Here is a 144,179-nt window from a genome sequence, read left to right as displayed (position 1 = left end):
TGAGAGTCTCCTCCGGTCACCGCGCCCCGCACTGCACCGAGCGGCTCTGGGCTCCCGCTCGACGTCTCGGCAGATCCCGTCGCGATGGCGCCTCCGTCAGTCTTTGCCCAGGTCCCGCAGGCCCCTCCAGTACTGGTCTTTAAGCTCACTGCGGACTTCCGGGAGGATCCAGATCCCCGCAAGGTTAACCTCGGCGTGGGAGGTAAGGATGCAGTGCCCTGGAATGCGAACAGCATGGGGGGACCGTGGGAGGAGCCGAGGCTTACTTTGGTGCCTCCCCGAGAGGGGACCCGGGAGAGAAGGCTGGGATCACGAGGGCATCCACCAACCTACCCATTTTGCAGATGGTGATACGGAGTCCTTGGAAAGAGGCAGTGTGTTCAAGGTCACGCAGAACAGGTGTAGAATCTGGGACACAAACGTCGTTTTTCTGTTTCGCCATCCTGCGTTCTTTATAGTCCACGCTCTAAAGGAGGGAGAATTCTAATAGCTTTGGGGTCGTGGTCAGCCGGCAAGTGGGAAATGAAAGAGCTGTTAGCCTAATGGAGCTGTGGTCTGGGCTGAGTGAGCAGCAGGTACCAGTTAGGAAGCCTGTCAAACCACGTGGGAGAAGATCTAGGTTTGGTTTATTCTCAGAATGGAGCAGATGCAGCCCAGCTCAGGGCCCACACATCTGGTCATTTCCTGATCGTTTTCCTTGAACCAGTTTAGCCTTCTAAGGACGTCGGAAAGTATCTGACTCTCCTTTTAACTCGAGCCTCCAGCGACTTGGTTATAACTGTCACTTTGATGTTGGAAGCTCACGGAGTTTGGTTTGCATTTGCCCATATGCAGAGGCCAGCCAAGAGAGAAGAGTGAGTAGATGGTGACGGATGGAAATCTCTAGAAGGTTTAGAAAGAAGAAACGGAATTGTTCTGTAGCCAAGGGTGATGTGAAGGGGATTCAGAATCAAGATTCTTATAGGAAATGTGTGTACATAACCCTTTTAACACCCCCCCCCCACACACACACACACTTTATCAAGGAATAAGAGAGGGGCGAGAGAAAATCCTGAAGTCCTGTTTTATTGATGGTGAGTGGGCGTAAATGACATACATATTTTCTCAACTTTTATATGTGTTTGAAACGTCTCAAAATAAAAGCATTAAAAAGTCAGCATTAGTTGTCCCTTCAAGGGAGGGAAATAGGATGTTTTTAGCAGCCAGCAGAACAGGAGAAATGCTACTTGTCTTGAATAAAAATCAGAATGCTCACTATATAAGCTCTGTTGAAATCCAGTCCAGAACCTCCAAGTGTTTCTTTACAGCCTAATTTATATAGAAGAACTGAGGAGGTCGATTGCCGTGGCCCATCTGACAGGGTTTTTTGCCGAAACTAAATGCAGTCACGGGCTTTGAATGAGGCCTGGTGGATAAGCAGGAGTTACATAACTGTAGCTATTTCTGTTGTTGTTTTGGCATTTCTTTGAGTGGGTCTCTTAAAAGAAGTTGAATAAAAATTATCAGCCTAAGAACTGAGAAGTGAACTAGTTGCTGACACTGGGTCAGAAATAAAATACTCACGCACACTAAAACCTCTCCCCTCTAGCATCCAGTCCAGATAACCCGAATCAATCATAGCTCAGATACCCATCTCGGCAGTGACATGCATGCCTTTTGTCACTTTTCCCGGGAACCTAAGAACATGACAAGTGAGGTGTGTACGTAAGTGTACTTCTGCCCACAGCAGTTCTGGGAGTTGTTTTCTGGCTCTCCTGTTTTCAAGGAAGGAGGCTGAATTCAGCCCAGGAGAAAGTATAGTTTGACCCCTAGATGGAGGAGCTGGGATGCTAGCCAGGTCTCAGGCCCTGGGGTCTCCGGCCTCGTCTCTGCTTGGGATACTTTCAGTTGGCCTGGGGGTAACCAGTAACCTGCAGGGAGAAGAGGCAGGAGCCCTGGGTGCTTGGCAACGGGGTGCTCTAATGGGGGGTTACTTGATGCGTTTGAAGCTGAGGTAGCATGAGGTATCAGGACTGAATGACCATCAGAATCTATCAAAAATCTACTCCAAGATTTCCTAGCACGCTCTGTGATTCTGTTAATAGGGTAATTCTACAGTGTGGGGTGATTGTATTGACCCCATCAATTAACCATGGGGTGAAAGAACAGCCGTGTGTGAAGTGTGATATATAAATGAAAGGTGCGGTATGTAGACCTATATGGTCATTACTGTGACCTGTTCTGTGTGGGTGACAGATGGCAGATAGGAGTCTAATCAAAACAGTAGAATAAACGGTCTCGTTCTGCATTTGTATGTCCTGTTTTACTTACACACATATTCCAGTGCACTCTTTATAAAGGAGATTGATTAATTACTGACCTTGAGAATGATGCTTCCTCCCAAGGTCAAAGGTAGTAGAAGGTCCCCCTCTAGGTTCTAGTGATGCTGAACAGTTTTAGAACAAGCTGCTGCTGTATCTCGTTAGCTGGTTCCCACTTGCAGATAGTTTCCCCAGAGATTTTTCTTCTTGCTGGAATGATTCCAATAGTTTTCTTGTCATTCAACAGAGCAGTGTGTCATATTTTTTCACTGTGAAATGTGATGCTTATGGAGTTGATGGCTTCAGTGTTTCTCAAGACCGCTGTCTGGAGACCTTTAAGGACAGAGAGACACAAGTCCAGCCTGATGCAAAGCCTTTCTTTCTCTCTCTCTTTCTTTCTTTCTTTCTTTCTTTCTCTCTCTCTCTCTCTCTCTCTCTCTCTCTCTCTTTCTTTCTCTCTCTCTCTTTCCTTCTTTCTTTCCTTCCTTCCTTCTCTCTTTCTTTCTTTCTTTCTTTCTTTCTTTCTTTCTTTCTTTCTTTCTTTCTTTCTTTCTTTCTTTCTTTCTTTCTTCCTTTCTTGTGTGTGTGTGTGTGTGTGTGTGTGTGTGTGTGTATTGTGAGTGTATATATTCATGTGGAGGCCAGCTGTTAACACTGCCTTGCACTTCTGCTTTCTACCTTTTCTTTTGGGACAGTGTTTCTCACTGAACCAATGCTCACTGACGGCATGACTAGCTGGCTAGTGATCTCAGGGATTTGCCTGTCTCCTCTGTAGCACGAATTCTAATTGGTCTTATTAATAAAAACCCAGAGCCAGATATTGGGGTAAGTGCTGAAAGATCAGAGAAGCAGAGCAGCCAGCCAAAAGGGACCTGAGCTCCTGCCTTCTCCTGCCTTACATTCTTCTCTCTGCCCAGCTCTATCACTTCCTGTCTCCACATCCCTAGTGCTGGAATTAAAGGCGTGAGATCCCAAGGGCTGGGATCAAAGGCGTGTGCCACCACTGCCTGGCTCTGTTTCTTTTAGACTGGATCAATCTTGTGTAACCCAGGGTGGCCTTGAACTCCTGATCTTCCTGCTTCCTCCTCCCAAGTGCTGGGATTAAAGGTGTGTGCCACCACTGCCTGGCCTCTATAGTTATCTCGTGGCTAGCTCTGAACTCTGATCTTTAGGCAAGCTTTATTTGTTAGATCACAAACAAAATATCACATTTCCCCTTTTTGTCTAAAATAGAAAAAGATAACCAATATAAGAAAGACTATATACAATAAATACAGTAACTATATACCTGAGCTTTAGGCGACATGGCCATGCCCAGCTGTTTATGTGGTGCCTGGGATCTGGTCAGGTTTCATGTGTGTGTGGTAGGCACTTGGTCGACTGAACCATCTCTCCAGCCTCAGTCCTTTTTTTAAAAAAATGTGAACGTATCCTTCTTTTGGTCTAGTTAGTTTAGTAGTTATTTTCAGTGTGGCATTTTCTCTCCTTAGATGTTATTTGTTGGTCACATGAGCTGTATCAGGTGTTTCTCAGAGCACAAGGTGGAGAAGGGTCTCAGGGGCGTATGTGCATGGGCTCTTGGGTGTGGACAGGTAAGGGAGGTGGAACCCTTAGGAGGAGATGAGGGTGATAGTTGGATCATTTAACTCTCTGGTCTTCCTTTCTGCAAAGCAAGACTGCTGGGCCTGCTTACAGCTTGTGTGACTGCCCCAGAAGCTTACTCAGGAAGAAAGACCATGGTTCACAGAGCAGAGCTCAGCGGCATGCTGATAAGAAGGCTCCTGATAAAGTGCTCTGTGCTGAGTGCTTTGGGATTTCCTTAGGTATTGCCTATTAAAGTCAAGAAGAAGCCGGGCGGTGGTGGCGCACGCCTTTAATCCCAGCACTCGGGAGGCAGAGCCAGGCAGATCTCTGTGAGTTCAAGGCCAGCCTGGGCTACCAAGTGAGTTCCAGGAAAGGCGCAAAGCTACACAGAGAAACCCTGTCTTGAAAAACTAAAAAAAAAAAAAAAAAAAAAAAAAAGCCAACCAACCAAACAAAAAAACATCAGAAAGGAAGCAAGCTTTCATTGAACTCAATAGTACCAGCCTAACTCTTTGGCAAATAATTTCTGGCCTCAGTTTCCTGATTCCTAATACCCATCTATTTTGTGGTTTGTTAAAATAATTAAATGAGAATAAAGAAATGTGCAGAGTATTTAGTAAATCCTTGTTATTACCATGGCTTCACTTTCCACTAGTGTCTATAATTATGAGAGCTTTCCATCCTGGATCTCCTCACCTAGTACCCTTCTTCTTATTCACCATACGTTCTGGGTCTTCATCAGCTCCCCCCGCCCCCCATGCCCCCACGTACCCACTCATTATCTAGACTAGATGAGTGTTGGGATCTCCAGCAACCCTTTCCCTGGTCCCGCCTGTATGTGTCGGGTCGTTGGGTTCTAGTTTTATGCTTCCTCCGAAGTCCGTCTGTGTATCTTCCCTGGTCTTCATCCCCATCGCCACTGCCTTATTTCAGCTCTTCATTATTTCTCTTCTGGTTCCTTTTGGGAGCCTTCTGACCTAGCTGCTTCTCTCAGTCCTCTGGAGTCTGTTGTCCACGGTGTCACACAGATGATTCTGTTAAAATGTAGAGCTGCTGATGTCACTGCTTTTGAATGTTCCATTAAAACATAAGATCCTTGACCGGGAACTCCCTGTCGGTCTTCCACATAGCCTGCTCCCTGCAAGGCAGAAAAATGCAGAGCCCCAAAGTCTTCTGCCGTCCTGTTCCTCCCTGCCCAGCTGTCCCTTGGACTGGAATGTCCCTCTTCCCTTGTCCACCTTTTAAACCCTTCTTCATTCCCGCGTCATCCTCGGTAAGAGCTTCCCTGACCCGTCGTGGAGAATTTAGGCCCAGTGTGCTGCTGTGTTTCCTAGAAGACAGAGGATACTCGGTGTAGCTTTGCCTAGCCAGGGCCTGCTGTAGGCAGCAGGGCTTGTTGAATGATGATGAGGGACGGGAGGAGGAGCAACAGGAACCACACAGAACAGGAGTAAGAACTCCCCAGCCGAGAGGATCGGTGGCTGTGTGGAGTGCTTGCCTTCCTGTGCTCCAGTCATTCGGGAGTAGTCTACAATCTTGCTTCACTAAGATAGCAACACCCTAGGGTGGGTCTGGAACTGAACCTGGGAGAAACTGGGTGACGAGAAGGTGAGAAGGGAGCTGCTGAATTGGGCAGTTTGCCTTTTCTCACAAAAGTTAACAATGTCTCTCTCCAACCCCCTCGAGCACTGCAGGTTTTTTGTTTTGTTTTGTTTTGTTTTGTTTTGTTTTGTGTTTTTGGTTTTTTAGGGTTTTAGAGTATATAGCAATGGTAAGAACAGCAGTACAATGGCCTTTTCTTTCTTCTGCATGTTTTACAATAACTTAGAATGACATTCTTGTAAATATTAACATACAGCATAGCTGTGTTGTATCTTGTATGTAATACCCAGTCACAGATCTGAAGTTGATAGGTCTGACTTTTCTAAAAAGGCTCACATTTGGTGAGTCTAGATGGTATCCTTTCTGTGTGGTCTAGACATGCATCCGTTCTGTGACTTCTGGAGCCCTCTTTTGAAATGGCCTTGAGCGGTAGGGCTCTCTCCCACAAGAGACCATCTCTAGAATTGTCTCTCTGTAACATGCCATCCAGTTTGATCAACTCTTCTCGCCAGGACTGACGTAAGTTCCACATTTCCCAACATGAAATGGCTTTTCAAAAGATGACGGTTTGGACCTTCACAGTAGTGACATCTCCTCTAAAATCAAGTCCCCCAGAGACTTTGACAGTGACAGCCTTGGGATCTGACTAGGTGATCTGGGCCAAGAGCTCTACACATCTGAGAAATGTCTCAGTGCGTAATAGAAACGTCACTGGCTTCCAAACTGGGTCAGCCGCTCCCTCTTACAGCCTCTGGTTGGTGAATCAGTCTCAGAGTATGATTCATAGCATTCCAATAACCGAACTAACTCCCTTGAGCAAATATAAAAAGTTTACTTCATCAGGAGGAACCTGATTTTTACCTACCAGAATAGTTACTGACGATAAAAGATAGTCATAAAATATGTTCATAAAAAAGCCGCATGTTAAAAAACCCTGTGATGACGTGATCCATATTTTATAAAAGAGTATACATACTGGCACTAAAGACGAAGGATGTGTATTCATGCTCCTATATTGGAATGCTGAGATTATGTTCTTCATTGTTTACTTTTTGGCTAACCTAAACTTCTTACAGTTAATGTGCATTGTTCAGTGAAGTCACCCCAAAATATGAGTTTCTATTTTTTAAAGACAGGGACTGATGTTGGACAGAAATGAACAAAATAAAATGTAGTCAGAATCAGTATTAGAATTTGGTCTCACCTCAGGCATAGGATTGTTGACTGACTTACGCATTGGAGAGGTAAGTGACCCCGTTGGCAATCAGCTCAGAGAGATTACTGACGAGGTTCAAGGCCAAAGCAGCTGCTTGCTGAAGCTGCAATCCAGCATAACTTTAGAGTAGTGTAGGGGGAAATCAGAAGTAGGAAAGATCAAAGTGGCCCAAGGATGTGCTAAACACACTAAAAATGTTGAAGAAATGCCTAGAAATGTACTATGTAGCCTGATTATATGCCGTGAAGTAGATAAAATGGGATCAATGCAAGGCAACGTGAGGCAGTGGTGTGTATGAACAGTGAAAACGGTAAACATCAGCGGATTTCAAAATACACAGAGAGGACAAAGCTGTTTTTAAGTGGGTCCTTGGTCATTGTGTAACTGGTTGCTGGATACCAGGCACAGGACATTGGCTTCCTGTGTGACATGCTTCTGCATCTTTGGGACAACAGCGAGGCAAATGTTCTTTGATTTTCTCCTTCTCTCTCTGTGTTTTTGTTTGTAGGTGCAGAATTTTGGGAAGTAGTTTCAAGCCAGATGTGTCCAACCTTTTGACATTGCAATATGACATTGTCATTGTCTACAAACCTGTTGGGTGATGTCCATAGCTATCCTGGGACACATGTAGACTGTGGGCTGCAGTTACCTGACCTAGACTTTTCTGGAACTCTCTTGGAGGCATGGTTATAGAGCGTGATTGCACTCTTGGTATTGGGACATTCAGAGATGGCTGCAGTTTATAGACATCTCCCTCTCTCACTTGGCCAGTGTCTGTGATGTCCCAATTTTATCTCAGTATTCTAATTCTGGAGATCACATTAAAAGCTTTGTGATCTTCAAGGGAGAAAAGCAGGGTTGTCCCGTGTGGCCAGCACTAACTCAGGCTTGGCCCAGCAAGTGAATGCTCTTTGTTGTTTCTGTCTCTATTCTACTTTGGCTAGAAGGTGGTGGAATTTTCTCTGTTCGCAGAAAGCAGTGGAATTTTCGCTGTTCGCAGTTCCAAACTCCCGGCTTGGACGATGCCTGAGATTCATGTATATCTCTTTTCCCGTACTCAGCATACCGCACGGATGATTCTCAGCCCTGGGTTTTGCCCGTCGTGAGGAAGGTAGAACAGAAGATTGCTAACGACAGTAACCTCAACCACGAGTACCTGCCCATCCTGGGCCTGGCAGAGTTCCGGAGCTGTGCTTCTCGCCTCGTTCTTGGGGACGACAGCCCAGCTCTCAAGGAGAATCGGGTGAGTTTGCGGTATGGATAGTTTTTGTTTAGGAACCATAAATATTAAAAAAAAAGATTGAAAATTCAACTTGAAGGTATTGAATTTTATGTCTTGAGAATTGTCAGAACATATATTTTTGTTATTTATTTCTTTGAAGGCAAGCTGACCTCTTTTAAATTTTATTTATTTACTTATTTTGTATGTGTGGGTATTTTGCTTACATGTATGTCTGTGTTTCCTGTGAGTGAGTACCTGGTGTCCAAGGAGGCCAGAAGAGACATTGGATTCCCCTGGGACGGGAGTTGCAGATGGTTGTGAGCTGCCATGTGGGTGTTGTGACTAGAACCCAGGTCCTCTGGAAGAGCAGCCAGTGCTCTTAACCACACAGCCATCTCTTCAGCAAGTACATTTTTACTTAGTGTGAGCAGATAACGTGGCCATATCCAGAGCTCAGCTTCACTTGTTCGCTTTTGTCTAGTACGTCATCGTTAGCTGCTGGATTTGAAGTAGTTAAAAGGAAGCTAATGGAATCCGAAGAATCTGGGGATACATAGACCGTCTCTGCCATTGCTTTTGGCCTTAGGCAAGTTATTTACCTACTTGGTTTCTGTATCTTCATTTTAGAAAGAAAATAATTTGCAGCTCATCATCCCACTAGGAATTCTCTGAAATTATATGCAGAATTTTGTTTATTTCTGGGGAAAAGTTTCCGTCATTTTAACCAGATTCTTAAATCTGGTTAAATCTGTGATCCCTCAGTATTCAAGAACCAGAATTCTCTGACCTTTCTTATGTTTGGTAATTCTTCTAGCCTTTCCCTCAGAAGCTCCCATTTAACTGCCTGTGTTACAATTACAGACACGTGGAAGAATAGTGTGTTAGAAGTGGACATTGTGAGGTAGGGTGTATATGGTAGGAGGTGGTGGTGTAGAGATTTGAGGAGGAGGGAGACCCTGGAGGCTGCAGATGGGACCTGAGCTGAGTTTGAAGGATGTGTACAGCCAGCCAGGACTCTGACGCTCAGCTCTTGCCCTATATTAATCAGTGTTACCTTCCAGTTTGTAAACTGGACCCTGGGCACACCATGCCAAGCCATTTACACCAGAATCTTGGAGGGGCACAGCCCTCTTTTCTCCCTTCAACCCCGATGGGATTATTTTGATAAAAAGTGCACCCATCAACTCCAAAGTACATCCGGGTTTGAAAACCACAAAGTAGAGAAATAAGAAATTGGGACAGGAGTGTGGGGAGTGGCCCAGGGACAGAGGTGGACAGAAGCAAGTCTAGGTGTATAGAGACTTGCCTAAAGACTAAAGTTTGTGCAGGGGCTACCTAATGAAAGTGTTGTTTGAGAAGGTAAACCCGCTGGGTGGGCGGGAGAGGGGAGAGCAATAGTCCCGGGAGGTGTGATGCAACTGAGCCAGCTGCCCTTGTTACCTCCCAGGCCACGTGGTAATGCAGGTCACGGTTCACACATCGAAAGGACCGTGTTTGTCGACTCATTCGAGGTGTTCCTCACCTGTTGTTTAGAGCAGGTTTCTCCTCTCCAGATGCCCTGATAAGCTGAACTGCGGCAAGGTGAAGTTAAGATTGGCACATGCCTTCCTACACGTGTCTTGAGCGGGGAGGCTCTGGTCAAGGTCTTGGAACCCAGCCCACTGATTAGACAAGTGCTTAACCGTTTGGACTAGGTTTCTGTGGAAGGCTTTGACTTGCCTCAGGGAGCTGAAGGTGTGGGATATGAGTGTTAGGGGGTAGAGGTGGCATGGAAAAGCTGCCCTGAAAGTCCAGTGTTTCCCCAGACAGAAAATGGACACTCTTTAAAAATATATAATAGTTTTATTAATCCTTTGAGAATTTCGTGCGTTGTATTTTGATCATACTCATCCTCGTGTCTTTCAGATCCATTCCCCCAACTCTAACATTGTGCCTTTGTCTTTTAAAAGATAATCGAGTCCAGTTTTGCTGCCCATGTACTCATGGATGTAAGGCCACATCCACTGAAGCCTGGGGCCAGCCATGCTACCTACCAGTGGCCACAGCCTTGAGAAAAACTGACCTTTTCTTCCTCTAGAAGCCATCAGCTCTCAATAGGTCCTCACTTAGGGGTGGGGGTTCATGAACTCCTTCCCAGTCCATGCTAGAATGTTGATTGGTGTGGTCTTATATGGGGGGCGGGGTGCTGTCATGTCTGCTCCAGTCCTCCCCAGCCTCTTTTTTTATCCCCCTCTTCAGCAGTCCCTGAGCCTGGTGTGTGTGTGTGTGTGTGTGTGTGTGTGTGTGTGTGTGTGTGTGTGTGTTATAGATGTCCTATTTGTGACTGAACACTCCACTGACATTTATTCTCTGCAGACTGTGTGTGTGTGTGTGTGTGTGTGTGTGTGTGTGTGTGTGTGTGTGTGTGTGTGTGTGTGTGAGTGTTATAGATGTCCTATTTGTGACTGGACACTCCACTGACATTTACACTCTGCAGACTGACCAGTTGTAGACAGTCTTAGTGAAGTCTGAAAGTGAAGGACTGGGAGTGGGTGCCTGGCTCTGCATACGCCATCGATTACTTAGTTGGGCTGCTGTTGGCAAATGAGAGGCCACGCTGGGGAGCCGTTTCCTCCAAGAAGACTGCATCCTCACACAGTTACTTTGCTGGCAGTGTTCCTCTAAAGTCCGTGGACCTGGGTTTTGACCTCTTAGGACTACTGTAAGAACCTGGGCTGGGGTTCATGGCCTTGACCTGGGAACACAGCCTTGGTCTAGTTCATCTACACTGTGTTTTGATTCCAGAACTTTAACTGTCAGTCTTTATGGCACCGGAAATGTGAAGCTCCTGTTCTGAGGTACTTCCCAGACGCTGCATTGCCAGCTGCTCCTGAGAGCTGAGCTTCTCTCTGTCCTGGAAGTTCTCTCCATATCTTAGTTCAGCCCGCCATCAGCTCGTGTAGAGGCTTGTAATAGCCCCCTTGACCTCCTGGCCTCTAGTCTCCTTTTCATTTCAGTACATTTTTCACACCATGGTTAGAGAGATCTTCCTTATGAAACCAGCCAATTGTGTCAGCTGCTTCCACCCTCCACACCGTGCTCCCCATACTGTGCTCCCTCCACAGTGTGCTCCCCATACTGTGCTCCCCCACACCGTGCTCCCCCACACCGTGCTCCCCCACAGTGTGCTCCCCCACACTGTGCTCCCCCACACCATGCTCCCCCACGGTGTGCTCCTCCACGTCTGCCGGCAGAGTACGGACCAAGTGCATCCCGCCATTCTAAGGTTGTTGCTGTTCCTCAGCCCCACAGGCTCGTCAGGCCCCGGAACCCCGGCCTGGCCTTTCCCTCTGTGTAGAAAGCCCTTCTCGCTTCACCAACTCTCTGGTCCCCACCTCCGAGACCTTCAAGACCTGACCAAGGGTCACCTGTGTGCTGAATCGTTCACTTTCTCAGGTGTGGCCAGTTCTTTATGGTCTCTGAATTATGGTGTGACTGTTTGCTGTCTGGGAATAGCAGAACTCACTGTGTTCTAACTATAATGTCTGATTATATTTTATTTTGTATGTATGAGTGTTTTGCCTGCATGTATATGTGAGCTGAATGGGTGCCTGGTGCCCATGGAGGTCAGAGGAATGTTCCAGTTCCTCTGGAACTGAAGTGTAGGTTCAGGGAACCGAAACCAGGTCCTCTGCAAGGGCAGCAGCTGCTGAGCTGTGTCTCCAGCACCCTATAATGTCTAATTTTATAAGGCCTTTTTCCTGAGTATGTGATCCTGGCCAGGGATCACGGCTTGCTTATTTACTTTGCACACATTGCACATTTAGATCACGGGACTTCTGAGAGTCTCAGATGTTTGAGTTAGTCATTCACTTGCTCGTCAGAAGGGCCAGACACTAGACGCTGCTAGTATCCATCCAGCAGTGACCGCACAGGCGGCCACACGGACAGCCTTTGTTTCAGCTTACTGTGTTAAAGTTGACAGAAGCTGTAGAAAGAGGAGAGGGAGGGTGCTAGCCATGGGGGAGGGAGGGAGGCTGGATTCACTCTTCACTGGAGTGGTCAGGAGAGGAGGAGGAGGAGGAGTGGAGACAAGACATGAAGAGTGAGCCAGAAGGCAAACAGTAACGGTATCTTCCTTCTACAGCGTTCCTTTCCAGGGTTACCATGACCAGGTTCCTCGCCTGTTTTGAAGGAGCCCAATTTCTAGGACTCTTGCTGCTTCTTATTACTTGTCCATTTTCAGACTTTAGGACTGCGACAAAATGTCCATTTTCATCTCCTCCCGTAGAGCAGTGTCAACATAGGTAGGAGACAGGTTTCTCTGGGTAGCCCAGGCTGTCCTGGATCTCGCTCTGTAGACCAGGCTGGCCTCGAACTCAGATCCACATGCCTCTGCCTCCTGAGTGCTGGGATTAAAGGTGTGCACAACCAACGCCGGGCTCTCTCTCTCTCTCTCTCTTTAATTACATGGTGCTGGGGATTGAACCCAGAGCTCTTCACATGCTAGGCAAATGCCTTACCACTAACTACATCCCCAGCTGCCTCCTTTTTGTTATAGACTCTTCCACGGGATCCTTTTGTGATCCTTACTCTTGTAGACATATTAGACAACATCCAATTTATGTCATTTCTCTACTGAAGGAGTTATGCTGAAGCCTAACTAGAATTTGAAGGGTCAAATCAAAGAGGTAGACTGTGTGACATACAGAGGACAGAGTGACCAGATCCGCAGCGGGAAGACCTCATCTGTGCCTACCCACGACCCTAACCATTTATTTCTCTCAGTCTGTTTCCTCATTTGTCAACTGGGGACATAGAATTCATTTTTTTGGGCATGTGTGGCACAAATAAGACCCTCTATGAAGGTGTTTTTGTAAATGGTAAAAATGGGGTTTTTAGTATTGCCCGTGTTAAGACTCTTTAAGCTGAGAGGAAACTGAGGAAGAGAACAAAGAATCTACCTGCCTGTCATCTTTGTTAGGGAGGACACATTACCGAGGATTAATCAACTGCATTCTGGAGCTCAGTGGAGTCAGCTGGACGTACGTTTCCAGGACTGCCACTAAAAGGGGTGATCTTGGGATGGGTGCCGAAAGGAGGGGCCGCGTTCCAGGGTGCACACTGACGTGGCCTAGGTCCTTCCTCTTCCTGTGTTCAGAAGGGAAGTTCCTCCTGGAGTCAGGACTATGAGCTCAAACTGGCCCCTCTGCTCACTGGCTGGTGACAGAGCAGGGGCTGAATCTCTCACCTTTGTTCTTCTGTGTCCTCACTTGTGAACACAAGCAGGTAATAGGACCTTGGGTACTTGTTGGAAGTTTTGATGAACTCATACATTAGGGGATTTGCAAAGAACAGGCACAGAGTAAGTACTCATTATTGTCTTATTCTTGCGACTATTAGCTAATCTCACCATTGTCAATCTGTGACCCCAAATCTCTCTCAGGTTGGAGGTGTGCAGTCTTTGGGAGGAACAGGTGCACTTCGAATCGGAGCTGATTTCTTGGGGCGATGGTACAACGGTATAGACAACAAGATCACACCCGTCTATGTGTCGTCGCCAACCTGGGGTGAGCCTGTAGCTGTGGGAGAGGAGAGCAGAGCATCTGGGAGGGCTGGCCTCGGGACCCTCAGTGACGGCGTGGAAGGTGTAATCCATCCCTGGAAGGCGGCTCGCGCGCGGAGCCTTTGGGCACTGGATTGCAGCAGCATCTAGAGAAAGCTGCTGCTCAGATTTCAGCCAGGAACACCTTTCCCCAAGATTCTTGCATTTCAGTCTGTGCTGAGGGCATCCGCCATAAAGGCGGATGCAGGAGGCGGCACCGTAGGCTGCGAGGCTGGAGTTCTTGTAACTGGTTTTACTCGTTCCTGGTACTCTAACTCAATAGCCAGCTAGCCTCTACAGCACCCAGTGGACGCGGAGCCCCGGGGGCCTGAGGCTCACCTGTGTTCCCTCTGATTACGCCACCACCTTGTGTTCGTAAAAGCTCTTAACATTTGTCCCTCTGCTTTTCAGAGAACCATAATGCTGTGTTTTCCGCTGCTGGTTTTAAAGACATTCGGTCCTATCGCTACTGGGATGCAGAGAAGCGAGGGCTTGACCTCCAGGGTTTCCTGGAAGATTTGGAGGTAGGTGGTTTAGAAGAACAGTGTCGGAGCAGTAGGGGAAGCTTTCGGATCCGTTGATAAGTGGGATCCTGAGACCTTTTCTCCGAATCAGATAGTGCATTCTGGAATAGCGTGCAGGGAATGATCTGGTAAGAGAGAGAGGGGAAAGGCTAAGACTGTGGTTACTGTTTGCCCTTTTTATTGTGACCATGTCCTGCCGACCACCTCCTGAGCTCCCTGCTCTGTCGGAGCTGATGTCGCTTTCTTATTTCCAGAACGCTCCTGAGTTCTCCATCTTTGTCCTCCATGCCTGTGCACACAACCCAACCGGGACCGACCCGACTCCAGAGCAGTGGAAGCAGATTGCTGCTGTCATGAAGGTAACTGCTTCTCCGGAGCATCTCTGTTAAATAGGATGCAGGGCTTCATTCCAGGTAGTTGTTATTACTTAATTATTTAAAGGCACAGCCTGCTTATTGAAGGGTCTGAAAAGCAGAAAGAAGTCCAAAGAAGAAAATAGATACTAACTGTAAATCATATTACCCCAACAGGCACCAGTAGTGTTTAAGTGGGTGGAATATTAGGGTTTGTGTTGTTTTTAAAATGTATATATATTTTACAGAGGTGGAATCATTTTGTTAATACTATTTTGCAGCATTTCCCCCTTTTATTTTTTTATATACACACCATTTAATGTTTTACAGCATCACTTTTCATAGTCATATGATCCTTTCATGGATATGCCATCTTGGGGATTGAGTAAATCAGTTGAGGAATGTTTAGGTTTCTTTCAGATTTCTTGGATATATATATATTAATGTATGTATATATCAATTTACATAGTAAAACTTTATCTCTTTAGAATTGCTTTCTAGAGGAGAGTTTCTAGCTTAAAGTGTATATTTCCATCAGCATGCTTGTGGGATACTTACTAGGCTACTCTTAGGTATTGGGCACCATTGGGGTCTGGTAATGAACATAGCAGATCTAGCCCCTGCTCTGAAGAGCACATAGCCTGTTTGGGAAGAACAGTACAGTGTTAGAGCAACTTTGATAATGTGAGATGCTGCATGGGTGAGGTCTGTGATTAGCACAGCCCAGATTTTATTGCTAGTGATAGGCTAAAGCCTTTCTGGAAGAAGTGGTCTCCATGCTGAGTCTCGGAAAGGAAGAGATGAGAAGACATTGTCGGGAGAGAACTGATGGAAAGCTGGCGGATAGAGGGGGGTCAAGGCCACAGCCCCACCCAGGCAGACAGCATGTCCATTTAAGGAAGTGAAGGACATTTTCATTATTGCCTGGAGTTCTGGGGGGTCAAGGGAGGGCAAGTGATGTGTCTAGAGAGTAAATCGGGCTGACCCTTAAGATCACCCCGATATCACGGTGCGGAATATGTCAGAGGGAAGCTGGATGAGGTGGCTGGGAGAGAAGTTGGATGTTGCCAGCGTCCGAGAGGGCGTTCGTTACTAGCCACCAGATGAAGTAGGTGGTGAGGGGGAAAGGGAGATCCCAGCAGCTCCGCAGGAGACTGGACCGGCGGGAATTAGGTGCTAAGATGTGGGGAATGAGCTGCAGGATTTGAGCAAAGGTACACTCGGGCTTCTGTTTGGACAGTTCAGGAGAGGGAAGAGGTTTGTGCATTCAGTGTCAAAGGCACAGGTTCAGCATGGGGGGGACTCTGAAGAGATGAGGTCAACCAGAGTAGAGAGCCTGCTTCATCTTGACTAACTGGTAGGGAAGCTCTGAGACGAGGAGGCCCTGGGGTTGCCAGACCTCAGTTAGCTTATCATGCTAGGAATTCCTGCAGAGGGATCCACGGACACAGGGCAGTATCTCCCGAAATCAGCCCTGCTGGCAAAGCAGGTGGATGGAAGTGGTTGTTTCCTGCTTGCTGTTCAGTGAAACAGAATTAGGTGCAAAGTGGCAGGTGGATAAGTGAATGCATCCAGACAAGACATACAGGGAAGGTTCAGGGTAGAACTTCCTCCCAGGCGCGGAATGGGGAAGGAAGGGCCGGCGTCTGAGGCTGCTTCCAGAGGACGTCCTGCCCTGACTCGCTTTCCTTCCCGACAGCGCCGTTTTCTGTTCCCCTTCTTTGACTCAGCCTATCAGGGCTTTGCATCTGGAGACCTAGAGAAAGATGCGTGGGCCGTTCGCTACTTTGTGTCTGAAGGCTTCGAGCTCTTCTGTGCCCAGTCCTTCTCCAAGAACTTCGGGCTCTACAGTGAGTGCTTTCCAGAGTTGCAGCCCTGCCTCCCTGCCCTTCAATGCCGCGTCAGCTGCTAAGCCTGGCTCTTATCTTCTCCTTAGACGAGAGAGTGGGGAATCTGACCGTGGTTGGAAAAGAATCTGAGAGCATCCTGCGGGTCCTTTCCCAGATGGAGAAGATTGTGCGAATCACTTGGTCCAATCCTCCTGCCCAGGGAGCCAGGATAGTGGCCTCCACCCTCTCTGACCCTGAGCTCTTTAAGGAGTGGTAAGGGGCTTGAATCCTGATGTGTGAGGGTGGGAATGCAGAACTGAATTGTTCAGTTGCATTTGCCTAGGTCTTGTCCTTTTATCGTGGGAGAGGCAGAACGCTATTATTTTAACCTCTCTGAAATTCAGGCATTTCCATAAAGTGGGACTGGTACCCATGTCATGTGTGTGGTAGCACAGCCTCTGAGATGTGGAGTAGTCCTGCAGTGTGATGGATCTCCGTTCTTCATTCCTTCACTGTCCAGTCTTCCTTTCGTAAGCTGGAGGACAGGAATTCCCGAAAGGATTAGCTGTCTGGCTTCAAGGCAGTGTGACCATTTTGGGGTTCTCTTTTCTTCCTGTGCATATACAGGATGATGACATTTAGCTTATAGATAGACTAGACATAGTAGAAAAGGCTCGTGATAATAACTAATAAATGGAGCCATGATAACATTATACTTCAGTCTTAGGAAATCTTTACTTCTGGAATTTTCCACTTACAGTTTTCTGACTGGGGTTACCTGAACATAATTGAGATGACAGGAAGTGAAACCATAGATGAGGTTGAAGACCTGTATCTTATCTTATTTGAGAAGACCATGGCTTTCATGTAATGCTGTTAGATCGATTAGGTCTAATGGAATACATGATCCTGTTGGTATCACACCCCAGTGAAGCCTGAAAGGGATGTTAGTGTGTTACAGCCGGGGTACCGTGGAGCATCTCTGGGCTCGATCGGTAAGCACAGTGCTTGCCGGCCCTTCCTTGTGTCTGTGTCTCTGCTGTTGATCCATCTGTCCAGGAACACAGGACAGGAACCATAATAGGCAGGTCGTGATCTCATGGTAAGCCTTCGGTGTAAATTTCAGAATGGTTTGCTTTTTGTTTTAGGTACAGGGTCTCTCTATGTGGCTCTAGCTAGCCTGGAACTGTAGACCAGGCTGGCCTCAAACTCACAGAGATCCTCCTGCCTCTGCCTCCCCAGTGCTGGGATTAAAGGTGTATGCCACCACTGCCCGACTAAATTATAGTTTTTAAACCCATGTGTTTCTGTGAACTGTCTTCATCTATGTGAATGGGTGTTGATACCAGTGTCCATGCCTCAGGACAGGTAATGTGAAGACAATGGCTGACCGGATTCTGACCATGAGATCTGAACTCAGGGCACGGTTAGAAGCCCTCAAGACTCCTGGGACCTGGTCTCACATCACCGAGCAGATCGGAATGTTCAGCTTTACTGGGTTGAACCGTAAGTGGCCCCCAACCCCTTGAGTGTGTGTATGACATGGAGTGGCCCCCAACCCCTTGAGTGCGTGTATGACATGGAGTGGCCCCCAACCCCTTGAGTGCGTGTATGCACATGGATGCAGTAGTTCTTAGCCAGCGGCTGCCAATTGGTCAGACGCCACGGTGGATCAGAACAAGTTAGGGTTTCTCAGTCGTTATCTCCTGAGCTACTCGAATCTCAGGAGCACTGTTGTGCTCTGCCGTCCCCACCCTGACTTTGGTATTTTCATTTTTATGGGTTAGAAAGTGGCTCATTGCTAGCTGGGAAATTTCAGGGTTTATAACCCGGATCTTTAATTTATAATCAGTTTCTCATAAATTGTCAAGTGCCTTTGGCTTTACTTTAATCATTTACCTTAATCATAAATACTACGTGATTGCTTAGGTACCAAAATTATTATTATTTTTTTTTTTAAGATTTATTTATTTATTATGTACACAGAAGAGGGTGCCAGATCTCATTACAGATGGTTGTGAGCCACCATGTGGGTGCTGGGAATTGAACTCAGGACCTCTGGAAGAGCAGTTGGTGCTCTTAACCTCAGAGCCATCTCTCCAGCCCCCCAAAATTATTATTTTTGTTGTTGTTGTTTTTGTTTTTTTCAAGACAGGGTTTCTCTGTGTAGCCCTGGCTGTCCGGGAACTCACTTTGTAGACTAGGCTAGCCTCGAACTCACAGAGATCCACCTGTCTCTGCATTCCGAGTGCTGGGATTAAAGGTGTGTCTCACCACTGTCTGGCTTGGGACCAAAATTCTTAACAGGTCTTTTGCAGTCTCCAGGTAGTACCTTCAAAAAGATGTTGGAAAGTTTTCATAAATTTAAAAGTTGGATAGGTAGTTGGGATTAAAAGCTGATTGGGAATCTCATGGGCATGATTTTGGCCAGCTGTCAGCAGAGCTCCCTTATGATAGAGGACTGGTTATTTAATGAGCAATTTCTGAGCCCCTGCTGGATACCGCTGTGAGCCTGGTGTAGGAGTGGCCGCTCACCTGTCCTCCTGGGGGTTCTTGAGAGGGATGGATATGTGCTGGGTTCTGTTGTAGGTGGGAAACCAGAGGCTCTAGCCAAGGGTCATGTCAGGCTGTCAGAGTGCTAGTTTGAAATGGGCTGAGAAAAAAAAAACCGGAGATAAATAGAAAGATGTGATCAAGGTGGTACTACAGACCCTCTTGAACTACTTTGTGTTGAAATGAGGCTGCCTCAGAAAGTAGTGAATGGCTCAGTTAGGTAAAGGTGTCCTCACCATTAGAGGATAGAGAATTCCTTGGCTGAGAAGTCATTTTTGTGCAGTTGTAAAAGTAGTGATACAGAAATGAGCATCTCCTAAAAGGGATATCCACAAGAAGGGATAGCCCCACCCTAAGATAGCCTTATTCTACTACTATTCAGAGTAGGAAATGGTTTTATTGTAACTTGAAAATTGGTAGGAATACACTTGAACCTGACTATTCTTAGCATGTGACATCACTCATCATTTTTAAACAACAGTCCTGTGTTTTTCTTCCCCTCATTTTTCTTAAAACATACAGAGCCAGGTGTGGTAGTGCACAGCCCTTAATTCCAGCACTCGGGAGGCAGAGGAGGGTGCTGAACTTTTCCTATGCTCCATCTGTGAAATGGGGATGATAAGGTTGTCACCAAGAATACTGAAGTGCTTAGAACACGGTCTAGCATGCTGGGTTTGCCCAGCGACCGGTGGGATTTTATTCTTCTATTACATGTCTTTAACGTGCTAATTAAGCAGAAATCTGCTAGGATCCTGTCACGGTTTTGCAGTAAACCAAATCACCATAGTGATTGTAGGATTGAGGAAGAGCAGCTTGCCCTTCCTTTTCCACTTTTCTATGTGGTGCCTGGGCGCCATGTGTGGACGGATTTTCTTTGAGGTGCCAGCTCACAAAAAATGACATGGAGACTTATTAATTATGAAAGCTCGGCTATAGCTTAGGCTTGCTTTTAACTAGCTCTTATAACTTCAGTTAACCCATTTCTATTAATCTACATGTTGCCACATGGCCCATGGCTTTTACCTCTCCTCCTGAATGTCCTGCTTCCTCTCCGTCTCCTTGATATCTCTCTCCCACCTAGATTTATCTTCTTTCTCTTTCTCTCTCTCTCTCTCTCTCTCTCTCTCTCTCTCTCTCTCTCTCTCTCTCTCTCTCTCCCTCTCCCTCTCTCTCTCTCTCTCTCTCTGCCTTAAAGTCCTGCCTAGCTATTGGCCATTCAGCTCTTAATTAAACCAATCAGAAGGTACCTTGGCAAAGACATATCTTCAGTGTACAGAAAGATTATTGCATCCAGGGAGGCTGAGGAGTAAATGGGGATCTGACGGTCCTAGGTCATGGGGTCTGGGTAGTTCCTCAGCCTTTTGGTTCATTCACATGTCATTTATCAGTACATCCCGATGGGCTCCTGTCAAATGTATTGTGACATGAAATACTGACTGGAGGTCGTTAGATGCTCAGGTCTAAGCAGCTAGACTGGAGGAGACACAAAGCTGGCGTTGTGTAACCAGTTTTCCCTGTCAATGTATTGTCCTTAGGTCTGATGGTTATTCTTAATGAGAGGGCTGTCCAATGTACAAGGCCCAGTTGGGAGGTAGTCCCAGATTCAAAGCTACCCTTCTGTAGTCAGATTGTGAACATCCTGAAAACTGAACATTAAGTACTGAGAAGAAGTCTTTCCAGGATCTAATAAGTAGTTTTTTATTTGTTGATTGGACAAAAGGACAGAGTAATCCTTTTGTTTAGCTTGTCTGTGTCAAAGAGGGTAGATTGCAACTGTCCTGTGGTCTCTGAACGTCCACTGCTCAAGTCAGCATGCTGCTCTTCTGTCTTCTTCACAGCCAAGCAGGTTGAATATCTGGTCAACGAGAAGCACATTTATCTACTGCCCAGCGGTCGGATCAACATGTGCGGCTTAACCACCAAAAACCTAAGTTACGTGGCTTCCTCCATCCACGAAGCTGTTACCAAAATCCAGTGAAGAAACACCACGTAGTCTGTGCCACCAAAGCGGTTCTTTGTCCCGTCTTCCCTGCCCGCGAGAACCTAGTTGTACATGTCCTGGATTAGAATTGACCATGGTGAGGCAGCCACTGTCTAGCTGGCCCCACGTGAAGAAGACTTCCTGAAATGAGCTGGGGGCCCGGGGATTGGAGCCGTTTGGAAGCCAGAGCAAATCAAGGTTGCTTAAGAATAAAAAGTACTTTGCAATGAGATAGAGTTAGCTTGCCTTCCTCTAGCATCCTGCAGGAGTGCTGCCCGTGGAACCGTGGACTTCTGCATGTTGCTTGACTCTGTACAAAGTCCAGTCCCAAAGATCAAGTTGTCCGAGGAGCCGGGTGTGACTGTGGGTGTCGGCTGGGGCATTAAAACTCATCATCTCCACCCAAGTCTCTTGTCTCCCTGATCTTTCTGCATGGTTGTGTCCCTTGTCTGAAACATGAGTTTATTTAAGGTAACTGTGACAGATACTTACATCGTGACACACAAATGGATATACATATTTAACTGAAATAAAAGTCCCACTAAATGGTACTTGCTCTTGTGATGTGTAGCATATAAGAAAATGTGATATTTTCTTAGTTTATTCTGTTGTGGTCTGTTTCATTTAAAAAATAAAAACGCTGATCAAGACACATGGAATTGAGTTTGTGTTCCATTAATGAATTGTGACCCAAAATTTAGAATGAAGGCTTTAGAGGAATTCCCTAGTGGCTAAAAGAAACCAAACCAAACTAAACCAAAATGTGTTCTTGAAATAATGAAGTTGTAGTGGACTCATGGCTGTGAGTCCATGTTGCTTTTATGGGTTTATCATTCAGAGGACGCCATGTTCTTAAGAAACTGGGATGATGTCATTTAGAGCAAGCCTAGAATACCAGCCCTTCCCGGAACAGCTGGAGCACCTCCTGGCATACTGGAAAAAAATACAGATGCTTAAACACGTCACAATTTCCCGAGTCCAGGGACTCTGCAAATGCTGGTTGTGGAAAATTGGTGTGGTTGTCTTACTTTAAACAACAGAGTTACCACTTGGGAGTTTCAAAATATTTCCAAGTGGCTTTTCAGTATTTCCTGGGACTCCCCGTGAGGTACAAAATCCTATAGTTTTCAAGATGATTGGCTCCTGGAAGTCACCAGGTCCAGCCCCCCTTCCCTAGTGAACAGTTGGCTTCATGTTGTCCCTGACTCACCCTCCTCTCATCTGGGTGTGGTGAGGAAGTCTTTCCAAGCTTAGCAAGGCACTCTAGTCTGCTAGTAGTGCTTTGAGTTTAAAAAATCTCTTTTCCTTGAGCCAGAATCTGGTCCACTTGTGTCCCCCGTTCCTTTCAGGCCGTCGATCTGCTGGTACTGAAACGGATGGCCGCCTGCCTCTTGAAGGCAGCAGTGGTAATTCCTGGCTGGCTTTCCAGTGCCAACCTCTCTGCCTCCCTCTGGCATCACTGCACAGATCGGCTGGCACTGGCCCTGTAGGTGCGCCTGGGCTGGTGCGCGAAGCACAGGTTAGAGGTTAGCTTGCCGTTTCCTTGTTTCTGTTTGCAGCTTTTATTAACACTGTTCTTCCAGATGTAAGATGCTGTCATGAGTCAGGGGAGGCAGTCACCCCGGAATGAGTTTTCTGTCATTCTCCCTAGGTGTGGCTTAAGCCACCAGGCGACAGGACCTTCACTGGGGTCAGACTTGCTTGTTGAGAGCCCAAGAGTTTTGATTTGGCAGGAGAGACGGCTCAGTGGGTTAAGATTCCTTGTGGCTCTTACAGAGGACTGGGATTTGGTGCCCAGCACCCACGCGTGGGTGCCTCACAACTGCCTGCGATTCCAGTTCAAGGGCATCTGACAACCTCTTCTGGCTTCCAGTGGTACCCACATAGACTAAGGCATGCACATAAATAAATCTTTAAAAATATATTCTCCATCACTTGATCCAAAATGTAGTTCTACTCAGGAAACTTTTACTAGGAGGTAGTTAATTTTTCTTGTTAGGGAAAAGTAATTTTTCTCTAGGGGAAGTGCTAAAACCATTAAAAATAAGGGACTGTTCCAGTGTGCTAAAGATGCTTTTAGAATTAAAAAAAGTCAAGTGAGAATTTTGTGTTAATTGTGTCCTGTACTGTGTCTAGGGCTCTGGATATTTGGGGAAAGCTGTAGGACCTCTCAGACATGGTGCGTGGTGGACTTCAGAGGCGGGATTAGTGTCAGAGTCGGTCTACTCACAAACAGGACACTCAGACTTGCCGGTTCCTGGCAGGACAACTGTGAGCAAGCTATCCAGCTTCTTGGGCGACATCAGCACCTTTGCGGGGCAGTTTTGAGAAATGATCTAATGGGTCCTTATTACAACACTTGGTAGTAAAGCCCAGAGCAAGACAATTGTTACCGTATTAGGGACCGAACAGCCTCTATTGAGTCTCCGAGGAGAATCTTAAACTGTTCTGGCATGGCCCACTAATGGCGTTGTTACACACCTTGCCAGCAGCCTGGCTCTTCCACCATCCAGAGCTGGCTTCCAGCGCACCGCACCGTATCCTCTGGCCCACTCCCCTGCTCTTCCCTCTCACCTCTGCTCAGGAACCACTGGATGCATGCCTTCTTTCCAGAGAGTCTGCAGGAGCCTGCTAGTGTGAGCAGCGGAGTCTTGGGAGTGTCTGGGTCTGGCCCCAGGGTCCTGCACTTTTCTCATGGTCACATGGACTCAGCAGGCGGCGTCCCTTCTCATTATCCTTAATACTCCCTTGTCTCCATTTACACCCAGGTTCCTGTTTCACTTCCCACTGCTGCCCTTCATTCTTATAAAATCGGACCCATTTGGCCTCCCAAAGTGAAGTAACCTTACCTCAGCCCCACGCCTGCCTCGAGGGGTGCTCCTCCAGGCGGCAGGGCCACAGGTGAGATGTCTACACCTGTGCATTGTCCGACACACGTCTCACATGACACCGAACCCCAAAATTCCACGGGCAATTAAAGTGTCCACAGTCCAGGAAACACATTTTCATTTTATTTAAAAATTATTTACAATTCATTGAGCCTTCATAAATGCTTTATTTTAAAATCTTTTTTTTAAAATTTATTTTAACCTGAAGAAAATGTGGGGGGGTCTGGGAGATAAGGAAAGGAGTGGTGACAGGCTCCTTAGAGGGTCTGCAGGGGGGAGGGGATAATGCAACAGCAGCGGCCTGGGCCGGTGGCCTAAGGGGTAACGAGAGGGAGCGTTGTTTGTCCAGCAGGCCCCTTTGCGAATTCTCATTCAATACTCATCACTAACTGGCCTGGGTCCGAGACCCCCAGCACTGAGTGCTGGCGCCATCTATCCTGACCAGGCAGGAGCAGGCAGGGAGTGGTGGCTATGGAATTAGCTAGAACACATGCATGGCTGAGCCTCGGGCCAGCCAGGCTAAGCAAGGGGCTGGTGAAGTCAGGGACACACACAGAGAAGAGGCATCCTGGCTCCAAGCTTCCCTCCCGTCGGCCGGGGCCCCTCTTGGCAATACTGACTGTGGTTTGGTAGACAATGGGCAAGTTACATGGGATGTAGGTTGTACCATACACACTGTGTGGTGTGCCAAGGATTTCTAGGGACCCTGTCTTGGTGGGTGCCAACCTTCCCCCATTCACAAGAATGCCTGACCACTTACAATTAAACACCATTCTCAAAGTGTCCAATATCCACTCTGCATTGCAGAAACACTGGGCTGAAAGTTCCACTATTTAAAACTATTAAAAGCCTTTGTGGGGCTGGGAACTTTGAGAATACTAAGAAAGCTTCAAGTCTCTGGAAAACACACAAAAACGCTAAGTTCCGACAGTTTTAAGGGCTTCATAGGCCCTCTGAAGTCAAACTACAGACTCCCCTGGAGTAACAGCCCCAGGTTAACAACCCCTGAGTTAAGTAAAGTTCCTGTAGGCAAGCATTTTCCTTTGAGACACAGATAAGGTAGAGGAATTATCAGGTGTCCATCTGTCTGTGACTGAGTGGGGGAAGGGAAATGGTGGCTTGGGAATGGCTTGGAGATGCACCAGGCAGAACTGCATCTCTGGGTACTGACTGGAGGTGTGCAAGGGTTGGGAAATGAATCAGAAACTCAAATTCAAACTCAAACTTGACTTACATTTTTCCCTTAGGCTGGCTGCGTTTCCCAATACCTACATTAGTCTTAGGAGTAGATATGCATGCTCACTCTGCCATCTTGTGGTTGTGATTGGAATTGCATCTGCCTTAACATCTAGGACTAAAACCCCTGGATCTAGTAAAATTTTTTGGAACACTTAGCTGACCAGCAAGGGATATAGTAAGCGGCTGACAGTGAGGGTATGTGAAAAAGAAAAGTGAGCATTCAACATTCCTGTGTCAAGCACATTGAAGTCCCGTGATAGCACGGATCGTCCTTCCTGGCTCAGCTGGGCACTCTTTGGTATATCATGGCTAAACTCACTGTAACTTGACAATTTTTTTCATGTACATCTTTTTTTTTTCCCTGCTTTGATTTTCACTTAAAACCTGAAGTTCCACGTCTGGCTCACAACTTGGTCTCTGTGCTCCCTGTTCCCTAGTGAAGCAGGCTTATTGAGAGATTAATTATTGGAAGCCCAAACTCGCACGTCCTGGGGAGATACAGTGACCCAAGGCTTCCTCTCTTGTCCTTCCCCAGGCTTCAGAGAGAATCCAGGCACTGACAGGGAGTCCCACACTCTGAAGTTCTGGTAGAAGAATCCTTGTCCATCCCTGGAACTGACCTTCGTACCTGCTCCTCTAGACTCTGATTCACCTCTGCCTGCATCACCTCCTGAGTCACTGCTAAGCATGAACTATGGGAGGAGAAAGGGTTATTTGGTTCTGGAAGAAAGCAGGGTGAGTTCCAGGACATGGGTCTCCTGAGGCTCAGGGACCCCAAAGAACAAAGAATATCACTGGGAGCCCCTGAGTGGCATTGCCAGCTTGGAGTCATCTCCCCGCCAGTCCTGGACTATGCTATGGACAAGACCACGTCTAGCATCTTCCATTACAGGCATCTCCTTCTGGATCACACTGGAGACAGCTGGGGAACTCGCCAAAGTGACTGAGAGGGGCGGAAGGTGGAAGGCAGAGTGTTCTGTCACCGGGGGTGGGAGGCCTTGGGGGAAGCAAGTGACTGGAGGGCGGCTCTTCCCCCAGAGCCTTGGAATCTCACACCCAGCCAACGAGGGCTTCCCCTCATCATGTGATCAGAGGCGTTAGATTGGAGTTTTCTTCGGAGGCTCTCTCTCCATCTGCTGACCTCTTCCTTTTCCGACCGCCTGAAAAACAGGTTGTCAGCATCAATCTGGAGCTAGGGAGGGCAGCCTCCGCAGGCCGAGGGCTCCTCCACACAGAGGTGGAAGAGGAGACAAACCCCCACTCTGGAATGCATGCAACGGAACCTGCATTGCACCACGGTGCTGATGTCAACATATTTGCACCCTGAAGCCGTTTCCCCAAATAGGAACCTCTCTGAAAAAAACAAAACAAAACAAAACAAAAACCCAATCCCAGGCACTAGTCTACGATAGCGTTTTCATGGAACAGACTAAGGTAGGCCCTGAAATGCTTTCTCTCCCTTCCCTGGATGGCTCCAGCTCAAGTGACTTCCAGACTCCCCAAAAAAGTACTAGTCTCCCAGTCTTTGATGTCCCATGGGCCGGAGTTGGCGGGTAGAGCTGGGAGCCATTCCCAAGGGCTCGGTTTCAGAACATCTGCCCACTCTGGGCCAGTGATGGTGGTGGCTGCATAAATGTTCTCAAAGATGGAGGAGACACTTCTGCAGCTCTGCGCTTTTTCAGGAAGGAACATTTTCATCCCGCTCTCTCTGCCACTGACCGCTGTCTAAGGAGGATGCCGCTCTCTTTTCTCCCTTTTAAAGAACATTTAGTGTGTGTGTGTGTGTGTGTGTGTGTGTGTGTGTGTGCATTTGCACGTGTGTGTGGTTTTGTAGGTGCGTGGTATACAGGTGGAGGTCAGACGACTACTTGTGAGTCAGTTCTCTCCTCTCACCATGTGGGGCGTGGGAATCAGACTCAGGTCCTTAGCTTGCAGCAAGCGCCTTTACCCACTGACCCATCTTCCTGGCCCCCGCTTCACTTTCGTGGTGTCTCCTGGGCACAGAGTTTTTCTTCAGAGGACTATATAGTGAGTATTATGGGTTTTGTGGGTTCTAAGGTCTCTGTCCCGATTATTTAGCCCTGCCATTGTGGTCACATAAAACAATGAGCCGAGTGATCCAAAGATCTCTACCCATAAAGAACAGGAGGAGGAAGGAGGTCAGAATTTGACCTCAGGGCATGTCTGCAGACTCTTATTACCAGATCCCCAACAGGATGGGACAGATTCGAACAGTATCCCAGGTGTGGCAGTAGCTCAGGCCTTGTGGCTTTCCGGAGGTGTGTCTCATATAGGGCTTGCAAGTCTTCCCCTCGGAGAAGGATCCTAACACGCTGTTCCTGATGCTTGGTGAGGAGCTTTGGTCAGGGAGAGAAGATACTCACTCAAGGTTCTCAGCAGCTTCTTGCCCATAGTTTCCTCAGAGTCGCTGCTGCAGGGGCTGGCCTCTGGCTCCAGGTGGATGTTGCAGCATTCAGCCTCGGGAGCTGAAAGGACAGTAAACTCAAGTCTCCAACCCAAGGGTCAGGACCAGGTGGGATATTCCGAGTGCTGCCTCTCTGTGAGTGACAGGGTGGAAGGGTAGGACCTCTCAGTGTCTCAGTGAGTGGCAATACCGAACAGTGTGTGCGTGTGCATGTGGTGTGTGTGTGTAAGTCAAAAGACAACTTGGGTGTGTCCTGAGGGGTGTTGTCTATTAGTTAGCAAATGGCATTTTTGCTGCCATGAAAGAAACAGAGAGACAATAGGCGCTGTAATCCAGCAGTCTACTATGATTCAGAAGTAATTCTCTCTTCTCAAATGCCATCTGGCAAGAGAGAGGGAAAACATACGGTGTGCTCTGCCTAGTGTCTGTGCCAGACAAAAAGGACAGCTGAGGCCACTAGATGTCACTTTCTTTTACCTGTAATACCAAAGGCTCAGCAACAACTGGGCACATGCCCCTGGCTTCCTAGACTCTCAGAGCCCAGAAAGGGTCCCAGCTGGGAGGCAGGGTGCTGAGTTGGAAACTGACCTGCACCCAAAGCCCTGACATGGAGTCCACTTCTAACATGGTCACTGGGTGTGGGCGATGTTCAACCTTGTGTGTCCTCGTGTATCACACGCAGAGGTGGGCTAGATGTTCTTCAATGTGCATCCATCTCCATTCCCTCTCCTTTGCTCGATCTAACTACATGCTTTAGCAGAGCTCCTAAATGTGGTGTGTGGGGGAGAAAAAGATCTCATTTTCTTTTTTTAGTTCAAATCCTGGACTGGTGACTGTTTGCGCCATCTCTCTGGGTTTGGTACATGTTGTCTCACTGATCTTACAAATTCAGGAGCCTCTGGAGATCTCTGCTTTGGATACTTGTTGTAGAATGAGGCAGCTCTGAAGCCTGGGGACTGATGGCCTGGTGGGTAGGTGTGTGGAGTGCCCAAAGCTTGAGGCTGTCTACCTTGGTGAGGAAAGCTGGATCTCATTGCTGCTGGGACACAGGGAGCTCTGAGCAGCTCCACCGTCAAGGCAGAGGTGAACCAGGTCTCAAATGAAGGGATCTGAGAACATAGGGAAAGTTCCAGAGATTTTGGCCTGCTCTGTGGCCCAGAGGAAGTGAAGAGCCCCACAGTGAGGATGGTGGCTGATGTCAGTTTTCTTTTTCTTTCTTCTCTCTTTCTCTCTCTCTCTCTCTCCCTCCCTTCCTTCCCCCCCTTCTTCTTTGGTTTTTCCAGACAAGGTTTCTCTGCAGCCCTGGATGTCCTGGAACTCGCTCTGTAGACCAGCTGCCACAAAGCTGCCCCTGCTGTCAGAGTGGAGCATGCTGTTCTTATCTATAGGGTAGTTGTAATATTTATAGAGTGTGATACCAGGCACCGGTGTACCCTATATATACATTCTCTCACTTAGACTTGAAACTGCTTTATGATACAACTACCATAATTTATCTTTATTAACTTACTCAAGGAAACTTACCTATTAGGATAAGGAAACTGAACCTTAGAGTAATTTGCTTAAAATTGCACAGTTCCTAAAAAATCCAGTGTGGTGGCACACGCTTGTAATCTCAACACTTGGGAGGCAGAGGCAGGAGGCTCAGAAGTTCAAGGCCATCCTCTGCTACAAAGTAGGTCTGAGGCCAGCCTGGGTTACATGAGACCTTGTGTTAAAAAAAAAAAAAATTCTGAGTTGAGAGGCTAGAGTCTGAATCAAGGCAGAAGAGGGCTCCTACCATTGCTCAAGTTTTCCTGGTACATGGTAGGAGCTTGGTAAATGCTGACAGAACCCCCCTGGCCCCACCCCTCTCTCTCTGTGATACAGGAGCTGGGGTCCCAGGGTTCCCCCAAGCCAGTCTGCGTCCCAGAGTGGTGATCTCCTTGCTCCTCTGGGCCCAGCTCTGACCTGCTGTTGTGGGAACAGCTGCAGGGGACAGGGAGAGCTGGCGTGTCCTGTGCTCCTCAAAGCTGGTCATTTCTTCCTGGGGGAAGGCCATCTCCTCCATCCTCAGGTACACGACCTCGCCGGGGCTTCTCAGACCATCTGAGCGGCTGCCTAGGGAGGACAGTGAGCACATTACCTCTGTGCCTCGGAGGAGCCCTGTGGCTCTGCGAGGCACGCGATGGCTGCTGGGCGGATGTGGAGAAGGAAGGGAGGACCCTTCACACCACACAGCAGCCCAGCCTATCTGCCAGACTGACTCACACGGCAAGCTGGTCCGGTTGCTCAGGAGTGTGAGGACGGGGTCATCCTTTGGAGTCTGGGGTGTGCCCCGGGTCGTGGGGGCCTTGGTGGAGTCCCCATCAGTGAAGGCTTCCATGTCCGGGGACTGGGGCGAGCTGTCCATGTGGCAGGCCGTGAGTGCATTCTGGTACTGCTGTCGTGTGATCTGGACGGAATAGACGGACGCTCAGAAGAGCTCTGTAGACACTCTGTCCGTAAGCAGCTCCTCTGGGGTGCTTTGCAATGCCTGGCCTGAGGCCTGATGTCATGAAGTGCTGCACTAAGCCCAGCAGGGGAAGGACAAGGGTCCTTTCCTTGCTGACCACCAATTCCCACTGCTCATTCTTATTACCGGCTTTAGACTCGGCAGTGCACTTGGAAGAACCTGCCTGGACCTCTTCTGTGTTGCCAGAGCAAACTTGTGCGTGACGCCTTGTGCGTGACGCAGAAAAGAGGTTTGTCGGGCTCAAGAGCCCTGTGGTTGGAAAGCATAACCAGTGTGGAGGTGGTGCTTGGTGAGCGCCTCCCTGGCTGTATCACGAGCTAGAGAAGCATAAAGAGAAACAGCGGACCGCGGCAAGGGGCCAGGCACACAGGCGAGCCTTGTTTGACAGCAGCCTGATTTCCTGAAGACCAATCGGGTCCTAGGAAAATACTACTCCCCCAAACCCACTCACTTTCCTCTAGGCTCCACCTTTGGAAGACCCGCCTCCTAATACTGCTACACCGGGGACTTCGTTAACCCTCGGGGACACACTCAAACCATATCTAAGCCAGGGGAACGGAGCTGCTGTAAAATGCTCTATCTTCCTTTACTCCGTTTGCACACTTGGGAAGTTCCCGCCCCTGCTGCACCTGAACTGAGCTCCGCTTCAGACACTGCTGGGGGCGGGGGTATGATACAGGAATCAATGATTACTTCTTGATAACAACTCTAAGGGAGGGACCCCTGTGAGATGCTGAGGTCCCTGCCCTTGGAAGCGTTCACCATGTTAAACCTTATGCCCACTTATGACCCTGTTGTCCCGGCTAGTGTTACGTCAACACCAGCTAGAGTCCCTGGAGAGGAGGGAGCCTCAGCTGAGAAGAGGCCTCCATAAGGCTGTGCTGTAGGCAAGCCTCCAGGGTGTCTTCTTAGTGGTTGATGGGAGAGGGTCCAGCCAGTTGTGGGTCAGGGCCACCCCTGGGCTGGTGGTTCTGGGTTCTATAAGAAAGCAGGTTGAGCAAACCCCAAGAGGAACAGGCTAGTAAGCAGCACCCCTCCATGGCCTCTGCATCAGCTCCTGCCTCCAGGTTCCTGCCCTGTTTGAGTTCCTGTCCTGACTTGCTTTGATGATGAACAGTGATGTGGAAGTGTAAGCCAAATAAACCCTTTCCCTTCCCAAGGTTCTTTGGTCATGGGGTTTCATCACAGCAATAGAAAGTCCAGCTAAGATGCCTGCTAGAAAGAAGATTCAGAGAGCTACAGCCAGGACTGGATGTTAGGAGAGGCACAGAGGGGTGTGTGTGTGTGTCTGTGTGTGTGTGTGTCTGTGTGTGTGTGTCTGTGTGTGTGTGTGTGTGTGTGTGTGTGTCTGTGTGTGTGTCTGTGTGTGTGTGTCTCTGTGTGTGTGTCTGTGTCTGTGTGTGTGTGTGTCTGTGTGTGTGTGTCTCTGTGTGTGTCTCTGTGTCTGTGTGTCTCTGTGTGTGTCTGTGTGTGTATATGTGTGTGTGTGTGTGTGTGTGTGTGTGTGTGTGTTGGGGGCAGTGGTTGGCCCTGGTCTATGAATCAGTAGGTGGCTGTGAAAATTGGAAGGTGCTGTTGATTGATTACCTCTCTGTTCTTACAGCTTTGCTTTCACACTGCTCTAAGAAAAAAAAAATTAAACCTTCAAGTACCACTGTGCTAATGCATCACTTAAAAAACCAAAATCTCTTGACATAAGGGACTATAGAGACAGCTTAGCAATTCGGAGCACTTGTTTTTGCAGAGGACCTGGTCTGATGCCCAGGCATACACAGACATGTATGTGAACAAAACACGCATACACAGAAAATAAAATGAGTACATCTAAACAAAATTAGAAAAGAGAAACTGTTGACATACACTCTGGTTTGAAAAATGGATGCAGGTTAACGTATCCAGTTTCATCATTTCTCTCCCTTGGAGCAAGTTTTGTTATTAGCGCTAGGGGATGAACCCAGGGCGTAGTACAGGTCAGACAAATGGGGTATTGCTGCCTTACACTCCCAGCCCTGACAACTCTTCAATTTAGCATGTTACTGTTAAATAGAAATACTGTCTATGCCGGGCGGTGGTGGCGCACGCCTTTAATCCCAGCACTCGGGAGGCAGAGGCAGGCGGATCTTTGTGAGTTCGAGGCCAGCCTGGGCTACCAAGTGAGTTCCAGGAAAGGCACAAAGCTACACAGAGAAACCCTGTCTCGAAAAACAAAAACAAAAACAAAAACAAAAAAAAAAAAAAAAAGAAAAAAAGAAATACTGTCTAGTAAAGAGATGAGAAATAGACCAACGAGAGCTACATTGTACCACCCTGTCTCCAAAAAACAAACAAGAGAGAAACAGGTGAAAACATTTTATCACCATGGCCTTGATGGTCAAGAGTTCTCACTGCTACCAGCCCAGAACTGGGACAGCCAGACCCTTTTTGAGGTCTCTTCACTGCACAACATCTACTGGCCTTCCCCATTTGTGGGCAGCGCTGCACACGACACTGCCTTAATTCTGCTCAGGTTCCTTCCTAATTTTGAAAGGTTCAGACAATCTCCAGATAATAAATATAGTGCTTTAAAAATGCCACATAGTTTAGCGCCTGCACTGGTCATTGTTATTTAACTTATTTTCCCCCTCTTAACTATTTGCAAAGTTGCTTTTATATAAAACATTTTACATGTTTATATCTTTCATTTTTTTTTTTTTTTTTTTTTTTTTTTTTTTTTTTTTTTGGTTTTTCGAGACAGGGTTTCTCTGTGTAGTTTTGCGCCTTTCCTGGAGCTCACTTGGTAGCCCAGGCTGGCCTCGAACTCACAGCGATTCGCCTGGCTCTGCCTCCCAAGTGCTGGGATTAAAGGCGTGCGCCACCACCGCCCGGCTCATTTTTTTTTTTTTAAGTTTTAAAGTTTTTATGTGTCTGGGTGTTTTGCCTGTATATATGTCTGGTGCCCATGGAGGCCAGAACAGGGTTTCAGATCCTCTGGAAGTGGAGTTATAGATGGTTGTGAGATATCATATAGGTGCTTGGAATTGAACCTGGGTCCTCTGGACATGCAGCCTGGGCTCTTAACTCCTGAGCCATCTCCTCAGCCCCCATATTTGTATCTTACAGTCAGATATATTTAACCCACTGCACAGTAGTCAACTGCATTGCTAACGCTCAGGGAATGCACAGTGATTGTCTGAGGAAGCTAAACAAACTGATTTCCAACAGACACCATGTCCCCCAATCTCGTTCCCTGCTGCAATGCAGTAACTGAGATTAGACTGTCTTTTCTAACTTGGGCCAGTTAATAATTTAAGCATCTCCTAAATTATTATCTTGAAACTAACAAAAGGCAAGCTTCCCTTTTGAGCATCTTGATTTGGCAGCCAAGGCACCCAGAAGTGAGCCTTTAGGCTGTGGGTGTCTCTTGCCACTTCATGAACTTGTGATTTGGGGATGGTTTATTAGCCTTCAAAACACAATCCTGCAATTTAGGGATTTTACCACTAGATGGTGATGGGGATCTTGGTCAAAGTCATACAACCCACAATTGTAAGGTACCTGCCCAACATTCTTAGCTTAACAATGATGCCTACAGGACACACACACACACACACACACACACACACACACACACCACCATCACCACCACCACCACCACCAATAACAACAACAACAACAAAACCAACCAAACCAAACCAAACCAACCAACCAACCAAACAAACAAACAAAAAAAACCACCAACCAAACAAAACCCCCAAAACAAAAAAATTCACAAGGATTGGTGGCTTTATAATGTATTAACATTTATGAATTATGACTTTAAAACCTTTCCCAGAAAAGCCATAAGATGTACCTTTCTATCTCATTTTAAACTTGTCTTGAAATTGTATTTCTCTTTAACTTAATAATTTTGGAACTTAAGTTGATTGGACAAGGAAGGTCACTGAGGCCCTTTCCTGCAACCAGCCACTGGAGTTGGGGCCCATGAATACACTTCTCCATGCAGTGGTCCTTTGGGTCCACAGGGACTGTGTGGCTCAGATCACTTGCCTGGGGTATCCGAGGCCCCAGGTTCAATCTTTAGAAAAACACAGTAAAATAAGAAAGCATAGAGGTTCTCCTGGCTAAAGAGAAGGTCAGAGCCGGGAGAGAGGTGGGGGAAGTTGCCTCAGCAAGTTCCGGAGCATCTTCTGAATCGGGAGGAGGGGATTTTTGGCTTACATTTTAAGAACAATCTTACATTACACAGCAAAGAGGAAAACCAACCTCTAGGCCTTTGTCTTGAATTTGAAAAGTGCCCCTCAGGAGAAAAGTTTTCTGAAGCCACAGGAGTAAAGAGTTTGACTAACCCTATAATTAGACACCCTTCTCAACTTTAAAACATTTAGGTGGAAAAAAGGGCTGTGTTTGGTGTTTCCCGGCAGCTTGGACCAGAACCCGATCCTCTCATGTGACAAAAAGAAACATACGATTGATTCTCAGTTCTCCTGAGAATTGGCCTTAGATTCGGGGTTCTCTCTGTCTCAGGCTGGACAGAGTTTTCCTTGTTATTTGGGGAAATTTCCCTTTTCTTAGGTCTAGGTGTGGGGATAAGTTTTAGGAAAACCTTTACAAATTTCCTCTAGCCAAGGTCTTCTTCTTAGTACATTTCTCTGGGGAACTTCCAAATCCAGGCCCTATTGTCCTATCCAGTCTAGTCAAGATTGGACCACTCTTTCAAACCCTCAGCTCCCACAGCTGCTTATTTAAACCTGATGGATAAAGAATCTCACTTTCCACTCTATAGTAGCAAACCAGACTATACACTAATTTTTAGTGGGTAGCCGTTCTAGCCAGGACCTTGAAGCACCGCCCCTAGTGAGGTGGCAGGTAATTGTTACATCTGCCTATGACCTTGAAGTACATGCCCCTGGGTCACGGCCACTGCGGAGGGGCGGGCAGGAGGAGACCCTTAAGACGTGGGATGTATGTATGCAGCACTTTTTACTCCCTCGTGGTTCTGGATGCTGGGACTGACCAGGCAGATCTTGAAAGAAGATCAGCATGGGACATAGCTCGGCTTTCCCGGACCCTACAATAAATGCCTGTGCTATAGTGAGTTACTCCCTAAAAAGTTCCCTTGCTCATTAAATAGACTCTGTGGATTTCTCGAATTACTGATTTTTCTGAACTTTAGCCATAAATAGTGCCATCTGACCCCCAGAATCTATACACTACATGCTAAAACCTAATCCCCCAGGAGAAGGCATTGAGGAGGAGGGCTTTGGGAGGGGGTTAGGTCTTAAGGGTGGGTGCTGCGCCTTCTCTTCTGTGAGGTCTTGTCTCCTTTCTCTGCTCTCTAACATCTGAGAACTCAAAAGTGACGAGAAAGCGGGCCCTCAACACACACTGACTTGCCAGTCTACAGCAGATTAAGTCGTACATACTACGTCATTTGTGACAGTAGCCCGAATTGACTTCCTGAATTGAACAGGAAGATCCAAGGGGAAAAAAGGACTCCTCCCCTCTTTTCCCCACCTAAATGTTTTAAAATTGAGAATGGTGACCAATTAAATGCCCTTTAAATCCGTGGCATCAGAAAACCATTAATTCTACTTAACAGTTTTTTTTTCTTCCCAATTGATGGAGCAATGAGCTAAAAATAGAACCCAAATTCCATATGCTGCCCCAGAGGGCCCAGGGGCTCTGCTTCCAATGCTCCCTTCCCATCTCACACCAGCAACTGCCTCTGCTCTCCACAGGCCAGTGTTCAAATCCCCGACGCCCCCCCAGCACTGTGGTTTCTATTCTGAGCATGCTCCCTCCCTCCCTCCCTCCCTCCCTCCCTCGTCAGCCCTCAGCAAGTGCCCTCTCCTCAGCCCTCTCTGTTGGCCACTTCCGGAGCAGCAGACTGACTCGTCTCTCTGCCCAGTCTCCCTTCATGCCATGGCTCCGTCATGAGCACTTGAACTTACCTGGCTTATGACGTGCTAACCTGCCTCCCTCACCCTGCTTCGGTAAGCTCTAGAGGCAGCAGATGACGTGAGATGGCTGATAAACTGTGTCCTGAAATTTTGAGCCCAACACTGCAAACCAGTGGAGCGCGCACACTGGCCCCTCTTATCACCCTCCTCCTACCTCCACCTCAGAGGAAGGTCCCCAGGAGCACTGAGAGGTTTGCCAGGCTGGAAGCCACAGGGAGTGAAGTAAGCCTCTCTGCTCCCAGGCCTGTTAGATGTCCAGTCACAGCTGTGAGTAGTTCTCAGCTAGGCTGTGGTGACTTCTCCCTGGGCTAACTTTCCACAACTCTCCCTTCAGTCCAGTGATTCCAGGGCCTGGACTCCAGAAGCAGACAGAAGTGTCAACTCTGAAGCGTGATTCTATCATTTTTTACCCAGATGATCTTGATCAAGCCTCAAAGTCATCTGTTCCACGGGAATGGTGGTAGCACACACCTCAGAGGGTGGTAGTGAGATGGAGCAGGTGATGCCGGCAAAGGACTCAGAAAAGATCCTCGCAGAGTGCTTTCCACCCAGCAGTCCTTACCCGGCCCTGTCTCAGTCAAGGGTTTCTATTGCCGTGAAGAGGCACTGTGACCACGGCAGCTCTTACAAAGGGAAGGCAGACCTGGCGCTGGGGAAGGAGCTGAGAGTTCTGCATGTTGGTCCCCAGGCAGCAGAAGTGAGCGCCACCTAGGCCCAGCATCTGAGACCTCAACGCTGTCCCCACAGTGACACACTTCTGCTGTGGGATGGTCTGTATGTCAAATTGCTCTAATTGGTCAATAAATAAAACACTGATTGGCCAGTGGATAGGCAGGAAGTATAGGTGGAACTAACAGAGAGGAGAAAAGAAAGAACAGGAAGGCAGAAGGAGTCACTGCCAGCCGCCACCAAGACATGTGAAGATGCTGGTAAGCCACAAGCCACGTGGCAAGGTATAGATTTATGGAAATGGGTTAATTTACGATATAAGAACAGTTAGCAAGAAGCCTGCCATGGCCATACAGTTTGTAAGCAATATAAGTCTCTGTGTTTACTTGGTTGGGTCTGAGCGGCTGTGGGACTGGCGGGTGACAGAGATTTGTCCTGACTGTGGGCCAGGCAGGAAAACTCTAGCTACACACTTCCTCCAACAAGGCCACACCTCTTAATAGTGCCACTCCCTATGATCCAAGCATTCAAACACATGAGTCTATGGGGCCCTTCTATTCAAACCACCATATGCCCACCTCTGGCACATTCTGCCCCTTTGGCTGGTCATGTTCAGTGGTTTCTTCTTTTCACGGCTACTTTTATTGGCTGACTATCACTGAAGTATCTGCAGAGTCCTGGCACACAACACCAGCCAGCACACCCTAGAAGTAGTCAGTGTTGTGGGCAGAAGGAAATGACCTCCTGTCACCGTGTGGTTTCAACAGTCGGCAGTTACCAAGTGTGCTCACTGGATGCTTCACTGCCCTGGGAGAAGTGGGCTCTCGCTAAGGTCTCGGGGCCCAGTTTATAATGGTCTGCTGGATGCCAGGCAAGAAAATCCAGCAGAGTAAGAGAAAGGTAGAAGATTGAAAGGACCCCTCGGCACCGCAACCCTACGGAAAGATCTGGAGACACCAGCCTTTCTCCTCAGTGCCTCTGTCCATGCTGCACTTCAGAGTGGTTCTTCACTTACGGTTTAGAAATGCTATCATAGAAGTCAATATACTGTCGTAGAAGATGATCATGGTTTTTCTACATGCTTGGCCTATTATTCCCTTGCTGACTGACCTTGAAAGAAATGGACAGAATCACTCCGGTGCCAACGGCAGGGGTCCAAAAGAGACAGTTCTGTCTAGAAATGTATCTCCGGCAAGCTCATCTCTCTTTAATTTGTGCCTTAGTGTCTCCACATGAAATAAAGGATCGGGAGTCTTGACTGGGACAAATGATTAACAACAACAACAACAACAACAACAGCAATAATAATAAGCAGTCACGATCAAGCTTACTAAAAGCAGGGCTTTGTACAGTCAGGGAGGAGCCGCCACCCAGTATGGTCCTGGGACAGGGATGGAATGCGGAGAAAGGCCTGTCCCACGCCCCCAGCCAGCCGCCCTCCTGGAGGCGTTACCTTCACAAACTGCACGTCACTGAGGATGTGCACCGAGTAGTCGGGTGTGTAGAGGTTGTTGCTGCTGCTGCACAGCTGCGTGTTGCTCCCGCCAAAGTCGCTGCGCTCTCGGTTTGGAGACTCGGAGCGATTCAAGCCACTGCATCGAGAAGGGGACCGGTTTACTGCAGATGGTGAGGAAGAGGGAGGGGATCGAGAGGAGAGGCAAGGAATGGCGGGTGGGGAAGAAAGAGGAGGGACGAGAGGAAGGAGGAAGAGAGAAAAAGGTGCTGTTTACCGAGGTCCCATGGCACTACCAGGCAATGGTGGCATTGCAGAATCAGGGGCCCACACTCCACCAGAGCCCAAGAAAGGAGTGGCTTGTGGGGGTTGCCTCCCGTGAGGCACCACCTGACCCAGGGAGGAAGCCAGAGCGCTTGTTTCCCCTAGATGGTGGGCAGAGTGGGCTGTCTTGGCTCCTGTCTTCAAGTTATGTGCATGAGGACCCCCCCAAATATACAAGAATAGTGCTCTGTACATGGTACACAGCAGAGACCCCCTATTGGGGCAAGGCACTGTATACAATGCAACAACAAATCCTTTCAGAGACCAAAATACGTCTTCAGAATCACCTGTCACTTCACCATGGCCATATTTTAGTGTGGCTAAACTCAGGTCTGCCTCAACAGTGGCAGGCCCTGGATCACGAGTGTAAAGAGAGGCCCATAAGCCATAAGGGTAAATACTTACAAGTTATATAGCATGCTAATATGCAGTTAAAATGTTTTATCTTTGCCTTTCATAACTGTTTCTATCAACCTGTAAGGCAAGGTTCAACTCCTTGATTTTTGTGGCAGAAACAGGGCTGTATGGGGTGAGGCAGGCCCTGGTCTTCGAGCTTCTGGACTAGTATCTTTCAGGGATGTTTGGTTGTAGAACTCTAGGACTCGGCATGTTGAAGATGTGTAGCAAGAACTAACTCCCTTTGACTCTCTGAATGTCTTGCCTCATCCAGAGACGCAGCACTGAGGAGAGCCACAGGGGTGCTGTGGGATGTTAATGTATGTCTTGTGGGAGCCCTTCTTGGGTTCCTTGTGGCGTTACCCAGCAGGTTTGCATAGAGGATGATTAAGACCATGGGCCTGAGTGCAGGTGTCTGAGATGGTCTGCACTTGGCTGTACTGGGGGATGGTCTGTATGTCAAGTTGCTCTGATTGGTCAATAAATAAAACCTGATTGGTCGTGGCTAGGCAGGAAGTATAGGCGGGACTAACAGAGAGGAGAAATAAAAGAACAGGAAGGCAGAAGGAGACGCAGCCAGCCGCTGCCAGCCACTGCCAGGACAAGCTGCCAGCCACTGCCAGGACAAGCAGCATGTGAAGATGCTGGTAAGCCACGAGCCGCGTGGCAAGATATAGATTTGTAGAAATGCGTTACTTTAAGATATAGGAACAGTTAACAGGAGGCCTGCCACGGCCATACAGTTTGTAAGCAATATAAGTCTCTGTGTTTACTTGGTCGGGTCTGAGTGGCTGTGGGACTGGCGGGTGACAGAGATTTGTCCTGACTGTGGGCAAGGCAGAAAAACTCGAGCTACACAGGGGTCCTTGAAAATGTGGGTCATGGAAAGGCTCCAATCTAGCACAAATGGAGCCTGGAGTAATCCACAGACTTTCTGCCAAAGACATACTCCATGGCTGCTTTAAATTCAGTAAAGACCAGCCATTTGGTTTTATGGGAAGTGAGCTATCTTCCCTGGGACCAATAGGTATGAGGAAGCTGAAGGTGACCCTAGGCATCGTCTCAACCATGGGATAAGCCTATTGAGAGAATACAAAGCCCTTCTCATCCCTCTGATGCCACTCTGTACGTCTTCCCCAGAGGCTAAGGAGGCCATTGGCTTCTCAGAACTCAGATCTACTTCAGAGAGCTCAAGTGAAGACTCAAAATCCTCAAAGTTTTTTTTCAGGGTGAAACTTAGTGCTTTAATTCTGCCCCCTGAGATGCTGCTGCTGTCAGTCAGGATGTCTGATTAGCACCTACTGGAATGAGTCACAGAGTTGGATGATTTGTCTATTTGCCAAGCTGTTACAGCTTGGCAAACTATGGAGCAGACATTAAAATAAACATAGGTCGAACCACCTTCTCTCTAGAACCACAAGAATCACTGCTTTCGTATGGTTATAGAACTGGGGATCCCACTTTTATCTGTCATCTCTGCAGATGCCGTTTACTTGTATGCAGCTGTTTACCCTCAGAAACCCGGGAGTCCGCCTTGACTCCCCTACTCTCCAAGGAACACACCGAGACCTTCCATCGCCCTCTAACCCCAAGGCCCTCTGCTCTCTCTCGGTCTCTGATCAAGGACAGTTACCATCTCCATGGTTTGGGTCACAATCTGGCCTCCTCACTTCTACCCTTCAACAGCAGCTTTCCCTTTGTGGGGTGCATTCCAAGATCCCCAGTAGATGCCTAAAACTCCAATAGTACAAACCCAATTTATATGCTGTGTTTCCCTACACACACATACATATGATAAAGTTTAAATTACAAACAAGAGATCACCACCCATCACTGTGTATTCACTAATAAAACAGAATTATAGCAATATACACTATAATAAAAGTTGCTTATACATTATGAATTCCCTATTTCCTAAATTTTCAGTTTAATATTTATGGATCTTGACTGCCATCAGTGACTGAAATCACACACAAAAAAATTAAAGTATGGATAAAATGAGACCACTGAGATCCATTTCCATAAATTCATTTCTGATTCTATCTGAATAAACCCAGACTGCTTGCTGATGCCCATTTTCCTGACTGGTTTCCTCTTGGGCTCCCTTCTCCTCTTTTGGCCTCTGGCCTCCTTGGCATCCTCAATCACTAAGTGTCTCTCCCTTGGTCTCTTTGCCAGTCCCTTGGTTCCCAGCCCTGCCTGCCAAGGTTTCTTCCTCCTCAATCCCTAGCTGTCACTGGAGAGGATCACTTCTCTGAAGACTTCATCTGGGTGTCCTGAGAAGCTCCCCCATGTTCACTGATACTGCCCCCCCTCCAGTCCTTCAAAAAGCACTTTTCACGAAAATTACACATTCGTTAGCCCTGCCTAACTCTAAATTCAGTGAGAGTAGAGACCTTGCCTTTCCTGGTCATCATCAATATACATCCACAGAATCTGACCCGGGGCAGGCACTCAACGTAAATGTAGAGTGGAAAAATCTGTACCTAACAGCCCTTGAAAGGACTTTAATTTAAAATCTGCATTCTGTTTAAAGAGAGGTTTTAGAGCTCCAGAATGATCTTGGGGTCCCCAAACCTCTCCTCTGTAAACTATAGTCATCTGGGGAACCCCCTCCTCTAAGAAGCTAAGGTTGGTAGCAGGATACCAGAAGTGCAGCTGGATGGAGTTAAGTTCAAGAAGCCTCAGGCCTTGGCTGGCAGCTTAGGGGGAGAGGCTGAGGGGCACCAGGATTCACACACAAGACAGGCAGTCTTGGAGTCAGGGCCCCTGGAAGCTGCTTATTTACAGGTGTTGTTGGACCAGATCCTCCAGAGCGACTAAGGGCTGACAAGACAGTGGTAGAGGATTCAGTGATGTACCAGCAACTGTGAATGATGAGACTGTGCTCTTGGTCCCTTGAAAACAAAGTGATGAGTTCTGGCTTGGCTAAATCTATTTGCAGCTATTCAGGGTGGCAGCTGGCAGCCTGGGGTAGTTGTGGGAGTACCAGGTAGTCTCGAAGGAGGGCAGCTTCTTTGGCATATGATCAGGGTCTGGAAAGCGGAATCCTGACTCGATGGGTCTTGGCTTCCACTCAGTTTGGGTACAACTTGGGCGGGGGGAGAAGACGTGAGCTCTACCTGTGGCTTCAGGTGCCCTGAGACAGCACCTCTATCTTCCACTTTTCCTGACCAGACAGGGGCTGCACAGCCCACAGCTCCTGCCCCAAATTCTTACCTTCGGTCATGTTTCTAGAGATATTCGGAAAGGATAACAGGGGAACAGAGCCTTTCTTACCCTACTCAACTTCTCCCATCTGCAGAGGTGTTTGCCTGAATCACTTCCATTCCCTGTTGGGAGGAGAGGCAACCACTACATCCTAGTTCCCCATAGAACTCACCATACATGAGCATCTAAGGAGGTCACCCTGCTTTCACTCAGGGATTCACATGTCAAACACAGTTAGATACTTTGGGGCTGTGTTGTGAGGAGGTACATATTTTTAATTTTTTTAAAGTAAACACACCATCGGATGTTTATTTATAAAATCCCAAAGATTTTTCAACACCAAAAGATACAACTGTTTTATAAAAGGAATTTTTAAGGGAAAAAAAAGAGCCCTGATTTCGTGACAAAGAAAGTCCTAGCGCATCTGAATGTTGTGCAAGATGGATGTTTTAGCGTCCCAGAGCCTGACATTCCTCAATAGGTAGTATGCTGATGACTCGGCATTTTGGTAATTGTGCGCACACACACTCTGAGGCTTCAGAGCAAGGGAAATGGAAATGGAAATGCTTTTAATAAAAAAAGAGAAGAAATCAGTAACAGACGAGTGTCCCAGCAGCATGGCAAACTAGTTCAAGTTGTCTAATTCCCCTTGGCATTTCCTAAGAGCACGGAGGCACAGCTTGGGGGAATGAAGGGACGTGGAAAATCCTAAGTGCAGTGCAAGGAGGTCCGAGAGCCGCAGATCAAACAGCAGTACGCAATGCTGCTGACCACAGGGACACCAGCAGGAGGTGGGCCAAGCGGCCAGCATGCCTTTGGCCTGCTTTTGGTATTATACCCTACCATGGAGCTGGCTCTGGGGTGACTGGGCGGAAGGGAGCACCATTTTCTACTCGGCATCACTAACTGCTCTGGAAGAGTATGGCAGACCTCCCTCCGTCCTGCAGTGTGGTCATCCTGCAAGAGCTGTCTGTCTTGGCTAGCGGCTTAGAGTGACTGGGGTTGGGTGGAGAAGAGAATGCGGTAAAGCTGGGGGAGGTGGAGGAAGGCACGGAAGAAGATTTTACACAGTCACTGATGCTGGCCCGAATCCCCGGCACCCTGTACTACTATACAGGAGCCTTGAAGACTGCAAGCGTTCTGGGACTGTTGCGTCACTGGTACCCACCTTTATAGAGGGAGCCTTCGCAACCCTATTCAGGGATCAAAACTCAAAATTCACAAGTAGGGTGTTTAACCCCCCCCCCTTGGGAGCGTGAAGATTTGGGGAGCAGAAGGGCTCTGTGCCTCCCTGTCTACATCTTTTGGATCACCAGAGGGTTGAGGGGGAACGGCTTCCTTTGGCCATGGTTACTACCACAGGCCATCTGTGTTCCCCAAATCGGATGGGGGTGGGGTTTAATTACATAGGCTTATAGGCGTACAAACTAAGATTATTAAAATTCATCATTCTTTGGTAGTTTAACATCAGACAACCAAATGCCAAGAGCCAGCCCTCCGTCAAGCCCCATGTGAACTCTGCAAGTCAGCCTCAGTTACGATCCCAGATGAACTTGCTCACGTTTCAAGGAGTTTTAATGCTTCCCAAATGTTTACTACACAAGAGCCAACCCCAAGGAATATTTCCACTTGCCACATTGTACAAAGCTGAAAGATTATTTTTAGGGACTCCTTGTATATTCTGGGAGAAAGCGCCATCATCTTTGATCTCAAAGCACGTTATGGATAGACAATCGCAGCCTCAGTTGGGATGTCTCTCCTTTCTCTGTGTTCTTGTGGATTTGGGAGGATTGCTGTGGGAAAGTTAGTATTATCTGCACCAGGAGAAGAATGAAGGAATGAATTTGGTGGGAGGGAATGATAACTGCAGGGGGGCCAATGAGAGGTTTCATTTTTAAACAAAAGCACCTGCAAAGTTAGCTAATTGCACTGTACTCTGGAGGTGATCCATGGACCACTAAGCTCTCTTTACTCAAAACTCAAAGAAGGGCCCTTCGGATAATGATTTGCAATCACATGCTCAATATTTTTGAAATATTTCATACAAGGACTCTTGGACTCAGTCCAACGTGAGCACCATATTCATCAGCATGGTGAATGCAAACCTCTAGGGGGCACCAAATGCCCACACGGAGAGAGGCAGTGCCTGTCCCAGGCAGAGAAGCAGACCTAGCGATCCGCATCCCTCTACCTACTCACTACACAGACAAGACTCACCCCATGGTGTAATTTCTGTGACTCTCTCTCCCTATAATAATTCCTACCCATCTCCCAAAGTTGCTGTGAGGAGTAAGAGAAAATGATTTCTTTTTAGAAATTTCTTTTAAATTTTACTTTTATGTGTACAAGTGTTTTGCCTGCATATATATATATATATATATATATATATATATATATATATATATATACAAACACAATATAGAATGCCTGGTACCCATGGAGGCCAAAAGAGGGCACTGGATCCCCCGCACCTAGGGTTACAGAGGGTCTTGAGCTGCCATGTGGGTACTGGGAACTCAGTCTGGTCCTCTACAAGAGCAGCTAGTGCTCTTAACTTTTGGCCTCTCTTTCCAGTACTCTGATTTCTTTTTAAACTTGTTAATTTCTAGGGTTTATCTTTTTTCCTATGTAATACAGGTGAAGGTTTACTTAATGTGTATGTAAGTTTATATTTCTGGAGCAGAAATCAAGACTGGGAGTAGAAGGAACCCAAGACTTCTTGCCAAAAACCCCCTCAGCTTGCCACAAAACTACCAGACTTCTTTGCTAAAATGGGACAGAAACAGGGTGACAGAGGTAATGTTGTAGTGTAAGGTCCTGAGAATGTCACCCAGTTATCATGGAGGCCAGTGGTTGTCTAGAGACAGAGACCAGCAACAAGAATGGAGGAAAGAGCAGAGGCAGAAGGTGCTGGCTACTTGCTTTCTCTTGCTGCATCTATGACTGGTCCACCCTGCAGAGCTGAACCAAGCCTGGAAGGAGGGCCTTGTTCTCAACTCATTTACTGATGGACTGACTATCCATAGTCATGGAGAATGGGGAGAAGGTTGAAAGAACTCTCTGGGGCACACATCAGCCAGAGTAGAAATCTCTGCCTCTAGTGGGAGAAGAGCCACACAGCGTGTTTATTCTCTGACACTGGGTTACATGAAGTTTTTCATAATAAATATCTGTGAACTACCATTATCCTTTATGTTGGAAAATTACAACTAGCTGGGTTGTCTGGCTAGTTGAGAGTTAATTAAAAAGAAAAATATATGCCTGCTTTGATTCTTCTGGTTTAAAATCTTGTAAAAATATGCACACACCACCCCCTTTCTGCAGCACATTCACAAATGCACTCTTGGAATTCTCCAAGATTTGAAGGTCCGTGATGTGGTCATTTCTAATTTTGCTGGCATGTGGGGTTAGACCACGTAGCTGGTGTGGATACCAGATTGGCATCTCACAGAGACTGTTCTAGCCTGTAGCCATTGGGAAGGCATGAACTCCCACAAAGGAAGAAGAGCTTTATTTCTTAGTGGAAAATTACCATCCACGGAGAGAGAAAACTTTGGTGAAATTTGAGAAGGTGGTTAAGTTGTCTTGAACAGATAAACATGGGAACCAGATGGTTTTGGATGGGAAAATGTGATTTGGGAGAGAAGTTAAAATAACTATGTTTGAAGTTATGAATATGGGGTCTGAGGTCGTAGGGCATGGTCTTTCCAATGTAGAAGGTCAACTGACCAGACATAACTGGGTTTTGGATCACGGAGGATATGGTGGGTGTGGGTGGGGAGACATAGATGAAGAAACCACAGGGAACTGGACTTTTTAGCAGCAGGAAATTTTAACTAATAAATTCCTGCTTTGGTCCTCACTCCATGATACTATCAACCTCTAAAGATAGAAACAACATAAAAACAGCTATTTAATTATTCAGATTTACTGTATTCAACTCAGTTACTGGGCTACTGAGCACTCTAGTAGGCTTTACTTGATTAAAAAGAAAACAATCAAATGCATTTCATTAACATGAGGAGTTAAATTTAACGAAAAGCTACATGGGCATGTTTACATACAGCAGTGTTTGTATGAGCAGAACCACAGGAAATGCAACAGCCATTCAGTAGATTGCTAGGACGAGGGTGATGGGTCGGCAGCTAACTACATCGGTGAAAAAGAGGTGGTAGGAATGAATGCAGGGCAGGGTCTCATTATTTCCTCCTACTTTTCTCCTTCTGTGCTTTTCATCCCTCCATTCTGCAGAGTCAAATTACGTGGAAGAACTCACACTGCTCCTCACCTCAACCATTGTGATATGCGTATACACATATATACATGCGTACACATATATACATGCGTATACACGATATATCCTGGCAGGAAAATCCCCAACTGGTGCTGTTGAACCAGCTCATCATGCAAACGAGTGTCACTTGTGGGCTGCACTATGCCTTAGTCATTGGAGTGCCTGTGGGTGGAGACCAGTTCTCATGCAGGACAGTGAGGGAGAGCGGATGCCTCCTGCTAACCCAGCTGGATCTACAGAGACCCGAGATACTCATGCATGTTTACCTGGGGAGCCTGCCAGAGAGTCCCCTCTGCTGAAGGCGAAGGTACGAGACACAGAGACGGGCACTAAAGAGTCGGGGGCCAAGGGTATGTGAGTGGCAAAGGAGAAGATAAACACAAAAGAAGAGAGACAAAGAGCAAAATGGGTGAGACAGTCTGTTCCGGGTTCTTCACAATATCACATTTTCTTGGCAAAAAATAAACCTTGCTTCAGAAAGCACAGGAATTGTGTGTTTATGAAGTCACTCTCCAGAGAGACAAAATAAAATGAACTTCACCGAAGGTCTCCTGAAAGGATATGCAATGATCTCAGTGGGAATCACAGATGCCAGTCAGTGCCCTTGGAGGGAGCACATGAGCAGCTTTCTCTCTGAGGTGTCCACCTATCGTTAGCAAACCTGCTAGAGCCCAGCACTGTCCCTCCGCTCTCTCCCAGTTGTCTCAGATAGCCTGCTCCCATAGGAGAGCCTTTGGGTGGACATTCAGAGGCCAGGAAGCCAGGTGCATGCTCCTGTGAGGGCATCTGCGAGGAGGCTGGATCCTGCCAGGCTACCAGGTGATGCTCTATTATGGCGCAGTGCTGGTGAGGAGCTGTGCATGACTAGAGGCTGCAGGCAAAGGCAGGGCAGGTTTCTGGTTCAACTGTGACTCAATTTTATGAATCAAATCACAGTTACTTTCTGGAAATCACAAGTGTCCCAATGCACCTTTCTTTTCTTCTCTTTTCTCTCCCCCTTTCTTTTTCTCTAGAGCCAGAAATGGTGGCAGCCATCACTCAGATTATGCAGGACTCCAGTTCTTTCCTCATGTTAATCCTAATGCACTGCTCTACATAGGATGTCTGTCTGCTTAGCTGACCGTTCTCAGTATCCCTTCCCAGGACCCAAGTGAAACTGATCTGTGGGCTGAAGGCACAGTGAAATAGGCAGCTTCTGCAGCTTTCTTTTCTGTATCACAGATTTGACCTGAAATTACTTATCCATGCAGGCGAAAAGGAGGATTTTTTGTTTTGTTTTGTTTTGAATCTATCTGCTAACCATTAATTCTGCCATAGGATGTTAGTGAGTGTTTGAACCGGCCTCTGTTCTGAGACACACTGGAGTAAGAGTCCCAGTCTCCAGTTCTTCCTAAATTTAATGTTGACTCTGCTAAGCAGGTCTCAGGCTTGTTCTCCCTACTGCAAACCGCTGTACGCTCCTGTTCTACCTGAGCTCATGTGAGGCTCCACTAGAAAGCCAGGCTCCCTCATCATGGACTCCTGGATTCCTGGCAAATCAAAATCAAGATAAAGGATAGAGTGTGAGCTGGGCACAGTGGCATGCCTCTAACTCCAGCATTCAGGAGACAAAGATACATAGATCTTTGTGAGTTTTGGTCTACATAGCAAGTTCTAGGCTAGTCAGGCTACATAATGAGACCCTGTCTCAAAAAGGGGTGGTGGTGGTGGATAGAGTGTGGATTGTGCTCCCCATGCCACATTCAGGAACATCGGGGAGAATTCTTTGTAACATCAAGTTCAACCGTGAGGCACGGGTCACAGATGTCCCCACAAATGCACCCTCAACTTCAATGACACTGCAGCCCGCTAGGTCAAAGCCCTACAAGAGTTTACTGCTGTCTGGTTTAGACTCAAGCTCCACTGCCAACTACATGCTGACGTTCTTGGCTAGTAAAGGGGAGCTGGAGCTGTGCGGCGGCGCACGCCTTTAATCCCAGCACCTGGGAGGCAGAGGCAGGCGAGTCTCTGAGAGTTCGAGGCCAGCCTGGGCTACCAAGTGAGTTCCCAGAAAGGCGCAAAGCTACACAGAGAAACCCTGTCTCGGAAAAACCAAAAGAAAAAAAAAAAGGTGGAGCTGGGTGCCTCTGAACCTTGACTTCAGCACCACTTAGGGAACAACCGTGGGGCCCAGGGGAACTTAGCACTTGCTCCACACTTCACTCAGGAGGAAGAATTGGATGGAGGGTGCACAACATCTCTTTCCACTACTGGCCAATGATATTTATCTTTCCTGAACATGTATAAAGGTTCAGAAGCATGGGAAAGGAAAGAGAATTTAATGTGTCCTTTAAATTGAATACAAAGTATAATGATTCATGGGTATGAAGAGGCCATGATAACCCATTACTTCATGTGTTAACTTAAAAAAATGAATAAAATATGAAGAAAAAAGACAACTATTACTAGCTTACTCTTTTTTCACTGATAAAATTGCAGGCTTTTTCAGAGAACTAGAATCAGAGGAAGCCAGATAACATCTTCTTACTTGAAATTGTTTTTACATTTATTGACTTGTGTGTATGTGTGGTGTAGTGTGTGTGTGTGTGTGTGTGTGTGTGTGTGTGTGTGTGTGTGTCACAGCATGTGGGTGAAAGTCAGCGATCTCCTTTTCCAATGAGGACTCCAGCCATCAGACTCAGCAGCAAGTGTCCCTCCCTGCTGAGCCATCTTGTTGGCCCTCTTTAAAGAAAGTCATATGAAGTGGAGGGACGCGTGGGGAGACTTCTGAAGCTCTCTTTTTCTCTTCTCACAGCTCCTGTTAAGAGCCAGGACAGAGCCAGCATTTCTACACAGCATCTCAGAGCGCTAGGAGCAGTGTCTAGGGTGATGCCTGGGCACCTCCTTGTGAGGATGAAGGGCTCCCTGGTCCTGGAAACCGCCTCTCACCTGTTCACCTCTCTATACGGAGTACTGGTGCCTCTTTTATCAACCTTGCTTGACAGTCATTGGCTGACATAAATACCATACCATATCACTTCCTTCCTTCCTTTTCTTTTTCTTTCCTTAACAGATCTCCTTACTCAAGTTCTACATATCCCTGTGGGTAGAACAGATACTTAGGAGTTCATTTCAGCCATCTGGTGGGCTAGGAAGTAAAATGACATGGTAAATTATTCTATCATTTCCATACAGCCATTGCATTCTCAAACACGGACCTAAAAATCTCTCCATTGTGCTGTGAGAACAAGTCATGACACAGGAGTGCCCTATCTAGGTAAGTCACCAACTGCTGGATGACATGGAACACGTTATTTCTTTATCTTTTCTTATTAAAAATTTAATTAATTCCCTATTTATTTATCTATGTTTGTGGTGCTGAAATTTGAACTCAGGGCATTGCCCATGCTAGACAACTACTTGACCACTGCTCTATATGCCCAGCCCCATTTTCTCATTCTGAAGTGACATCTACCTTGCTCTGTTCTTGGGATAGCAAGCTCCAAAGTCTTGCTATTTATCTCTGACAAATTCCAATATAAGACACTATGTCAATTATTTTCTATGATGAAAGGAAATTTGCTATTAAAGTGGCCACCGCAGTGCAAAATTTAACTAATGAATCTAAAGGAAATCTAGAGAAAATTCTTTCTGGATCACATTTACATCACAATGGAAGCCATGCCTTCTACACACAAACAAACTCTGCACAGCAAGAAGGTTCAGCACAGAAGGGCAGATCAAGCCAGCCACCAGCCCTGTGTCAGCCCCCACCCCAGGCAGCATGCACAGCCAGCTGGCAGCCACCTCCTCACCAACAGAGAGGTAGTGAGCAAGGAAAGAGCAGCAGCTAAGTAGCAGATTGCACCAGCCTTGATTTACAACACTCAATGTCACAGTCACTTTTCCCTGAGGACAAACACCACAGGCAAAATCACAGCACTCCAGGTAAAGGGCAGGGGTGAATTATCACTGCAGCGAAAGGGAGGCCGAACCCATACCAGAGCACACAGGTCAGCTGCCTGCACTCCCCAGCAGGTGGCAACTCATGGTGCCCTCCGCCACACCACACACCTGCCCTCCTCTACTTACATTCGCCACTTGTGTGTGAACAGAGAAGCCACAACACACATTTCAGACACACAAAACTTAAGCCTCCGTGCTCTGTGGGTACCTGGTGGGAGGCAATGTTCCTGGCAGAGCATTATACAGAGGCTGCCAGCATTTTGTGTGAGCCCATGTTCAAATAGCTTGGTTCAGATTCCCAAAGTGGGCTGAGGCAGAGCCATGGTGGGGAAGGTGAGGAAGGGGTTTGAGAGATACATACGAAAGACAGAGGATCCAGCCAGACTTCCAACCTTCCGCACGTCATTATCTAAGGACAGAAGGATGCAGTGGGTTTCAGAAGTAATTCAGAAAACATAACTTCTTATGGAAATCTCCATTTCCACTCCACCCCAGCACCAATTAACCCTGCGGAAATCAGGCAATCGAACAGGAGGGTAAGGAAGAGTGGTAGAAAGGGCAACGACTTATCTTTTCATACTGAAGAGTACATCTCCTTCACAAACACTTGCTATGTGATCGCCTTTCCCCTCCCAACTCAATTTTCTTCCTCTTATTTTTAAAGCTAAACAAAATCTGAACGGAGAGTTATATTTACGTCCCTCTGGCCTGAAGGCAACCAGAGCCAAGGAAGTTAAACAGCTTACTTGGAGGGTCTTTAACAGGAATCAAAAGGAGAGTCATGACTTAAGCCTAGGTTTTTCTTGCTGATCTCATCCCCCCCCCCTCCCCCGTAAACTCTGGCTCAGGAACTGGAATACCTGAGCAAGCTGTGGTCATGATGGCTGGAACACCGTAGTAGGTGAAGGCGCCGTTCTCAAAGCGAAGGCCTTCCTTACCAACCTCCACTTCCACTTTACCCTGGAGAAAGAAGGAGTGTAAGGAGTGGACTGAGGCTGTGATGAGCACCTGCGGGTCTTGTATCCACTCAAACATAATGTGCTTCTCTGTGTATGACAAGCAGATTCATATTATCACAGGGCTGTGTTAATTCTGCCCTGATTTACAGGGCAGAAACAGGACCTCCCACTTGAGAAGCCCTTTGCAGTGAATTCACTGCTTCATCAATCCTGGAGTAGCACCTAGTCATGGATAACCAAGCTTTCCAGACACACAGGTCTAAAGCAGCAGCTAAGCCAGAGCCCTGGGAATAGCTTCAGTGACTTAGTCTCAGACGAGACCATTTCCAAGTCTGGATGGGGTAGAATCTGATCTTGTTGAACTCATCGTCGGTGACAGTGATAATCAATACGAGAGTGTATAGCTTCATCTACACATCCAATACTGTTATGTGTATCCTGTGGATGCTCACTGTCAGCCCCGAGATCCACCGAGTATGTAACTTTTTGATGTCCAGTTGACAGATGCATTGATTCAGGCTCAGAGAGCCAAGGTTTGTAAGCAAATGGAAACAATGAAATCTTAAAGGCAAATCTTTCTAACTCCTGAGCCTACCTTCTTTCTACCATGTTTTATCCCCTTCAGTTCTGTTTGAAAACTTTTTGTTAAGCATGAGGAAAGACTGCATGTGTCCTTACATTATATAAACAATGTAACAGGATCCATCTCAATTTCTTTTCTTTTCTTTTTTTTTTGGTTTTTCGAGACAGGGTTTCTCTGTGTAGCTTTGCGCCTTTTCCTGGAACTCACTTGGTAGTCCAGGCTGGCCTTGAACTCACAGAGATCCGCCTGGCTCTGCCTCCCAAGTGCTGGGATTAAAGGCGTGCGCCACCACGGCCCGGCCCCATCTCAATTTCTAACAGTGAAGAAAGTGACCCCATTTTGGGGGGCGGGGGAAGAACAATCATTTTATTGAAGTTATTTGAGATGATATATACATGAGACAAATCACAGCGTCTAGAAGGACAGGCTGACGTGGACTGTAACAAACAGAGCTATTTCTAACTTAGTGTGATCTTTACTGAGATCTTAAACCCATCACTCTGCTGGGAAGAGACACAGAGTCAGTGGCAGAGCTCACGGTGGAGGCCGGGACAGGCATAGCTGTGCTCCGGGGATCCATGCCGGACAGTTACTTTTATTTAGTTACTAACTAATTTTGAGATGGAATCTTGCTCTGCATACCCCAAACCCAGTATGTAGATCAGATTGTCCTAAAACTCACAGCTATCCCCCCTGCCTCTGCTTCTAGAGTGCTCGGATTACAGACATGTGAAACCATGCCCAGCTTTGATACCTACTTAAGGCAGGCCTGTTCAGATATCCAGGGCAGGTAAGTATCTTTATGAAAGTCCTGGGTGCTGTGGGATGTTCTGTAGGGCAAATGCGTTGCTCTGATTGGTCAATAAATAAAACACTGATTGGCCAGTGGCTAGGCACGAAGTATAGGCAGGACTAACAGAGAGGAGAAAAGAAAGAACAGGAAGGCAGAAGGAGTCACTGCCAGCCACCACCAGGACAAGCAGCATGTGAAGATGCTGGTAAGCCATGAGTCACGTGGCAAGGTATAGATTTATGGAAATGGATTAATTTAAGCTATAAGAACAGTTAGCAAGAAGCCTGCCATGGCCATACAGTTTGTAAGCAATATAAGTCTCTGCGTTAACTTGGTTGGGTCTGAGTGGCTGTGGGACTGGCGGGTGACAAAGATTTGTCCTGACTGTGGGCAAGGCAGGAAAACTCTAGCTACACCTGGGGAGGTAATGATTTCTTTCACTCAGTCACTGCCTCCTTTCCTGGTCCTCCTTAGAGAGAGACGTTTCAGGGAACCACAAGGAATCAAGTATGGCACAGTAAATGAATATGTTCCACGTGCTCCAGGAGGCAGAGCAAGGACCAGCATGGATGCCAGAGATGCCGAGATTCAGCTCAACAGAAGAGAGGTTTTAGCAAGAATCATCTACATCCCAGGTGGCCGTAGGGGATATCCCAGGAGGCAGTGGGGGATACCCAAGTAGATATCCAGAAGTATCAGGATTCCACAGGGCCCTTCCCATTCAAAGCAGAATGCCTTTACTGAACATACACACTTCTCACTGTCCCACAAACATCAGAGAAACTACAGCTCCCAGGAGCTCTTACATGCCTGTGGCTTTCCTGTGTGTGGTGCAGGATGCCTCCCCCACTGGCCTTGTTCTCTAGGCATCCTGCACTGAGGGATACCCATGGCCATCCCCCTTTACCTTGCAGATGCCATCCTCTTGCCATTGGAAGTTCCCTGACCTTGCAACTCACCTGTAAAAGCAGCACAAAATAGTCCACAGGGCGGCTGCGCTGGTAGAGGTAATGTTCCGGGGCTTTCTTGTTCCTCTCGTCAAACTTCAGCTCCTGGATCACGTTGGGGTGTTTCAGCAGCCGCAGCAGGATCTTCTCCGAAAGGTACAGAGACTTGAAGGGCTCCACTTCTAGAAGGCAGCAGGGGGTGGTGGTGATGATGGTAGATATCAGCACTTGTCTACCTCCCCCATCCCAGCAGCAAAAGCTGGGAGGAGGCAAGTGCCTCGATGGGGTTTCATCTAGAACAAGCCCCCTAAGTAGGTTCGGGGTTCTGCAAATTCCTTGGATTGAGGAGTTTTAGTCCCGTGTGTGCATCCTGGAGCCTTCCCTACCTATGTCTTCTGGGGATGACTGTGGCTTCACTGGCATCTCAGGAAAACCAGGTCACCATTTGGGAAATGCCAGTTTTTCTCTGAATTTCCCCCTATTTTTATTTAGAGTTGGACCTGGACAACTAAATCATGGGCACAACAAGGTCATTAATTTTACAGTAGAGCAACACACAGAGAATTTGAGTCTGGCTTATTTGGATAACATTCACCTGCTGGATGAAATGAATTCCCAAGTTAATGGAGACAGGTAATTACTTAAATAAGTTGCCAATAATGTAAAATATCATCTATCATACTTAACTATTAATAGATATTATATATTGATACGTGCAGTATAATACTAGTCAGGCAAAGCTGCTTTGCTTTGGGAAATTGGTCTGTGATTAAAAGAAATTTCTATTCAGAACAAGATTACATGTTGAGAACTCTACTATAAGGAGGCTCTACTTTATAGTTGTCCACTTTTCAGCACCAGGAACAGTGCTAGCTAGCACTTATTATATCCTCAATAAATATATATTATATTAGCTAAAATAGAACTTAGTGATGGATTTATCATTCTAGGTCAGCATGTTAATTCGGGCTGAGTAAACTCAGAGAGTTCAAAGGTAATGCTATCCTCTTCACAAAAAGGAGCTCGATCCTTCACCTGCTCTTCTTTCCAAAGGCACCAGGAGTTTTCTATTTTATGAACTCACAGTTCACAGGGCTAAATGACTCCTGGAGGGGGTTTGTTTCTTGGGAGGATAATGCTTTTCCCTCTGGGACAAATGTTCTGAGGTACCCAGATCCCAGCAGGATGGAGGTTAGCCTCAGGCTCCAAGCTAGGAAGTAAGCAGAGGAAATGGAGGTACCACAGTAGCTTCCTTAGCTCTTTTCTGGTGCAAAGGAGCCTGGAGCTTACCATGCCACATCACAGGAGTCAGCCTTCCTCCTCAAACAGTGGTCCTCCGTGCCAGGGGCACACAGGAATGGGGATGGAGGATACCAACATACGTGGTGCCTGGTGCTACCCTAGATTCTACCAGGAGGGCTAGGGTAAGAGTGGGAGGGGCAGGTCCTACCTGTGGCCATGAAGCGGTGTGTGGCGAGCAGCAGCTGCGGCGAGATCTTCACCCTGATCTCCGAGTCTGAAAGCTTGAACAGAGAGAAGTCATGGCGCCTCCTCTCCCGGTGCGGGACCCTCTGCTTTTTCCGGTTGTCAGCTACAGGGTCACAGGAGAAAGAGGCCACTCAGAGTCATTGCTTGTCTTTGGAGGTTTACACAGATCCTTTGGGACCCCACACATTCCGCAGTGCCAACTGCAGGAGGCACGACCAACGTCTCTCCCAGCGGGAGACGTCGGGCAGCAGATGGTTCGCTATTGTTTCTGCTTAGGTAGTAGACGAGAAAAGCTGCCCGGGGTTTCTAAGCCCAGAGTTCTAGGGCTGGTTAACCTGATGATAGCCGTGCAGACTCTCCATGCAGCAACGTTTTGGATTGTATTAATCCATACAAGAGAGCTATGATATTGAGTAGCTTTTCTACCGATGCAGTTATCGCAAGACCTCAATAGGCAACAAGGCTGCGTTTATACAAAGTCATGCAAACATGGGCCGCTGGTGTTCTCAGCATTGAGGGGTTTGGGGCTTCTGCTGTTCTCTTCCATTCCTCAGAGCTGGGCTCACACAGTCTCTTGTTGGCTTAAGCCATGCTGTGAATGGTACCTGAGGTATGTTACTCTGTTACCACTCACAATTCTGCTTCTCCCCAGACTCTCTGGAGAAAGAATCATGGGAAATGAAAGGGGAAGGAGTAAGAATGCATATGTACTTTCTAAAAGCAGGTTCTTCCGACGAGGACTCAGGCAGCGCCTAGAACCTCAGAGCCTGTGCACTGGGAATGTGCCTAGTCACTGAGAAACTTACTTTCTCCAATTTATTTTTAACTGGCTTTTTAGAAGGAAAAGCCTACATATGTATACACATATAGAGACATATGTTTATGTACATATATGCATGCATATGTGTAACATATACATAGATTTTTTTAATTTTTAACTTGCTTTTCAGAAGGAAAAGCCTACATATGTATATACATGTAGAGACACACATTTATGTACATATATACATGCATATGTATACACACACACATATATATATATAGAATTTTCATAGGCAGAGGAAGTGTTAACTTTGACCACTTCTCTTTTGCTTTCCCTAAGCATTGAAAAAAAAAAACAAACAAACCCTGGAAGTGCTAACACCTCCCCCACCCCCACCTGCACTGAGGGGAGGGGAAAGTGATGTGTCTCTGCTCTCACACTTGGCCTGGAACACAACAGGGCTGCAGGGGGCTGTGTCCTCACAGCAGGAAACCAGGTGCCCAGAATGCAGCGTCCTTGTCTCCTGCTCTCGATTTCTGCTTTTGGAGCTGGCTTCTCTCCGGCCTTTGGACTGTCTCCCGTCTACACAGCTCTCGTGGGCCTGCCTTGGACTCTCAGCCTTTGCAGGCTCCTACTCCTGCTTCAATACTACTTCTGCTCTGTTTGAGAAGGTGGGGAGATCCCAACCCCGGTGTCTGGACTATGTAAGAAGTCACAGTTACATCAGAAGAAACACAGTGCTCTGGACTCCTCTGCCTTTTTGTGGCTCTCAGGGAATCACGCTACTTTACAGGGATGGGAACCCCTGGACCTCTAGAGAGGGCCTCATCCAGAAAATGAGCATGGAGCAGAGATTTAGGGCCCATTTCCTGTGCTCTCACTAGCGAGCAGCCATCTGATTTATGACGTATTTGCTTACGTGTCTGTTAGCAGGCCATCAACCTTTCCTAGTAGAGATATTCCTACGATTTCTGCCTTTATTACTTTGATTTTAACAGTGGGTGTCTGAGGCATTAGGGTTCTTTAAATCCATACCCCAGGAAGAGAGTATTTGTTTGGCCCGCCACTAGCTACCGATACTTTATGGTAAAGGTCTTCATCATTTTACTTTTAGATACCCGGGAATTCTAGAGGAGAGTGGTGAGCAGAGAGAAAGGAGGGAGCCTGGAATGGAGAGATCCCTTCTGAGCTCCGCCTTGTTTGAAAATGCTCACTGCAGCATCACCAGGTCCCTGAAGGGGGCATGCTGTGACACTCAGCTTATTTTTGTTAAGGGCTGGCCCATGTTTTGTATTTGATCTTTACTTGGCACAAAGGTTTCACTGCCATATGGTATGGAAGCTTTTTGCTGTGAGGAACCAGTTTCTGGAAGATTGCTCTGGCAAACTGAGGCTGTTCATCTCAAATGAGCTATCCCTAGGAAGGGCAGGGGATGGCTACCTTAGGAGATGGAACTCTGAGGAGAAAACATTTCCTGGCCAGAGACTCCCATGGATTTAGATAACATTCCAATTCCATAGACAAAGCAGGTCCTTGTATTGCTGGTAAGGAAAGCTTTGATAAGGTCCATGGGCCTAAAACTGTCACTCTCTGCAAAGAGAGGTCCATATTGTTCCTGAGGGGGGCAGGGAGAGGGAGAGCCCAGAGACAGAAAGAGGAATAGGAGCCACACAGGAACCTGATCCAGGGTCAGGAAGGAGAATGGGAAACTTGAGGAGCTGTTAAAAGGCATGAGGGCCAAGAACAGTATCCGACAAGGAGCATTTAAGTTTTTGGCTTTGACAAAGGGCAATGCCATGACAGTCTTCATTGCTCACTGGTGGTTGGGTCTGAGTGGAGGTCCAAGGGGAGCTGGGCTCTGCCTCTAGGTACACAAAGAACCAACACAGGAACCCATGGGTCTTCTCTTGGGCACACTGTATCCCCCTAAGTCTTCTTTTTCCATTTGAAGGATAGGCTGTCTTTTCCCAGTCTGACTGTGTTCACAAAAGTTCCCTTCTGATAACATTTTGCCAGCATGTTCTCAGTGACTCAGGCTGCTCTGAACCAGGGTATCTTGCCATGCTAGTACTGGGTAGAGGTAGACGGCACACACCAGTGCACAGACTTGCCTTGACATCCTTTCACATTGCCTATCCAACTGATGCACTGCTGGGAGTCTCCCAGGAAAGTTAGCCAAGCCCGGAAAATAGCCAAGGGCACACACTTACTGTAGAGGTCAGTTTCATCTAGGATCTCTGACTTGATGATCTCTTCTATGATGTCCTCCAGTGTGACAATGCCCATCACCTCATAGAAAGGGTCCCCTTCGCCTTCATTATTCACTCTCTGGACAATGGCCAGGTGAGATTTTCCTGGAGAACAAATGAAACCATAATTAAGCATCAGGATCATTTTCAGAGACTTCTGTTTGTGAGAAAAACAATACAAAGTTGCTGTCTGACCAATGTCAGGACTGAATTTACCACGTTGGGCGCCAGATGTAGCACAAATTGTTAGGTCTTATAAATAAAAACAAACCCAGGGCCAGGTATTGGAGTGAATACTGGAAGATCAGAGAGACGGAACAAGCCACATTCTCACTTTGCCAGTTCCTCAGCTGATTTTGTTTCCTCAGACTGAAAGCCTCTGAGTCCTTACCCAAATGGATCTCAGCTGAACTGCTGCTCAAAAGCCTAAATGCTTAGCCAGGCTTCTAGTTCCTGGTCCTCATGTCTTATATACCTTTCTGCTTCCTGCCATTACTTCCTGGGATTAAAGGTGTGAGTCACCATGCCTGGCTGTTTCTAGTGTGGCTTTGAACTCACAGAGATCCAGACGGATTTCTGCCTCTGGAATGCTAGGATTAAAGGTGTGTGCTACCACTGCCTAACCTCTATGTTTAATATTATGGCTGTTCTGTTCTCTGATCCCCAGATAAGTTTATTGGGGTGCACAATATATCAACCAAGGGTTGTGACTACTTGAACCAATAACACTTGGAGGTGTCCTGAGGCTGGGTGATAAAAGGCAACATCTTCTGCTGTAGAAACCCTGTAAAAAGTCTGCTTACTGTCCTGAGACAAGGTGTAAAGTCACCTTGAAAGTGGGTGCTACATTCACAGTTCATATGGCCTTTCTGGTCTCCTTTACAGCAGTGGCCTGGGCACTGTAAAGCAGAGAGAAGTCATTCCTCTTATACCCTTTTTAGGGCCTGGTTCATAGAAGCCATTAGCATAATAAATGGGGGTTGTTTTCTACCTGTTTTGAGGGTGTCTTGTTAGCAATAATGTAACTGGAATAACCAGTGCCCATGAAGTGGCCATGCAGCTGGTGAACATGTAAAAAGGTTTTGTAGCTGGGCAGCAGTGGTGCATGTCTTTAATCCCAGCACTCGGGAGGCAGAGGCAGGCGGATCTCTGTGAGTTCGAGGCCAGCCTGGGCTACAGAGTGAGTTCCAGGAAAGGCACAAAGCTACATAGAGAAACCCTGTCTCAAAAAAAAAAAAAAAGTTTTGTAAACTGTAGTGCAGCACAGGCAGATGAATATGAATCATTTCGATTATCAACTTGGTTGGATTGAGAGAGATCTAGGAGGTTACTGAAGCATACTTCTGTGTATATCTATGAAGGCATTTCCAGAAAGGATTAACAGAAGGAGGAAGGTCCACTCTGAATGCCTGTGGCACCACCAACATGCCTCAGCCCCAATGGGATAGCAGGAAAAAAAGGAGAAAGCCTGCATCCACACCATTCTCTCTCTGCTTCCTGGCCTCCATGATGTGAGCTGCCCTTTCTCCCAGCCACCATGCCTCCCTACAGGGACAGGATGAAACCATGAACTAAATAAATCCTTCTTTGTTTATACCAGGAGCCTGTCACAGAGATGAACAGCCGAACATTGCAGGTGTTTTGTTTTTATATTGCCTAACAACTTAACAGCTGCTAACATTTATTGAGCTCTTACTACATGCCAGACATGATATGGAACACTTGACACATGTCAAATCATTTAATCCTCAAAAGAGCCCTGAGGTGAATAGCAGCATCACACTCACTTTGCTAAGAACTGAGGTACAAGTTGGGTTAGCGATTGGCCTCAAGTTGCACAGCCTCAAAGCGGCAGAGCTGGACTGCAGCCGAGTAGCTGGCTTCAGTCCTGACCCGAGGCCTTCCCTTCCCTCTTCTCCCGATAGAATTGGACCTAGGGGTTCACATGTGCTAGGCGAGCACTCTATTGCTGAGCTCTATCCCCAAGCCCCATTATTTTGAGGTTAGACATATATTTTTTTTATTATTTACAATACCTGATACAATGAAAACATGGTGTTATTGAGTCCCGAGGGCATGCTAACAGGAAATCCATTTGTACACACGCAGTTCGTATGTAATCTTCCTACTCCACCTATTTCCCTGCCCTGCTTCTCCCTCCCCATAATTTCTATTTCCCTTTCCTGTGTCTTCAGTTCTCAGGTGAACTGAAAACACAGCGACTATCATTTTGCAACTTTCCTGGCTTGTTTGTTAGGATGACAACAATGGTGTGTTGTAGCTACTTTCTAAGTTTTGCAGGGGTTGACTTAATCTTAGAAGTTTAGCTCATGTTAAAAAGATGCGTAAGAATAGTGCATAGTATTTTCCCTGGACATCATCTTCATGGACAAGTCAGAGGCCTATTTTGAATGTAAACTTTTTTGTGCTGTGTGTGTATGTGTGTGTGTGTGTGTGTGTGTGTGTGTGTGTGTGTGTGTGAGAGAGAGAGAGAGAGAGAGAGAGAGAGAGAGAGAGAGAGAGAGAGAGAGAGACAGTCTTTATTTACTTACTTGTTCTCTATTGTTTCCACATCTTGGCTACTTAAATGATGCTGCAATGAACATGGGGGTCAGCTATCTTTTGGAGGTTCAAACTCCATATTTTAAAAAGAAGTTTGTTTTAAGACAAGGTCTTACCAAGTTACCCAGGCTGGTCTTGAACTTGTGATGTTCCTGCCTCTGAGAAGCTGGGATTATGGGCCTTTGCCGCTAGGCCTGGCTGAAGTATTTTCTAACAGCCCTCCTTCATGTCAGTCTGTCTCTTTTTATAATACAGACACATTTCCTGTTTCTAAAATGCAGATCCGAGTGGTTCTTTTTTTTTTTTTTTTTGTTAGCTACAGGACATTTATAAGGAGAAAATCTGAGGTAGTGACTCAGATGAACTGGCCTTAAAAAAGACCCCAAAGCAGCTTTTGCTGGTTTATTCTTAAAAGTATCACTCAAGAATAAAAAGAGGCAGCCAGTTTTCCAGAAGCATAATTAGCTATTATTTAATTTTCCTGTTGGCTATGATAAAATACCAGACAAAAAACAACTTAAGGGAAAAAGGGTTTGTTTCCCCTCACAGTTTGAGGTTCCAGCCCATCAAGATGGGGACATAACAGCATTGGGACCTTGAGGATCACTGCATCCTTGGTCAGGAACCAAAGAAAGATGCCTGATGCATCCAGCTCACTTTCCCCCTATACAGGTCAGGATCCCAGCCTGGGGAATGGTGACACCCATAGGTGAGTATGCCCACTCCCATCAACCCAATCAAGATAAACCTTCACAGGTAACCAAGGCCCAGCTCCCAGGTAATTCCAAAATTCATCAGCAGGCAATTGGGATTAACCATCACCACTATTAACCATCACACAGACACTCCTTGGGATTTTAAATGGAATTGAATCCATAGGTGGTATTTGTACCTTTAACCTACTTCTACACTTCTAACTATGCCAAGTCAAGTTCAAGAACTCCCCATGCAATGGTTAACATTGATTGTCAACCTGGCAGGGTCTAGAATCGCCTGGAACACAAGCCTTTGGGTACGTCTGTGAGAGATTATCTAGATAGTTTCTTAGAGATGGGAAGACCCACTCTAGTTACTAACTAAAATAGTGAAAGGGAGCTGAGCACCAGCATTTAGCACTTTCTGCTCCCAACTGAGGATCCAATGTGGCCAAGTGCATTAAGCTCCTGTGGCCATGATTCCCCTCCATGGTGGACACATGTGTACCCCGGAACTGTGAGCCAAAGGGAACCCTCCTTTCTTTAAGCTGCTCCTGTCAGCTATTCAGTCACAGGAACAGGAAGAGTGATGAATACAGGTGACATACAGGAACCAACAGTGCTGACCGAATTGAGTCCGAACTCAATTCATTTGGTAAAATCAAGACTGTACATCGAGGCTCTTCCCAACACTCGATCTGCTTTGTTATATGCCGTCAGCAGTATATCCTCTGGGCATTTCAGACAAGCCCCACTTCCTAAGTTTCTGCCCAGTACCCTTCCTAAGAGCTCACCATTGTGGCCTTCCCCTACCCCATCTCTGTCAGTCCTTCAGGTTACAGCTTCAGGAGAAGCCATCCCAGACTGACCCCATTCTGAATCAGAATGCATCTCCGTCTGCCTTGGGTTCTGAAGCCTTTGAACCGATTGCAGCTTCCTGCTTCTTGTAACTGGTGACTCGTGTGTTCTACATTAGTGTAACTTTCTCAGAGGGTGAGCTCTTTCAGGACAAAGGGTCACATCTTTAAACAGGTTCCTTTACCTCTAAATAAATATCTGAGGAACTGAACTAGGCTGGAGACCAAAGAAAAACACAAAGCTGGTGTGACAGATGTTACCGAGAACCTTTCATTTCTGATGGTATACTACAGGCTTAAGAGTTCAACCCTGCCTCAGTGCTCCAAAATGTCATCCTGTGAAACTACTGTATCCTCCGCAACTGGACGGAGTGTTTTGTAGCTTAAATTAGATTATGCCAGTTGTTAGAATGTGTACAATTTAAAGATTAATTAAAAAAAAAAAACCCTTCCAACACATTTTTCTTAAACTTATGGCACCTGTTCTCACTTTTCTACTAACATGTGCTGGCAGGAGACAAAACAAATGGCCAGCATCACGGGAAACCCAGGAAAACTGGTTTCTTAAAACTGTTTTCTATAACTGGGTGTCTTTTGTGCCGTGGGGCTGAGAATGCACACAACACAGCCACACCTTCCACAGTTGATGGGGTTGGTTCATAGGCTAGAATTAAATAAATAGAGTTTACTGTTCTATAAACAACTTCTACATTATGGACACCCAAAGTTGTCCTCTGACCTCTGCGCACACGCCATGGTATTCACACACAGGAAGATCTGCAGACCCACCCTGACGAAGATATTTTTTAAAAAAGGTTCTATACCTTGTGAGGTCAATCAGAGGATCATGAAGAAATTTTAAGGTTTGCTTACATGCTATTCAAGATACCTATGTAAACCATTAGAAACATTTTATAGCCATCCTCTGAGATACCCTTCAGAGTTGTGGATATGATTGTGTATGTAATGTGTATTTATAAAAAGTTACAATGAAGCCCATCATTTTGAACAATTAATATACACTAATAAAATGGTAAAAATTTCCCTCCACAGCCATAGAAATCGACACACAAATGAAGGAAGCAGCCTTCCTTAGGGACAGACTGGAGTAGGAGACAGGGGATGACAATCATAAAACCCTGTTTGGAGCCTCTACAACAGGGAGACAACCAGCTGCGTCCATGCGTAAACACACCTCTCTTACAGAAGTTGGCCTTTCAGAGCCCTATCCCTGCATTCCCCCTTTTTCCTAGGCCCAGAAGGGAGTGTTGTAGGTGGTCTCATGTGAAGTCAGTCTGTAGATATGGAAAAGTTACCCACCCTTTTCCTTCCTGCCATAATGCCCTATGATTATTTCTCATTTACACTTAGGACAACGGTTATCATTACTACTACTACTACTATTACTACTACTACTACTACAGAAGCCACTATTTGTCACATACACTCTAGGTGCCAGGCATTGGATACACATCATTTTACAATGACCTGTCTCTGAGATATATTAAGAAATATTACATCTTATGAAAAGACAACTCAGTTAAAATTACAAATGGTTTGAATAGGTGCTTCTCGAAGGAAGATATATGATTGATCAATAAACATGTGAAAAAAATGCTGAACACCCATCATAGTCATTAGGGAAATTCAAATCAAATGGGAATGAAATATCATTACATGCCTACTAGGATGGCAATAAGAGAAACAAATCACAAGTGTTGGAGAGGATAAGGAAATCAGGGATCCTCTATCAGTGCTGTGTGCTCTGGAGGTTCTTCAAAATGTTAAACATAAATTACCACATGGTCCAGCAATTCCACTCCTACACAAATGAAAATGTATGGCCAACATTATTAATGACAGCCCCAAAGTATTAACAACCCACATTTCTAAACAAGTAAAATGTGGTAAATCTATACAATGGAATATTGTTTGGCCACAAAAAAGAATAAAGTAATGCTATAAATAAATGAGCCTTGAAAACATGGTAAGCCTAAGACGCCAGGCACAAAGGGCTACTTTCAATATGATTCCAGTCATGAGAAATTTCCCAAAATAGGCACATCTACAGAGGAAGAAAATAGAACAGTGGTTGCAAGAAATGGTGGAAAGAAGAAACTTGAACTTGCTACTGAGTTCAGGATTTCTTTCTGGGATGAGGAATTGTTCTGGAGTTAGATGGAAGCGATAATTCTGTGGGTATACTAAAAACGTAAATTATACATTTAAAGGAGTGAATTTTATGATATGTGAATTATATCTCTATGACAATTTCTTTTGAAGAAAGCCAACTGAATAAAAAGCTTCAATAACTCATGGTTGAAAGAACAGGAAGTCAGTAAGGCTTAAAGCTCCATCCACATGAAGGTGTGAGGCAGAAGCGGCTTCCTAAGGGATGTATGGAAATGAAAGGGCAATCATGGTTTGCACCGGGGAAGTGTGCTGCTGAGTGCTGGTGACAGCATTTTGTCATTCAGTGTCATGGATGTGGGGACCAAAAGTGGACATAAACAAGGCCATCGGAGACTAGAGGCAGGAGGGGGTGCCATTTCTTCTCTTCTGATGAACAGGGACATGGTCTTGGTCACAGATGGCAGGGGAAGAGTCTGAAAACAAACAGTGGTAAAGCTGGCTCTTAGGAGGGTCATTTCTGTTAGCAGAGGTCTCACTGGCTGTCAGAGATAACTAAAGAGTGCTTAAAGCTCACAGACTGGGGCAAGCTGGAGGAAGGGCTCCAATAGCCTAATGTGTCCTTTTTTTTTTTTCTCAGCAAATGTTGGTCTTCAGCCTCATTATTTTTCCTCCAGTGGGTCTATGCTGTATTTGGAAGAGTGGCTTACATTTGCCTACTTCCCTCTCCTGCTTCCCCATGAGATCCCATGAATTCAGACTATGACTTCTTCTGCTGAACCCCTCTATAGACTAGCAGAACTATCCACTGTCTTCACACCACTGCAAACCTAGGCCTTCAGTTTGTCCCTGACTTTGTAGAACAGTGGGATATCTGTCAGACAATTTAGGTTAATGATGATTACAATTGTATAGAACTTTCCAGTTTGTCAGGGGGCTTTCTAGAAGAAGAGCCTTAGAATGGGTGAGATGCTCTTGAAGATCTTCATGAATTTCCTAACAAGCGAGTGAAAAATGACTTTATAGGCTCCAGCTTGCTTTCGAGCCCACTAAGACACATGTGTCCTATGTATATTCTTTAACAAGTTAGCTCCCCTTTCAACTTTCATTATATAGTCCCCCTCTCACGTGGTGGCCATATTCCTAGGGCAGGCAGTGTTCTTTCAGAATCATGACTGCTAACAAGACAACATGTGCAGAAAAGCAAAGCCATGCCGAGCTGCAGCTGTGGAGGGGCACACTAGCTGATAGATCTGCTCTGCACACCCTTGGCATGTTCAAAGCAATGGGGCCTGGCACAGTTACCCCTTCCAACTCTAAAAATAGCCAACGTCGCAATCTTTAAGTCGGTTAAGGCCATGGGCATACTGTATCTTCTTGCGATACATCAGAGGCAAGGGTAATCCTTTACACAGAAAGCGCCAAGGCTAGTCACTACACTGGAGGCATGTTTCCATGACCCTAGAGCAGACAATTGTGACGTGGATGGAAAACCTCTAGGCTGAGCTGAAAGGGAAAGAAACAGTGGGTTTTATGCTAATTCATGTTCTCCCATGTGTGTGTGTGTGTGTGTGTGTGTGTGTGTGTGTGTGTGTGTATTCATGCACGTGGAGGCCAGAGGTCATAATGAGTGTCTTCCTCTATTCTTGTCCACTTTATTCTTTTGAGACAAGGTCTTTCATTGAACCTGGAATTCACCAATTTAGTAAGACTAGCTGGCCACCCTCAGGAATCCTCTTCTCTCTGCCACAGACACACACAGCTTCTCACGTGGGTGATGGAGATCCAAATTCAGGTCCTCATGCTTGTGTGGCAAGAACTTTACCACCTGAGCCGTCTTCCCAGCCCTGCCAATGTTTTCTCCTCCTCTATTCTCTCTCTCTCTTCTGTATCTATCTATCCATCCATCCATTGTGAGATAGGATCTCATTATGTAGGCCTTGTTGCCTTGGCACTCACTCTGTAGACCAGACTGGCCTCTAACTCACAGAGATCTGTCTGCTTCTCCAATAGACTGCCTTAACTTTCTTAAAACAAAGTCTTTATCTGTTTCTGAATTGTAAAATGTACATTGTATTCCAGGTTCACTGGTAACCTACTTCTAAATTGGTAACCGCACACTCTCTGGGGTGTGGTTTGAACCTGGTGTCTAGATACTACAGAAGCCTATCCCTATCCTGATGGCGTGGCTCACCAGCACTTCTCTTTCCTTGATTTCTAGAAGCTCTGGCTTTCTTTATCCACCTAGAGGTCTGTTGCCCTGCATCCTTCTTCCTCTTTCTCATTTACAATCTCTGGATTCAATGCTGCCCACATCCTAATGAGACACAAAGTAAGAATATGCACCTACAGTTTGACCCTGACTTGGAACACAGCACCAGGGTGTTGTTGTTGAAGTTGGAGTAGTGAACCTTAATGAAGCTAAAGGAGCTTAAATCACACTTCTCTAGGATTAAGTGGGACTTACGGTGATGTATTCTCTCTATTAAATAGTACCACAGGTAAGACCCCTTCGCTCCCAATGCTTTGAACCTTTTCACCTAACTCAGTGGCTTTCGTGACTGGCTCTGCATTAGAATTACTCCAAGAGCTTTAAACATACTCTACACATAGGACCCCACACCCAGATATCCTAGCTCCAATGCTGCCCCCACACAAAGACCATGACATCAATGCTCCAAATGTTCCCCGGGGGATCCCTGCTTGCCCAAAGTTGAAAACTATTATTTTGTTTAGAGAAACCACGTTCAGTTTGGTTTCTGGACCAACAGCATCAGTGTTACTGAACGAGCTGGACACACCAGTTATCAGGTACTGCCCCAGACCCCCTGAATTAGAATCCCTGGGCTTTGCTGCAGTGATCTGTGGTTCAATACACTTGATAGGTTATTTTAATACAGGCTAAAACACCAATTTAGGGGGGGGATTTGTGTCACTCTAGTTATCTGTCTGACCCCTATGAAGAAGGGAGGTAGATGCCGAGATGTCTAGCAAACTGTCAGTCATCCCTTTCAGTACATCTGCTTTAAGATGCTGAGTCGCACAGGAAAGAGAAGAACTTTCTGAAACAAAGGACGGCTGCAGTCATAAGCGACACGATGCATTCTCTTACACGACATGGGGCAGTTGCAATATTTTTGTTGACACAGAGCAGAAAGTAGTGAGCGGTGTAAATGCTGGGCTTAGGAAGACATCTTCTGTGGCTTTTACACCAGTCACCTGAGGCAGGTTTGAGGGGTCCCCCTCTTGGGCTCTTGTTATGCCTGAGGTTAAGTTCCCCACTACTGTAAGTCAACTAGTTTTTGTTTGTTTTCTTGTTGCCCTAGAAACTCAAGCTGTGTTCCGAATGCTGGGTATTGGCAATTCTTTGTATACAGATCTACAATCACCTGGCGTTGCAGTACAACATCCAAAGTACAAGGCAGATCCCTTCGACGGTCAACTACATATTGAGACAGTACGTTTAAAGACTGGTTATCAACTGGGGGCAATTCTGCACACCCCCTATCCCCCAGGTCACAATTGGCAAAGCCTGGAGACAAGCTGGCTGTTACAACCTGAGGTTATAATTTAGTGAGCAGAAACCAAGATGAGGCTAAGTATCCTGTGATGCACAAGACAGCTTCCTCAATGCCAGCAAAGACTGATCCTGCCCCAGTCTTTCAGTACTGCTGAAGCTGGAAAGCAAAAAGTTAACATATGTCAAGGGTTTGAACTTGAAGGGACACTAGCCCATTGGAGCCTGTGGCTCTGGCAGGCCCCAATTCTCCTTGCCTTGTTAAAAACTGTTAGATTATATTCCTAAAGCTAGCCACCAAGGTCTGGTCCCTTATTTGGCCACTTCCTCCTCCTGAGGCCGACTACCAAGGCCCAGCTATCAAGGCCCAGCAATCAAAAGCCCCCTTTTGGTTCACCTAATTCATATGCTGAATCAAAATATACCACCACATCCTATCCCATTCTAACACAGACCTCCTCCCTTTCTCTTCTTAAAAACTACACCTATGGGGCTGGAGAGGTGGCTCAGCTGTTAAGAGCCCTGGTAGCTCAAGAGTACTGGCTGCTCTTTCAGAAGACCTGGGTTCAATTCCCAGCAACCACACATGGCAGCTCACAACTGTCTGTAACTCCAGTTCCAGGGGATCTGACATCCTCACACAGACGTACATGCAGGCCAAACACCAATGCACAGCAATGCACATTAAAAAGAAAAAAAAAAAAGCCAGGTGGTGGTGGTGCATGCCTTTAATCCCAGCACTCGGGAGGCAGAGGCAGGTGGATCTCTATGAGTTCGAGGCCAGCCTGGGCTACAGAGTGAGTTCCAGGAAAGGTACCAAAGCTACACAGAGAAACCCTGTCTCGAAAAACAAAAACAAAACAAACAAAAATTACCTCTACAAGGTCATTGGCTGCTATTTTTCTGCCTGAGTCAGAAAGCAGCCACTTAAACGTTTCTTCTCCACTTAATAAAGGATCTCTCTGTGAAAACAGATGTTTGGGAGGGGTTTGTGCCTAATCTGGGGTCCGAGATAGAGCCCCCAATATGTGCATTATGGTGCTCTGCTACAGATGGTTTAGGCTTGGCCCTCAAGAGAGCTTTTGTGGACCCTGTTAGCATACTTCCTCTGCCGTGAGAAAACAGCCAATAATTGATTCGATTCCTCATTGTTTCAAAAATAGCCACAGCACTTTGGTAAGGTGAAAACAGAAGCCAGGAGGAGGGCATATTGCTTGGTAATAGAGAGCAGAAATAGGAAAGCAGAAATCATTTAATGGTTTCTGCTGCACTCATGACCTTCACCTTGTAAAACGCAGAGGCTTCCGCTAAGCTCTTTCATCCCCAAAGCGTTTGGCAGACAGCACTCTGTGACTTGCTACCACCGTCAACGTTCCTTAGAGCAACAGCCTGACCATTACCTGTACTTGTTCTGGGACCCCCACTTCGGACGCACAGAATCAGGATCTCGGGGCGGGGGAGGGGAGGGCCCAGCAATCTAAAAGAATGAACTCTGAAGAAGATTCTTACACACCCAGAAGTTTGAGGACTACTGTTCTTGACACTTGCCTCTCAATGTGTGGTCCTTGGCTCAGAAGGCTGGCAGTACTTAAGAGACTTGTTTCAAGTTCCAGAAGCTTAGGCCCCACCCTAGTCCTCAGAGGTAGAATCTGCATTTCACTAAGACCCCTCGGTGGTTTTTCCCACACATTTGAGTATGAGATAAACTGGCCCAAACTAACCCTAGGCCTGACCCTCACCCTAGACACTTGGTTGTCTGGGACCGTGTGCCTCATATACATAATGGGGATTTCAAACAAATGCTGACATCATAGTCATAGTGAGTAAAAATGGGTTTCTGTTTTGAAAAGATTTTTACAAAGGTAAAAGCTTTGCAACTATGAGGGATTACCATTGCTATTTTTATTATTTTTCTTTCAAGGCTACAGTTTTTGCTGTCTTAAAGGTTGGGGAGGCATGGTGGTGCATGCCTGTAAATCCAGCACTTAGGAGGCTGAAGCAGGGAGATTTGGAGTTCAAGGTCAATCTGGACAACACAATGAAACCCAGTCTCAAAAAACAAAAAACAAAAAACAAAACAAAACAAAAACCAAAAACCAAAAACAAAAACCTCAAAATAATTAAAAGTTGGGACCAAAGGTCTTTTTCTGAAATTTTATACTGTGTAAATAATCTCAGGCTACAAGATCAGTTTGATTTTTTTTTTTTTTTTTTTGAGACGGATTTCTCTGTGTAGCTTTGCGTCTTTCCTGGAACTCACTCTGTAGCCCAGGCTGGCCTCGAACTCAGAGATCCACCTGCCTCTGCTTCCCGAGTGCTGGGATTAAAGGCGTGCGCCACCACTGCCTGGCAAGATCAGTTTGATTTTACAGGGTGCCTCTTTTTGATGAGAATATGTTTAAGAATGTTTTTTATTGATTGCTTTGACTGGGGGGGCGGGCATGGGTGTGCATGTGCCACGGTGCACACGCTGGTGTAAAAGTCTAAGAACGGGCAGGAATTGGTTTTCACCCTCCACCGTGTGGAGCCTCGGGATGGAACTCAGGTCATTAGGTTTGGTAGCAAGCACCTTGAAATGCTGAAACTTCTTACTGACCTCAGAAATTTAATTGTACCAACAATTACAGCCTCTGTGTAACTAAGAGCTCTGAACTCCTAATGTTTTTATCTTAATAATGGAGCACCCCACAGGAACGAGATAAGGAAGAGCTACTGTGTTACAGGCTATGTGGTTCTTATCATTTCTAAACAGTCATCCACCTTCTAACAAATCTGAAAGAGAACACAACAATATTCCCCACTAATCCTACAACAGCCACACTGACTTGAAGAAATAAAACTCTTTTTTTTTTTCTTTTCTGGTTAAAAATAACAAGGAACTGCAGCCACACTGTGAAGTTGCCATCTTGTTTTAGAGAAATAAGAATAATCAGCACCTTTATCACACATACACACAAATCTCTTGAGCTACTAAAAGGCAATTATAAAAAAGCCAACGGTGTCATCCAGAGTACCATGGTAACCAGCATCACCAGGGCATGAAAAAACAGTTGTTAGTCACTAGAAGCAAAGCCAGTTGGCAGTTTGGCTTGCTAACAACAGTGCAGAAATAGCGGAGTAAGGACTCATTATCTGGAGGTCTGACGCGGCGTAGCTTGGAATCTGGCGCCGGAAGGGACCATCTCAGGTCTCTCCATCAACCTGAATCTGAGGCTCACAGTCAACGTCTAATCTATCACTTGTTTAACCAGCATTTACTAAAGCTTGCTGCATTGGAGGCCGGTGGCTTGATAACACACACGTTTACTTGGGTTATCAGCTGAACAGAAGCTGGGTGATGATGAACAGAACAAGAGTGGTCCTGCCAGAAGCATGATGGGGCAGGAGTTGCCTGAGATGGACTCACAGCTGACATCTAGAGGACAGAGAAAACTATGAGGAGGAGACAGAGAGCTGGTTATAATGCAGCATAAAATAACTACATTCTCATGACCATGATCCTGCGTCATCAAGAAAAAGATGGAGTTATATTTAGGATCCTTAGTTAAGGCAAGAGTGAGTACAAGTGATTTTAGAACTACCACCAGCAAAATGATAAAACATGCTGTTTTGGCATTCTTGAGGAATAAAATTATGTTTGAAAAATACTTCATTCTTTCTAGTTTCCCATTTTGGTAGAAGAGATTCAGGCTTATGAGAATTGCTTTAGCAGCATTAAGATGTATTGTCAACTCTGTTCTGCCTTTCTTTTCCTAGCTCAGACTCCTGCTTCAGCTGGAATGCCTTTTTCTTTCATAATCGCTGATCACAGTTCTTTCAAGGCCAAGTTAAAATTGTACTTCCTCAGAGAAATTTTCTCAGATCGCCCTAGGACGTATTGCTCCTTTCCCCTTTCACCCACAGATGTCCTGGCCTGTGCCCCAGGCTGCCTCTCACCACCCTTTGTACCAAGACCCTTCCTTGCTTTGTGCTTCCACAGTTACATCCATGTCTGTCTGTCATGGCCCCAGTGCTGTGGGGAATGGTACTGAACTGAGCTGCCTAGCCTTGACAGTCACAGGCAGGCAGAGGGAAGGCTGGTTCCCCTAATGAGTGGCACACAACCCAGAGGGAACCTTGGACATTGCTATTCCCTTCCCCTTTTGCACATTTGCTTCCATCTTCTGGGGACCTCTTGCTTGGAGAAATTTCTTCCCATCCTCTAGAGTTCAGTTTAAATATTTAGGGAGTAAGGCATCTGCTCTTACCCACAAAACAGCTGAGGTCACCCGACGCATACCTTTGTTTTGTAATAGTTTGTCAGCCAGTGTTGTTCTCTCTGTTTAACTACAAGCCCCAAGAACCCACAATGATGTTTACCTGGTTACTATATCCCCATACAGAACAAAGCCCCACCAATACATGGAGGGTAGGCAGGAAAGAATGGGAAAGATTCTCAGTTTGATAAGGAACACGGACCAGAAAATGAGAGGACTGAAGATTCCTGGTTCCGCAGAGTATGCCTAGAGGCAAACCAGTTTAGGAGGATACCACAAGAGCATGCAGAACCTCCTCTTAGAAACCAAAGGCTTGAAAGATGCTAGAAGCAGGGCCACATACATCTGGGGGTCTAAAACATGGAACTGAGGTGAGCTACAGTAATACACAGTATCTTTCAAATAAGAGAGAACCCAAGAGAGATGATAAAAAGAAGAAATCGAATTTAACTGCAGCCTGTGGGATTTAGATTAGATAAAAAGAAGCCTGACAACGAAAGCTGGCGTGGCCTGGAAAGGCAGGCTAAATCTAAAAAAAGAAAGCACTAGGAATTAGAATTCCACTCAGGTTTTTTTAATGCTCCTTTGGGCTCTGATCATGTTATCTATTTCCTTTGCCAGACTGGGTTGGGGGATAGCATGGGCAGGGAGAATATTGCAGAAAAACATTACAATGACCACACTGAAAAATATTAAGACAGAAAAATAGACCTACAATTCTGTCATCTTATATAGTTATTTTCCTCTTTCTTTTTCTCTTTATTTTCTCCCTGTGTGTGACAGACTCTGATTTGTCTACTGTTTGGTCCGGTGATTCAAAGATTCACAGCTCATCCTAAATCTCACTAATTATTTAGCAATGCCTACACATTTACTAACATCTTACATTTAATTTTACCAGTGCACTTCAATATTGTAACTCAGTGTAACCGATTGAGGCATTAATGTTTTGACAGGCTTCTATAGAATTAACCAATGGAATGATATTTTTTTCCTACTGAATTATCTCATATCAGAATTTGGGGTATGAGGTAAAACACTGACTTTTCAATTATTCATCGGTGACAAGATTACAATCTACAAGTAGGGCAGGGTCATTTCCTTGATGGTTGGAAATACTTTAGGCAAAGATTCCTTGAAGGAAGACCCAGCGCCCATATTGGGTTGCTAATAACTGCCTGTACTTCCAGTTCCAGGGTGTCTGACACCCTCTTCTGACCTCACTTACACACACGGTACATATCCAGACAAGCAGGGAAACACATACACACATACACACACACACACACACACACACACACACACACACACACACACACACACACAGAGAGAGAGAGAGAAAATAAACCTTTAAAAAGTTATTTCATGATAATGGGATTCTTTTTAGATGTTTTCACATTTCTGTTTTTTTTTTTTTTTTTTTTTGTTTTGTTTTGTTTTGTTTTTCGAGACAGGGTTTCTTTGTGTAGCTTTGTGCCTTTCCTGGAGCTCACTTGGTAGCCCAGGCTGGCCTCGAACTCACAGAGATCCGCCTGGCTCTGCCTCCCGAGTGCTGGGATTAAAGGCGTGTGCCACCAACGCCCAGCCTGTTTTTTATTGTTTTATGTCTATTTTTTCTATAAACTTCAGTACAATTTTTATGAAAGTAAAATATACTATTTAATCAGTTGCTTTGTCTTCCATGTTCCCATTGTATCTTTACATTTCTATTACAGCATTTTATCTCAATGGCTTTTGTATAGGTTTTTACTCATAAATTGTAATGTCACTGGAAGTCATGGTGAAAAATGAGTTAGCCTGCTTTCTAGCTTGCAAAGAGAAATGGAATATTATTCTTGGCATTAGGCTTCTGGGAATAGATATTGTAATTCATATACCTGGTCTGTGTAATCTAGATTGGCCTAGAACTTGAGATCCTTCTGCCTCTACTTCTGAGTGACTACAGGTATGCATCACCTTGTCTTGAATATTAAAGATAATTGTAACAGTTGTTCCTGAAGAGACAGAAAAACAATATAGGCAGTATTTTTCCTCTACTATTTAAAGTTTAATATGTCCTGCTCTATAGGCCAAAGCTATTAGGTTAAAGACAATTAAAGATTCATTTACTAGAGCTCTGCAGAACTCATCTATTACATTGTATATTATAGCTTAGCTCCTCAGTCATACATTCAGCTTTGCAAAATCATTTATAATGTACTAAGCCAGACATGGTGGTGAATGCCTGTAATCCCAGAATGCAGAACGTTGACACAGGAAGATTCTGAGTTCATATTGTTTATTTAACAATACATATGATGAGCCCGGGAGGCAGCTCAGTTGGTAAAATGCTTGCCTTGTAGGCATGATGACCTCATTTCTACCCCAAGAACCTACTTAAATAGCTAGGCCCACATAACCCATACTTGTAATCCCAGGGCTGGGAGGTAGAGGCAGATGAATCTCCAGGGCTCACAGGTTAGCTAGCCTAGCTGAATGGGCAAGTTCCAGGCCAATGAGAGATACTGTCCTCAAAATAAGGTGGACAGTGTTCTCGAAGAATGATACCCAAATTTGTCCTTTCACCTTCACACACACACACACACACACACACACACACACACACACACACACACACACTCACGCACGTAGGCATATAGAACAATGAGTTTGGATACAACTGAGGTTTACGAGAGATGATTCCAGAAAGGGTGGCCCCTACCCTGAGTATTAAAGAGGGAGTTGGTACTGGACTAGTCAGGACATGCATATGCAGCCCATCATATTCTAATACAGTATGAGAAGGGGACAGATAAGACACAGCATTGTGCTGCTATGGAATTCAAGGCCATGGGCACTTAAAGCTGCGGCCGAGACTGGGGTGTGCTGGGGGCTGTGTAGGTAGTTAGACAGCAGGTCACCAGGGTACCCACGGCTCCATCTCTGCTTAGACTGTGCCCTTTGGATGGTGGAGGCAGTTGAAGGGTTTTAGGCAGAGGATGAAAACAGAGATAATTTTAGTGACACTAGAGAGGACAGGCTGTAGGGAAACAATGATTTGAGGAAGCGTAACTTCTTAGGAGACATTTTCACAAATGAGTAGTAGCTAACCACAGCTACCACTTAGCACTTGTGATAGGTGCTAAATAAGCACCACAATGCAACAGTCTTAATATTCTCAACAACCTTATAAATGAATACTATCATCATCACCATTGCATAGCTAATAGGACAGATATAGCAAAGTAATTTGGTCAAGAGCAGTATCAAGCCAGTATCAGCACCATGCTTCTGCTCCGAGTCTCAGACTCGTTTGTTGAATGTCCATCTCTTCTATCAGACCTGCAGCCTCCAAACAGACAAGGAGTCACACTGGTAGTGTTCTCCACTGTGTCTACATCCTCGGCACAAAGTAATGGCTTGTTGAATAAAACCAATGAATAATCTACGTGGAAGAAATAGTGGGATTAAATCATGTAGGTTCAAGAGTCTGTATGCAATACTGAGAATCGGAATTTTCCTATCGAGAGACCAGAGCTCTCTTGCTCTCTCTTCACATGCACTAAGGCAGGCCATGTGGGGACCAGAAAGAGGCAGACAGAGGCAAGCCAGGAAGAGAGCCTGCACCAGGAACTGTGCTAACCAGAACCTTGAGCTGGGACGACTACCATCTAGTACAGTGGGAAGAGGGATTTCTGTTGTTTAGGCCACCCCAGTCTATAGTATTTGAGTAGGGCAGCTCCCAAGGAACACACCAAGATGAAGATTAATATGATAAGGATGGATAATAATGGAGAGGTTTCTGTCTTAGCACACTGGAGGGACCATGCTGTCTCTATTGGAAGGAAGAGAAGAGACATTTGCAGTGGTCAGTAAACAACTCCACATATTTTGTATTTAGGGCTCACCTTCACTCAAACATAGAAATATGAAATTTACCTATGATTACTTACTCAGTGAATGCCTACTTATAATTGCATGGCAGTCTTTGTGCTTGTTCTGAGAAAAGTGATAAGATTCATTCTCTGCCATCAAGGAACTCAGTCCTGTGGGAATAAATACCGTTCCCTTTGTGAAGCTAGCATGCCAACTGGAAAGACTATTTTCCTTTTCCCTGCCCCTAAAGACTTGCAACTGATAAGTACAGGGGTACTCTCCTACAGAGACTAAGAGCTTTGGGTCATGTGATCCACATTTGAATTTGGGTCACACAGGCTCAGTGGTGATCTAAGAATAACCATTTGGGTCTTAGGGTCAGTCCTTGCAAGCATAGAATCAGATAAGGTAGGTAGAACTATATATGCTAGTGGTTATTACAATTATTAAAGCCACATCCCTAACCCAAAGAGACTAAAGCCATGGGCAGTAAGTCAGGAAAAAAGGCCAGTTTTTACCACCACTCTAGGCAGCAGAAATGTCAGGTTGTAGGGACAAGATCAGAGTAGCCAGAGTCAGGGTGTCAGACAAATGGGCACTGGGCATCTACAGACCTAGTTCAATCACAGTTCAGTTATCGTCTATGGGAAGTTGAGTAAGTCGCGCTATCGATCTAAGCTTTAGAAGTTTCATCTACAAAATGGAGTTAATAATACCTACCCAGGAGGGCTGTTCTGAATATAAAAAGGGCTTGGCGCGGTGCCTGGCAGAATTGTCACTCAATTAATGGCAACTGTTGCTCCTATTAATATAATCATTTTCCTCTTTCACCTCCTAAGGGATTTGTTTAAATGGTTAAGTTACTTGAGATTCGAAGAAGTAAGGGAAATGGAAGAGCTATTAAAGACTAGCTTAAAAGTTATTTTTAAATATAAAGAAAAGCAGTTTAACTTGGCTTGCTTCTCCTAACATGTGGTGCAAGCATAAGTCATACAAGTTGGCCACTGTTCCATGGCTTAGAGCCTGATATAACCTCTTGTTAATGATTCCTTGTCTCCCACCCAAAGTAGGTCTACCAAGCATTGTTAATAAGGGTTCTCTGAGGGTGTTTAATTCCTTTCCAACTTTAATATAAACTCAAGTCACCCAAGGACTTGTTAGAAATGCAGATTTCCATCCAGGAAATTTATAGTAAGGCATGAAATTCTGCATTGCCAATGTGCTTCCATGTGAGACTCGTGCTTTGGTTCAAGGATGCTAAGGAAGTGGCAGAGTTCTGACAAGACACAGAAATACCTTTGTGGGCCTAATGCTTGTTGTCATGGCCTACTTCTCTTTAATGATCTTCCTAATAATAGACTATTAATAGAATATGAGCAAGCTTGTTTCAGACCAGACTTGGAAATTCTGCATGTGGATTCATTTTAAATCAATATCAACTATTTGAACGTTTCCTGGAACACAAAGTTTGCTCCTAAAGACTGCTCTTATTAACCTTATATACTCCACAAACTGTTAACTTTCTGAAGGCCTCCACTGTTACCCCAAACTGTGTATCAATAGATACTAAGGAGATGAATGAAAGAAATCACAGAGTCTCCTTAAAAACATTTTCTGAACTAAAAATTCCAGTACATCTAGTGGGATAATGCCCCTCAAGTCTTTGTTCAGAGCTCTCCTGGAGACCTCCCCCAAACACTGCCGGTTATTGCCATCCCTCTGTTTGCTCATTAGAATTTGATGGTAGGACCCTATTGCTGAAGACACCATATACTTTGGTCACAAGTCACGGAGGAATCAAGATGGTACTGACTAGGAGGCTTCCTTACAGGTTATTTCCAGAGTATTGGAAGGTGCTATGTAGATTGCTGGAGGAAAAAAAAAGTCAACAGTCTTACCCAGCTGTGAACACTGTGAACCAAAACAATGACTTCTTGTGGCAAGATAAACCCATGGCTACAATAGTGGCATGAATATTATGGGGGCAGCACACTGCTCTCTGATTGGATTCAAGGCCTGCTTCACAGGAGGAAACATGCCTGGTACTATAAATCTGTAAGCCATGGTTGGAGAGCTCACAGGCTCTGGTCAGGGAGAGGAAACCTACCACCAATTCTTCTGCTAAGTGGACTCAGTACCAAACTGCCTTCTAAATTTGTATCTCTCCCCATAGATTAGCGTAGCTCTCAGACCTTGTGAGAGAAGCTTCCTTGTACAGTAGATGGTGGTTAATACAGAAACTTACAACTGGTGAAAGCAGAGAGGATAAGTGTTGGTGGAGGGCTCATCCACAGATGGGAACATCTACATCACCTGCCCTCAAGACCATGGACCTCACAGAACGGGGGTGGGCAGACGCATTGTAAAACCTGGGAGCCAGGGAGGACCACAGCAGCCATGAACTCACAGCAGCTGTGCTTGCCTGCACAAGACCTGCGCAAGATCAAGCCAGTCAATACCTAAGCTTAGATCGGGGAGTTCATAAAAGTCCTCCACCTTTAACTGAGGAGCTATAGACAGTTGATGGTTTGGGGGACAGGAAGAATCAGTATTCTTTCAGGGTGTAGCCCCTGGTAGGTTGACCATACTCCTGTGGATATGAGGAAAAAGAGGGCAAGATGTTGGGAGAGTAGGGAGGTGGGATGGATCCAGGAGGAGTAAAGAGGAAGAATGATGGTGAATATGATTATAATATTATATAAAATAACCAGAGAATTGATAAAATATTTTCTTACATGTCTTCTGGCACTACATGATAATGAGACATTTTCTCAAACAACTGGAATTGCTTTCAGCAGAAACTTAAGCCTTGGTAAGCCTGGGGGGGGGGCAGCGCAGGGCGACAATCACAACTGGGAGACAATGAATCAGAATATGGCAACCAGAGTGGAAGAGGCCTGGGCTCAGCCAACTGTGAGGGAGACAGGGAAACATGAGACTGTTTTGAATATTCTCAAGAGTGACCCCTGGACGTAGATTTGATTAAAAACAAAAGCCAGGGGCATCTCTGGGCCAGATCTGGCTAACAAGGGGGCAGGGCAAACACAAGGCCAAGATGGCCAACTCTAAAGTGTCCAGGCTGATTTTCTTGAGTGAATTTGCACTCAGGCCCAGAAGGCAGTATCCAAAGACAAACCCGGTGCATGAAGTCAATGGTCATATAGCTTGCTATGGCACCTTGCTTGAGGTTAGGAGGGATGGGGAGCTGGGGACGGTGTTGAAAGAAACCCATTCATTTGTGCGAAAGTTTCCTGGGGCCTTCACTCTGAAGAAATATTTCCTTAAGTCCCCACCTACCCTACCGTGAGGAGCAAGAGCTTCTGGAAGTACAAAGACTCCTCTGTTTTAGCTAGCTCCGAATCCCTAACCTGGCCATTTTGTGTGTCAGATGAATGGCTGCTGGTAAGTCAAATGTGGAGAAGAATGTCGAAGGAACCTGGTGCTTATTCTACCTCACTCAAAGGGCAGAACTGGGAGGCTCTGGAGACCCGTGTTTCTGCTCCCCGTATGGAAGACACTGTCAGCAGCTGGAGCTGTCCAGCAATGGAGTTCCTTCTCTTTGGAAATGGTGAGCTTCCAGCGCTAGGAGTGTGAGGCAAAGGCTATGGGATTCTGTAGAGGGAACCCTGTAGTGGGTAGGGAGGTATGCAATTAAACTCGCAAGGCTCTCCTGGGCTCATTCTCACAATACCTGACGCTTGGTAGACCGCAGAAAGAATTACAGGTGGGAGAGAATGAATGAGGAATATGGTTTAGCTGGTGAGCCAAGTAGACTGGAAGAGGCCTGGGGCTCAGCCAGCTGCAAGGAAGGTAGAGGAGAAACATGAGAGATCTAGAGAGCCAACAGCAGGCCTTCTTGGAGTTTCTGGCTCCGTAGATCAGAGGTATTGCTTTGGGTACCTGAAGCCTCCCGTGGTTATGAAAGGCAGTATCTTTGAAGGGGGATAGGAGCTGGGGAGGGATAAAGAGCACTGCTCACCCTTCTTAAACTCCTCCAGCACCGTGTCCAGCCGGGTATCATTGAAGACGCAATGCAGGGGCCGGTTGTAGAAACGGGTGACTGTGAGCAGCGGGGTACAGTCGTCCGGGTCCACAAAGGCCAAGTCTTTGACGAACAGAATGTCCACAATGTTGTGCCTCTGGTCGCCCTCATACACTGGGATGCGAGTGTAGCCACTGCGGAGGATCTCGGATACAGTGGCGAAGTCAAGCACAGCATCGGAGCGCAGCATGAAGCAGTCCCCAAGGGGGGTCAGCACCTCCTCTACCACCTTGGTGCGCAGCTCCAGGGCGCCCTGGATGATGTTGAGCTCTTCCTTCACCAGGTCGCTGTAAGGGTCCGCGGCCCGCAGCGTCTCCAGCAGTTTCTCCCTCGTGTAGAAGGTGCTGATCTCCTGGCGCAGCGCCCAGTCCAGGAGGCGGCCCAGCGGGTAGCACACCGGGAAGGCGGCAGCCATGAGGAGCCGGGTCAGACACACACTGTGCGAGGCGATGGCCAACCCGTGCCGCGAACACACCGAGTAGGGACAGATCTCGGCTCCCAGGAACACGGCGCCGGTGCACACGAGCGCGGGCAGCCACGGGAAGTGAACCCCCGCCTCGCCGTAGTCCTCCCCCGGACCCCCGACGCCCGGCGGCAGCGAGGCGTACAGCCAGCCGGCCAGCGCGGCATTGGCCCCGGCTTGGCCCAGGAGCAGGGTGCAGAGCAGATGGGTCCCCCTGCCGCGCACGGCCTGCACGCGGCGCGCCTGCTCCTGCTCGGCGGCCGAGCCACTGTTCCGCAGCACCCGTAACTCCACCGGGTCCAGCGAGAGCAGGCTCAGGCGCAGGCCGCTGAACAGGGCGGACAGGGCCAGCAGCAGGAGCGCCCCGAGCGCTCGCAGCCACGCGGGCGGCAGCAGGTCCCCACCCGGGCCGTAGAGCCGCGGGCGGACGCGCAGCAGGAAGCCGCCGGCCGCGCCGTGGTGGTGCCAAGCGCGCCCGTCCCAGGCGCACAGCGAAAAGAGCTTCCCGCCGCCGCCCGCGCCGCCGCGCTCCGCCTCGCCCTTACGCAGCTCCCGCACCCGCACCTGGACCAGGGCCGAGCCCGCCACGCCCCCGGGGCGCAGGGGCCCCAGGACCTCCACGTCCGACGCCCAGTCGCTCTGCTCGCGGCAGCGCTGCGGTCCCGGGGGACGCGTGGGGACCGCGCTGGGCGCCACGCCGCTCGCACCGGGGGGCTCCTCGATGAACACGAGTCGTGGGGCCCAGTCGCCCGTGCCGTTCTCCCCCGGGGCCAGGGAAGGTGCTGGCACAGGCGCGGCGGAGACCGCCGGCCCAGGCTGGAAGTAGACCCGCAGGAGGAAGCTGGTGCCTTCGGCCGCACGCAGGGTGCCCCCCTCCAGGGACACACGGCCTCCAGCAGTGTCTTCGGGCCGCAGACCCAGAAGCCAGGCAGCAGCGGCCGGGGGCCGAGGTGACAGAGAGAAGAAGAGCAGGAGCACGGCGCCCCGGCTGCAGCAGTCCCGGAGCCTGACACCCAGCGCTGCTGCCGCCGCGGCCGCCGCCGCCATCCTGCACCCGGCGCGGCTGCACGTGATACTGCAGCAAGCCGAGTGCGAGCTGGAGGGAGGAGGAGCTGGAGCCGGGAATCCGGCCCCAGGCAGGTCACCACGTGTGCTCCCCTTGCGCGCGTGGGCTGGAGGCGGGGGTGTGTGTGGGGGGATGGGGGTGGTCGGAACCCGCCTGGGAGGGGTGCCCGGCGGGAGGCTGGAGATGGGCACGAACTGTCACAGTGCCTACCTAGCCTGTGGACACACTTAAGTCTATCTGTGCCATAGCCCTGGGAAGGCTTGATTTGGAGCCTGGCCTCCTCCTACATCGGCCTTTTCTCCCCTTCAACCTCCCTCCCCATTCTGCTCCCTGCCCTTCCTACCCGGCAGTCATTCTGAACTGCAGGCCCTCTGCTTCCCATTCGACCCAGGAAATTTCCCAGCGTTTCTACTTCGTCACTTGTCTTCTTCCTTCTAATTAAAAGACATTCTGGTCCGGAATCTGTGAAAAAATTTGGCCTCAATTCTAGCTAGCCTTTCATATTGTAAAAATTTCCAAATTAAATTTAAGTTCAACTCCGTGTTAAGATACTAATGTTCATCAATGAATTGAAATGCATTATGGGACCATCATGGAATAGAGTACTATGCGTCCAGGAAAAGATTGCGCAAGATCCAATGTATATATATGGTTCAAAACGATGTAATATACCACTCTTTTGTTAAAAAATGTTCATAAATAAATTTTATGTACATGCTCATGTATTCTGGTATCAGGTTTCAAATGGGAATGATGAACAAGAAATGTAGTAACAGGATTAGTGTCTTGATGTATAGATGAAAAGAAGTTACAAAAAATAATATACAGAAGTACCTCTACTTTTCACTCAGTTCCTTCCACGGTTTATATCCAAAGCAGGAAACTGATATTGGTGTAAAACTCATATCATTTTGTCATATCTAAACTTACATAACCACCACCACCACCATAGTAAAGATACACAGCTTCCTCTTTTTCCAACAAGATCTGGGAAGTTTTTCCACTGAATCGCTCATGTTATTTGTATCCACCATCTGCTAGTATTGCTTTATTTTTATGCCTCATTTCTTAAATGTATGTAGCAAATGTCACTTTTTTTTTTATTATATTGCTATATGTTTCATTGCATTTTGAGACTGGGTCTCGCATAGCACAGGCCAAACTCATTGAAGTGCTGAAAAAGACCTTGAACTCCGGATTCCAGGATTGTACGGGTGCCCTCTGCAATGCTGTAGACACTTGGATGGCTGCACATTCATGTGCCAATCACAATAAACAGTTCCATCTTTGAACTGGGGGTGTGGCTAGCTTGCCTAGTATGTAGTAGGCCCTGGATCCCATCTCCCATCCCCACCTGTACTGGGGAGTGGGTGGTTCTACCATCTTCTTTTTTCTCTGTAGTTTCCTTTTCCAGAATGTCATATGAATAGCAAGTAAGCTGGCACTCCTTACTCTGAATGCTTAAAATTCATCCAAATTGCATTTATCAACAGCCAATCCATTTGTAGATGAGTAGAATTCATTATGTGGCTAAGTCACAATTTGTTCATCTGGTTAAAGAATAATTGCACTATTTCCCCTTTTGGCAATTCTAACAGAGCGCTGTGGACATTTGTTAGCAGTTTTCATTCCTTAAGTGACTCTACCATAGGTCTGTGCAACATTTAATGAAATAATTGTTTATTCTGAAGTCACTTTGTGTGTGTGTGTGTGTGTGTGTGTGTGTGTGTGTATGCATATATATGTGGGTACTCATGTGTATATGTATGGGTGTGCATGCACTATCCACCTTTTGTTTGTTTTTGAGGCAAGGTTTCTCATTGGCTTGCCTAATTCTGCGGGGTTGGCTGGCCAGCATGCCCCTGGAATTCTCCTGTCTCCATTTCCTCAGCACTGGGATACCAAGCAAATACCAACAGGTTCCTTTTTTTTGGGGGGGGGTGGCAGCGTTTCTGGGGAATGTTGCATGGCAAGTGCTTTTCTAACTGAGTTATCTTTCCACCTCTGGAAGTTACATTTTTTTAAGTTTCATTTTTATATTATTTATTTTGATGCTGAGGATTAAACTCAGGCCCTCTTGAGTGCTAAACAGCTAATCTGCTACAGCTCTGGTTTTATTTCCAATTGACAAATTATAATTATTTATAGGGTATAACTGGCACAGGTATGGATATGGAATGCTCACATTAAGGTCATTGACACCTGTCCCCTCAAATATCTTTGAAGAAATGAAAACATTAAAAATCCTCTCTTAGCTATTTCCAGGTGTTCAGTATGTTAGCTGTAAGCAACTTGCTGTACGGTGGAGCACCAGGCTTATTCCTCCCATCTAGCTGTCACTTTGTAGCCATTGAACAGTATCTCCCTTTCTAGGTCAGCCTAGAAGGGACTGATAAGCACCATTCTACTCCACTCCCACACGTGTGTTTTCAGATTCTGCATGATTCTATCTGTGTATATGCATGTGGGGTAGGTGGAGAGGGGAAGAGAGTGTCAGATCTTCTGGATCTGGAGTTATAGACCGTTGTGAGCTGCTCCCTATGGGTGCTGGGAACTGAACTCTGGTCCTCTTCAAGAGCAATAAATGCTCTTAACTGCTGAGCCACCTCTCCAGCTCCGCACTTCTCTCTTCTAACTGGGCTCCACTAACCATTAATCATGGGACTGTTTAAAATAACCCAATTGGAGTCTCATGTTTTTTCAATTATGATGAGGACTACAAGGGATAACGTACTTGGTATAGCCTAAGCCCTCAACACATGATAGCAGATTTTGTTATTATGAGTATTAGTACATTTTTGTTGTTTAAAAAGTAGTAAAAAAAAAAAAGGTCAAAATGCATGGGGTGCCCATCTACAATACAACCCCTACACCTGACTAATGCTCAGGTAGGAACACACGAGGAGAAGCAAAGACTGTAAGATATATGACCTGTAACGTGACAACGTCAACTGTCATGCCAATGTACATGGGGGGAATCTCACAAGGCCCCACCCTTCGATGGAGAGCACCAGACCATCAATGGCTATGGAGAGAAGAATCAATATTCTCCAGGAATGAGCCCCCTGATAGGTTAGCCAATCCCTACCCATTAGCTCTAAACACATATACACATGCACAACATGAAACAAATGCAGCAAGCTGTATTTATCTGTTTATTTGTTTATGTATGTAACAATAATAACTAAACAAAAAGAGGTCATGGATTTGAGAGGAAGCAGGCTGGGTGTGGGGATGGCCATAGGAGGGGTTGGTGGAAAGAGTCGGGGGATGATGTAAATACAGTCCACATATATGAAATTTAAAAAACAAAATAGTCTAAAAAGAAATAGAAGACAAAATATTTTCCCAGTTCTTCAAATTAAAAAACTCTTTTATTTCTATTTTTTTTTTTTGTGGAGGGGGGCACTATTTCCCCAAGCTTTCTATGTGATCCCAAAGTTACACATCCTCACTAAAATCTCTCATGTCTCTCCCGGCAAATTTCTTTTCTTCTCAATAGAAACTTCTAACACAAAGACACTAGCTTATCATAAGGGTTCTTGCACCTCTATTAGGCCAAGAACTTGATCATCACATCAAGATGTAGATGTACATGAGAGCCCTGTGAAGTAGAAATAATTACACCCATTCTACAGGGTAGAGTAAATGGCCAGTAAGACATTTCTGGAACTCTATACTGATGCTCCTTCCACCTTGCAAAATGGAGCAGTAGGAAAAAAAAAAAAACTCTTCCCAAAATATTAGATAAGAGATTTAAAGCCCAAATTTCTGATTAAAAAGGATCATGCATTCATGATAATAAAAATTTAACACAGTAGAGCATGAATAAAATAAGCTATGAAACAACCAGAGATAAATGTATAATCTTTTGGCATAGTCTTTTAAAAATTACTACATAAATAAATAACAAAAACACACATACTTGAGCTCCCTGCACTTTATATATTTTCTTGTTATATACAAAATTTGACTCTGCTTCTGCTGCTTGACATATCAAGATCTTTTCCTCCGATGTAACAGAAAATTTTTCCAAAAATAATAATACTTCTCTTACCCACTCCTTCTCCTGTTCTCAAGTACCCCACCAATGCCTCGGGCATATAAAGTGTGAGTTTTCTACGAAGCTACATTTTAGCCCCCCATAAAAGTAAGTTTATAATGAGAATAAGGGTGAGGGAATAAGAATCTTCATGTTTTCAATTGCATCAGATCTATAAACAAGTGGTAGGCTGAGAAAATCAATTAGTTTTGTGAGCCCAGAGCCTCATCTGTGAAATGAGTTTTCAGATCTTCACCTCTTCATGAGTCAGAGTGTAAGAGCTAATGAACCCCAGGCGAAGATAATCTAGAGAGACTGAGTACTTTTCCTTTTGCTGAACATGAGGTCCTGGAAAAGTACCGGGTTTCCAGAGCTCTGCTGTAACTGCAAGGATTCCTGGGGACAGGTTCAGCTAGCGTGATTGTCCAAAGGAAGAGCTGGCAAAAATAGCTTCCAGAAACCAAATGTTCACTCTCTTCCTTATTTATAAGATACCGGTTCCCCACTTCTTAGAAAGAGGGAGGAAATAATATTTCCCTCCAATGCCATAATTGTGCTGTTTCAGAATATACTTACCAGAATGCTTTGCCTTATGCCATGACTTGCTCATCTATGCAAAAACGTGTTAATTGACAACGTGTCGGGTTCTGGGCTCGATATTAGCACCATCCTTGCTACACTGGACCTTAGATTCTGCTAGGAAGACAGGCATTAATGGAAACTGCTTACTTACTGAATTAAGGCGATCTCAAAGTACACAAGACTGCATAATTTCCAGCCCGTCTAGAGAGAAGAGTCTAGAAAATGATGTTTCAAAATGAGATGTAGAGAAAGTAGAAGTTTATACATTTGGAGAACAAGAAAAATATTGTCTTGTATCTTTTATTTCTTTTTATATTATTTTTACAAGCGTGAAATGATAGTAATGACATTTCTAATGACAATCTATTAACATGTATTGCTCTGTACCAAGTTCATTATGCTTATAACCATAACAATTAAAAAAATATTTGATTGGGTGATTCTGTGAATTACAATGCTAATGAGTCTGCATTGAGCCTACAACTGAAAATTTTCACGTATATTTATTTTTGTGTGTTCATATGTGGGTGGATGTATGTCGGTCTGACCGACAGGTAGGGCGGAGGCAGGACGGGGCCAGCCGGTCTCTCCAAGGGGCTGAGCGGGATGATGAGTGTTGAGCAGAAGCCCCCTCCTGTCCACCGGAGAGAAACACACTGCGCCAGGAGTCTTGTCGAAGCAGGAACTCGCTTTATTGTATCAGGAGTGAACTTATATAGGTTGGGGGGGATGGGGGATGGGGGGGTGAGGATAGCGGGCCAATGAGATGATGCCATCTCAGCAGTTACTAGGCAGAGGGCGATTCTAGGTCAGGTAGTGCTGAGTCACTCATGTGGAAGTCATGTCCCAGGACAGGTCACCAAACTGGAGCTAGGCTCGGGAAGTTAGCCTGGGCCTCACACCCGGGCCTTATGGGGCCCAACAGGTGTATATGGTATGGTGCTCATGTGGACATTGGGGACAACCTGCAGTGTGAGGGTTCCTCAGATCAAGCTCGGTGGCAACCACCTCTATCTTCTGAGCCATCCTGTCAGCACCCCCATAGCCTACAGTTTATTGATTTTTTTAATCTTTAAATTTATTTTAAATTGTGTTTATGCATGTGTGTTTCTGTGTGTGTGGGCCAGCTGTGTACCTGAGTACAGGTGCCTGTAGAGGCAGAAGGATATTAGATTTCCTGGGACTAGACTTCTGGGTGGTCATGAGACACCTGAGATGGGTGCTGGATATCAAACTCAGGTCCTCTGCAAGAGACGGATGTGCTCTTGACCATGGTGCCATCTCGCCATCTACATTTTAAAAGGTCAGCATACAGATGCTGAATTTTACTTTTATATTCTCATACATGTATACTATTGTGTATTGCTCAGATTTAACCTTCCCATTAACCTCTCTGGCCACCCCTTCCCTTCCCCTCTTCCTGACCCCAAATAGTTCCCTCCTTTTTCATGTCATATATGCACGAATATTTACATCTAGATTCTTCAAATGGGAAAAGATATTTATCTTTCTGTGTCTAGCTTACTTTATTTTACATGATAATCTCCAGCCACACGCATTATATTGCAAAATTATTTTCTTCTTTATGGGTCAAAAATACTCCATTGTGTACATATAACATGTTTCATTTGCCTATTCATGAACTAGTGGACATCTAGGCTGATTCTATATCTTGGCCATTGTGAACAGTGATACAAAAGACAGGGATTTTCAGGCATTTCTGTGATATGCTGACTTAGATTCCTTTGAGTGTATATCCAGATTTCCACCAGAAATGCATAACCCCTTGTTGTAAAATATTAGTTAAAGATGTGTTGGTCGCATCTTTTGTTTATTTTTTTGTATCATTTGTTTATGCTGTGGAACATTTGTTTGATCATGCAAAGATGGGTTGAATCCTTTTATGTTGTATGTGTTTAACTCTCTGAAGCTGTGTTACTTTGCCTGTCTAAAACACCTGATTGGTCTAATAAAGAATAGAATAATAGCAAGGCAGAAGAAAGATAGGCGGGGCTGGCAGGCAGAGAGAATAAATAGGAGAAATCTGGAAAGCAAGAGAAGATCAAGGAACAAGAAAAGGAAGGAGTGAGAAAAGAACAGACCAGCTACCCAGCCACCCAACAAGGCATGGTTATTTCCTTCTTATTGAAGGAAAAAAAAGATATACAGAAAGAGAGAAAGGTAAAAGTCCAGAGGCAAAAGGTAGATGGGATAATTTAAATTAAGAAAAAAATGGCTAGAAATAAGCAAGGCTAACAGGCATTCTTAAGTAAGAATAAAACTCCCTGTGTGATTTATTTTGGAGCTGGATTATGGGGCCCCCCAAAAAGCAAAGAACAAGGAGTAAAGAGTAAAAGAGTAAGACAACCAACCACACCCCTAAGTATCCTCACCACCATTTCTCACCTGTTTTCTTGATGATAGCCATCCTGACAAGGCTGAGATGCAATCTCAATGTGCTTTTGATCTGTCTTTCCCTGAGGCAGAGCCTACAACGTAAAAAGTTAGAAAGACAGGACTGGCAGCATGACTCAGCAGCAAGGCTGGCTTCTCTCAAGTCTGAAGACCTGAGTGCAAGCTCTGCAATCAACGGGGCAGAAGGAGAGACTTGACTCCTGACAGCTGTCCTCTGAACTCACATGCAAGCTATTTCTTGAGTACATACATACATACATACACACACACACACACACACACACACACACACACACACACACAGTGAGAGAGAGAGAGTGAGAGAGAGAAAGCTTGAAGGAGGGAATAAATAAATGCAAATAAAAAATTAAAGTTAAGAATATGGTATGGTAATTCCAGGCAACTTTGACAGAGGCTTACTATGTATTAGGTATGAAGTAACTTATTTAATTTTCAGAAAAATCTTTGGAGGTAGATATCATTATCATTTCCATTTGTAGCAGAGGAAGTTCAGCTACAGAGTGATTAAACTTGGTTGTTCAAGATTTATCCACCACACACAGTATTTTATACTATGTTACAGCTACCTTCTATACTTTTGTTCAATGACGTATATAGTTTTACATGGTTGTACTATGATGTCCCTATAATTTTAGTGTTCACTCTTTCTTTTCTTTCTTCCCTCCCTCTTTGTTCCTTCTCTCCATTCTTCTCATTCTCTCTTCTTTCTTCAACATTTCTAGAAACAGTACCTGACTAATAAATAAACAAAAGAAAGGTCCCTCAACGATTCTTTTCTAGCCACATCCTGTTCACAAATATGTTAATGAAATTCTCAGATGACTTTAAAAGAAGACGTGCTGCAGAACCTAGGACAAGCCAGAGAAGTATGAACATTAGCAATATGGCAAAGAGAATGACACAGAACTTGGAAAAATGTCAAGTACAGGTGCTTGGGGAAAAGTAACTGCAAAGGAAAACTTTTACAGGGAGGGCAACACCTGCAAACTAGTAATGGCTATAGAAGCCCAAGGGTGATGCTGAGCAGCAAATCAGATACACAGTTGCCTGTAATACTGTGAGAAAAATGTGACGCTGGCCTCTTGTCATAAAGCCGGGAAATAATGGCTCTTTCTGTCTGACCGTGGTGACAGGTAGTACCTGGGATGCTGCTTTTAGTTCTGGGCACTTCATTAGGAGAAAATTGTTGATTAGCATTTGGGAATTTGGAGGCAAGAAACAAGAACCATTAAAAGCATTTATTAGACATGACTCACCTTTTGAATTCCAGTGGTGCAGCAGGATAAAGGAATACAGCTCTGTACTTAGCATCTGTGGCTGAAAAACTGAAGTCTCTTCATTTTAAATTTAGTGTAGAATCACTGGTTGTTGAAGCAAGGAGGGACTTGGGAGATGACTTTTTGTTGCCTGAAAGTCCCCAGGCTAAAATTCTGCTAGCAAGAGCATATTCCTCTTTGGTTATGCATTGAACAGACATCTAGAAAGTTTCTTAAAACATGGGTTTGATCACATTAATATTATTTATCTGTTTAAAATCTTCTATAGTTTCCTTTGGCATTTAAGTAAATTCATCCATCTATCATGAGCTCAGAAAGTTCTGCTGAATGTGGCCTTTACCTGAATCTCAACTTTAGTTTCTACTACTCCATCTCAAGCACTCCAATCTTTATCCATACCTGCTTTCTTACTGTTTCTAGAACCCTCCAAGCTCCTCCTCCTAGACCAGATTCTTGCATTGTGGGTTCCTTCCCATCTTTCTTCTTGCAGTGAGCACCTTGTTTCCAGTCTCCATTCCTGTTCTATAATCCTATGTAAGTACCATCACAATGTATAATTTTCATTTTTATTTCTTTATTTCCTTTTCTCTAGTAGAGTACAAAATCCAGGAGAGAAAAGACTTTTCCTGTCACACAGGGAAATTCCTGATTCCAGGGCTTAGCATGTGGCAATAGTTGATATTATATTGTTGCAATATTCCTGACTTTATTCACTGTTTCTCATAAATCAACTCATTTATTACAGAAATCCTATGCATTAGCACTGTTGTTAGTTCTGTCATAACTAGCCATAAGATACAGAAAATATGAGGTAGAGCTGAGATTGAGTCTAGACAGTATGAATAGCCCAGGGTCCGAAGCTCAATTACTTGTATAGTTATATGCTATCTTTTCCCCAGAGAAGAATTCAGGCAAAGAATTCTCTTCCATATTTGAGAATTCATCAGTCACTCCTATTAGGAAAAGTGAGAAAATTTAGGGAGAGCATAGTTGAAGGAAGAGCCATGGGGACCAAAACAGGATGTGGAACATCTGAAGGAATAAGAGTTGTGTTTTTGTGATACAACTGTGTGTGTGTGGGGGGGGGCTACAAAAAACAAGGGTTGTGTTTCCTGGTTTATTAGGAAGTGGAAAATTGGGCTGGTGTAAAGGGGTTGGTAGCAGGCACCGTATACGAGCTTATTTATCAGACCGTATAACTATGTTGGAGTGAGTATCGAGAAATAGCTTTCTAACTAGCAAAAACAGACGACAGTGTTTCCAAAATTGAGACATTCAAAAAAAAAAAAATCTAGGAACTGAACCCAAATCTTGAGCATGCTACATAGGTGAGCTGCCACTGAGCCACACCCTTGTTCTTTCCAAGGCCATTCTTTATTGAACATTCAAGTGACCCTGTGTCTATTATCTGTGGAAGTAAGGGTACAGGAGTCAAGGACAACCCTGTTATAAAACCAGAGAGGCATATTTTGATGAAGGAGCCCCAGGGATAACACCTCAGTTTCCATGCTATCTGCTGCTGTGTAGAACAAGTTTGTAAATAACCTATCAAAACTGAAAGGATTTCAGCAAGAAAGGCTTGATGATATATTGAAATTATTTGTACAAACTACTGTTATTTGTGTAGGTGAATATTATCAGTAATAAATTTTCCTTTGGATTAGCAGGAATGAAAACATATTTATAAGGAATTTTGTTCATTCACTAATAGTGGCCTTGGCTTCTTCAAATTTAATTTCCCTGTATCTAGTCCCTTTCCTGTTTCTGTTCTCCATTATTATAATTATTACTTTTGACAATTTCCAGAGTAATATTTATAAAACATAAATTAAATGTCCTGTTTTGGACCTTTCATTGGTTTTCTGTTGTTTGTAGGCTGAAATGTAAACTGCTTACCAGGGCCAATCAAAGTCCTTCACAAGTTGCTTCTTCTAGCCTTTTGCTTTATTTGTTTGGTAGGGAGTGGCAGACCTGAGACTTGATCCAAGAATAAGCTACATCCAGAGCCAATATTACTTTTTTTTTTTTTTTTGGTTTTTCGAGACAGGGTTTCTCTGTGTAGCTTTGTGCCTTTCCTGGGACTCACTTGGTAGCCCAGGCTGGCCTCGAACTCACAGAGATCCGCCTGGCTCTGCCTCCCGAGTGCTGGGATTAAAGACACGCGCCATCACCGCCCGGCCCAATATTACTTTTTAAAAAAAGCACTTTTTATTTTATGTGTGTGAGTGCTTTGCCTGCATGCATGTATGTGTACCACATGATGCAGTGCCCATGGAAGTCAGAAGAGTGCTTCAGATTTGTGAGCCACCAGGTCTGTGCTGGGAACTGAGCCCTGATCCTCTGCAAGAGCAGCCTCTTCTCTTACCCACTGAGCCATCTCTCCAGCCCCGAGCAACAGACAGGCTTTCTCTGTGTAGCCGTGGCTGTCCTGGAACTAGTTCTGTAGACCAGGCTGGCCTGGAATGCATAGAGATCTGACTGCATCTGCTTCCCAAGTGCTGGGATTAAAAGTGTGCACCACCATCACTTGGTACCAATAATCTTGACTACTTTGCCTCAGGATTCAGCCATCTTGAGCACTTTTTCCAGTTTCTTCTATGAGTTACATGTTTTCTTGTTTTGCTACATATTGCTGCCTCTGATTGTATTTTTTCCCATTGGTCATCCTCTTGCTTAAAAAATCACCTCTCTAAATTTGGATATTAACAATAGATATTTTTTCTAGGATCTTTATTCTACTTGACTTTTCTTTTAAAAACATACTCCATTTGTTTTGAAGGTGTGATAGGTAAGCTAACTTTCATTTCTCTCTAAACATGGCAATTTGTTTTTGTCCTTATCCATGAAAATCATGTTTAAAAAAGCAATATTTCAAAAAATACAAATAAAAAGCACTTCCATATTATCTTTTGGATCTCATCTTGGTAGCTTCCTCAAAATACTTTCAGTGATTTCCCTCATGCTGAAGTTGAAATCCTGTGCTTTATGTTACAACAGATCCTCCACCTCCTGGCATCTACCATTTATTATATAGATATTTCCAACTTATGACAGTTCAATTTATGGTGTTTTGACTTTATGGTGGTGAAAAGTGATACACATATTTATTAGGCTGATTTGCTTCTTCTTTCTTTGAATTTTCTTTCTTTTTTCTTTTCTTTTCTCTCCTCCTCCTCCTTCTGCTCCTCCTCCTCCTCTTCTTCTTTTGAGAAGGGTCTTGCTATGTTGCCCATGCTAATCTTGAACTCTTGATCCTTCTGCCTCAGTTTGCCAAATGCCGAGATTAGAGGAGTACAGTCATTATGTTTGGCTAGTACACTTTGAATTTTAATTTTTATGGACTAGCAATATGTGGCATTGAGGCAGGACAGTTGGCTAGGGGATGTACAAAGGTTCTGATTTTCATTTTTGTTGGCAGACACACAGAAAATTTAACATAACTAGGCAGACCACCTGCAAAAATATGGCACTTCTTTTTCTGAGAAACATCATAAACAAGACTGAAAATGGATAATGAACTATGTCTTAAGTCCACATGAACTATGTTGTAAATCTCTTTATAATGTAAGGATCCCTCTGAGCAGTTTTATCTCTTCTAGTGATCCTGTCTGCATTTGTAAATGAACTGAACAATGAACTTCAATGTTTCTTCATCAAGAACAGAATTTTGTTGATATGAAAAAAGAATCTACCAGCATACACTTTACAATATCCACAAGTAATGACAGATTAGGTAGCTTCAAAGCCCCCAAAACACATATCCAGCTACCACTGAGGCATTTCTGTGCTTTTCTCTCCCACCCACTACACTTCAGCTCGACTCTTCAACTGCCACGTGTATTTCTGCTTAACCAGTAAGTCACTGTCTCACTGTGAGCATTAGCTACTTTTCTATTGCTGGGATAAAACACCATGCCCAAGGCAACTTATAGAGAGACATTTAATGGTTCCAGAGGGTTAGAGTCCATGATTATGGAGTGAAGGCATGTCAGCAGGGGCAGGAAGCTGAAGGCTTACATCTTGAATGACAAGCATAAATCAAAGACAGGAAATTGGGAATGGTGCATGGCTTTGAAACGCCAAAGCCTGCCCCTAGCGACATACTTCATCCAGCAAGGTCACACCTCTGAAATCTACCCAAAAAATGCCACTAACTGGGGACCAAGTATTCAAATGCCTGACGTCTCATTTAAACCACATCCTGACCCTCCTGAAACTTTTCTGTGGAGGATATTGAGGACACATGTGCACCTGAGAGAAGGCCACCAAAAGCTCTGACGTGTACTCGGCAAGATGGACTTCACGAGTTACTGAGCTGTATTTCTTGCTAGTGGTGACAGCATGATTCTCTCCATGCTGTTCATTCACATCCACTACGGCTGCACTATGTTGCTAAACTGATATTCCACAGATTAAGGTTATTAAATATATTTCAGTCTACAGAATTTTCAATTTATATGGGTTAACACAGATATAACCTCATTATCATTGGGGCAGGTCTGAATTACAAATGACAATTTATTTCTCTCCTTGCCTGACAAGGCTTTGGATTCTGCCCCTTCGGGGGTCCATCATATCGTCAGCACTAGGCACCGAGAATATGCGTGTCGCCTGAACAAAGAGACTGAAAATTTCTGACTGGGGTTTTCTACTCCAGGGAGTCTCCAGGAACTGACTTTGGGGGCTGGGACGGGAATCTTGTCTGTTCTTCTTTGACTCTGCGGGGGCTGTGCAAAGCCCTGATGGATCACCAGACTTCATGCTAAGGAGGGAAAGGAGGCGGGGATCTGGGCCAGGTTGAATCTGGGGCTGCTTTGTCCCCTCTGTGGTGTGGCCAGTGAGGTCAGAGGGTAGAGACACCATCCTGGAGAGAAGGCCGCGCGCGGGCTCAGCCAGCACCTGGGACCCCCCCGCCCCGCCCCCAGCCCGGAGCCGCAGGGCACGTCAGGAGTTCCCTCCCGGATCCTCGTCGTCGTCGTCCACTGGGCGCAGTGCGCTTCTGGAACCACGTGCTCGGCCTCGGCCCTGCCTGGAGCTGGTGGGCTTGACGGCTGGTGCGGGAAGGGGGGTCACCTGACCCAAGGCCCTGAGGCGGGGGCCGCTGAGGAGAAAACCCCCGGAGCGTCACTGCAGTGAGAACGTCACTCCATCTCCGGGCGTGGAAGACCGACGGCGGCGGCGGCGCGGGGCGTTTTCCTTGCCTGGGCCCTGGCACGCGGCGAGGAGTCTGAGGGCTTCCGTGGTGGAGGTGCCCGCCCGTGGCGGGTCCGGAGAGGAGGTGGCCAGGAGGAAGGTGAGCACTGTCCTCCCGGAGGACCCTCGGGCGCTGGAGCCCCGTGCAGCCACGGGACTGAGGCTAGATGAAAGAGTAGGACCCAGCCTAACAACCTGGTCACACCCTGGTGCTAGACAGTCACCATAGAAATAGCTACAGTCTGGGCCAGGCGGTGGTGGCGCACGCCTTTAATCCCAGCACTCGGGAGGCAGAGGCAGGCGGGTCTCTGGGAGTTCAAGGCCAGCCTGGGCTACCAAGTGAGTTCCAGGAAAGGCGCAAAGCTACACAGAGAAACCCTGTCTTGAAAAATAAACAAAACAAAACAAAAACAACAAACAAAAAACTACAGCCCATTCCTGAGCCTGAGCCCAGATAGATTAATTCCGTGTTTGCTCGCCTTCACCATTCCATTCCTCCCACCTGTCCGTCCTTTCTGTCTCCTCAAAGTCTCCTTCCTCTAGCTGCTTTTCATCTCCTTCACTCCAGGAATTCTTTTTTCCTTTTTAAAACTGTTTTATGTACTTGTGTGTGCGTGTCCCTCTCTGTATAGGCATCACACTGTGCTCTGGAGGTTGGAGAACAACTTGAAGGGTTCAGTTCTTCCCTTCCAGCATGTGGGTCGTGTGTGTGGAACTCGGGTCACTAGGGTTTGTTGGCAAGACGCCTTTACTATCTTGTTGGTCCTAAATCAGGAATTCTTTTTTTTTTTTTTTTTTTTTTTTTTGTTTTTTGTTTTTTTTTTTTTTTTTTCGAGACAGGGTTTCTCTGTGTAGCTTTGCGCCTTTCCTGGAACTCACTCTGTAGCCCAGGCTGGCCTCGAACTCACAGAGATCCACCTGCCTCTGCCTCCTGAGTGCTGGGATTAAAGGCGTGCGCCACCACCGCCCGGCTAAATCAGGAATAATTAACATTAGAGTCCCGGTGATCTGAGAGCTAGGTTGGGCGTAAATATCCTATTTAATACACTATCACTGCTTAAGAGGATATTGAGATGGGGTCTTGCTTTGTGGCTTTGAATTCCTGGGATCATAAGATTCTCCAGCCTAAAACACCAGAGTACGTTGAACCCAGGCACTCTGTTCTGTGCTCATCTTTCCACAGCTGTCTTGAGGAGGAAATGGCTGTGGGTTGGCGTCACTCAACTTTCTGATCCTACAGCTGGCAAAACTCGACTGGTCTCCTTTTTTCCTCTCGGTAAACAAAGTGTGGCAAATGTTGCGAAGAAAAATGTAGTAGATGTTAGTATTATCTCCAGGAGTTTCTCTCTTATTGATCTTACTCAAGGCTCTTGGTCTCAGCTTGTATCCTAAGTGTCAATAGATTCTGCAAACTTCTCGCCCCCCCCCCCCCCCCCCCGCCCCGCTTTTTTTTTTGGTAAAGTTTTGATTTCAGACTTCAGAAAATACTTCTCGGGGAAAATTTGCCTTTGAGGTTTGCCGTATCTCCAGTCTGTCATTCCTGCCAGATAACTCTAAAAAGTTTTGTTCAGTTCTCTAATTTCAATTACGGGTCTCACCAACTAGCTTGTGTTCAGAATTGGCAAGTGCTCTTAAAAATACCTCTGTTCTCTGGATTTTTTGCTTTATATTCCTTATTGCATTTGCAGTTTTCTGGTGACTTTAAATATTGTCTGGCATTTATCCAGTTTTAGTTGTAAGTGCTGTTTGTCTGTTTCAGACCAGTTAATTCTACATAGGAAGGCAAGTATTTGGAGGTTTATGCTTTTAGAAAAAGTCTTTTGGAAGACACTGTAGGCAAACTTTTGAAGCTCTACTTCCAACAAAAAGTAATGAAACAGACTACTGCAGTATGAGAGATGTGTCATATTTAGGGGCCTGCAAAGACTAAGCCGAGGTTAAAGAATCTAGATTTGGAGAGTTGGGGGACACTTTCTGGAGGCAGTGATGTTTAAGATGATAGCATAAATGCTGTTTTGATCAATGTTCAAAATTTGGAAATTGTATCAAGTTGCTTTCCAAATTATTTTTTATTTCACCCATCTTATTTATCTTCAGGTTAGCCAGAGGATTAATTTGTATTCCCATTTATAGATGAGGACAGATCTTCCTTGAGGTGATGAAGTTCCTTTCAGGCTTTTATAATAAATATTTCTAGTTTTAGTGTAGTATCCATAAACATAATTTAGTATATATTTAAGAATTTATTGTATAGATAAACAGTGCCACAATTCTGGTCTTCTGGGAGGCTATATAATGTGGCAATTAAGAACACAGATTCTAGATTATCTGTGTTCTTATCCTGGTTCTTCTATTGTTTATTTTAACAATTTAAACAACTTAATTTTAGGTTCTTCAGAATTTCCATTTTAAGTAACCATTTTTTTTTGTGTGTGTGTATGTGTGGTGTATGTACATGTTCATGTGAGGGCTTGTGCACATGTGTGTGTAGGAGCCAAGAGGTTGACATCTAGTGTCTTCCTGGATTGTTCTTCACTTTATTTTTATTTTATTTTGCTTTTTAAAAAAGATTTATCATTTATGTGTGTGTGTGTGTGTGTGTGTGTGCACGCGTGCGCGCACGCGCGCAGGGAGGGGTTGTACATGTGAGTGCAAGTGCTCACTGACACCAGAAGATGAAGTCAGATCCCCTGAAGTTGGAGTTATGGGTGGCTATGAGCCCCCTGATGTGGATGCTGGGAACTGAACTCTGGTCCTCTGGAAGAGCAGTGCATACTCTGAACTTTGAGTCAGTTGAGCATCTCTCCAGCCCCTCTACCTTTTTTTTTTTTAAACAGAAGTATATTTTAAAATTTATTCATTCATTCACTCATTCATTCATTCATATGTGAGAGTGTTTTGCCTATATGTAAATGCACCATGTGCATGCAGTACCCACGGAGTCCGGAAGGCAGTCAGATCCCCTGGAACTGGAGTTACAGCTGACCAGTGAGCTCCAAGGAGCTGACTAGCTCTATCCCCTCTTCAGCCTGCCTGAGTTCCAGGCACAGGCTGCAGTGCCAGGACTTTTTACTTTGTGCTGAGGATCTGGACTCAGGCTCTCAGGCTTCAGTAGCAAGCAGTTTACAGACTGAGGCATCTCCTTAGTGCCAATTTCTCCATTTTTAAATTGAGAAAATAGTTCCTATGTGATGAGAGGATTGAAAGAGTTGACAAATGAATATTGCCTAATAGAAAGTAACTGCTATTTGAGTAAAAGCTGTTAATCTTCCACTGAAAAATATGTAAATAATTTCACTATTTAATAATAGTGGTATAACAAATGTTTGTGTTCTTATTGATTTTGTAGTACTGTGATTACTTACCAATGATTATTAGTGTTAAGTGTCAACTTGACAGAATCTAGAATCATCTGGAAGATGGACCTCTGGGCATGCCTGTGGGAATTGACTTGATTTTATAAGTTGAAATGGGAGGCCTATCTACCATGGGTGGCCCATGGCAGGCCCAAGATCCTGGATTGTAAGGAGAAAGGGAACTGAGCAGCGCTATGATAAAATAAAAAGGGAGATTATTGAATCTACTTCTAAAAAGGAACTACTTGTTTTAAATAGGATAAGTAATGAAAATTTTTATCTGAATTTGTCAAATGATAATGGACTGGACATTGTTAATGTATATAATGGATTTTTTTTTGTCTGAATCTGTCAAATGATAATGGACTAGACATTGTTAATGTAATTCTTGACTGTAACCTTCTTTTATTATTTTAGACAAAAAAGGGGAAATGTAGTGATGTATTGTGTCTCCCAATATATTGTGCATCCTAATAAACTTATCTGGGGTCAGAGGACAGAACAGCCACTAGATAGATATAGAGGACAGAAAATGGTGGAACACACACCTTTAATCCTAGCATTCTGGAGGCAGAGATCCATCTGGATCTCTGTGAGTTCAAAGCCACACTGGAAACAGCCAGGCATGGTGACACATACCTTTAATCCCAGGAGGTGATGGCAGGAAGCAGAAAGGCATATAAGGCGTGAGGACCAGGAACTAGAGCCTGTTAAGCTTTTAGGCTTTTAGCAGCAGTTCAGCTGAGATCCATTTGGATGAGGACACAGAGGCTTCCAGTTTGAGGAAACAAGATTGGCTGAGGAGTTGGCAAGGTGAGGTTAGCTGGGCATGTTCTCTCTGATCTTTCAGCGTTCACCCCAATATCTGGCTCCCGTGTTTTTTATTAATAAGACCTTCTAACAATTCATGTAGCACTATGTGTTTATTGCTGTCTTTTTCATGACTTGCCTGTGTGATGTGACCAGCTGCTTCCAATTCCTGTTTCCTTGATTTTTCTACTATCGTGGACTATGACCTTGGACTGTGAGTCCAACTAAGTAAATCCTTTCTTTCTTAAATTGTTTTTTTCTTAAGAATTTAAAAATTTTAATTAAAATAGAATTATATAATTTTCCCTTCCCTTTCTTTCCTCTAACCCCTCCCACATTCTTTCCTTACTGCTTTTCAAATTCATTTTTTTAATTTTTTTTTTTTTTTTTTTTTTTTTTTTTTTTGGTTTTTCGAGACAGGGTTTCTCTGTGTAGCTTTGCGCCTTTCCTGGAGCTCACTTGGTAGCCCAGGCTGGCCTCGAACTCACAGAGATCCGCCTGGCTCTGCCTCCCGAGTGCTGGGATTAAAGGCGTGCGCCACCACCGCCCGGCCATTTTTTTAATTTTTTAAAAAATTATTTTTTCTTTCTTTAAAAATGATTCCTTAGGCCGGGCGTGGTGGCGCACGCCTTTAATCCCAGCACTCGGGAGGCAGAGGCAGGCGGATCTCTGTGAGTTCAAGGCCAGCCTGGGCTACCAAGTGAGCTCCAGGAAAGGCGCAAAGCTACACAGGGAAACCCTGTCTCGAAAAAACCAAAAAAAAAAAAAGATTCCTTTTCTTTTTTTAAATTATAATTACATCATTGCCTTCTTCCCTTTCCTCCATCAAAACCCTCTCATATACCTCTCCTGGTTTGCTTTCATTCATAGCCTCCTTTTCATTAATTGTTGTTACATCTATCTATCTATCTATCTATCTATCTATCTATCTATCTATCTATCTATCTACCTACCTACCTATCTATCATCTATTCCTAAATACACGAATGCAATCCGCTCAGTCTGTATAATGTTACTTCTATGTATGTTTTGAGGGATGACCATTTGGCATTGGGTAACCAATTAGTGTGCTCTTCCCTAGGGAATACTATTTTTTCTGATCTCAGCATTCCTTTTTTAAAAAAATTACTTATTTTTGTTATGTGCATTGGTGTTTTACCAGCATGTATGTCTGTATGAAGGTGTCAGATCCTTTGGAATTGGAGTCACAGACAGTTGTGAGCGGCCATGGAGGTCCTCTGGAAGAAAAGCCAGTGTTTTCAACCACTCAGCTCTCTCTAGCTCCAACTCTTAGCATTCTTTAGTTGCTGTAGTTGTTTGTATAGGATTGAGGCCTCCTGGGCTTTCCATGTTATCATGGCTATTGTTGTCCCTGTTTAGCTCATGTTTAGGCAGTCATGTTGGTGAGACTGTATTGATATGGTTTCTGACATTCATAGGAGACATAATCTCACGGCAAACTCCCTGATCCTCTGGAGCTTAACAATATTTCTACTATTGATCCCTGAGCCTTAGATGTGGGTGGTTGTACTGTATATGTATCAGTTGGGATTGAGCTCCATAATTCTCCATTTTGATTGGTTGTGGTTTTCTCTAGTGGCCTTTGTCTATTGCAAAGAAAAATTTCCTTGATGAGGGATGAGGACTACCCTTACTTATCTGTGCATATAAGGGAAAACATTTAGAATGCAGTTAGGGATTATGCTGGTTTAGTATATTGGTTGTGGACTTCCTCCAATATCCATGGTTTCATTAGCCATGGGTCGTTGGTGAGGTTTCTAGTTCCAGGAATGATTTCACTATTATTGATAGGGCTTTAAATCCAATTAGAAGGCTGTTGGTTATCACCAAGGTATGCATGCCACTACTGTACTATTAGGGTTACAGTGCCATTCTGGTTGTCACTGTGGTTCATAGATTTCACACTGGGTAGGACTGTTGTGAGTTTGCATGACACTTTCTGGTACCATACACACTATTCATGATAGCTACAAAATGGAAATGACCTAAATGTTCTTCAAATGATAATGATAATGTGGTACATGTGCACCATGGAATACTATTCAACTGTAAAGAAAGTGAAATCATGAAATTTGCAGGTAAATGACTGGAACTAGAAAAGATCATAGTGAATGAGGTAACCCAGACTCAGAAAGACAAATGTTCTTCTGTTCTTTCTCATCTGAGGCTCCTAGCTCCAAATCCTCAGATGTGAGTACATATCATGCATTAAATGTAGAGACCAGGAAAGCAAAAGGGCCTATTACCAAGTGTGGGAATACATGAGCAATAGAAAGGGAAATAGCTGTGTGTAAGTGATCTGATAGGAGAGGAGGGAGAGTGGGGGCGGGAAATGACTGTGTGTTAGTGATCTGATAGGAGAGGAGGGAAAATCGGGGCGGGAGCTCTAACTAGGGAAGCAGGAGGGGAAAATAACAGGATGTCTGAAAAAGTCTTAAGCAATCATAATATTAAGTATCTACCTAAAATATCTACAATACATGTAGGCTGGTGTTTAAATTTATAGTTTAAATGAAAATTTTCTATCTGGGCTCCCAAGAGACAAAGCTCAGCCAACAAAAACCCTAACACCAAGCATGAGAAGTCCTTTTTTGAGTTGTTGGTCAGAGTTGTCCAAGCAAAACTCCCATTACAAGGTATTGCCATTATCCTTGGTTGTTCCTCAAAGGCATCTATTACTAAAGACACTGTGTGCTTCGGAGGTCCCTGAGCTGGAACTTTTTCTTTTATTATTGTTATACATGTGTACACACATGCATATGCCTAAAGATGCAGATACCACATGATGAATCCATCAGTGTTGACTGTATGTATATGTTTTCAGAACTGACCACTTGATATTATACAACTGCTTAGGGGACTCATCCCTGGGAAAGACTAACTCTTCTTGTCTCAGCAGTCGTTAATGGCCATTCTTTGTCTGGGGGCCTAGGTGTGGGCCCCTTGATAGTTCTCCCTTCCGATTTAGCATGTCTGTTAATGTGGTCACTGTTCGGTCTTGTTTAGGCAACCATATTGTTGTGGTATTGTGTGTGGGGATAGCTTCCTTGTCATTTCTAGGAAATGTAACCTCACAGCAGACTTCCTGGTCCTTTGGCTCCTAAAACCTTACTGCTTCCTGTTTCCCCGATGTTCTTTGAACCTCCTTAAGTTTCTTTTGTCAGGGTATTTTATCATAAGCAACAGGAAAATAAAATAATACATTATCTAAATAGATTTCTAGGAATAGAATTACATGTTTTTTTTTAAAAGCTTTTGAAGCACCTTTCTGTTTTTTAAATGTGTTACTAATTTATAGTTTACTTTCCTAGTTACAGTGTGTTAGAGCAGTTATGCTCTTTTTGTGTGTGCTGTTGAAGTGCAATAAGTATCGATGATATATGTGATATACATATGTATATACATATTTAAAAATCAAGAACTTTTGAATTGGGGGTGTATCATAATGACAAAGCATGTGCTTAACATGCTTGAAAGTCTGCGTTCAACACAACACAACACACACAACACACACACACACACAATTTTTCTTCATCAAATGGAGAGTCAAACTAGGACAGTAGACTGTACTGGAATCTGCTAGCTTCTTTCTGCCCCAATGGCAATCTTGAAAGCTGTATGTGTTTATATTCTTTTTCTTGTTCGTTTGTTTGTAGGGGGCAGGCTGAGACAGGTCTCTTGTCGCTTAGGCTGGTCTGTTGTGGCTCTGGATGGTGGCATGTGGTTCACAATGGCCTCATATACCTGAGAATGATTTAGATCTTGGGATTTTCCAGCCTACACTTCCCAAGTGCTGGGGTTATAGGCACACAGCATGATGCCTTGTTTAATGTGAAGTTGTATTGAATATGCTTTTAAAAACCTAGTCCTCTGATCAGATAACACTGTTGTATTTCCCTGAGATAACTATTCCAAAGGAAGGTATATTCTTGCCCCCAGTAGTTTTGCCAGGAGATAGAGATTGAGGAGGAAACCTAACCCTGTTTTAGATTTATGTATAAATTAGTATTTGTGTTGGACCAGAACAAGCATTTTCCTACCAATTTATAAAAGCATTTTGGCTGGTAGACTTAATGTCACTTATGCATTCATCTGTTGGTCCTACCTTGTACATATTTTTTTTTCTCTTTGTTCCTAGTAAGTTTATCAAGTACGGCTTTAAATTCGTTCTGACCAACAAGATAGTCAATTTTGAACATTTAAATGTGGCTTGAGTGAATTGGGATATGCAGCTACATTGGATTTCAGACTTATAAGAAAAAAGAATGGGCCGGGCTGTGGTGGTGCACACCTTTAATTCCAGCACTTGGGAAGCAGAGGCAGGTAAATTGCTGTGAGTTCAAGGCCAGCCTGATCTACAGAGTGAGCTCCAGGACAGTCAGGATAACAGCTAGGTTAAAAAAACAAATAAAAAAGAATGTAAAAATAAATTATTTTTAAGTTTGGATTAATTACATGTTGAAATAATGCTTTGGCCATATTATGTTAAAAAAAGCATATTACTAAAATTAATTATTATTTTTAACATAGCTGCTATGAGGAAGGGGATGTGGGTACAAAGTTCCACCCCCAACTAAGATGCAATTTGCAATCAATATCTGCTGGGAGAGGGAAAATCAGTTTTCTGAGTATATCAGTGAAACTCTAGGGCAGACCTCATGTTCAGGAGTAGTTGACCAACACAAAATGGACTTCATGTTTGTGTGTGTGTGTGTTTGGTTATGGTTTGATTTTTTTTGGTATTTTTGTCTTCTTTTGATATCTGTCTATCATCTATATATCTATTGTTAGATAAATAGGTAGAGGACATGAAGTTGTGGGAGGTGGGGAGATCTTGGAGGACTTGGAGGAGGGGATATGATCAAATATGATCAAAACATACTGAATGAAAAACTGAAAAGAGTGACTAGTAGAGAATTTAAAATTACTATGTGGCTTTTATTTGTGACACTCATTTATTTTGGTTAACTTTGGTCTAAAATGTTAATTTCATGAAAGCAGGGGCTGTCTCATTTGTTTCTGTATGTGTACTGTCTAGCACAGAGTCAAGCATGTAGTAAGCATTCTCTGAATGCTTGTTTAATCATATGTTTCCCTCCAACTAGATTCCAAGCTTTTAATCACTTGGGACTGAATTTTAATGTTTTGAGTATTTTGTTCTAGGCTTAGTAGAGTGAGAAACACACACAGTAGGCAGTCAAAACATATTTATTACATCCAGGTGTAGTGGTACATGCCCTTTTTGTTCCAGCACTTGGGAGGCAGAGGTAGACAGATCTTTGTGAGTTCGAGGCCTGCCTGGGCTACAGAGTGAGTTCCAGGACAGCTAGGGCTATTACACAAAGAAACCCTATTTCAAAAAAACCAAAAACCAAACAAAAGGCCACATTAAAAGATGAATGAATAAAAAAAAAATGCTTTCTTATGGAAATTTTCAGCCATCTTGCAAACTGTCTTCTTCCTTTGTTCTTAGCCAGTTCCAGCTGGTTAAGATAGTTCCAGTGTGATACGGCTGGCTGTTTGCCCCTTTCCTGTCTTTCTCTCTTCCCTCTCCTGTCTTCTTTCTACTCCCTTCCCCTCTAAACTCTTTTATTTCTTGAATTTCTTCAAACTGACAATGATATGTAGACTCTGGCAACCTTTTATTTCCTCAAAAACATTTTTGACTTCTACATTTTTGTTCATCCTTGTAATTTCAATTAAATTCCACTGAAGAAGGATGGAATTTGCCAATGGCTGAGTGGAAAAAAATCTAGATTTCCTTTCTCTGCTCAGATACCTGCATAGGTCTTTTTTTCAGTGAGCCTTACTATAATGTGATATACTTGACAGATTGGAAGCCCCTACAGGCTCTTATCTTCTATAACCAAATACTATATAGTGAGGACATGAGTAAGGGTGCAAGCCATGGGAGTCAAGTCCACAGACCCACAGGCATTTGAAAATCTAGGTGGTTTTGGGGACACATCTCTTGAGGCTTTGAAGGAAACAAGGAAACAGGACTCCAGATGATTTCTGTGGCTCTTTCTGGCAACAGCATCCAATGCTTCTCTAACCATTAGTGAAAGAAGGCAGAAATGGATATCAGGCTGATGCGAATTCAAGTTGGGAAATCATGGGCTTTGAGCCATCCTCTGGGACCCCATGTTCATATTATTCTAACATTGACCTTGTGAACTCTTTTACCCTTTAATCCTATTTAAAATTAGTTTCTTCACAGTATTCTTACTGGGAACAGAATACTCATAAGCAAGGGGGCTTCTTTAGGGTTCACCTAGCTCTAATTACTTTTGGCCTTCTTCATGTATATCAGTCTGAAACATCATTTTGAACGATTACTAATAGTAAATATTCTTGGGATTTCTTTATAAAATTTGTTTAATTTTATTTTATTTTGGGTTTTGAGATAGAGTCTCTCTATTGTGTAGTATCAGCTGAATGGAACTTGCTATTTAGACCAAGCTGGTCTTGAACTCAGAGACATACACCTACTTCTGCTAGGATTAAAAGTTCACCAACACACACAGCCTTGTTTTATTTTTAAATTATTTGTACTTTTGTGGGTCTATGTTGGGGTATGTGCACTTGATTGCTGGTGCCATTGAAAGACAGAAAGGGGCATCATGTCACCTGATCTGGAGTTACAAGCAGCTGTCTGCTGTGGGTGCTGGGAACCAAACTTGGATCCTCTTGCAAGAGCAGTATGTGTTGGTAACTGTTGAACCATTTCTACAGCACCCTGAGGATTCAATTTTCCTAATTAGGCACTAGAAATCTTCAGGTCTGTTGCGCTAGGAGCTAAAGAAAACTTTAGGACATCAAGTCATATGTCTCACATTTCAACAATAATTCTGCCACTCAGGACTACAGAATGTTTGAGTTAGATAAGACCTTTGACCTTGTTTAGGATAAGCTCCTTTATCATTAATATTTAGCATTAATATTATATTAGTTATTTGTCTTATTGTTGTGACAAAACACCTAGAAAATGCAGTAGAAGGAAGGAAGGAAGGAGAGAAGGAAAGAAGGAAGGAAGGAAGGAAGGAAGGAAGGAAGGAAGGAAGGGAAGAAGGAAGGAAAGAAGGAAGGAAAGAAGGAAGGAAGGGTTAGTTTTGGCTTGCACTTAGAGTACAGTCCATTATGGTGGGGAAGTCATGATGGGGAGCTTGAGGCAGCTTGTTCCATTGCATATGCAGTTAGGATGTAGAAAGCAGTGAATGAATACTTGGTACTCAGCAGAATTTCTCTGTTTTCATTCATCTTGGGGCCCCAGCCCTGAGAATGGTGCTGCCCACATTTAGAGTGCTTCCCACCTCAATTAACTTAGTCTAGAAATTTTTTCACAGATGTATATCCAGAAGCATGTTTACATAGCGATTATAAATCCCATCAAGTTGACAATGGACCTGATTAACCATAAAGTTCACCAAAGCTTGGAGGAATGAATGGTTGTTCTTCACATAGCTAGTTTGTTGGAGCCTTGTGCATGTTGATCATGTGCTTTACCACTAACTGTCTCCCTAATGTCAGGATGTTTATTATGGCTGAGAATATTTCATCGAATGTATTTAACTTACCTATCATCTTCTCACAATTGTTTTCACCTTTTGGCTATTGTGAACATTTATGTAGCAGTCTGTTTGAATCTCTGTTTTCAATTATTTTGAGTATAAAAAAAGTGGAACTGTTGATCATATGTTCTATGTTTAACTTTTTGAGGAACTTACAAACTGTTTCCCATAACAGCATTTCTCATTCCCATCAACCATGTATGAAGTTTATAACTTCTCTCTATTCCTGCCAGTATTTGATTTCAGTTCCATTGTTGATATTATGTATATACAAATAGGTGTGAAGTGGTGTGTCATTGTAGCCTTGATATTTGTATTTTCTAATTAATAATTTAAACATCTTTTCACATGCTTATTTGGCTTTACATATTTATTTTGGAGAAATGTCAAAAGTCTATTGTTCTAGAAAATTTTAAGATGTGTTACATTTGTTTATGCTGTGGAATATTTGTTTAATGACGCAAAGATGTGTTGCATTTCTTTATGTTGCATTTGTTTTAGCTCTGTGAAGCTGTGTCACTTTGCCTGTTTAAAACACCTGATCGGTCTAATAAAGAGCTGAATGGCCAATAGCAAGGCAGGAGAAAAGACAGGCAGGGCTGAAAGGCAGAGAGAATAAATAGGAGGAGAAATCTGGGATAAGGAAGATCTAGGAGGGAGAGAAGAAAGAGGACTTTAGGGGCTAGTCACCCAGCTACACAGCAAGCCACAGAGTAAGAAGTAAAGAAAGGTATATAGGATAAAGTTAAAAGCCCATTGGCAAAAGGTAGATGGGATAATTTAAGAAAAGCTGGCTAGAAATAAGCTAAGCTAAGGCTGGGCACTCATAAGTAATAATAAGTCTCCATGTGTATTTATTTGGGAGCTGGATGACAGGCCTCTAAAAGAAGCAAAGAGCCAAGAGTGTATAAAAATAACCAACGACAGTCTATCATCCACTTAAACACTGGGTAGAGTTGTAAGAGTTCCTTGACTCTTCCAGACAGTGAACTCTTATTAGCTATGTGATTTTCAAAGATGTTCTGCCACTCTTCAGGTTGTCATTTCAGTCTCTTGGTAGCATGCAAATGTTTTTAATTTTAAACAAATACATTTAACTCATCTTTCTTTTTCTTTTGCTTGTGTATTTAGGGTCGTAATCAAGAAAGCATTGACAAGTCTAAGGTTCTAAGAGTTCCCCATTATTTTTTCTAAGAGATTTCTTCTTTGAACTCCTACACTTAGGTTTTTGATGAGTTTTAACTATTTGAAAAAAAATCTGTGGCATAAAGTAAAGTTTGATGGTGTTGGGCTGAGTTTAGGACCTCATCTATGTTTGGCAACTTGAACCACTGAGTTTTATTTTAGATACTAGTTCCATTCTTTCATGCACTGGTACAGTTTTTTTTATTAATTCATTTTTTTTATTTACTTTACATATCGATACAGTTTCCCCTCCCTCTTCTCCTCATGTTCCCTCCCCCCACATCCCATTTATTCCCCTCCCCATCCACTCCTCTGTCTCGTTCAGAAAGGGGCAGGCCTCTCATGGGCCTCAACAAAGCATGGCACATCAATTTGAGGCAGGATCAGGCTTCTCCCACTGCATCAAGGCTGGGTAAGGCATCCCAGCATGGGGAATAGGTTTCCAAAAGCCAGCTCAAGCGCCAGGGACAGGTCCTGATCACACTGCTAGGAGCCCCACAAACAGAGCAGACTACACAACTGTCACACACATGCAGAGGGCCTAGGTTGGTCCCTTGCAGGCTCCTTAGCTGTTGGTCCAGAGTCTGTGAGCTCCCAGGAGCTCAGGTCAGCTGCCTCTGTGACAAGATGGAGGGGAGAATAATGAAACGGACACAGTTTTTAAAACACTGTTTGTTGAACAAACTTCTGTGGCCACTGCATGGTTTTGGCACCCTTGTTGAAAATGAAAATCTATTGATCGTTTTATGTTTGACTATGAAATGTCCTCCCTGGCCTTGTGTATGAGTGCTTGGTCTCCAGCTAGTGGCCCAATTTTAAGAGGTCCCTGGAACTTTGGAAGGTGTGTTATCATCATTCAGTTGCTCTGATGAAAGATGTGAGAGAAAAAGTAATCACTAGGTAGTTGAGCTTTGGAAATTCATGTGAGTCTCAAATGTCCAGTTTGTTTCCTTTCTATGTTACTGAGGTCATTTGAAGCTTTAGTATATTGTAGGTATTACATAAATGTAGGCATGTTTTGGGGCAGGTGAGATGGCTCAGAGGTTAAGAGCACTGGCTGCTCTTCCAGAGGATCAGGTTCAATTCCCAACACCCACATGACAACTCACAACTGTCTGTCACTCCAGTTCCAGGGAACCTGACACCCTCACACAGACATACATGCAGGCAAAATACCAATGCACATACAATAAAAATATAGGCATGTTTTAAAAAAAAGATGCAGAAGACTTTAAAGCCCTTTATGTCTTGGATAAACTTTTCTTTTTATCCCATTCTCCAATTGCTACCCATACCACATCCTTTGATGTTCTGGTTCATGTACAGTGCCTTTAATATATCCTCCTCACCCCCCCCAGCTCTGGCCTAATAAGGCCTACACCCTCTCCTGTGGTAAATCTGCTTTTTTTTCAAACTATTTAAAAATTGTAAAGGCTTTTGAAGAACTTATACTCCAGAAAGGTGAAGAGACTTCTCCAAAGTCATGCTGGTTAATATCCCAGACTTGTGAGGCTTTGTACGTAGACAGCCCTACTCTGCCTAGTTTTGGGTTGCTAGAAGCAGTATGTACAGGATATGTTGAGAGGCCTGTGGATCTCTTCTGACATCAGCTTTAAAATATGTACTTGTGTGAGTTTTCATATACAGAGTATGGGACTTTTAAAGAAAGTCACGTCTGTTTTATTTACTCTGTGTAGTCCCTGACAGCAATATGCAAATATAGAATTTATTTAGTCTGCCTCCCCTGGTGACTTGCCAGTCTCTGAGTGGGGAGGAACACATTTTAAGTTTCCCATGGGTTTTGTTTGTCATAGTTTGATTTCCCATAATGAAAGAGTCCTGGGTTAGCCCCATATGGGGCAAAGCTGGATATTATTAAATGCTTCTGTTGTACATGGATTGGGCACTCACATTTATTTATGAGGTACCTCCATGCATTAAATTTGAACTTGCCAAAACCTACCACTTAAAAATGGGGTTCTTGGCTAGTCTGATGAACCAGAATACTCAACATAAAATTCTAGACTTTTATTTACTTACAGTATAAGATTAGATCCTGAATTTTATTTGCAAATTAGAAATCTTGACTAAGTATAGTCCCTTAGGCAAAGAATAATAGCTTAGATTTTTTTTTTTACTGAGTATCTAAACTCTCTTACCTCTTTCTTCTGTGCTGATACAACCTCTATCAGAATGTTCTTGAGTTCAAAATCCAGAATCATCCAATCTTTCTGAATATAATTTTCTTGTAGCATTTTTCTGAGATAGTTTATTAATATGCTGTTATTTTCCATGATATAAGTAAAGAATAATGCAGTTTTCAGGGAAAGAGCCATTTTCTTATGCTTTCCTATTTGGTTCTGTTACCTACCAAAAAAGATAGTTAATTGCTTAAGTCTGATGTTTGGAAATATTTACTTTTTCTGATGTTAAAATATATCTAGGGAATTCATGTGAGTTCAGTTACTAGGAAAGAAACATAATTTTGTAAATTGCAGATTTACCCCCTTACTCAGTTAGCTGTGGTACTTTGAAGTCTGGCAGATATTTTTTTAAAGGGGAATATGTACCTAGAACATAGCCTGTTTGAAACATTTCATGGTTACTCTTTTTTTTTTTTCCATTGCAGAATGCTCTCTGGGTAAAACCTCTTGGTAGTAACCAAATCTTTCTTTTATTGAACATTTACTGTGTTGTGTGACAACTACTTTTATCCACTTTAACTTATTTAATCACAACAATATACAGAGTGTTTTTTGTTAATTGTTTTAATTTAACTTTTTATTGATTCTTTATGGATTTCACATCATGCATCTTGATCCCACTCATCTCCCTGTCCCTTTGTATCTGCTCTCTGCCCTTGCAACCTCCCCCCACAATCACAGATAAAACAAAATAAAATGTAAAAGAAAAGTAGAAAAAAAGAAAAAAGAAAAATCTGGTTGTGGAAACTGTAATGTTACATAGTGACTCACACAGTATACCCTTTAGTCCATAGATCTTACTTGCAAAATGTTCATTGCAATGAGTCATTGGTCTGATTCAAGGCCTCTGGCTTCTGCTACACTATACTAGGCCTTCATTGGGGCTCCTCTTGGATGTCCCATTGTTGTCCTTTGTCGTGGAGATCCTGCAGCTTTGAGTCTGCAGAATTGGCCCCTTCATGTGCGCCAGTGGCTCATAGATGGGGTGGATGTTGTTAAGGGCCAACTCATAGCCCTGACTCTGGGCCTGAGTGGTTGCTGGATTAGTCAGCCCATCAGGTGAGCTCTCCAGCACCGCCCTGGCTAGCTTACCATATGAGGTGAGCAGCAAGGGGTGGGACAGTTCTCCTGATCTCAGGGCCAGTTCACCCACACCCACACCACCAGGGTCAGCTCTACTGTGTTGTTCAGCTGCAGGGGCAGCAGGTGAGAGGCAGGGCCAGATCTCTTGCTCTTGTGACCTCAGGTACAGTTCTCCCACCTGCTGCAGGTGATGATGGGTGGGGATGGGAGGTTTTCACTCCCTCTCCCATGCCACAGTATGGCAGATGAAGGGCTGGTCGTCCCTATTAACAGGGTCAGCTCCACTGTGCCTGCTCTTACTATTGCTGTAGCTGGTGAGAGGCAGGGCCTGTTCTCCCTAGTGTTGCAGCCAGTGAGGGGTGGGGCCGACTCTGTGCAATCCTACCCTCTTGGCCTTCAGTGGTAGCAGGAGCCAGGAACGTCAACACAGACCCTGGCTGCGGCAGGGCCACAGACCTAGACATGGGCCTTGGCAGCAGCCCAGATGGGGATATCATCATGGCCCGGTTGGCAAGCATGTTACCCACCTCATCCCACTCCTCACTGCCTTCACCTCTTCAAATCTCCCTCTCTCCACAGGACATGAACCACACTGTCTGTCTGTAGCTAGAGTTTTCCTGCCTTGCCCACAGTCAGGACAAATCTGTCACCCGCCAGTCCCACAGCCGCTCAGACCCAACCAAGTAAACACAGAGACTTATATTGCTTATAAACTGTATGGCCATGGCAGACTTTTTGCTAACTGTTCTTATAGCTTAAATTAATTCATTTCCATAAATCTATACCTTGCCACGTGGCTTGTGGCTTACCAGCATCTTCACATGCTCCTTGTCATGGTGGAGGCTGGCAGTGATTCCTTCCGCCTTCCTGTTCTTTCTTTTCTCCTCTCTGTTAGTCCTGCCTATACTTCCTGCATAGCCACTGGCCAATCAGTGTTTTATTTATTGACCAATCAGAGTAATTTGACATACAGACCATCCCACAGCATCTGTCTTTCTTTTCTATACACCACCCTATGTTTGCTCACCATAATAGACTACTCTGCACCAAAAGGCACCTGGTGGGTCTGTGTTGTCTCCTCCTGGCCCAGGGCAGAGAGCCCTGGGCAGGCATGTGGATCTTTGTCTTCCGCTCAGTCTTAATCCAAAGTGGTTATTTTAATACTAGCTTTTACTGATGGAATAAAAGGAGGTTAGAAAGTATAGGTAATTTGTTCATGGTTACATAGTTTACCATAGTGAAGTTGGGATTTACTTATTTTTATTTTTCCTGTTGGTGCTCTCAAGCCTAAGGCCTTACACATACTAGTCAAGTGCTCTCCTACTGCTATATTCCCAGCCTAGGAACTGGAATTCAAACTCATGTTTATTGACTTCTTTTCTTTCTAATAGACAGAACTCAGTTTTATTTATTGGTTTCCTGTTTAGCTAGGAGTGATCATGAGGTAGAGGTAGGAGTTGTTGGTGGCACCATCAGAAAGGATTCACTTAGCCACAATTTGTCTTTTCTTCTTCTTTTCTTTTTTGTTTCCTCATTCTTGTTTAGAAAGTAGATGTGACAAATATTGTGAATGGACCAGCATTAGTGGTGTCTGGGAGTTTAAGAATCACAGTATCTCAGGTACAACAATGGACATATAGAATCAGATTCTGCATCTTAATGAAATCCACAGATTACTTGTGAGACTATTAAAGTTTGAGAAGCATTGGTTGCCTTATGGTCATGAGGTTATGAACTGAAGGCAAGTTCTATAAAGTATGTTTAGAAGTATGTCTTACTTTACATAACAGGTGTATTTACAGTACAGATCAAACAAAATCATATAAGTCAAATAATAGTAAACATCAAAATAAAAATACAACAATTTTTTTGTGGATTTCTATGTTGCAGTCATTTGATTGGGCATTTTATTTGCAATTTTTCTTCAAACAGTCCCATGGATATAGATATTATTGTTCTTATGACTATTTTGCTAGTGAAAAAACTGGAGATTAGAGAGTTTAAGTGATTTGTATTTTATCAACTAGTATATGGAAGAACTAGGACTTAAATTCTAACCTGTCAGCCCTTACAGCGTGCATTTTTAAGTTTTCAAAGAAATCTTACCAAATGGTCTTTGGTAAGATACCTCTTTTTTTGAGTAAAATGCCTGAGATTTGTTTTGTAAAGACAAGGTCTGGCTGTGTAGTTCAAACTGGCCTTGTATGCTCCTGTGTTTGCTTTCTAAGTACTGGTCATAGGTGTGTGTCACCACTTCTGGGAATTCTTTACAGTCCTTTTAGACACGATATTCCTGTGTAACCCAGGCAGGCTTCAAACTTGCAATCCTGTTGCTCTCGTCCTTCAAGTGCTAGAATTACAGATGTAGGCCTCTATACCTCGCATAGAAGTTTGCGATACACTAAAAACCATGTGATAGACAAAGAATCTTATAATGTCAGGCTGTCTACTAAAGATGAAGCGATTAGTGGCATCAACAGCATTATTATTATTATTATTATTATTATTATTATTATTATTTGAGACAGGGTTTCTCTGGTAGCCCTGACTGTCCTGGAACTTGCTCTGCAGATCAGGATTGCCTTGAACCCAGAGATCTACCTGCCTCTGCCCTCAGTGCTGAGATTAAAGGCATGTGCCACCACACCCAGCTTAACAGCGTTATTTCTGCCATAAGCTTTTAACAGAACATATATAAAGCTAGAGCAATAATACTTAGAATAAAATTGGAATTTTAGAAGTTCTTAATTACCCTTCTTTGACATTATGAATTAAATTTTATTTCTTATATTACTGAATGTATTTTAAATTTCTAAAAATAGTTGCAGTGTTTTTATTTGTATTTGGTTATACAAATGATAGGTGGTTTTAATAGAACATTAAAAAATACAGAAAAGAACCAGGCAGTGGTGGTGCATGCCTTTGGTGTCCAGAATTTTCCTTTATTACTCCCCATCTTGTTTATCGAGACAGGGACTTTCAATGGAATCTTGAACTCTTCTAGTACAGTTGGTTTAATTATCCAGCGTCCTTTAGGGGCATCTCTGGTTCTACCTTCTGAGCACTGTAACTGTAGGTGGATTACCAAACCCACTGGGCATTTGCATGACTTCTTGGCATCTAAACACTGATTCTCATGCTTCCTGCTTGCTTGCATGGTAAGTGCATTTAACCACCGAGTCTTCCTCCTTGTAGTATATATTTTTGGGGTAGAGTGGGAGGGGAGGAAGGTAGGGTGGCTGGTGCTGGGGATTAAGTTCAGGGACTTTTGAATTCTAGGCAAATATTTTGTTGCTGAGCTACATTTATAGCCTCTAACGTATTTTTGTGTATTTTAAATGTACATTATTTTATGATGTAGTAAATATATGTAATTAACGAACTAATATGTGGCCAGGTGGTGGTGCATGCCTTTAATTCCAGCACTCAGGAGATGGAGCTCTGTGAGTTTGAGGACAGTCTGGTCTACAGAGTGAGTTCCAAGATAGCTAAGGCTACACAAAGAAAAAACCAAATTAAACAAAATAAAAAAAGCAAACTAATATGTGTATATTTGATTTGTTAAAATATTGTATAAAATTTGGAATCACTTTTATGTCTGATAATTCTTCCAACTATTTGATGGCTCTTTTTTTTTATAGCTCATTTTCCAGCTAAGAAGTCTTCTGAACATTTTTTTTTACTTGATCTCCTTTGACGTAGTTTCTCTTCCCAGAAGGTCTCTAGTTTATCATTCATTGTTCTTGATGTGGGCTGTCAAGGTTGGATAAGATTTTGTGAGGATAAACTCGATTGTTGTGCTGTATGGACATAATACAAGTTATTTAACCTTTTTGTTTATGGGTTTAGATTCTTTCCAACTTACAAACAATGCTTGGTGGTTATGCTTGTACATGAGTACTTAATGTAGCACTCTATTTCTGTAGGAAATTTTCTAATGGGAATTGGCAAAAAAATTAATAAATGTGAATATGTAGAGCCTTTGATGTATATTGATAATTTGTCTCCTATAAGGATTATATGATTTGGTTTGTCTACTAGAAGTAGATGAGGGTGTTGTAGTGGTGGTGTACACCTTTAATCCCAGCACTTGGGAGGTAGAGCTGGTGGATCTCTGTGAGTTTGCACTCAGCCTGGTCTATAGAAGTGTTCCAAGACAGCCGGGGCTACACAGAGAAACCCTGTCTCAAAAAAATTAATGAAAAAAAAAAAAGAAATACATGTTATATTCTTGGCCAAAATTAGCTGTATTACTGAGTATCAATATCTTATTTTACACTTTTATAATTAAATGGCCAAAAATGAAATTTGTGATTGTTTTATTTTTGTTTTCTTTGATTCTTGATATTCTAGTTTGTGCAACTAATTTGTTTTTCATTGAATATTGTTTACCTTGCATGTCACAAATGTCACAAATGTGCCCCCTTTATCTGTGGTCTTGCTTTCTGTGGTTTTATTTGCTTGTGATTAACCAAGTCAGAAAATATTAAGCAAAACATTCTAGTGGTAAGTTCATGTGTTTAAGTGCACACTGTTCTGAGTAGCACAGTAAATTCTAATGGTGCTCCATACAGGGCGGAAGTCATCCCTTTGTCCAGTGAGTCTGTGCTGTGTGTGCTGCCTCTTATTAGTCACTTGACAGCTGAGTGGCCAGATTGATTGTGCTGGAGCAGTGCCAGGTAACCCTATTTTACCGAAGGATGGCCTGAGAGTGCAAGTGTATGGATACTCACAATTCAGACAAATCCTGAAATGTTTTCTGTAAGTGAATGGCTTGACTTAATAAAGAAAATTATATGATGATGTTGGAATGGTAAGAATGAATTTTCTGTACATAAAATTATGAAGGTATAAAAGAGAAACTCTAATTTTGCTTTTGTATCCCAAACTTCAAAATTTATTGCTACAGTGTATTATAAGTGCTTAGTAAGATATCAAATTTGTATGTGCACATATAAAGAAAAGAGTATTGACAGGTTTTAGAATATTTTCCCTGCAGATAAGTGATAGGGCTAACAGTTACTAGATTTGTTCTGAACATTGTGTATTCAGTATCTGCTAAGTACTTTCTTCCTTGATTTAATTTTTGGGTCAAAAAATAAATGTAAAGTATTAAGTAAGGCATTTTATTCTCTATAGGAATAAAGAAACAGAACCTTAACACTGACAAAGTTGACTTAGTATAATACTGCTATCAAAATGTAGATCAGTAGACTGAAGAAATACAAACAGTTTTATTAGTTTAAAGTTAAATTTAGTTTATTTTAGGATCTTAGCAAAATTTTTTTCTCTTGTCATAGTGTGTTCATATTTCTTTTTTTTTTTTTTTTTTTTTTTGTTTTTTCGAGACAGGGTTTCTCTGTGTAGCTTTGCGCCTTTCCTGGGACTCACTTGGTAGCCCAGGCTGGCCTCGAACTCAGAGAGATCCGCCTGCCTCTGCCTCCCCAGTGCTGGGATTAAAGGCGTGCGCCACCACCGCCTGGCTGTGTGTTCATATTTCTTAAATGATTCAAATTGCGCTGCACTTCTTGAGTGTTGTGTGTGCATGTGTACATTTGGGCTTTATAATATCATTCATATATAAATTGTCTTTATACTATTTCTACCTCTGAGAGATATCTTGACTCATGTGAATGAGGGTAAATCAACTTCCAACAATTTCCCATGGTTTTGTTTTAAATATTTTCCCTGTAATTAGGTAAAAGCCCACAAGATGGCAGTCATTATCCATTTTCTCCTCTTTGCCCTATTTCAGAATTGACAAGGTAAAGATTATAACTGGATAATATAGGAGCATAATTTAATATTTGTATTCTAACTAGGTGGTAGAAATGTAAATGGTTGTAAGCAGATATTTCTACTTTATTTTTTAGTTACAAATATTTCCCAGTACGATAACAGAATACTATTTCTATATTTGAATGTTCTTTCTGGTATCCAGATCACTGCCTGGTGTGTAATTCGGTGTACGAGGCTGCTCCGAAGAACCGAAAAGTGAATTTGCCTCTCAGTACTTGTGTCATTGTCCCTGTTTGAATAATCTCTGAAGAAGACAGAACTCAACACTGGTTCTTGTCTGTTGTTACTCATAGCAGCCTTTGACAGCTATGGGACTTTCAAGACTCTCAGCAAAGATTTAAAGAAATAACACCGATTTTTAAAAAAACTTGTGGAATGTCTAAAAGACCATTGTAAATGTAAATTGGATGAGGCTGTGAATGTTTGAGGGCATCAGAGAAAAGAAGGGACCACCCCTATCACCACCATCACCACCACCACCACCATCACCACCACCACCACCACCACCACCATCACCACCACCACCACCACCACCACCACCACCACCACCACCACCACCACCACCATCACCACCACCATCACCACCACCACCACCACCACCATCACCACCACCACCATCACCAGTGTAAAATGCTATTTGAAACCTAGACATGCTAGAGATCAGTGTGTAGTGAAACTTTTGAGGTGAAAGAAAAGGTTTTGCCTAAGCAAAAATGCTGTACAGGTGTCCAATCATGAAATAGTAGTGCTTTTTTGTTTTTTGTTTTTTGGAGACAGGGTTTTTCTGTGTAGTCCTGGCTGTCCTGGATCTCTGTAGCCCAGGCTGCCCTTGAACATAGAGATCCACCTGCCTCTGCCTCCCAAGTGCTGGGATTAAAGGCATGTGCCATCACTGCCTGACTCCCACGTATGGTAACAAAATAATGATATTTAGTGACACATGGAATAGTTCTTGGCTGTAGGGTAAATATGATTTAGTAAAGAGAATGTTTAAGATGCATTGAAGATAGTGTAGTTAGTAAATGAGCTACTACGGTTGCTGTTTCAATGAACAATGTTATATTACACTTTTTTGATGAAACTAATACTGAGTTTTGGAGAGACTAGGTTCTAGATTTAGCTGAGTCACATACTATATGACTTTTCCCTCTCTGGCTTTACAAGAGTCTCAGATGAAAGATTGAATTAAATTGTTTCTTAGGTCTTTTCTAGCTCCCATATTAAGTGATTATTTTTTCATGAGACATTGGGCTAGAAAAGAGCGCTCTTGCAGAATTTTGTCATAGTTTCAAAAGTTATACTTGTGAGATAATTAAATCTGTTATGGGTGAAGTATATTTCCCAGTTGAGCATTGTGTGTATGTGTGTGTGTGTGTGTGTGTGTGTGTGTGTGTGTGTGTGTTTTCGTGACAGGGTTTCTCTGTGTAGCTTTGTGCCTTTCCTGGATCTCGCTCTGTAGACTAGCTAGGCTGGCCTTGAACTTAGAAAGATCCTCCTGCCTCTGCCTCCCCAGTGCTGGGATTAAAGGCGTGCACCACCACCACCCGGCTGTGTGTTTGTTTTTATACTCTGTGAAGACTTGCTTACTTGTTTATTCTGTGGAAATGTGTGTGTGTGTGTGTGTGTGTGTGTGTGTGTGTGTGATAGAGGTGTGGGGGGGGCAAGAGTTTCCTTTAAGATAGCTGCCATGACATCTTGTTAGAGATTTTTGTTATTTGCATTTAGCCCCTAAAGAAATGATCTCAGAATAGGAAACTCTGAACGCATTAAACTTGCCCTTAAAGAGGTGTTTCTCACATATCTGATGCAGGAGTTGAAAGTCTTCTCTCATTTCCACTTCCATTGATTGACAAATTACAGCTTTTAATTTCTGTTCTTGTTTCTCTAGGCTTCTTAATTGGCATTTGGCTAGTTTTCAGTTATACAAAAGTTGCATGTTATATGACCTGAGAATCTGTTTACCTTTATCTTCCAAGAGGGTTTGGTTAAGATTATATCTTAGAGCCGGGCGGTGGTGGAGCACATCTTTAATCCTAGCACTCAGGAGGCAGAGACAGGAGAATCTCTGTGAGTTCGAGGCCAAGCCTGGTCTACAGAGTGAGATCCAGAACAGGTACCAAAACTGCACAGGGAAATCCTTTTTCAAAAAAACCAAAAAAAAAAATTTTTAGAAATCATATCTCTGATATCAGAAATAGTTATATAACTTTACTGGCCAGAGCATCCTGGTTTTCTTTTTGTCTCCACTGTGCATAATAGCCACCCTTTTTGTATCATTCATTATTATTTTAGTAGGTTCTGTTAGTGGATCATTTATGTGTCTCTTCCTCTATCTGTCCATCCATCATTTGTCCACCTGTCCATTTAATATGTACTTTGATTAAATTTCTGCATGAAGCAACTTCAATAGAGACATGTGTCCTTTGCTTTTCTTGGTAATGAATCCCATACCTGCTCCTCTCTCTCTGGATCTCTCTCTCTCTCTGAATCTCTCTCTCTCTTTGAATCTCTCTCTCTCTCTCTCTCTCTCTCTCTCTCTCTCTCTCTCTCTCTCTCTCTGTTGGTATATGTTGGGGGCAAGTTATAAAGGGCTCAATTTTTCGAAATTTTAGTGCCTAGTTTTAGAACCCTGTTTTCCTAGATTCTATTTTCTTTACTCTATCCTTTGTTAGTTGTTACATTTAGGTTAAAGACAGAGTCAGGAAGAGAGAGTTCACAGGCCATGATTTTTTTTAACATTAAAAAACCCTTTTTGTTGTACAGTGTTTCTATAAGATCTCCAAATAGAATTGTACAGTGAGCCTCTGTCACTCAGATTCAGTAATTAACAGTGCTTTGAGAATGTTTTTGTCATTTGCCTCTATTGCCTTTTCCTAGACTATGTAAAACAGCTCCAATATGTAACTTGTAAATATTTCAGAATGCATCTCTTATTATGAACTTGAAACAAATATGAATTACAACAGCCTGAGTTTTGTAGAAATTTTATGACTTAGGTTTTGTTTACGGGAAACTTCCATAATGGAAAGATTATCAGAAATGAGGGAAAAATTGGGGTATGAAAACAGGGGTTGGGGGCTTTGTCAGTAAGGGCCAGAGTTATTGTTAAAAGAATTTTCATCCATTTGCTACCAAAAACATGTAGTCAGATAATTTAAGCTTTGATTCCAGGCCGTTACTATGCTATGCTTAACTTCACTCACAAGTAAATGCTCTTTGTGGAGTTTTTGACATTGGGCTAAGTTTTAAGGATTTTTGTCATACCTGGCATGAAATTCCCTTCTCTGGAGCAGGCCTTAAATACAATCAGAATACTGTGAGTTGCCCCATAGCAGTCATGTGACTGTTGCAGCAATGGATGCATCTTGCCTGGCAGATTGGTATTGCAGCATGCAGAGTCTAGTGCAGGGTAAGACCATTGATGTCTTCTGCCCTCCAGCAGCCTGAATTGCACATTCTGGCACTGTGATAATTAGCCAGCAGGTAGGAAGCTTCCTGGTCCATTTGAGATTATTAATTGTTTTTATGTTCCATTGCCAAAATGAGTAGCATTTTCAGAAATAGTCTTTAAAATTTTATCTTAGGTGTTTTTTTCTTATTATTTTAGGTATATTTTGCCTGCTTATGTTTGTGCACCATGTATGTGCTTGGTGCTTGTGGAGGTCAGAAGGGAGATGTTGGATCCCCTGGAACTGGAGTTACAGACAGAGAGCTGCCATATGGATTCTGGGAATCAAACCCAGGTGCTCTGGAAGGGCAGCCAGTGCTCTTAGTCAGGGAGACATCTCTCCAGCCCAGTAATAGGGTCTTACTAACCTTGTAGTTATTATGGGTAACCAGGGGTGATGACAGTAGTTTGGGTTGTTTTAGAGATCTCTGGCTCCTCCTTGACCAATAACTTATATGGTAGTATCCCATGCCTTATGCTGCAATTTTCATTTAATCATCTTCTGCAAGTGACATTATCCACTCAACCAGGGTAGTTTCATTTGAACTTTTTTTTTTTAAAGTTGTGTTTGTACTTACTAACTAGTGTGTTTTCACATTGATGGGCTTTTTCATACATACTTAGTTTTGGGTTTTCTTCATTTAAATTCAGAGCTACAAGATTTTTTGCTCAGCCTCATAGATTTGTTTGATTTTTGATATTAAGTATTGTTCTAATTATAGTTCCCTTTATCTATACGAAGAACTCCAGTTCTCCTGCATGCTACATATTATAGACTAAAATAGACTGCCACATAAAAATTTATTTGATTTATTAATCTGTATTATACATATAACAGTTTAAGAATAATAATACCAAAATGATCACTAACATATTATAGGGGTCATTAGCGATGTACAGTAATATTCTGATATAAAATCACTTGAAGTAATTTTTCCATGTGTGGTTAACTTTTGCCTGGACACATATTTAGGTTGCCTTGTTTTATTTTCAATTTTAAGAGCTGTCTTAAAAATATATGTTCTTTTCTGGGTTGGTATATAAAATGAATAAAAATATTTCTTTGAAAAATATATTTTCTTTTGTATTTAAGTAAAGTTTACATCAAAAAAGTCAAATCAATAGAGCAAGCTATAATTCAAGAGTCTAACTTCCCTAGGTAATATAATAGTCTACTTATGCTTTAGTTTCTTTTTTTGCCTCTAGTAATAAGCGTTATTGAAATGATGCATAACTTTTCTTTGTCATTCCTTCTTTCCCAGCTTCTAAGTTAAAGTACTTTTTTTTACTTCAGTAAATCAGTCAGCAAACTTACTATACACACACACACACACACACACACACACATATATATATATATATATATATATATATATATATATATATGTTGTTTCCACCTTTGACTTAGTTTTCACTTGTAATACAGGATCTACATTTTTAGAGAATACAACTGTTACCTCCTGTGTTCTATTCCTTGTAACCATTATTTAGTTTAGTTCTATAAGTACATGTATAGCTAATGATTACAGTCAGTTCTTAAATAAAAAATCTTATCAGTCATTTGTGTTACATGGAGTTTGTTTTTTAACAAATTTCTCTGGAAGGCCTCCTGGGAGCATTCTTTGAGTTATTACATTTTCTAATAGGCTTTTGTGTGGCATTTATACATGGAAATCATCCTTTTGGCTTCATATAAAATCCCTGGTTTACATTTTCAGCCCTTGGGTATCTCCAGCCTGTTGTTTTATCATTGCCCAGAATAAAATATTGGTGTTGAAAACTGATGATAAATTTGATTTTCACCCTTATAAGTAAATCTTTTTGCCTGTGCCCAAAGAATATTTTTTCTTTAAAAAAATGAGATTTATTTTTATTAGTTTTAATTGGTATTGGTGGTGATGGTGGTGGTGGTGGTGGTGTGTGTTTGTGTGTGTACTTCAGAGGTGAGAGGTGTCATATCATACTGGAACTGGCGTTATAGGTGCTGGTGATTTGCCTGATTTGAGTGATGGGGTCTTTTCTAGGAGCAGTACATCTTGCACATGTACATCTTAACTGTTGTTTCCATATCTTCTGGCACTTCTTTTTTTAATGCAACATTTTACTAGAATTTTTGTATCTGTGATTCACTGTAATACAACACCCTTTTAATATATAGTTTAATTTTTTTCCAAAAGAATTTTAATTATTTTTATGTGTATTTTTGTCCCACTACTTTGGTTTTCTTCTTTAGGCACTCCTATCATACTTACGTTACATCTTTCTTAAGCCTATTTTTGATATGTGTCCCTTTCTGTGTTCTTTTTATCTTATTTTTTACTTTATTTTAATCTATTTCCTCTTTTGAAAAATCAAATTCTTTTAAGACTATTTAAAGTGTTTATTGAATCTTTTTTTTTTTGACAATTTTGTATATATGTAAAGTATATTCTTATTACTATAGTCCCCTATCTTTTCACCAGACATAGACAGACTTTTCTGTTTGGGCTGCCAACTCACAAAAAAAATGACACTGAGATTTATTATTAATTATGAAAGCTTGGTCTTAGCTTAGACTTGTTTCGTTTTGTTTTGTTTTTGTTTTTTCGAGACAGGGTTTCCCTGTGTAGCTTTGTGCCTTTCCTGGAACTCACTTGGTAGCCCAGGCTGGCCTCGAACTCACAGAGATCCACCTGGCTCTGCCTCCCAGTGCTGGGATTAAAGGCATGCGCCACCACCGCCTGGCAGCTTAGGCTTGTTTCTAACTAGCTCTTATAACTTGAATTAACCCATATATATTTTTAAGTCTATGTTCTTCTATATGCTCATTACCTTATCTCCATTATGCCCATCCTGGTTATTTTGTGTCTGGCTGGCGACTCCACCTTTCTTCTTCTCTTGAGACCTTTCTGTCTCCAGAAGTCCCACCTAACCTCTTGCCTAGCTATTGGCTGTTTAGCTTTTTATTAAACCAATCACATGACATATCTTCACACAGTGTAAAGGAATATTCTACAACATTTTGGGTGCCATATGTAGTTGGACTTTTTCATTGGGACTGTCAGTTCCCCAATAATGACACGGAGACATTATTAATTATGAAAGCTCAACTGATAGCTTAGGCTTGTTTCTAACTAGCCCTTATAACTTGAATTAACCCATTTCTATTAATTTACTTCCGTCTTGTGACTTTAGAGAAAATACTCTATTATCTGTCTTGATGAATTTAAAGTTTTATATCAAAACCATTTTTTATTATAACTTGTATTACCATCTTAAAACTATCTTTTTAGACCTCAAAACATTTTTTAGATAAATAATTTAAGCTTTTATGTCTCTGAAACTTATAAACTTTACATCTTTTATGTAATTTTTCTTTCTGAATTTGGCTGTAATTGTAATTTACAATTACAAGGAAAATTGTAAAACTATAATTATCTAGTCTTCAGTCTCCATCAGAGACCTGAGAAGAATAAAATATTACTTGAGTAAACAGGAAGTGCAGAGCAAAAAACTTGCAAAACTATAGAAATGACAGTGACAGCTGGTTGCCTGGACAGTCACCTAAGGTTCCTCTCACACACTGGGGCATCCATCTTCAGCCTAGAGGCCTAGAATATCTGACAGACTTCTCTGTGAAGCAGGAATTTTGAAGGACTGTCTTATCTTGTCTTGGCAAAGTTTGGCAGCCTTATTCTTTTGTGTCCTGCTTGTCCAGTTTGGACAGTATACTGTCAGCAATTGAGGCAAGGGCAGCTATTTTGCCCAGTGGCTAGCTTTTGCCACAGAGAAAGCAAATTCCATATGAAGGTTCTACAATTGCCCAGTAGATGGGGAGCAGATGTATCTAACTGTCATGAAAAACTTTATGTTATTATGACATTTTAAATGCCATATTCTGTAGGTCTTAGAAGTGTTTGAAGATAAATTATCTAAAATATATCTCTGTATGACCTTGAAAACATACCTAACATGACTATAATTTTGATAGTTATAGATGACTATTTAACCTGTATTTCTTTATTATCCTAAATAGCTTTTAAACACTAATACTTTACATTACATTTTTAAATGAGATGCATAGGTGCAATACCTTAAACAAGAAATAGAAACATATAGTATAACAAAGTATAGTATAACCTTAAATTTGTGTTAATATGCAAAAGTCCCTATCAGTGTAAAATATTTGAGAGTAATGGTTGTTCAAAAGTAGACTCAATAATCCACCCTTTTATCCCATAATTTCTATACTATATCTCCCTTTTTCCCTTCAGAAAGAGATCCCTGAATCTAATCTTCTTTGTTTTGCTTTCTCCCTGATCATAACCAGTAACAATTTGTAATCAACCCTCGTAAATGATGACAAACATCCATAACCCACCAAATGACCAAAACCCACCCACCCAACTCTTGGGAATGTGGATGTTGTGTTCTCTAGACTGCTTCTTGTTGTCTGTGGGGTGTTGGCATCTTTAAGGAACCCTGGGAAAATTGGAATAATGGTCAAGTCCTGGGAGAGGTAGTCCTAACATTTGTTGTTCAATCTCTGTGCAATGGGAAAGCGCAAGGCTTATCTGCAGTCCTGGCTGGAATAGTCTGTGAGGCTCAACCATCTCAGCCAGCAGAACTCTGAGGAAACTGCAATAGAGGTGCTCTGAGAGGCTGGATCATCTGGGCCACCTGTTTTCATTGGTGTCTGCCTTGCTCTGAAAACAAACTTTCAAAGGTAACATAACATTTCTGCATTAACACAAGTATGGAATGTGCAGTGTGCACAAGTCAGTTAAAGATGATTTTTTTGTCTATGTTTGAGCAGGTAAAAGGCATCTGTCAACTTTTTAGATCTCTTTGGACTGCATAACCAAACTGTAATATAAATCTCTATCCATGCCGTATGAAAGGATGGTATGTAATAATAAGTCACGAGGACTCTGTAGTCAACAAGATTTACCCACTTCCTTATAACCCTTTTTAATGATTTCTTTAAAAGTTTTGCTTTTATTAAATTTCATATTTTTAATGACAAAGTAACAAGAAATATAATTGAAGGTTCTCAAGGATCATGTCCAATGTTGTTTTCATCTAGCCTGCTCTTGTTCATCACTTGGGCCGTCATACTGTCTGTATCAAAGAGGTGCTGCTGCTGCTGGGTTTGAGATTGCTGCTCCATGGCTCAATATTTTATCAAATATGTACAAAGATATCTGTAGGCATTAATTTTTATGTCTATGGTTGATCTATTCCATAGTTTGCAATGCTTATTGATCTCAATAACAGGAACCCTGTACTTTCATAATCTTTGTGGTATTTGCCCAGTCAATTTACGTTTGGGCTTTGGAATATTAGTCTATTAATGACATATTGTTATTGCTTATACCTTTTTTCCTCATTCCCCTGGATTGTATGTTGTATATTATATGGAATACAAAAGTGAGTTTTACTGTGATTTTAAAAAACTGAAGATTATGTACTTAATTGTTAAAATTTAGATACATTTAACCAAAAGGAGTTGAATGGTAGTTTTAGAAGGTCTTCTGAAATAATGAAGTTATATTTTATTTAGCATCTAGGTGATACTGATACTGCTGAATCTGTGGGCTGCTCAGATATGTAGTATACTATTACAACACATTTTACATCCTACCTGCACTTTTCATGGAATCAGTGTTATGGGGTGGCTTAGATTTTTCAGGTATTTATATTATAAATGCAAATATCAAAGAAAATGATACAGGATTTGATTTTCAGCTTCATAGGATAGGTTAGAAATCACAGTATTGGGGTAGTTTAGTCACTAAATTTTTCTGACGTTGCTGTGTATTTTATTTTTATATACATACTCCCATATTATTATAAGAACTCTGCTCTACCTTTGTGCATGAAAGGGGATACAGGAAATTTAAACATCTTCTTCCTTAAGGCTTTATAATACATGATAAAGGTGAAGTGAACATAGGTCTAATCTCAAAGCTTCTTTTTATACTGAAATAAACTGTCTTCTAAGGAGCTCTACTTGGAAATGAGCTCTATAGAAAAGTTTTAAAATAAATTTCTTTCAGAATCCTTTAAAAGGGTTTATGTTTATCTGGGAAAATAAGCCTTGCAAGTGTGTGTGTGTGTGTGTGTGTGTGTGTGTGTGTGTGTGTGTGTGTGTGTGTGCATGCGTACATGTATGCATACATGTATAGCCATCATCCTCTACTTTAAAGAAGATGAAATCTTAAACCATACCTGATGGCTTAGGACTGTAATTCCAGCTACTCATGAGACTGGGGCAGGAGGATTCTAAATTCAAGCCTGAGCTACAAAGTAAGTTCAAGGACAAGTTGTTAACTTAGTGAGACTTTGTCTCAAAATAAAAAGTAAAGAGAAAATGAGAGGTACTACTCAGTAGTAAAATGATGGTTTTGCATTCCCAAGATCCTGTGTTCAATCCTCAGTCTCATAATAAAATGTGAACTCTTATAATTTCTCCTTTATAAAACCAGACCCCTGAACTAGGTGATTTCTAAGATTACTTTAAGCTCAGTTATCCTACTCTAGAAATGATGGTTTTGTTTATATTTTTGAAAACAATTTGTGAAGTAGATTGTGGGGAGCAGAGTGAAGTGATAATGGGGGATTTGAAATATTTCTACCAGCAGATGGCACCGTAACATTTCTACAACCTGCACCCTTAACTAGTCGAAATCAGAAAGTAGGTGAAATCTTACATAGACCCAGGGTGGTGGTGTGCATGCCTGTAATCTCAGCCCTTGAGAGGCTGAGACAAGCTAATTCTGAGTTTGAGGTCATCCTAGGCTATATAGCATGACTTTGTGTCAGATAAACCTACACACCTTAATTAGCTGGGCATAAAAGTATGAAATATTTCATTCATTATTGTGATATAAAATATTATATAATCAAGTAATCCCGACCTCAGATATAAAAATAAATAATAATTAATAACCCTTTAAGTATTCCTTGGTACTTTTCACTAAACTCTGTCATAGTACCTATCACATGGATATACGTTTGTCTTCCCAGCCAAATTGTGAGGTTAAGGAAAGAATGTTTATTCTTTTTTAATCTTGGAGGGGAAGAGAACAAAGTTCCTGGCCCATAGTTGTCATTCAACAAGTATTTCTTCATTTCCTTCATTTTCTAGAAAATTTGTTAGGTATTGCTTTGAAGGCATATGAGAATTTATGAGCATTGGTCAACTCAAAGCTTTTTTGTTTTTCCTGTTAGCAGCTACATTTCAGGCCCAATTCTAATGTGTTTGATGTATGTTTCATGATATTTTAAAATCATCTTTCAAAATGTTTTTTACATGTGTGTTTATGTATCACTCACATTTTTATGATATGTTCTTGTGTGTGTTTTGCACGTATCACAGCATTCAAGTTCTGTGTAGTTGTATATACACAAGTTTATTGTTTCTAACAGCTATCCTCATTTACCTACCCATGTCCCTTCTGATGAAAATATAATTCCTCAATACTAAACTAGCACCCTCATTCAAATTACTTTATGAATCTTTTTTGAGTTTCCTGGAAGTAATCCCAGTATGGGATTACTGAATGTTGGGGAATGAATATATATCTATATATATCTGATATATATCTAATAATTTATTTTATGTATATGAGTAACCTGTCTTCACAAACACCAGAAAAGGGAATCAGATCCCATTACAGATGGTTGTGAGCCACCCTGTGGTTGCCGGGAATTGAACTCAGGACCTCTGGAAGAACAGCCAGTGCTTTTAACCACTGAACCATCTCTCCAGCCCCTATGTACTTAACCTTTACAAAATATTGACAGATAACTCTCTAGAATGGCTCAATTTGCATTCCTAGTAATCTGCAAATGTCTCCTGCCTCCCTCTATTGAACAATTAGAGTTGTATAGTATTTAAACTTTTGCTACTTAGATGGTATAAACTGAAAACATTTCTCAAGTGGAAAAAAAACCTGATCAGTTGAAAATCTATTAAAGCTAATGGGAGTCAGGTATGGAGGATCATAGCCATAGCCCTAGCACTTGGGGGACTGAGGGAGGATGATCTCTGCAAGTTCAAGGCCAGCCTGGTCTATGTAGTGTGTTCTTGGTCATTCTGCACTAAAGATTGATATTCCATCTCAAAAAGGAAAAAAAAAAGCCTGCATAATTTCCCCTATTTGATGATGGTTCTCTACTATCTGAACTTTCATTGTTTATGCTTAGTATTCACGTAAGTTCCAATATGTATTGTTAGATATTTCTCAGAATCTGGAGTCCATTTATCTGAAGACTGTGAATCAAATAGGTTCAAATTATGTGACATCCTTTGTTATCTAATTTTTTCTCTGTAACCAGAAAAAAATAGCATTATTGAGTGAGAGATTCAGGTTCTGTTCAAGCTCTACTCCAAATTATGATTTGAGTTTTTTTTTTCAAATTTTTATTTATTTTTTTGTATGAGGGCACTATCTTCATGTATGTCTGGATGCCAGAAAAGGGCATCAGATCTCATTGTAGATGATAGTGAACTGACGTATGGTTGCTGGGAATTGAACTCAGGAGCTCTGGAAGGGCAGCCAGAGTTCTTAAACTCTGAGCCATCTCTCCAGTCCCAAATCAGTGATTTGAAACCTCCTAAGATGATTTTAATATGCAGCTAGGGCTGAGAATCACTGCCCTAGAGTCTTAGGTTTTTATCATTTTTGCCTGACATGGAAAATATTATTTTAAAGTAAACATAAAACACTATTTTGTTACATTGGCTAGGTTTAATTAAATCAAAGAGGAATTTAAAATTTAAATATCTTGTGGAAATTACACACACTAAGAGTCATCAATACTAAGTGTTTCTAGATGTTCAAAAGGATGAGGAGAACTGGAAGATTTTGGTGGCAGTTAACTCCGGTAAGGCTGAATTTAACTTACATTGATCTAAGGAAGGAATTGGATCTGCTTATCTGGGGACACAGTTACCCCTAAGAATTAGGAGTAAGATTCTATTTCAGGCAGAAATAAAATACTCAAGTAGGTATGTATCTGCAAGTACAGTCTTATCATCCATCCAATTTTGGCTGTCGAGGAGAGACTGAACCAAGTACTGAGCCAACATTTGTTTAGCTCTCATTATGAGTTAAGCACATTATGGTATTTTGAAAGGACAAAATGTGTCATTAACAGTGGGGTCCAAAGCAAATGCAATTATAGCTAGTCACTTTTTTGAGGGTCAACAAACAACATTTTGCTCTAGATAAATGTTTTATCATAGGTCCAATTTCTCAATGTCAGGATTAGTATATCAGATATATTGAAACAAATAGATAAGGTTTATATATTTCATTTTCTTAGAAATTGTCTTCAGCATTGATACTTAAGAATGGTCTGACTAGGAAAGTAGTGTGTATAACTAATCTTATCTCTACTTGTATAGTTAATGAAACTATAGAACGCCTTGTATAGAACGCCTTATCTCTACTTGTATAGTTAATGAAACTATGGAACGCCTGAAAGGCAATCTAAATTTGTTTCTCTGGGACACTAAATATTAAAGCCCTCAGGTATTTTTAATAACAAACATGTCAAAATTATAATCTAGATATCAGTCAGAAGAGCAGACTTTGGTTTCAGTTTCATCAAGGAACAGCTTGACCTTTCGACTCCCTGTTTTCTTACCTGAATTATGAGACTAAATCCTGTCATCTAAGCATAAAATGAAATACAATACTTTTTATTTATTGCTGTAATATTTCAAAACCTTAGGGTTCAAGTGTATAGTTTCCTTCTGCCCTGTCCATGCAAATTACACTATTATTTCCCCAATGAAATTCAACCAGGAGAAGAAAAATAATAAGTACTGAAGATACGACTTTGTTTAGTTCTTACAACACATGTGGAATGGCGGTACTTATGCCCACTGTTCAAATGAGTCAATTGGAGTAAGGATGAATGACTTGTCCAACAAGGACCATGTTAGAGATAGAGTAAATTGTGATCTATATTTTAATCAAAGACTCAAAATTCATGCTTTTTCCAGTATATACCTTATTTTTTTGGTAACTGAATGGGCTACAATGTAAAATATAGCTTTTTTAAAGGGTATAACTAAGGTGTGAATAACTTTCATCTGTTACTTGGTTTTCTACATATAGAAGTTCTTCAAATTAACTGTCATGCTCACCTAACATGCCAAGGGCTCACAGACAGAACTTGTTAAACTATATTTATTATAGATATGCTCTTTCCTGTACAAATGTGCTGCTTGATGGCAGTGATGGGCTAAATACCATCCAGGTATATATCAGGAGATAGAATAACCATAGTCTCAGATGCCTTCTTCTTCACCTGTTCATAGAAAGTATTTTCATCCCTGACCTTCCAGTGTACAGTGTCTTCCCATGTATAGTTTGCAGCAATACTAGATAGATGGAATTTGGTCATAAGCACAGGGAATATCATTAGTCCCAGTCTCTAGTTTCAGTGTCCATTCTAATAACTGGTATATTTCCACTTGTCTGGAAGGACAGCCAGTCTTTGAGGATGAAATGACACTTCCTAACTAGCATTTGCCTTTACCTGCCTTTGTTTCTCTTCTAGTGGAGACTCAGAAAGACACGTAGAGCTCACTTAATGTCGCTTTTCCTTCTTTAGATGTAAGCTGTTACAAGAGCCTGAAATATGTGGTAGTCACTTTATTGCCTCATTTACTAACATGAGATTAGAGTAGGTCTTTTATTTCAGGGTTATTACGAAGACATTTACATGTATTATATAAACATACATGTTTATATATATATATACTATTTTTAACTCTGCCATCTGTTAGGAAAGTGTATTTGTGAGGTGTAGAAAGCAATGAATAAGCCGGGCGGTGGTGGTGCACGCCTTTAATCCCAGCACTCGGGAGGCAGAGCCAGGTGGATCTCTGTGAGTTCAAGGCCAGCCTGGACTACCAAGTGAGTTCCAGGAAAAGGCGCAAAGCTACACAGAGAAACCCTGTCTCGAAAAACCAAAAAAAAAAAAAAAAAAAAAAAAGAAAGAAAGCAATGAATAAAAATGGGAAACAAGTAGCACAATTATATATTAGAATTTACAAAGCACTTTCCTCAATATTAATTTATTCAATTACTGTTGCATTTGTCAATATTATGTTAATTTTACATTCTAGATGACTGAGGGTTAAAATATTTAAAAAATTACTCAGTATCACAAAGCCAGATCCAGCAAATTCAGGAGTTTAAATGTAGGTCTTGCAACTTCTAGTTTAAGGGTTCCCCCCCATATGCACTTGTAAATAGAGTGTGATAAAGAACACACAAAAAATAGGCCTTGATGGGAAGTGTTCCTGGGTGTGTTGCCGTTTATTAGTTATGTGCGTGAGAAATTGACATATCATTTGAACCTTCATTCATACACACACACACACACACACACACACACACACACACACACGTACCCCTATGGTAAGGAGTTATTCTACCTCTCAGAACTATTCAAGGTTAACAAGATAATGTGTATAGCCATTGAGCACTGTGCATGCTCCTCACAATTTCAGTAAACAATCATCATTGTTCACAAGTTCACAAGCACAAACAGTGCCATAGTGAGTAGACTGCTGTATCCTTATGTTTTCCCTTCCTGCTTATGATAGGAAGGTTTTTTTTCTCTTGCTATTAGACAGGCTGGGCATAACATTCTTCAGAAAAATGGAATAGGTATAGAGATAACTAATCTTTATTTAGTAGAAGGAAAAGGAGATGGTGTATATGAGCTAAAGTTTGTGGACAGGCTAAAACTGAGGAAAAAAGCACAAGAAAAGTTAGGAAAAATTGTGTAGTCAAGGTGGTCATCATTAAAATCATGTAAATCTTGCTGTAATATCTGTGTGACAAAAAAGAATTGACCATAAACAGAAACATTTTTTAGTTTCAGTCCCAGTCCTAGTACTGTGTTACTCACTGGCATATTGTACTTCTCTGAGATAAAATGGTAAGAGTGAAAATATGATGATTTTCACAAAGCTTAATTTGTCCAGTTCAAATACCTGCTTTTTGACATTCAGTTTTTCTGATGATTAGGTATTCGTTTCTTTTGGAATGTAATATTAGTAAACAGTTGGTAGATTTTTTTTAGAAAGACCTTTACTAATAAAAATAAAATGGCAGATAAATGTCTGTTCTTTTCATTGACTAATATTTATTCCAAAACCCCAAAGCCTAGAAATTATGAAATGGTCAATCATCAAGTTTTTTTTTTTTTATAGTTTTGGGAACTTAATCTTATAGCTAATAAAAGAAAACCATACAGACTACACAGTAGAGAATTAAACATAGTGTTCTGAAGGAGACATTGTGATCTTTAGTTTTAATTGTCAACTTGAAGTTATCTAGCATCAACTGGAAAGAATGCCTGAGAGAAGGGTTTCTAGAACAGCTTGTCCTATGGGTTTGTCTGTGGAGATTGTTTTGATATGTTAATTGATGTGGGAAGACCCAGCCTAAAGGTGGGTGGCACCACTCCCTGGGTTTGGGTCCCAAGTTCTCCAAGACTAGAGAAAGCAATCTTAGCAGTAGGTTTACATTCATTCCTTCTCTCTCTGCTCTCGACTGTGGATGTGATATGACCGGGTATTTTTAGCTCCTACTACCTTACCTTCTCTGTTATGATGGACTGTAAGTGGGGGTTATGAACTAAAACAAACCTTTAAATCCCCAAGATGCTTTTTGTCCAGGTATGTTGTCACTGCAGAAGAATGAAAAGTAGGGTGGAAATCAGTGCATTAGTTTCTAATAGTTGATAGTTTTGGACTCTAAGATAGAAACGACATGGAGGCTGTTGTCACTCAGCACAGAGGTGCTAGAAGCATCAGCATAATATATAGATTAGTAAAGAACTATCTACAGGATGTAGTTTAGGGGCAAATGAGAGGCAAGATAAAAGCCATGGTAGCAAGAGAGATTATATACAAAGAGTAGCTCTGGAAGTTTGTACCAAGATAGATCAGAGGCCCCCAAATCAGGTCATCATGGAGTCATCCAAGGCTATCTGGAACTCTTTAAAATGTTACCAAATTGATTTTTTCCTTGATGTCCTGAGGCTGGATATAACTATTGAATTTCAGTGGGTAGGCTAGAGATGGTGTTCATCAGCAATTAAGTAAGTTTGTTTTGTTTTTACTACTACATACAGGTTTTATGTAAACATTAAACATCAATAGTTAAAGTAACCAGGCAACCAAAGTATTACATAACAGTAATCAGTAAAATTGCAGAAACTCACAATTTAGCATTCTCAATATATTCAGTATACCTTAGTTGAATGAATACCTTTGAAAGATATATTAATTACAGACATCTAATAGCTAAGTGGTTTATTTCATTGAAATGATTCTCCAATAGTCTTAATTAATGTAGCTTCCAAAGTTCATTTACTTGTAAGTCAAAGGGTGTTTTGGTCTTTGGAAAATTTAGCTTTCTGTTAAGATATAGTTTATTTTAATTCTGAATATAATAAATGAACTAAAAGCTTTTCAACAGAAGTACTTCCTGAGGGAGATGGCCAGGAAAGTGTTAATAACTATGAAAACAAATCAGGGAACAGATACTCAAAATACAATTACGGTGACAAATAACATTCTTCTTGAGAGCAGCATATGATCTTAGTGCATTGAGCAGGGTTTGACTTACTATTACTGTATGTCCTAGATATTTCTTGGGTGTTCACTAAGTGTCTGAGTTTGGGGATACAGAGAAGTCTTTGATCACCAGGCTGTTACCATTTCCAGGATGTGTCAGTAATCTTAAAAATTACAGTACTTTGTACTGAAACTTATGGTTGTCTCATTCTAACCCCAGGAGCATATCTTTAAGGACATAGGGGTATCAGAAAAATGAAGGAAGCAGGTGTTAAGGCTAGAGCCAGTATTTAATTCATGTTATAACTTAGTTTTAGAAACCATCTCTCCATGATCCGATCTGGGGTTAGCTTCATTCTATGTAGTCATACCTTTAGAGGGTTCTCATAGCACTTCCCAGTTCAATGCAGCATAACCTCCACATTTTCTGCTTGCTTAGATTGGCAGAGAATTCCCAGGGAATGTTAGCTGAAGGTGATCTAGTCTGGTTCTATCCAGATTTGTTAATCCCTTTTTCTGGCTGAAGGAAGGAAAGTAGATTGTTATAGTGTTTGCTGAGCTCTGATACTGTCCACTGTGCATCTACCTTAGGCTGGGGTGGGTGGGGTGGGGGGAAGGGGGTGGGGGATGGGGTGAGGGATGGACCTATGTTCTGCATTCAACTGTCATCTAGTCTGTTTTACCCAAGAATGCCTTGGGATGTTCCTATGTACCCATTTTTTATAAAGTAACTTCCTTCATCTGCCAGGTAGAGAGAGGGCTTGTAATATCCCAGAAAGAAGCTGAAAGGGGCCAGGGGTGTGACTGACTCAGATATGTCTGGATCTTCTTCTTCTTCTTCTTCTTCTTCTTCTTCTTCTTCTTCTTCTTCTTCTTCTTCTTCTTCTTCTTCTTCTTCTTCTTTTTTTCTGGTGCTAAGATGGGCCTCAGAATAATCTACAAGCTATTGAGGGTGGGAATTCAAAGAGCAGAGGCTGTAGTGCATCTGGAAGCCTAGACTGATGTGTGTCCAGGAGTTATAAGCAGGCACACTCTAATTTTTGACCAGGGGCTGGATCTGAAAGGCCTTATAGTTCCTTTCTTCATCTGACACACTCTGCTGCAGGGCGGCTAAGTCTGAGGGTTGTTGGTAAGGAGACATTGGAGGAGCGTCTTTAATTTTACAGTGTAATACATCGACCGAGGAGTGGCTCAAATCTAGAGCACCTTGAAGTCCAAGTGCAGTCCAATGGCTTGCTTGACCTTGCTAAAGCCAACAATGTATGGAAAGCTCAAGGTTCTCTCTCCTACATAAGTAGCAGGACCATGGAGCATACTGATTCCTTTGGACTCTCCTGATTAGGAAGCTCTTTGACCTGGGCATTCTGTTTTCTGCCCCCCAGCTTGGTCTCCCATTCCCCTTTTCGGGAGAAATGATGTTTCTCTATGGCTGTCCTGTGAGGCTCAGAGGTCTGCACTCCTAGGCACCGACTCTCCTTTGCTCTCTGTGCCTTGGTGAAAATTATAGTCACCACCACAAAACCCTTTACAACTAACAACATTTACTGCTCCAATCCTCAAAGGAAGGCACAGAGTGGACAATATGACAGAAGTAGCCAGGACAGACTGACACTCAGGCAATGAAGTGCCCTTCCCAGAGCCTCCTGGGGAGGGGAAGTGAAAACAAGCCGTCTGCTCTTGCCCAAGATGGTACCACAGTACTGTTTCAATCCCACTGGCTGCTTCCTGACTCTAGAGGGTTAAATCAGTAGGGCACAATGACCACCCCTCCTCCTTTTTTTTGTCCTCCCCCACCCCTTACCTTTAAAAAGTTAAAAAATGTCTGCAGTCAAATCTCTTAAAGGGGCGGTGCTGGTGAACAGTGCTCTTGGCACGAGTTGCTGAGAAGGCTGGCTAGGGGCGTGAGTTCGCTCCACCAGCACCAAAACACTGAAAAAAAAAAATGCGAGCAAGCAAGCAAGAGCGAGCGAGCGAGAGAGAAAGAGAATAAGGGGGGGGGAGGGAGGAAGGGGAGGGGGGCAGATAGACACACACTTTAGATAAGGACAATTAGTCACCATCGAGACCCAGTAGGGAGAGAAGTTTAAATCAGAGGGATTTAATGAGGGTGCTCTGTGCTTTCCCTGAAGCCATGTCCTCCAGCAGCTCCTGCCCCCCCTCCTGCCTAGCCCTGGTGGCTCTCTTGGCTCTGTTGCTCCATCTCTCTCTCTCCTTCCAAGCTGGAGACAGGAGACCCTTGCCTGTAGACAAAACTACAGGTTTGAAGGAAAAGACCCTGATTCTACTTGATGTGAGCACCAAGAACCCAGTCAGGACAGTCAATGAGAACTTCCTCTCTCTACAGCTGGATCCCTCCATCATTCATGATGGCTGGCTCGATTTCTTAAGGTAAGGCAGGGGCTTCGAAGGATCATTTAAAAATTTAAGTACCCCCACCCCCATTCTCTTCCTATCCCCTGCTCCAAAGGGGGAAGAAAAGAGGAGGAAGAAGAAGAAGGTGGAGGAGGAGGAGAAGAGGAGGAGGTGCAGCAGCAGCAGCAGAAGCAGCAGCAGAAGCAGCAGCAGAAGCAGCAGCAGGAGCAACAGCAGCAGCAGAAGCAGCAGCTAACCGATCTGTCTTTCAAAGAGAAAAAAAGGAGGTTTCCCCCCCTCCTGGAATATTTGCTGTGAGGCTGTAACTAGTGATTGAGAAAAGCAATGTTTTCTATTAAGATGCACATGTTTGCAATGCAGAAGGCATTTCAGAAACTTATCAGTTATGACTGAAAAAATGTTGTGCTTACATATATCCACAATTAGCCTCCCCTTCTGAAAAAGAAACAAGAGGTTCAGGGAAGTTACAAAAGGGAAGATCTGGAACAACAAAGACTCCAGAGGAGTGGCTGTGTGTGTGAGAGAGAAAGCAGTGTGCGTGGGTCTGAGTGTTCAGTTGGATTGCATGAAAGTGGAATTTGCCACGGAAAGATGGTTTCATCAGTTTTTCACTCCTAGACAGAAACTGAATTTAAGGAGAGTCTGGAGCGGTGAGCGAATTGGATTGGAGTTAAAATGTTTTATTTTGTATCCTCCGCTGTCATTACCAGACTTGAGGACTTTGTAAGACACTTTTTATGGATGTAGCCCTTCCCCCTCCGCCTTCCTCTTTGAGTTTTCCTTGGTAACTGCATAGTTTAGTTTTTCTTTACAGTGGGAAAAAAATCGTTGCTCGGGTCGTAGTGTACCTCATACGCGATCCATAAAGGTCCCAGAAACTCTCAGGGGGAAGAGTTGGGGGTTTTGAACCCGACCCCGGCGTGGTGGATTAGCAAACTCGGAGGAGGTTGAGATTCTCTGGCAATCTAATTGGGTTCACCCTGTTCCCCAGTTGTTACTATTCTGGCAATTGAGCAACCTCGATTCCTTCTCTTCAGGGACAGTTGTAGGGAGGGGGGGTGCTGGAATTAAAAAAAAATACAAAAGAAAAAAGGGAGGAAAAACTTCTGTAATGTCGAATCTCCAAGTGTTAAGTTTTTGAAAATTCCCTCCAAGTTGAAGCCTTGGTTTGGGCTCTTCCAAAGAGCTTAGAGTGCTCTCCATCTCATTCCAGATCCGAGGCTGCGTCCGACACACATCTTTAGTGAGCATTTTTCACTCATCGAGAAATTGGAGTTTTGCTTTTCCGGGTGCGCCCGCCCCTTAGCGCTCTGCCTTCAGTCTGCGGACGCAGCAGGTAGCTGTGGGCGCTGCTCTGAGCGCTCCTACCAGGTCCGGGTAGCGTAGCCCAAAGAACCAGAGGTCGCCGCCGCCAATGCAGAGGCCGTTTTGGGGTTCCAGAGGGTACAGTTGTTGGGAGGGCGGGAACAGCACTGCACTACCGGGTTTCGTCCTTGAAAGCTTTTCTGTGCAGCAGAACTCTTCTCTGAATTCATCCAAATGTGGGGTGCAACAGGGGTTTTCCTAAATGCACGCCCCACTTGCATTGCACTGTTCCAGCTGCCCGGACTTGGAGTTTCTTCTTCCTCCTCCTCCTTAAAAAAATGTCAGCTTGTTCGCGCTAAATATTTGCCTGCTGCAGAAAAATTCTGGAAGGCAGCTTTTCAGGGAAGAAGCCGTGGCGGGGCGCATTTGCATTGGCTGTGCAGGCTTTATCCGGAAGATTGGAAATGCTGCGTTTCCCTGGGGCCACACTCGCACGGACGTCCCTCCTGTGCTCAGCCGGCCCACGCGACGCCTAAACTGCGCCGGCACTGGAACTCGGTCCGGGATAGCCTAGCCAAACCTTCGGGCCATCGGAACTCTCAGGGTAGACAAGTATCTGAAAGTGGAGTTTCCGTTTGTTCTGTGCCCTTTGAATCCACCTCCTTTATGATACTCTTTAACGTCTCCATTTTGATTTGGATTCTCAGAACCTGAACCAGCAAAGCGTTAAAAGCAATGTATAGACCGGAACTCAACAGCTGATTGCTTCAGCATTAACAGCATCTGCAGGGCTGGTTCCCCATTCCTTCCCAGAGTAGCAGTCTTTGGCTTTTAAAAACCTGTTGATGGAAATCATGAACTTGAATAGATGCAAATGTTATTGTTCTGGTAACCAGAATTTCCCCGACGCTCAAGTTCCAACATTCGCCAAACTTTTTTTTTTTTTTTTTAATCCTTCGCTACCAAACCGCTTCAAGTGGCAAGGAGTTGGGGCCAGGAGTGGTTTGTGTGTGTGTCGGGAGGGATGGGGAGAATGCTATCTTTCTTGAGATCAGGTTGAATTATTTCAAGTGCCAAAAAGACATGGATTCTAACTGTGGGATTTTTTTTTTTTTTTTTTTTGCGCGGCGGGGGTGGGGGTGCGTGGGAGTGGGTGGGTGGCGTCCTCTGAAAGGCAAGGATTTAGCCTGGGAACCTCTTTGCCTTCCTGGAGATTCGGGAAGCTACTAAGTTACAGTGTAATTAATAGGAACGGAAAATCAGTTTTGGCATTAAAAAAAAATTCTCTTAACCTTAGGTGCTGTGCCTGGATTTAGAGAAAGTAGGCCAAGTTTCACCATCTTGGAGGTTACTATGCCCCTGGGGCCGAGAGGCAATGCGGACTTCAGCTTGGAAGTTTGGCAGCAGTAGGCTGGCGGTCCGCTCTTTGCGCGTCTGTGCCAGGAGCGCTTTCCTAGTAGTGGCAGAAGCCAGCCAGTTGCGCCTGGGCCCCAAGTTCGCCGCACCAATGCCCCTACCCCAGCCCACGGAACAAACACATCTCCAACCCTTTAGAAATCAGTTCTTAAGGCATCCAGGTGGGAGGGCGCAGCTGCGGCCGGCCGGGTCAGGAAGAACAGCCCCAGGGAATCCGGAGGCTGAGGGTAAGGCAGGCAGCAGAGCCGGTTCCCCCGAGCCGCCGCAGAGCAGCCCGCTGCCTCTTCGGACAGCAAACTGGAGAGGGCTTAGATAATAAATCTCCCGCCGTGTCTCCTGCAGGGAGTCAGAAGGGGCCTTGCTCCCTGACCGGTGCGCTCTAGCTTTCTCCCGGGATCCTTTCCTCTCTCTCTTTCTCTGCCCCTGCAGCTCCAAGCGTCTGGTGACCCTGGCCCGGGGACTCTCGCCCGCCTTTCTGCGCTTCGGGGGCAAAAGGACGGATTTCCTGCAGTTCCAGAACCTGAGAAATCCGGCGAAAAGCCGTGGGGGCCCGGGCCCGGATTACTATCTCAAAAACTATGAGGATGGTGAGAAATTTGGTACCGATTTTGAGTGTTGGAGGAAATTGGGGGTGGGAGCAAGCACTCGGCTGTGTGTGTGTGTGTGTGTGTGTGTGTGTGTGTGTGTGTAGGGGGCAGACTTGGAACAGAGTCTGTTTAAAGTTCCCCTGAAAAACTACAGCAACATGCTAGGGTTCACCGAGTGTGAGACTCCTGAGGTGACCATGCAGAGAGAGCTCCCCAGGTTGTCCATACCCAGGCTGTCTGATTTTGTGCTGTGCCCTGGAGACTCCAAAGTTGTGGAACCTATAGGCCACACTAGTTGGGCTAGTACTGAGTTTTATTTTGTTTTGTTTTTGAGAAAATTCAGCCAGGTTCCCAGATTATTGAAGAGCCAGACACAGTTCATTCCTAAAACTCTAGGCACATGTACCTTTTGTTTGTCTTATTTCTTATTTTCCTGGAACGGGAGACAGAGATTTAACCTTTTTTGAAGCCCACTCTAAATTTTAATGGAATAATATGTCTTAGATTGTTTCTGTGTGAGGAAACCTCCTTTGGACTGCTTAATCTGCCATCATATGTTTTCCCTCAGTTTAACAGTGGCATTGCAGATGTCAGCTTTCTTTACAGCCAGAATCAGATGACTGAAGTCTTGCAAAGGCTTTGAAAGCTCCACATTCTAGTCCTGTGTAAGAGGCCAATCATTTTAAATTTGAACAATTTTGTTTTTATTAAAATGAATAAAAATGTAATTTGAAAGTGTTCTATAAAAGGTTTGGTGTTAATATCTATGAACTTTTCAGTGTGACAAGAGATACAATTTCTTTCAAAAATAGGTGGCAGTTGTAGCATCTTCACTACCCATGCTGTTAAAGTAGGTAGAAGAGACATTAGTGTCTCTTTTTTGAGGGCTCTCTCTCCTGCCGTTCCTTCTCACATTTATTATTATTATTATTATTATTATTATTATTATTATTATTATTATCTTAAGGAACTGGGCACAGGTTTTCAGAGTCCTTGGGATTTTGTTACAGCTTGTTCTTATAAATCACCCAAACAAGGAGATAGCTGTAATTTTGGGACTTTACTGAGAGGTATTAGGATCTACTTCAAGGATAGGGTAGCTGATGAAATTGTGTGTGTGTGTGTGTGTGTGTGTGTGTGTGTGTGTGTGTGTGTGCATGCGCGCGTGTGCCCGACAGCCAGAGTAGACAGAGGGCAAGATTACAGCTTGTTGAGTTTGAAGCATTTCTAAGACTTACTCTTTTGAAACATTTGCCCAAGAGCGAAGGTATTTAAGACTTTATCTTTTCAAAGGTGAAAGTCATTGCTATACAATGTGAATTGCATGTAGCATGAAACACTGAAAGTAAAAGACAATCTGAACAGCATCTCTGGTGGTGATGTGACCCAGGGTCTCTTTGCTGTCTGGGTCACTGTCAGCTCTGGCACCAGACAGAAGAGGGGATGTATTAATGATTTTCCTGATGAGATAGTTTTTGTTCAAATTCATTAAAACTACTTCCTCTTTATTTTGTGGGAAAACTTATAAGACCTCCAGAAATTGCTGGGAGGAGAAAAAGAACAGTGTATGTTTTAGAAATTGACTCTTTTCTTCAAACCTTGCGTTAAAATTCTGCCAACCCTTCATTGAGTATAGTGAATTCTGCTGAAAGTGAAGAATACAATTTATTTACCTTTATAAAAGGAGAATGTGGGCGTCATGTGGAGAAAAGGAATTGGCAGAGTTGTGTCTGCAAAACTTCGCAGACTAAAAACAAAAACAACAACCCCCAAACCAAAGACTAGAAAAGTCTATTATTCCCTTTCAGTCCTTCTACTACTGCAGAGTCAATGAGGGCCATCCCAGGTGAGCTTTTCTACTCACCAAACCCAGCATTAAAACCCTGTAGGGGTAGAGTTTTCATGCCTGAGGGAGAGAGTTCTCCATCCTTTAGTTTTTCTTTTCTGCCTTCAAATTTCTCCCGAACTTTCTTTTTCTAAATATTCTTCAGATATTTACAGTGATACTTGTATATTTTTAAAGATACATACCTTCAAAATAGCTTGTCTTTGGTGTGGGCACCAACCCCACAGACTACCTGGATTTAATTCTTTTAAAACTTTCTTTAAAGTCAGCCCTTCCAGACCCTAATCTGTTTTATTGCTCCTAGCTGAACTCCTTCTGATTTATGTCTCCCTGGTAATAGGATGCTATGAACTATATCAGCAGTTGAGGCCTTACCAGAGTTAAAGAGAGTAGGAATGCCCTATTCTTGCCCTTTGATTCTCATGTATCCTTAAATCACCCATGTTGTCTTTGCTGTTAAATGTTACATTGCAGAATTTCAGACAAAAATATTTTTGGTATAACAGTTTTACTAACATTCTATTTCCATGTCACTTTTCACCCAGTGATAATTGTAATTATTACAGACATCTCAAAATAATTAGATTCTTTTAGTAAATGGCTCTCTGCATTACATGCTTGACTATCAAGGCATTAAAATATGTTCACTTGAGGTTCAGGCTACACCAGTCAGAAGAACAGATGACCTGTCTATTGGAGAAAACAGGGTATTGAAATAACTTATTGTTCCAGGCTGGGCTCAACATTTGTAAATAAAATAAAAATCTGTGCAAAATATAAATAAAAAGACTACTACTTGAAAAAATATTCACTTAAACATGATATTGAATAACAATGTACTCACAAATGAATTATGAAAACCAATGATATAGTGAAGAAAATATGGAACTTGGGCTTAGAAAACTCACACTGTAGGCCTGGATCTAACACTTATGCCTGTGTGGGCCTGAGCTTCTTGCTTCTCAGTAACATGTGAATGATGATGATGATACCTGCTCTGCATTTTTTCTGTGAGGATTATAAAAGGTAATTTATTGATGACAAAGCACTATCAGAAGGCTAATGCCTCTTACAACATTTACATTTAATGTTGTAAAGTGGTAGTGAGTAGGATTAAGATCAAGAAAGATTGAAGTCAGTGTGAAATAAGGAGTTTGGCTTAAGGGATCATTTGAGAGAGAATTTAAAGAATATAGGGACACTTTAAGATAGGGAAGTGAGATGCCTTTTTGTGTGTGATGATTAGAGAAGAGATTAACCTTTAGTTTTATGATATACTAACATTAAAATGAAATGTAACTCCTGCTTGGGCAAAACCCACATTTTTCTAGTTAATTCACTCATAATGCTACTCTGTTGTGAATTTTTCTCTTGAATTAATAATGCAATTAATAAGTCATGTGGTTTCTATTTTTCAAATGCTTTGAGCACAGTAGAACAATTACACTTTCTTGAACTTTGTGAAGCCATTGTTTATATATCAATTTGGTACAATTACTTATTTTACTGTGTGCTGGGGCAATTTGAATTTCACCTAAGCATAATAATGATGGAGGAAGTAAACAGTGATTTTTTTTTTTAACCCTCTGAATCTCACTTTTGCCTAACTCTCTCTCTTCTGTGTGATGTGTTTTACTTGTTTGCCACAACATAATGGGTGAATATTTTCTTAGGTCTGTTTTGTTCTAGCCTACCCCTCTTCATTATGTCTTTAGTGTTCTTTATTTGTATGACCCTCTTTGTATGGCTATAACCATATCTGTAATGAAGATGTATACCATTTATTATGCATATTAAAAACTAAATGTGTAAAATTATGTTTATCATGTTTACATTTTTTTTGCTAAAAAGCCTTGATTATTTGTGGATTGCTTATATAATCTTTTCAAACTCTTCAACATGGTGTTTAAGACCTTTTCCATCAGTCTCTGCTTTTCCTACCCCATATTTCTGTGTACTGTTTAATATGGCCTTCTTTGGTTATTCAGATCTCTCTAAAGTACCTTTTTGTTTTAAACCCATGGTTTTTTCTTTTTCTCTTTTTTTGGCTAGCATATTTCTGCTTGGATGTCTTTCTCCTGACTTTATTCAAATCTCACCCCACCGCACTTGATTCTTAAAGGGATACTGCAATACTTTATTTGTACAGTCTCTTTTGAGCAGGAAGTTCCAAGTGATCTCTTCTTATTCTGGAAGGCATGCTTTTATTCTTTATGCTCTTTTGGCTCTTTCTACTTTGTCTTGACATGTAACTTCCCATAAATATGTTTGGTTCACCTTTCCAAGTGAAATGCAAAGTATAGGAGGGTATTGTAGCTACATATCATAAAATTGACACATGATAGATCTTCAGTAAGTATTCCCAGGTAGTTTATTATTTAGCAAATATTTCTAGTAGTCTAATAGTCCTGTGATAAGCTCTAGGAAGATAGAGTGACCAATCAAGCAACGAGCCAAGGTAGATGTAAAGGTTCTTTATTCTTTTGCCTCCATTGCATGTGCCTGTGAAGTCTATTCTAAGTGCTATTTTAGTAATTTTTTTTTTTACTTTTTCAGCTCCATATATAGACATTTTATCTCTGTTCATCAAAGTTGTCTTGGTTATGTCCAGGCTATGCATTACATCTAACTTTACCATTAAATTTGAACCTTTGCATTGGGACAGAGGTAACTGTTACTGTACATGTTTTTTTTTTTTTGTCTTTAATTTTGCTTTTCCTTGTTTGCTTTCTGTAGTTCCTATGTCTGATTTTATAGTTCTTGATATAAGTGCTTTTTCACAATTTCATGTACCTTCAATCT

General features: G+C 43.5%; 3 protein-coding genes across 6 annotated transcripts in view; 2 read left to right on the top strand and 1 right to left on the bottom strand.

The window, feature by feature from the left end:
• Got1 (glutamic-oxaloacetic transaminase 1) overlaps window positions 1-21,402 on the top strand; it is a 21,450-nt gene extending 48 nt beyond the window's left edge. The window contains exons 1-9 of the mRNA XM_006992013.4: window positions 1-202; window positions 7,764-7,945; window positions 13,350-13,473; window positions 13,920-14,032; window positions 14,287-14,391; window positions 16,085-16,235; window positions 16,322-16,487; window positions 17,578-17,720; window positions 20,606-21,402. The exon at window positions 1-202 is cut by the window's left edge and continues 48 nt beyond it. Of these exons, the coding sequence (XP_006992075.1) occupies window positions 85-202; window positions 7,764-7,945; window positions 13,350-13,473; window positions 13,920-14,032; window positions 14,287-14,391; window positions 16,085-16,235; window positions 16,322-16,487; window positions 17,578-17,720; window positions 20,606-20,745 (1,242 nt within the window). The 5' untranslated portion in view covers window positions 1-84 and the 3' untranslated portion in view covers window positions 20,746-21,402. The remainder of the gene's footprint in view (window positions 203-7,763; window positions 7,946-13,349; window positions 13,474-13,919; window positions 14,033-14,286; window positions 14,392-16,084; window positions 16,236-16,321; window positions 16,488-17,577; window positions 17,721-20,605) is intronic.
• Window positions 21,403-23,736: 2,334 nt separating this feature from the next.
• On the bottom strand, window positions 23,737-81,321 carry Cnnm1 (cyclin and CBS domain divalent metal cation transport mediator 1). 2 transcript variants are annotated; one of them, XM_076563137.1, is made up of 12 exons: window positions 79,658-81,321; window positions 57,768-57,911; window positions 54,757-54,897; window positions 53,319-53,488; window positions 50,885-50,984; window positions 50,386-50,433; window positions 46,346-46,408; window positions 37,856-38,019; window positions 29,551-29,734; window positions 29,251-29,400; window positions 27,260-27,361; window positions 23,737-26,035 (listed from the first exon to the last, which is right to left on the bottom strand). In XM_076563137.1, the coding sequence occupies exons 1-12, from the start codon at window positions 81,228-81,230 to the stop codon at window positions 25,956-25,958; spliced, it is 2,919 nt and encodes a 972-aa protein (XP_076419252.1). In that variant the 5' UTR covers window positions 81,231-81,321; the 3' UTR covers window positions 23,737-25,955. The 2 variants fall into 2 exon arrangements, with proteins under 2 accessions (XP_076419252.1, XP_076419251.1); XM_076563136.1 differs by lacking the exon at window positions 46,346-46,408 and having other exon boundaries at window positions 79,658-81,319.
• A 54,545-nt stretch (window positions 81,322-135,866) lies between these two features.
• Window positions 135,867-144,179, top strand: part of Hpse2 (heparanase 2 (inactive)) — a 630,225-nt gene continuing 621,912 nt past the window's right edge. For 2 of the 3 annotated variants that reach the window (XM_076563135.1, XM_042263859.2), the window contains exons 1-2: window positions 135,867-136,238; window positions 139,374-139,531. In XM_076563135.1, coding sequence (XP_076419250.1) covers window positions 135,952-136,238; window positions 139,374-139,531 — 445 coding nt within the window. In that variant the 5' untranslated portion in view covers window positions 135,867-135,951. The remainder of the gene's footprint in view (window positions 136,239-139,373; window positions 139,532-144,179) is intronic. The other variant, XM_042263852.2, reaches the window with a different exon arrangement.

This window comes from Peromyscus maniculatus, chromosome 1 (genome assembly GCF_049852395.1).
Source record: "Peromyscus maniculatus bairdii isolate BWxNUB_F1_BW_parent chromosome 1, HU_Pman_BW_mat_3.1, whole genome shotgun sequence".
NCBI lineage: Eukaryota > Metazoa > Chordata > Mammalia > Rodentia > Cricetidae > Peromyscus > Peromyscus maniculatus.
Note: the sequence above shows the minus strand (reverse complement) of the source record. Positions and strands in the feature narration are given on the sequence as shown.

What these genes read in the sequence shown, in the direction of transcription:
- Cnnm1 (XM_076563137.1), bottom strand. Translation starts at nt 81,230, where the DNA reads ATGGCGGCGGCGGCCGCGGCGGCAGCAGCGCTGGGTGTCAGGCTCCGG. An exon ending in ACACCGCTTCATGGCCACAG is followed by an intron (nt 53,489 to 54,756) that starts GTAGGACCTGCC and finishes GCTGCCTTCTAG; the next exon opens with AAGTGGAGCCCTTCAAGTCT. An exon ending in CATGACCACAGCTTGCTCAG is followed by an intron (nt 50,434 to 50,884) that starts GTATTCCAGTTC and finishes TTCTGTCCTTAG; the next exon opens with ATAATGACGTGCGGAAGGTT.